Source organism: Eubalaena glacialis, chromosome X, assembly GCF_028564815.1.
Source record: "Eubalaena glacialis isolate mEubGla1 chromosome X, mEubGla1.1.hap2.+ XY, whole genome shotgun sequence".
Taxonomy (NCBI): domain Eukaryota; kingdom Metazoa; phylum Chordata; class Mammalia; order Artiodactyla; family Balaenidae; genus Eubalaena; species Eubalaena glacialis.
The window spans coordinates 82,895,152-83,039,330 of NC_083736.1; the positions used below are offsets into that span (position 1 = coordinate 82,895,152).

Consider the following 144,179-nt stretch of genomic DNA (forward strand, 5'->3'; position numbering starts at 1 on the left):
TATATTTTCTGCTGGTTTTCAGGTTGTTCTCATGGATAGTTGATTTGTAAATAGTTGCAATTTTGGTGTGCCTGTAGGAGGAGGTGATCTTAGAGTCTTCCTACTCTGCCGTCTTGGCCAGTCTTCCCTTTACATATTTTTTATCAAGGTGATTTAATTCCCCTCAATTTCTAGTTTACTAAGAATTGTTATCATTAATGGGTGTTGGATTTTTTTGAATGCTTTTCTGCATCTATTAACGTGATTATGTGATTTTTCTTTTGAATATGTTGATGTGATGGATTACATTAATTGACATTTGAATGTTAAACCAGTCTTGAAAATTAGAATAATTTACACTTGATTATAGTGGATAATTCTTTTTACATACCTCAGACTCAATTTGTTAATATTTTGTTGAGAATTTTTGCATCTATGTTTTTGAGAAATATTGGTCTGTAGATTTTTTCTTTTCTTGTAAAGTCTTTGCTTGATATTAGGAAAACTGTCCTCATAGAATGAGTTAGGAAGTATTCCCTCTGTTTCCAGAAGAGATTGTAGAGAACTGGTATAATTCCTTCCTTAAATGTTTAGTAGAATACACCAGTGAACCCATCTAAGTCTGGTTCTTCTGTTTTGTAAGATTATGATATATTGATTCAATTTCTTTAATAGCTATAAGCCTATTCAGATTATCTATTCTTGTGTGAATTTTGGCAGATCGTGTCTTTCAACATTTGTTCATTTCACCTTAATTATAAAATTTGTGAGCATTGAATTATTCATAACATTTATTTATTATTCTTTGAATGTTCATTCAGTCTTAGTGATGTTTTCTCTTTTATTTGTGATATTAATTATTTGTCTCTTTTCCATTTTGTTCTTGGTAACCTAAGAGAGAGGCTTTTTAAAAATTTTTTTCAAAGAAGTAGCTTTTGATTTGGTTGACTCTTTGTATTGATTCCGTGTTTTTAATTTCATTGATATCTTCTCTAATTTTATTTTCTTTATTTCTGCTTACTTTAAAATTAGTTTTTTTTCTCTAGTTTCCTATTGTGGAAGCTTAGATTATTGATTCTATGTATTCATTCAGTGCTACATACATATACATATTGAGTGTACATGCATATAAATTTCATGCACAATGAAATTTCCTTCTAAGCACTGTTTTTTATGCATGCTACAATTTTTTATTAGCTTTATTTTTATTTTCAATTGGTTCAATAATTTTAAAATTTCTGTTGATATTTCTTCTTTGATCTATGTGTTATTTAGAAACCTGTGTTTAATCACTAAGTATTTTGGGATTTTTTAACTTCTTTCTGATATTTATTTCTAGTTTAATTCCATTGTTGTCTGAGAGCATTCCTTGTATAATATCTATTTTTTAAAAATGTATATTTTTTAAGGAGTGCTTTATGGCCAAGAATGTGGTCTACTTATAGTGAATATACCATGTGACCTTGAGAAGAATTTGTATTCTGCTGTTGTTGGATGAAGTAGTTGATGTTAATTATATCCAGTTGTTTATGGTGCTCTTAAATGCAATTGTGTCCTTAACTTGTTTTCTGCTTGCTGGACCTGTCCATTTCTGAGAGAAAGGTATTGAAGTTTCCACCTTTAATAGAAGATTTATCTATTTCCCTTTATATTTCTTTTTTTTTCTTCATGTATCTTGACACTCTATTGTTAGGCAATGCATGTTAAGGTTGATTATGTCTTCATGGATAATTGATATGTTTGTTTATCATTGTGCAATGCTCCACTTTTTATCCTGGATAACTTTCCTTTCTCTGAATTCTATTGTGTCTAAAATTAATATATCAACTCTATTTTCTTTTGATTAATGATAGCATGGTATATCTTTCTCCATGCATATACATATATAAAGTATAATATTTTATATTTCAAATGGGTTTTGGATGGGTTGGGTCTTGTTTTATGATCCACTGTGATAATCTCTGTCTTTTAATTAGTATATTGAGACCATTGACATGTAAATTGTTTATTGATATAACTGGATTAATATCTACCATATTTGTTACTATTTTCTACTCATTGCCTTTGTTTTTGGTCCTTCATTTTTGTCTTCCACTTTTTCCTACTTTTGTGGTTTTAATCAAACATTTTATATGATTCCCGATTTTTTCCTTTGTTAACATATTAGTTACATTTCTTTTTTCTTTTTTTTAATGCATTTTAGTGGTTACCCTAGAGTTTGCAATATGCATTGAGAAATAATCTAGGGTCTCATTTAAATAACACTATTCTGCTTCAGGAGTGGTGCAAGTACCTTATAATAACCAAAAATATCATATTTCCTTCCTCTTCTTGTATCACTTGTATCATTCATTTTATATATTATGTTATATTAATTATATCATAATAATGAATATATTATATTATATTATATTATATTATATTATATTATATTATATTATATTATATTATATTATATTATATTATATTATATTATATTATATTATATTATATTATATTATATTATATTATATTACATTATATATGTTCACTGTGAGATCCTGGTCTAGCTCTTGGAAGTAAAACTTACATAAATGTGAGGGCACACCTCTAAGTGAGTCTCCCTGGAGTTTTAAGTCTCCGACTTGTCCACACTAGGTCTCTAGCTATTCATCACTTACAATTTAAGTTTTTCCACCCTGACTCATTCCCAAGGAGGTTTCTGGTCATGGGTTACTACATCAGTAAGTTGTGATTTTCTGTATTTGCCTTTCTGTCTCTCCAATTTTGGAAGCAGCAGTTTGTCCTGGGTTCTCTCATTTCTGGTGGATCCAAGAAGAGTTATTGATTTTTCAGCTGTTTATTTGTTGTTAAAACAGAATGACAACTTCTAAGTTTCATATGCATTGAACCAGAAACTGGATGTCCCTAAATCAGCTTTTGATTTGAATCAAAATCTAAATATATAGAGGCTTCTATTTTAAAATGTTTTCTGTCTAAGCAGAATTAAGAAAGTTATGAAGTTTCTTAATAGAGAGAAGAATTATATTAATATATAGAAGAATAATGAGCAACATTTTGTGAAATATATGGAACCACATATTAGGGTATTCTAAAGTACTCTGAAAATGTTAAAATGCATATCAAATAGTAGAGCATTAGTCCAAATATAGTGATTTATAATAGGAACGATGCAAACTCACCAAGACAAGCAAACAAACAAATAAAAACAGACACACACAAGAATGAGAGCAAATGGTTGATTATACTTCAGTGCCAAGCTTGCTGTTAGGGAGAAAAATTACCCTTAGGTGGATTGTTATCCACTGATTTTTTCATTGCTAGACTCAGCTGACATACACAGACCCTAAATTTATCTCTGAATACTTGGTACTGGGAAAAAAATGTTTTGAGAAATGTGGGATTATTTTTCATTATAGCCATATGAAACCATTTACTTGAGAGGTAAATAGTGTCAACTATTAGATCAACAGAATAGAAGGATTTGATTATCTGAGAGTTTTGGAGACTTGAAATTATCTTAATTTTAACTTCACCTTTATTTGCTTTATTTGGAACTAAATATTTACTGGTTGGAAAGCACCTCAAAAATGCATCCCTACAGATTTGAATAAAATAATCCAAATTATTTTATTTTTATATGGTTATAAAAGAATTAGACAGTTAACACATCTGGAAAGCATTCTACTTTATAGCTACCTATATACAAACTTAAGTTTTTGTCTTCTTCTTCTTCTTTTAGACTTTGGAATACAAAGGTAAAAGTCACTTTTATAACTTATATGAGTTAGAATTTTAATAAAGACAAGTTCAAAAGAAGCTAAAGAATGAATGAAGTAAAGAGAGAAAAAAATAACAACTAGACAGAAATAATAATACACTTGATATTATCATTTTTGAAGTGGTTTTAAAACAGGTTAAAAGGAAAGAGTAGTGCATGTTCAGCCAACTGAGCTGCTTTCTTGCATTATAAACATTTATACCACCAAAAAGGAAACCTTATGCTTACATAGTACTTTATAGTTTATATCGACTTTCAGCAAGTATTTCCTGTTGTCAGTGTCTCCCCTCCCCAAAATAGGTAGGGCAGTCAAAATTCTATTTTTTAAACAGAAAACTAAAGACTAATAGATCTAGTGAAATTGCCAAATTTCCAAAGAGAAAGTGATTGAATGTTTAATAGAAACCAGGTTCTCTCAGTATTAGCCTAGTTCTTAATCTACTTTACTCCTATTATATTCTTCCAGAGACCATCCCTGTCTTTCTATGTAGAGATAATATCTCCTCTGATATATAATAGATCTTTTATTGTTATTCTTGTAATTTTATATTATAACTGCCTACTCATACATCTTTTTTACCTGCTTTCATCTTTTAGCAAAGCACCATCACAGATATAGGATGATAGGTGCTGAATAGATAAAATTTGTTTGTTTGTTTGTTTATTCATTCATTCAATAAATTTTCGCTCTATGCTTGCTATTTGCCAAACACTCTTCTAGTCACTGACAAAATAGTTAAAACTACAGCAGCAATAATTAACACTTACATAGTTCTTACACTGTGTCAGGCAATTTTCTATGCACTAAATATAGTCATTAAATTCTCACAACACTTTGAGGAAGATGTACTATATCTTTGTTTTACACATGAATAATTGAGGCACAGAGAAGTTAAATAACATATTTACATTTGCATGTCTAACAAATGATACAGCTAGGATTAAAAAAACAGGTAGCTTTGCTCCAGAGCCCAGACTCTTTCCATTATGTCATATTAGGATATCCCTTCATCTCATAGATTTTTCAGTCTACTAGGAAGACAGTTACTAAAGTAAACCAATAAATGCACTTCTGATTTATAGTATGTTATAATTAACCTCAAGTGAGTAAAAATAAAATAATATGAGAAAGAATAAGAGGTACATAATTTAGGGTAGGAATTAAGAAAAACCTAAATAGATAAAACACAGGAAATCAAAGCATCATATTAAAAATAGTATTGATAGCAGTATCTTAATATTTCCTTTGGAAAACAAACCTAAACATTTATATAATAATAGGCTTCAATCTTTCTAAATACAACATTATATCTTTAGAGAATTTTTTCAAAAGTAAGTCAAATAATTGGATAAACTTCCACTTGGTTTAGTTTTACAACTAAAATAAAGGATGCATAGTTGTTAAGCTGGTTTGGTTTGTTTTACTCATAAAATCATTTTATCCTCAGAATAATAGTAGCTAAAAAGTGAAATCAATGCAGTTATATGCTCAAATTACTCAGAGACTTAGTGTTTCATTATCTGTGCAGCAACTTTAAGTAAAATGTAACCTAACTATAATATAATGATCAATAGGGAATTAATTAAATCTGTATTTAAGTAATATGTTATTCTAAAATTGTAACTTTTCTGAGATTCTTCATGACAGTTGCTATAGCTGAAATAATTTTTATAAGTTGTATGCTACCAAATCAAAAAGAAGACAAAAGCAAATAAATTAATTGAAGACCAAGAATATGTATTTTGCAAGAATTTTAAATGGGAAAGGGTTATTTAGGTGCTACATATCTAGAAACTGGCATGAAATCTGAAATGCATAAATGCAAATTTATATTTGATTGTTAAAATAAATAAGTTTAAAATTCACATTTAAGTTATTAGGTTGCTTTTCTTAAACATTCTCTTTCTAAAGCCTTAATTGTATTTTTCATGGTTGTATGTAATGCACACATGTCAATTTCATAAAGAAAATTTAAATATGTAAATTTATATTTGTTGCTATAAAGGGCAAATTGCCTACATATTTTCTTTCTAAATTAATCATAGAGAAACCAACCACTGTAAAATTTTATCTTATACAGTGTTAATTTTATGTATTACTCTAGGTACATTTTTCCTTAAAATGATTTGTATCTGAAAGTGTTTTATTTTTGAAACCTCTAAGATAAACTGCTTTGGTCAAGTATAATGAATTTTACCAAAACTTACTATTTTATTTCCTAGATTTTTAAGCGATACTGACTTAAAGTATCATTCTTCTAACGAATTTCAATTTCTACTGTCCACTTGGTTTAACTATGCTTATCGTAAATGTTCATCAAATGAAGAATTATCTAACATTTAGATTGTTTAACAGAATCTCTTTATAATTTTGTTTCCTTAAAATACACACATTTGTAAAATAAAATCAAAATGGTGTTTGTATAGCAAAATGCTCTATTATATTGCATTGATTGATTGATTGATTGATAAAAATCAGTAAAAGTCTTTATTCTTCTACAGAATCATGCCAATTCATATACCTGAGAGCTCCACATTTGCTTGAGCCTAAACTTGAATGAGTTCTATCTAACATTATACTTTCCACTTTAAAAGGTTTTAGGGATAATAGGGACAATAACATGAGCTTAATTAAATTGATTAATGCAGTCAATAATTATCTTCATGTTTGTAAAATTACTTATCTTCATAAGGAAAAATAATCACAAGATTTAGAGGAATGAAAAATATTAAAGGGGCACAATGAAATAGAGTGCAAAAATGATTCAGATATTCTGGACTTGAAAGTAATTGAGAAATATTTTGGGGAAAACAAAACCAAAATAAAATAAAATAAAACAAAATAAAAACGAACTAAAACATAAATGTGTTGCATCAGAATGATGAAAAGCATAGGGGAAGAGTTAAAATGTATAACAATGCTATGAACAAATTTTCTGTTGAAAATTTTGAATTGTATTTTAAATAATATAAAAATGAATTACTAAAAGTAATTCAATAAGAAAATAATAAGAATCCAATAATCCTAAAAGAACATAATAAATTGTCAAAAATATTTGCCCCACAAAATGTACTACATCAAAATGGCTTTATGGGCCAAACAGTATTTAAGCCTCAAGGAGCAAATTATTCCAATTTTCCTATTTCTAGAATATAGGGGGGAAAAAACATAGAAAAAGATAAAGCGCTTATCCATTCAATTGATAAGACTATAAGCTCTCATAATGGTAAAACTCAATCAATAACCTAATTTCACTTCTAAATTCTCCATCCCCAGGTTTCCCAATTCTATACACAAAATCTGAATATACATTAAAATCTAATCTATCCAATTAAACTGATCAAATATTAATACCACATTACAAATGGAGTTAATGTTATTGCTAACATTGATATAATTTGTTGAAGTTATATCTCTGCTCAGCTTGGGTGATTTCCACTACTCCATCTTTCAATTTGCAGATCTGTTCCTCTATATGCTCTAATCTATTGTTGATTTCTTCTAGTGCATTTTTTATTTCAGTTTTCATATGTTTCAGCTCTGTTTGGTTCTTTTCTCTATTTTTTATCTCTTTTTTAAATTCTTACTGTGTTTATTCATTTTTATCCCTATTTTATTGAACATCTTTATAATCATTACCTTGAGCATTTTAGATTGCTTATATCCACTTAATTTTTTTTTGGAGGATTTTTCTTGATCTTTCATTTGGAATACATTACTCTATCTTATCATTTTGCCTAATTCTCTGCGTTATTTTTATGTATTTTATAGGTCTGTTACCTTTCCTAATCTTGAAGAAGTGGCCTTAAGTAGAAGACACATTATGGGTCCCAGAAGCCCATTCTGCTGTGGTCACCAGAGCGTAATGCTCTTGGGAGGGGAGGGCTTCTATGTGGGCTGCATGGGCCCTCCTTTTGTGGTTGGGTTGACTGTGGTTTTACTAGTATGTGAGTATGATCCCTGACATTTTTGGCTATCAGGCCCTGCCTTGTTTGGTGGTTGCTGGTCCACTGGTAGGCAGGTCTGTGTCTTGCTTGGCTGCCTGCAGCCTGCATGGTCCTAGGGCTGGTGTCAGTTGGCTGGTGGGTGGGGCTGGGTCCCTGTGTGGCTAACTGTGGGACCCAGAGATCTCTGTGGCTGGTGGGTTGGTAAGCCCCTGGCACTAATTGGCTAGAGTGAAGACTTCAAATTGTTGCTTGCCAGCACCAGTGCCCTCACAGTAGAATGAGTTCCCCAAAATGGCTACTGGCAGCATCTTCATCCCCCAGTAGTTTACCAATCGCCTCTTGCATCTCCAGAAGGCTCTTCAAGATCAACAAGTGTGTCTGACCCAGGATTTGTCAAACTACTGCCTTTGCACTGTGACTTGGAGCATGTGAGATTTTGCACATTCCTTTTAAGAGTGGAGTCTGTTTCCTACAGCTCTTAGGCTTTCCCATATGTAAGACCTGCTGGCCTTCAAAGCCAGATGTTCTGGAAGCTCATCTTTCTGATGCAAGACCACTGGGCTGGGGAGCACAATGTGTGTCTTGGACCACTCAGTTCTTGGGAAGAACTTCTGCAATTGTGATTATCCTCCCATTTGTGGGTTGCCTAACTTGGTGTGCGTCATGACTCTTCTATGTCTCTGTCCCTCTTACTTGTCTCATTGTGGTTTCTTCTTTTTATCTTTAGCTGACAAAAATATTTTCTGCTAGTGCTTAGGTTGTTCTCATAGACAGTTTCTCAGTTAATAGTTGCAATTTTGGTGTGCCTATGGGAGGAGGTGAGCTCAGGGTCTTCCTGTTCTGCCATCTTGGCCATTCCCCTGCTTCTCTTATATTTTTCATGCTGTTTTTCCTTTTATTTTTTTCTTAATGATTTTGGTGAAAGGTGGTTTTACTTAAAGATTTATTATTTATTTTTAAGTACATTAATACAAATTTTAACATACTAAGAAAGTTACACAAGCCTGACAGATTGACTTTTCTGAACTATATGTGTCCTTGATTTTCTTTTAATAACTCACATTTTTATCGTTCAGTTATTCAAACTGATTACTACCTAAAAATACCTGGTTGATTATTTAGCATGAGTAACATGCAATAAGGACAAATGCAGATGATTGTGCCACCCAACCAAGTGTTTATGATGAAAATAATTAAACTTTTGTTCACATGGACCAAGGCACATAAAAATACCGTTCCTCTTGGGAGAGAGCTGCATCTATTAAAGAACACTCTATGAATTACTCCTTAATTAAAATGTGAGCACCTTATTTCTTTCTGATTTTGTTTGAAACCCATAGAGTAACCAGTATGATATTCACTCATGTATCAGGAGATTAGCTTATTTCCCAAAGCATCAGCATCATCAGGAGAATCTGGACATATGAGAAGTGATGGGGGAATTATTGGTGGCCCAGAAGGAAATGGAGGCAGCCAGCATGATAGGAAGTGTGGTGGTGGTGATGGTGGTTGATTTGCTTTCCTGGGCCACGTCCTGATCCTGGCATGGGAGAATGAGGTGGAGAGAGAGAAGACTTTCATGGAACAGCTTTTGACTTGATATTATTTGGTTTATTTCCAGCAGACCTGGAGGAGTTCTCACTTTCATATGTCAAAATTTGACTTTCATTTTCAGTCTCTTGCACATTCTGTTCTATATTATTAGCTACTTCAGAGGTTGGGGAAAGTAAATCAGACAGATTTTGCTCCTCCTTAGTTCCATATCTAGTGTAAACCACAATACAAGTTTCTCTCTTAAAATCAACTGAAGCAATGTTAGTTGTGTGAATGCAGCTGTCTTCTGACAAAACAGCAGAACGTTTGTCACCTACTTTCCACTGCTTCAAGAGATTTGTGGTATTCTTATTTTGGCTTTTATTCTCCTAACCAGGTTTTCTTTTAGGTGTGCCTTTTGGTTTATCTGAAGATTCAGAAATATCACCATTCTTTAAAGTGTGCTTAAATGGAGCCATGGTTTTATCATAAGCTTTTATCACTGCTGTATCATCCCAAATGTCAGAATCATCACTCTGTCCTTTGCTGCACTGGAATAACATTGGGTCCTCCTGCTCTGGGATGCCTTTGCCACGACCTCCTGGTGTTTTGTTTATTTTTTTAATTTTATATTTTGTTAGTCTGTTCAAAGCATCAGTTTAGGGTCTTTTTTTACCTTCTTATTTTTATTTCATTTTTCTTTATTTTTTCTCTAATTGTTATTATATACTTTACTCCATTTTCCTTGAGTTTTGCTGTTGTTCTGTTTCTATTGTCATGAGTTGTATGCTTAATTTCTTATTTTCTAGTACAAGCATTAGTCTATACATTATACCTTGGCATATTTTTTAGTTACAATTCACAAATTTTGATATATATTATTTTAATTATCATTTATTTTGAATTAATTTAAAATTTCTATTGTGTTTATTTGACTAATGAGTAATTTGAAATTATTATTTACTTTCCTATTTTAACGTGCTTTTTAATTTATCTATCATACTTATTGATGCAGTTTTTATAGAGGGCTACTTGGTTATTTCCATCAAAATTTATAATGCACTTTTCTTTAGACAAACCAAACCCACATCTAAGAATAAATGTTACAGCTATATTCACATAAGTACACAGAGACACAGTAAAGAGTGAACCACAGCAGGGAAAATCCAACCACTAGACACATGGCAGAAACAAAGAATCTTCTCTCCAATTCTTAATATATTGAAAATCAAATAAGCCTTTTAATTGCTATCACACACATTTTCTAGTTGAAATAATTCCCAAGGTCACTCCTAAATTCAAAATATAAGGGAAGTGAAACTCTACTGTGTAGCCAGAAGAAGATTATAATCAGATATTAGTGAACATTGATAATGTGCATCTCATATTCCTAGAAGGTCATTCTCTACAAGGTTATCCAGAAATTCACTTGTAGGTTTTTGTCAAGTAATCAAAAGGTGTCAAATATTTTATTTAAATATTTACTTAATCTGGCATTTACTTTGATGTGAATGATGAAATAGGGATCCTTCTTTGTTCTAAATAGAATTTATGTTTTGACACCATGTATTGACTAAATTTTCCCCACTGATTTGAAGGGCTTCTTTATCAAATAAAATTCCAGTTTCCATTTGTGTCTATTCTATCACATTGAGTATTTATATTTCAGTAAATTCTAAATATTTTTGTTGAAGTTTCATAACAAGCAAATACAATATAACTTTCAATAAGGTAATCCATTATTTAAAAATTTATGCATAAAATTACAATATGATCCAGAAATTCTACTTCTGAGTTTATACTCAAAAGAATTGAAACTAAACATGCAAACAGAAATTTGTACACTATTGTTTATAGCAACATTACTCACAATAGCTAAAAGGTGGAAATAACCTAAATGTCCATTAACAGATGAGTGGATAAACAAAATGTGGCATATACATACAATGGAATATTATTCAGTCTTAAAAAGGAAGAAAATTCTGACACATGCTGCAACATGGATGAACCTTGAAGACATTATGGTGAGTAAAATATGCCAGTCATAAAAGGACAGATACTGTATGATTTCAATTACTAAGTTACCTAGATTAGTTAATTCATGGAGACAGAAAGGAGAACAGTGGCTAACAGGCACTGGGAGGTGGGGAATGGGGAATTGTTTCATGGAAACAGAATTAGTCACAGTTTGGGAAGAAAAAAAAGTTCTGAAAATGGATGGTGGTATTTCTTGCACAACAATGTGAATATACATAATGCCACTAAAATGTACAGTTAAGAATGGTTAAAATGGTAAATTTTATTTTTATATAACTAGCCACAAAAAATAAGGTAATTAGCGCTCCTTACCCATTATTTTTCTTTGGAATCAAAGTTTTATAGGCTATTCTTAAAAACTCATTTTCCCAGTAGTTTATAATAGTTATAAATAAATTTTTGACTTCTTAATTGTTTGACTGGGAGAAGTAAGGAATATTCTTCCCTGATGACACTTTGAATTAAGTCCAGTGATCCTGATTTTTGATTTCTGGCTTCCAGAACTACAAGAAAACTAATTTTTCTTGTTTTAAGACAGCAAGTTTTTGGTAATTTGATATAGCAACCACAGGAAAATAACACAGATGTTGGTACCTGAAATTGGCGTGCTACTCTAACAAATAACTGAAATTATGGAAGTGGCTCTGGAATTGGATATTTCCAGGGTCTGGAAGAATTTTGAAGTGCTTGATATAAAAATCCCACCTTGCCTTAAATATAATGTTGGTAGAAATTTGTATATTAAAAGTGTTGCTGGTGAGGGCTGAGAAGGAAGTGAGAAACATAGAAGAGGACATATATATCATCTTAGAGAATACATATATTATCATAACAGAATGATGCATAAATATGAATGTTAAAGGCACTGCTGGTGAGGTATCAGACGTAAACAAAAATGTTTTAGAAACTGGAGGTAAGGTAGCTCTTTTTACATAGTAGCAGAATGCTTAACTGAATTGTGTCCTACAACTGTGTGGTAAGATTTGTAAGCGATGAACTTGGATATTTAGCTGATGAGATTTCCAAGTGATGTGTTGCAGGCATAGCCTGGTTTCTTTCTGCTGTTTATAGTAACTGATTATCTTTGAGTTGGGACATCAGTCTTCCTCTGCCTTTGGATTCAGACCTACACTGAAACATACACCGTTGGCTCTCCTGGTTCTCAGGTCTCTGGATTAGGACTGGCACTACCCCATTGGCTTTATTGGGTTTGGAATTCTCAGACTCTATAATCACATTAACCAATTTCTTATAATAAATAAATATATATGTAACAGTTATGTATATTATATATAATATATATTTAATGATGAGTATATTATATATAATCTATTTTTTAATAGATTAGGGTTCTCCTGAGAAACAGAAACAATTCCAATTGATTCTGTTTCTCTGGAGAACCCTAATACACCATATAATCCAGCACTTGCATTTCTAGATATTTACCCAATTGATTTAAAAATGTATGCCCATACAAAAAAATTATATTGATGTTTATAGCAGCTTTATGCATATGTTTATACACAGTACATAATTGCTGGAACCAAAAGCCTCCAAGATGTCCTTTAATATATCAGTGGATAAACTGTGATTCATGGATACAATGGAATGTCATTCAGTGGTAAAAAGAAATGAGCCATTAAGCACTGAAAATACATGGATGAGTTGCAAATACATATTGCTAAGTGAAAAAAATCAGTCTGAATATTCTACATACTGCTAGATTTCAATTATAAAATACTCTGGAAAAAGGCAAAACTATAATGTCGATAAAATCATTAGTTGCATGGGGTTCAGATGGAGGAAAGGTTGAAGAGGGGAAGCAGAGGGGTAATTTTAGGCAGTAAAAGCATTCTGCATGAAGCTTTAATGGTGGATATTTGACAATATAATTTTTTTAAACACATAAAAATTTATAGCACAAAGAATGACAATGTATCCAAATTATAAAAAATTACTTAGGAGTTTTGAGAATCACAGCATTATAGAATGTAGTATAGCTATATAACTTTACTACAGATATGTGAAATTACTGAAATGTTTGGAAGGAAAAGGTACTGACTCAAGCCATTCTGAAAATTAGTGGAATCTGTAAGACTGAAGACAAACAGAAGCGCACATAAGCACTTTAGTTGAAAAAATATTTTTCCCATGATGTTGAGGTTAACAATTTAAAATCCACCATCCAGGGCTTCCCTGGTGGTGCAGTGGTTGGGAATCTGCCTGCCAATGCAGGGGACACGGGTTCGAGCCCTGGTCTGGGAGGATCCCACATGCCGCGGAGCAACTAGGCCCGTGAGCCACAATTACTGAGCCTGCGCGTCTGGAGCCTGTGCTCCGCAACAGGAGAGGCCGCGATAGTGAGAGGCCCGCGCACCGCGATGAGGAGTGGCCCCCGCTTGCCGCAACTAGAGAAAGCCCTCGTACAGAAACGAAAGACCCAACACAGCCATGAATAAATAAATAAATAAAATCCACCATCCATGTATTGTGGAGTGGGAAGTTGCAGATGAATAAGTGGAGCAGCCTAGAATAATGATTGTGATAATGAATTTGAGTTGGATACATCAGTATGAACACATGTGTAGCTTAATACTGATACAGATAAAGATAGACAGATATAGTGATTGAGATATGTGTATATATACAAGTTATTATATACATATATTTATTTGTTTTATATATCACCTGAGAGGGCCTGGAAATGAGGACCCTCTTGTAGCAAGGAGAAAAGTTAGCATCCAAATTTTGGCTTCTAATACCATTCTCCAATAAAAGGAACAAGGACTTCTTGGTGAAACTGGTGATTCTAGGACTGAAGCAGGTAATATATGAGATGAGCCTGGAGCATCTTTAGTACTAGAAAATAAGAAAGCACTCAAGATTAAAAAGAAAAAAAAAAAAGAATAGGTAGGTAGATAGACAGATACATAGATAGATACATACATAGATAGATACATATATAAAAAGAATCCATAATGTTGAAATCTGCCAAATGCACAGAGAAGGCAATCAAAACATTTGCCAATGGTCAAAGCTGGAATACTTTTAGGAAAGTATAGTGTGAGATTATAACCAAGAGTACAAAATAAATATCCATGAGTCTATAGTCATATAAATGATTGAATAAATAAATAAATGAGGAGTGAAGTGACATAACCAGATAGCAGAGTAGGAGATCCCAGCTTTCATTCTCCCATAAAGATTAACAATTAGACAGCTGTCCATGAACAAAAATGCTCTGGGAGAGCTCAGCAGTTCACCTAGGAATCTTTAGCAATGTAGTAGAAAAAAAACAAAAAAAACCCCAAAAACACTGATAATAACCTTACAAAAGGAGTAGAAAGAGGAGTATTATTTTTCCTGCATCATTCCATCCCCAAGCTATCACTGTTCAGCACCAAGAGGGAACTACCCAGCCCAAAAGAGTTCCCCTCACTGGGAAAAGGAGAATGGGATGAATGACCAACTTTCCTGGCTTTTTGGGGCACTGCAAGAAGGACTCATTTTGTTTTACCTGGTACAGAGATCAGCAAAGCTGAGACATCTAGAAATGATAAGGAACAAACAAGAAGGGCAGGGGCTATCAGAATCGGCACTCAGTGGCTGAGGACCTCAACAACACTTGCAGATGCTGTAGACCCCTCCAGAACTCATCACTGAAGACCTCATTATGGACCCCACAGGCTGCCCTGTAGAGAATCCCAGCAGATTTTACTATACAAGAAACCAATGGCCAGCACAGCCACCACAGACCACTATGCTGAAGTTTTCCTTCGAATGTTTTCATGTTTTCAGACACCAGCTGCCCAAGTCCTCACCACTTTCCCTCATCCCTCTTGCCACAGGCCAGGACCCACACTGGCAGCCAGCTCCAGCCTCTGTCACTGTGCACGTGCAAGACTCCAGACTAGACCCCCTCAGCTGACCTTACTGCTATGCTTGCACTTGTGGTTAGCCCCTGCACCTGTGTACCTGCATGCCATAGACCTGACCCCCATCACTAATCTCAACTATCACGAGTGTTCCTGCCACTAGCCCTTGCAACCACACAAGTGCATGAAAACAGCCTGGGCTTCTAGTGTGCCTTCAGTTGGCCCCAGCCCCTGCTATTTTCCAATGCCCTTGCCACTACATTTTGCCTGCAGCCGGCTTCTGCCACCACACAGGCAACCGCAGCTTCCACCTACATCCAGGTATGTGCACACCCGCAGTTTCAGCCAATACCACTGCCTGAACTAATTCTTAGCTGTTGTATCTGGAGATGCAGCTGAGGATCCCAACAGTCCTTGCAGCCACTGCAAATCCCATGCTGTTCTTTCCAAGGATCATGAAGTTGTCAATGTTGTGGACTGCAGTGACCTGACCCATAAAACATCTCCTCTGGACTTGGATCCACCAAATGACTCTGCACTTGGCATCTTACACTACTAAACCCAGGTTTACAGCATACTCCAGCATGCCACCACATGCAGGTAAAGGCTTTTTATTGACAAAAAGTCAGGACATAAAATCTGGAACAGGTTACTGCTTCTTCAAATGTGTAGGTACCTATGCAAGTATACAGGATTTATGAAGAATCAGGGAATTTTGATACCACCAAAGGAACAAAGGGAGTAAAGAGTAGAGATTTTGTATGTGATAGCAGTTAAGTTATCATTAGCTTAAAGCAGACTATAATATTCTATGTAAGTCTCAAGGGAACTATAAACAAAAACCTACAGTATATACACAAAAGACAAAAGCAACAAAATCAAAGCATACCACTTTGGAAAATTATTTATTCACAAAGGAAGACAACAGGAGAGGAAGAAGGAAGCAAGGAATTTACAAAATAGCCAGAAAACAACTAAGATGGCATTAGTAAATTCTTACCTATCAATAATTATTTTATATGTAATTATTATATACTTTTATATATAGACTAAATTCTAGTGTAGAGTAGCTAAATGGATAAAAATAAACAAGACCCAACTGTATGCTGCCTACAAGAGACTCACTTAAGCTTTAAGAACAACTGGATGTTCACTTGCCAAAAAAAAAAAAAAAAAAAAAAAAATGTAGACATAGACCTTACATTCTTCACTCACTCTTCACAAAAATTAACTCAAAAAGGATCACAGACCTAAATGTAGAACACAAAACTATAAAACTCCTAGAAGATAATAGGACAAAATCTAGATGACCTTGGCCTTGTTTGGTGATGACTTTTATATAATTCCAAAGACATTATCCATGAAAAAAAAGAATTGATAAACTGGAATTCAGTAAAATATAAAACTTCAGCTTGATGAAAGACACTGTCAAGATTATTTAAAAAAAAAACAAAAAGCAACTAGGCACAGACTGGGAGAAAATATTTACAAGCACATCTGATAAAAGACTGTTACCCAAAATATACAAAGAATTCTTAAACTCAGCAATAAGAACATGAACAACCTGATTAAAAAATGGGCAAGAGTCCTAAACAGACAGCTCTACAAAAAAGATATACAGGTGACAAATAAGCATTTTAAATATTCCAAATCATATGTCATTAGTGAAATGCAAATTAGAACAACAATGTGATACCACAACACACCTATTAGGATGGTTGAAATCCAGAACACTGATGTTATGATCTGTATATTTGTATTCTCCCAAAATTTATGTATCGAAATCCCAAACCTCAAAGGTTTTATTTATATATTTATTTGTTTATTTAGATAGATAAATATAGATATAGATATAGATATAGATGATATAGATATAGATATTTTTCAAAGGTATGAGTAGGTGGGAGCTTTGGGGAGATGATTAAGTCATAACTGTGGTGCTCTCATAAATGGACTTCATACTCTTACAAAAGAGATCCCATCAATTTCCTTAGCCCCTACCACCATGTGAGGAAACAGCAACAAGTTGCTGGCTATGAACCAGGAAGCAAGCCCTCACCTGAACATGCTGGTAACTTGAACTTTGACTTCCTAACCTGTGTAATTGTGAGAAATAACGTTCTGTTGTTTCAAGCTACTCATTCTATGGTATTTAGTTATAGCAGTCTGGACAAACTAAGACGACTGTCAGCACCAAATGCTGGTCAGGGTGTGAGCAACAGGAATTGTCATTCATTACTGGTAGAAATGCAAAATGGTACAGCCACTTTGGGAAAAAGTTTGACAGTTTCTTAAAAAAACTAAACATGCTCTTACCATATGATACAACTATTACTCTCCTTGGTATTTACCCAAAGAACTTGCAAACTTATGTCTACACAAAAACCTACACATGGATGTTTGTTTATAGCAGCTTTAATCATAATTGTCAAAACTTGGAAGCAGCCAAGATGTCCTTCATTAGATGTATGGAGAAACTATGATACGTTAGACAATGGAATATTATTCAGCACTAAAAAGAAATGAGCTATCCAGCCATGAAAAAGACAGAGAGGAAACTTAAATGCATATTACTAAATGAAAGAAGCCAATCTGGAAAAGCTACACACTGTATGATTCTAACTACATGACATTCTAGAAAAGACAAACTATGGAGACAGTAAAAATATTAGTGGTTGCCAGGGGTTAAGGATAAGGGACGCCTGAATTTGCAGAGCACAGAGGATTTTTAGGGCAGTGAAACTTCCCTATATGATACTATAATGGTGGACATATGCCATTATAAATGTGTCTAAACCCATAGAATGTACATCATCAAGAGTGAATCCTAATGTAAACCATGGATTTTGGGTGATAATGATGTGTCAGTGTAAGATCATCATTTGTAACAAGAGTACCAGTCAGGTGGGGGATGTTAATAATGAGTGAGGCTATGTATGAATGGGAATGGGGGTTATATGGGAGCTCTCTCTACTTTCCACTCAATTTTCTGTGAAAATTAAACTGCTCTAAATAATAAAGCTTTTTAAAAAATCAGTAACAATTGGAACAAAAATGGAATAATCCATAATAAAAATAGGTAAAGAATACAAATACTAATTCACAGAAAATAAACAGAAATTGTCATATTCTCCAAATCAAACATAGTAAAAACATTCAAAGCAGAAAAAAAGCTGCTTAACATATCTCATTAGAAAAATTCAAATTAAAATAACAAAGTGATACCACTACACACCTATTAGAATGGCTACAATAGAAGATATTGACAATGCCATATGCTGGTGAAGATGTGGAACAGCAGAAACACTTAACTGTTGCTACTGGGAATGCAAAACAGTTCAGCAATTTGGGAAGCCAGTATGGCAGATTTTTACAAAAATAAACATAATTTTACCATATGATCCAGCAATCTTGTTGCCTGGTATTTACACAAAAGAGTTCAAAACTTACATCCACACAAAAACCTGCACAAAAATGTTTATAGCTTTTTTTTTTTTTTGCTAATTGCCAAAAACTAGAATCATCCAAAATTTATGGCAATAGGTGAATGGATAAGCAAACTGTACTTCATCCATACGATGTAATATTATTCAACAATAAAAATAATTGCATTATCAAGTCATGTAAAGACATGGAAGAATGCTAAATTCATATTCACAATTGAAAGAATCAAGTCTGACAAGTCTACATAGTGCATGACTCCAAATATAAAATATTCTGTAAAAGACGAATCTATGAAAACAGTAGAAAGATGAGTGGGGTTTTGTTCAGGCAGAGAGAGAAGGGATGAGTAAGTGGAGCATTGGAGTTGTTTAGTGCAGTGAAACTCAAATGGTGGAAATGACATTATATATTGGTCAAAACCCATATAAATGTACAACACGAAGAGTCAATCCTAATGTAAACTATGGACATCAGTTAATAATAATGTATCAGTGTTTGTTTATCAATTGTTACAATTGAGGAATTTTTGTAGGGGAAATATTAGTATATGGAAATTGCAATTTCCATGGAGTATTTCTGTGAACATAAAATTGCTTTTAAAAAATTATGTTTGTGTCTAATGTAAGTGCTTGACAAAAATATTTTTGATTATAATATAAAGGACTGATATTAAGCTTTTGGTTACTGAGGAATTCACTTCTAAGACATTCATCTCAAATATTTGGGTTTTTTTTTCTTAATACATTAATCTAGTTTTGTAGGACAGCATTCTGTGCAGATTTTTATGTTGCCATGTTGGAAGTGGGAATCACCTCACAAATTTTGACAAATCAGTTTTCATTTACATTTAGTTTGAAATATTTTTAATTTCTCTTGAGACATATTTAAATTATCTGTTACTTAAAAGTGTCACAACATTGTAAATCAACTATACTCCAATAAAAATTTAAAAAAAGAATAAGAAAAAAAGAGTGTTTCTTAATCTTCTAATATTTTGGGATTTTTCAAGTTTCAGTTATTAATTTCTAACCTAATTACACTTTTCTCAGAACATATTTGTTATGATTTGTATTTTTTTTAAATTTGTTAAGGTGCATTTATACCCAAGATTGTGGTGTACTATGGTGACAGTTAGATTTGAATTTGAGAAGAATATGTATTCTGTTGTTGCTGGATGGAAGATTCTATAAATATCAATGGGTCATGCTGATGGTGAGTGCTCTTACTGTCATTTTTATCTGTACTGAAATTCTGCCATCTAAATCTATCAATTACTCAGAAAGGGGTGTTGCACTCTCTAACTATAATAGTAGATTTGCCTATTTCTCCTTGAAGTTCCATCATTTTTATTAATGCATTTTTAAAAATTTTATTTTATATTGGAGTACAGTTGATGAACAATGTTCTGTTAGTTTCAGGTGTCCTATCAGATTCTTACAGTGAAGACTGGAGAAAAATCCCCTTGTTCTTCTGGCAGGAAAAGGAAAAAAGGTAGCTTTTTTTTCCCCACATGAAATAGTAGAGAGTTTATTAGACATTTTTCTACATTTGAGAGGCTCAGGGCTTCAAATTATTTTCCCCTGAGCCACACAAAACTGTCAAACATTGGTTAGCTTTTCCATCACTTGTTTTGGGATTGGAAAATGCCCTTAAGGGAAATATGTCCCTAGAGTCCAGGCTTCCAAAACTTGAGATTAGCTTATTCTCTCCAATTCTGGTCAAGGTCTTCTTTACTATCAGCCTTTTTTTTTTAACTTTTTATTTTATATTGGAGTATACTTGATGAAAAATGTTGTGTTAGTTTCAGGTGTACAGCAAAGTGATTCAGTTATAAATATACATGTATCTATTCTTTCTTGAATTATTTCCCCATTTGGGTTGCTACATAATATTGAGCAGAGTACCCTGTGCTATATAGTAGGTCCTTATTTGTTATCCATTTTAAATATAGTAGTGTGTACATGTCAATCCCAAACTCCCAATTTATCCCTCCTCGCCCCCCCCCCAACCTTTCCCCTTTGGTAGCCATAAGTTTGTTTTCTAAGTCTGTGAGTCTGTTATTGTTTTGTAAATAAGTTCATTTGTATCATCTTTTTTAGATTCTGCATATAAGCAATATCATATGATATTCGACTTTATCTGTCTGACTTTCTTCACTTAGTATGATAATCTCTAGGTCCATCCATGTTGCTGAAAATGACATTATTTCATTCTTTTTAATGGCTTAGTAATATCCCATTGCATATATGTACCACATCTTCTTTATCCATTCATCTGTCAATTGATATTTAGGTTGCTTCACCATACACAAAAGTAAACTCAAAATGGATTAAAGAGAGAGACCTTCAAGATGGTGGAGGAGTAAGACGTGGAGATCACCTTCCTCCCCACAAATACATTAGAAATACGTCTACATGTGGAACAACTCCTACAGAACACCTATTGAACGCTGGCAGAAGACCTCAGACTTCCCAAAAGGCAAGAAACTCCACATGTACCTCGGTAGGGCAAAAGAAAAAAACAGAGACAAAAGAACACAGAAGGGACCTGCACCTCTGGGAGGGAGCTGTGAAGGAGGAAACGTTTCTACACGCTAGGAAGCCCCTTCACTGGTGGAGACTGGGGGGTGGGGGAGGGAAGCTACAGAGCTACTGAGGAGAGCACAGCAATAGGGTTGCAGAGGGCAAAGTGGAAACACTCCCACACAGAAGATCAGTGCCACCCAGCACTCACCAGCTTGAGAGGCTTGTCTGTTCAGCTGCTGTGACAGGTGGGGGCTGAGGCTCTGGCTTCGGAGATCTGATCCCAGGGAGAGGACTGGGGTTGGCTGTGTGAACACAACCTGAAGGGGACTAGTGCACCACAGCTAGCTGGGAGGGAGTCTGGGAAAATGTCTGGAACAGCCTAAGAGGCAACAGACCATTGTTTCAGGGGACACAAGGAGAGGGGATTCAGATCACCGCCTAACTCAGTTCCAGACAACTGTGTGAGCTGCAGCTATCAACGTGGACACCAGAGACGGGCATGAAAGGCTAAGGCTGCTGCTGCAGCCAACAAGAAGCCTGTGTGCAAGCACAGGTCACTATCCACATGTCCCCTCCAGGGAGCCTGTGCAGCCCGCCACTGCCAGGGTCCTATAATCCAGGGACAACTTCCATGGGAAAACACACAGCATGCCTCAGGCTGTTGAAACATCACACAGGCCTCTGCCACCACAGGCTCACCCCGCATTCTATACCCTTCCCTCCCCCTGACCTGAGGGAGCCAGGGCCCTCTAATCAGATGCTACTTTAATCCCATCCTGTCTGAGTGAAGAACAGGTGACCTCAGGAGACCGACATGCAGAGGCAGGGCCAGTTCCAAAGGTGAACCCGAGGAGCTGTGTGAACAAAGAAGAGAAAGGGAAATTTCTCCCAGCAGCTTCAGGAGCAGTGGATTAAATCTCCACAATCAACTTGATGTACCTTGTATTTCTAGAATACCACAATAGACAAAGAATCATCTCAAAATTGAGGCAGAGAACTTTAGGAGCAACTGTAGACTTGGGGTTTGCTTTGTGCATCTAATTTGTTTCTGGTTTTATGTTTATCTTAGTTTAGTGTTTAGAGTTTATTATTATTGGTAGATTTGTTTATTGACTTGGTTGCTCTCTTCCTTTTTTTTTCTAATATATATATATATATTTTTTCCTTTTTTCTCTTTTTGTGAGTGTGTATGTGTATACTTCTCTGTGTGATTTTGTCTGTATAGCTTAGCTTTTACCATTTGTCCTAGGGTTCTGTCTGTCCGGTTTTTTTTTTTTGTTTTTTTTTGGTTTTTTTTAGTATAGTTTTTAGTGCTTGTTATCATTGGTGGATTTGTTTTTTGGTTTGGTTGCTCTCTTATTTCTTTCTTTCCTTTTTTAAAATTAATTTTTATTTTTTTTTATTTTCAATAAATTTCTTATTTTAATTACTTTTTTTATTTTATTATTTTTTTTCTTTGTTTCTTTCTTTGTTCTCACTTTTCTTCTGAGCCATGTGGCTGACAGGGTCCTGGTGTTCTGGCCAGGTGTCAGGTCTGTGCCTCTGAAGAGGGAGAGCTGAGTTCAGGACATTGGGTCACCAGAGACATCCCAGCTCCACGTAATATCAAACAGCGAAAGCTCTCCCACAGATATGCATCTCAACGATGAAAACCAGCTCCACTCAATGAAGAGCAAGCTACAGTGCTGCACACCCTATGCCAAACAACCAGCAAGACATGGACACAACCCCACCCATTAGCAGAGAGGCTGCCTAAAATCATAATAAGGTCACAGGAACCCCAGAACACACTACCAGATGCGGCCCTGCCCACTAGAAAGACAAGACCCAGCCTCAACCATCAGAACACAGGCACCAGTCCCCTCCACCAGGAAGCCTACAAAACCCACTGAAACAACCTTAGCCACTGGGGGAAGACACCAAAAACAATGGGAATTATGAACCTGCAGCCTGCAAAAAGGACACTCCAAACACAGTAAGTTAAGCAAAATGAGAAGCCAGAGAAACACACAGCAGACGAAGGAACAAGGTAAAAACCCACCAGACCAAACAAATGAAAAGGAAATAGGCAGTCTACCTGAAAAAGAATTCAGAGGAATGATAGTAAAGATGATCCAAAATCTTAGAAATAGAATGGAGAAAATACAAGAAACATTTAACAAGGACCTAGAAGAACTAAAGAGCAAACAAACAATGATGAACAATACAATAAATGAAATTAAATATTCTCTAGAAGGAATCAATAGCAGAATAACTGAGACAGAAGAACGGATAAGTGACCTGGAAGATAAAATAGTGGAAATAACTACCGCAAATCAGAATAAAGAAAAAAGAATGAAAAGAATTGAGGACATAATCAGAGAATTCTGGGACAATATTAAATGCACCAACATTAGAATTATAGGGGTCCCAGAAGAAGAAGAGAAAAAGAAAGGGACTGAGAAAATATTTGAAGAGATTATAGTTGAAAATGTCCCTAATATGGGAAAGGAAATAGTCAATTAACTCCAGGAAGTGCAAAGAGTCCCATCCAGGATAAATCCAAGGAGAAACACCCCAAGACACATAGTAATCAAACTACCAAAAATTAAATACAAAAAAAAAATAGTAATAGCCAGAAGGAAAAAAGAACAACATACAAGGGAATCCCCATAAAGTTTATAGCTGATCTTTCATCAGAAACTCTGCAAGCCAGAAGGGAGTGGCAAGACATATTAAAGTGATGAAAGGGAAAAACCTACAACCAAGATTACTCTACCCAGCAAGGATCTCATTAAGATTTGACAGAGAAATTAAAACTTTACAGACAAGCAAAAGCTAAGAGAATTCAGCACCACCAAACCAGCTCTACAACAAATACCAAAAGAACTTCTCAGGCAGGAAACACAAGAGAAGGAAAAGACCTACAATAACAAACCCAAAACAGTTAAGAAAATGGTTATAGGAACATACATATCGATAACTACCTTAAATGTAAATAGATTAAATGCTCCAACCAAAAGACAGACTGGCTGAATGAACACAAAAACAAGACCTGTATATGTGCTGTCTACAAGAGACCCACTTCAGACCTAGGGACACATACAGATTGAAAGTGAAGGGATGGAAAAATATATTCCATGAAAATGGAAATCAAAAGAAAACTGGGATAGCAATTCTCATATCAAACAAAATAGATTTTAGAATAAAGACTATTACAAGAGACAAAGAAGAACACTGCGTAATGATCAAGGGATCAATCCAAGAAGATAAAACAATTCTAAATATTTATGCACCCAACATAGTAGCACCTCAATACATAAGGCAAATGCTAACAGCCATAAAAGGGGAAATGGACACTAACAAAATCATAGTAGGGGACTATAACACCCAACTTTAACCAATGGACAGATAATCCAAAATGCAAATAAATAAGGAAACACAAGCTTTAAATGATAAATTAGACAAGATGGACTTGATATTTATAGGACATTCCATCCAAAAACAACAGAATACAATTTCTTCTTAAGTGCTTATGGAACATTATCCAGGATAGATCATATCTTGGGTCACAAATCAAGCCTTGGTAAATTTAAGAAAATTGAAACCATATCAAGTATCTTTTCCGACCACAACACTATGAGAGTAGATAACAATTACAGGAAAAAAGTGTAAAGAATACAAACCCATGGAGAATAAACAATGTGCTACTAAATAACCAAGAGATCACTGAAGAAATCAAAGAGGAAATCAAAAAACACCTAGAGATAAATGACAAAGGAAACACGACAATCCAAAACCTATGAGACACAGCAAAAGCAGTTTTAAGAGAGAAGTTTATAGTAATACAATCCTACCTCAAGAAAAAAGAAACATCTCAAATAAAGAACCTAACTTTACACCTAAAGCAATTAGAGAAAGAGGAACAAGAAAACTCCAAAGTTAGCAGAAGGAAAGAAATCATAAAGATCAGATCAGAAATAAATGAAAAAGAAATGAAGGAAACAATAGCAAAAATCAATGAAACTAAAAGCTGGTTCTTTGAGAAGATAAACAAAACTGATAAACCATCAGCGAGACTCATCAAGAAAAAAGGGAGAAAACTCAAATCAATAGAATTAGAAATGAAAAGGAGAAGTAACAACTGACACTGCAGAAATAAAAAGGATCATGAGAGATTACCACAAGCAACTATATGCCAATAAAATGGATAACCTGGAAGAACTGGACGAATTCTTAGAAAAGCACAACCTTCCGAGACTGAACCAGGAAGAAACAGAAAATATAAACAGACCAATCACAAGCATTGAAATTGAGACTATAATTAAAAATCTTCCCACAAACAAAAGCCCAGGACCAAATGGCTTCACAGGCAAATCCTATCTAACATTTAGAGAAGAGCTAACACCTATCTTTCTTAAACTCTTCCAAATTATAACAGACAGAGGAACTCTCCCAGACTCATTCTACGAGGCCACCATCACCCTTATACCATAACCAGACAATGATGTCACAAAGAAAGAAAAGTACCAGCCAATGCCACTGATGAACATAGATGTGAAAATCCTCAACAAAATACTAGCAAACAGAATCCAACAGCACAATAAAAGGATCATACACCATGATTAAGTGAGGTTTATCCCAGGAATGCAAGGATTCTTCGATATATACAAATCAAACAATGTGGTACACTATATTAACAAACTGAAGGAGTAAATCCATATGATCATCTCAATAGATGAAGAAAAACCTTTTGACAAAATTCAACACCCATTTATGATAAAAGTTCTCCAGTAAGTGGGCATAGAGGGAACCTACCTCAACATAAAAAAGGCCGTATATGACATACCCACAGCCAATATCATTCTGAATGGTGAAAAACTGAAATCATTTCCTCTATGATCAGGAAGAAGACAAGCTTGTCCACAACATCACTATTATTCAACATAGCTTTGGAAGGTTTAGCCATAGCAATCAGAGAATAGAAAGAAATAAAAGAATCCAATTAGGCAAGGAAGAAGTAAAGCTGTTACTGTTTGCAGATGACATGATACTATAGAGAATCCTAAAGATGCTACCAGAAAACTACTAGAGCTAATAAAAGAATTTGGTAAGTAGCAGGATACAAAATTAATGCACAGAAATCTCTTGCATTCCTAAACACTAACGATGAAAAATCTGAAAGAGAAATTAAGGAAACACTTGCATTTACCATTGCAACAAAAAGAATAAAATACCTAGAAATAAACCTACCTAAGGAGACAAAAGACCTGTATGCAGAAAAGTATAAGACACTGATGAAAGAAATTAAAGATGATACAAACAGATAGAGACATACCATGTTCTTGGAGTGGAAGAGACAACACTGTGAAAATGACTATCCTGCACAAAGAAATCTACAGATTCAGTGTAATCCGTATCAAACTAAAAATGGCATTTTTCACAGTAGAACAAAAATCTTCACAATTTGGATGCAAACACAAAAGATGCTGAAGAGCCAAAGCAATCTTGAGAAAGAAAAATGGAGCTGGAGGAGTCAGGCTCTCTGACTTCAGACTATACTACAAAGCTACAGTCATCAAGATGGTATGGTACTGGCACAAAACCAGATATATAGATCAATGGAAAAGGATAGAAAGCCCAGAGATAAACACATGCACATATTGTCACCTTATATTTGATAAAGTAGTCAAGAATATAATGGAGAAAAGACAGCCTCTTCAATAAGTGGTGCTGGGAAAACTGTACAACTACATGTAAAAAATGAAATTAGAACCCTCCCTAATACCATACACAAAAATAAACTCAAAATAGATTAAATACCTAAATATAAGGCCAGAAACTATAAAACTCTTAGAGGAAAACCTAGTCATAAAGCTCTATGACATAAATCACAGCAAGATCCTTTTTGACCCACCTCCTAGAGAAATAGAAGTAAAAACAAAACTAAACAAATGGGACCTAATGCAACTTAAAAGCTTTTGCCCAGCGAAGGAAACCATAAACAAGACGAATAGACAACCCTCAGAATGGGAGAAAATATTTGCAAACGAAGCAACTGACAAAGGATTACTCTCCAAAATTTACAAGCAGCTCATGCAGCTCAATATCAAATAAACAAACCACCCAATCCAAAAATGGGCAGAAGACCTAAATATATATTTCTGCAAAGAAGATATACAGATTGCCAACAAACATGAAAGGATGCTCAACATCACTAATCATTAGAGAAATGCAAATCAAAACTACAATGATGTATCACCTCACACCAGTCAGAATCACCATCATCAAGAAATCTACAAAGAATAAATGCTGGAGAGGGTGTGGAGAAAAGGGAACCCTCCTGCACTGTTGGTGGGAATGTAAACTGATACAGCCACTATGGAGAACAGTATGGAGGGTCCTTAAAAAACTAAAAATAGAACTACCATATGACCCAGCAATCCCACTACTGGGCATATACCCTGAGAAAACCATAATTCAAAAAGAGTCATGTACCACATTGTTCATTGCAGCTCTATTTACAATAGCCAGGACATGGAGGCAACCTAAGTGTCCATCAACAGATGAATGGATAAAGAAATGTGGCACATATATACAATGGAATATTACTCAGCCCTAAAAAGAAACAAAACTGAGTTATTTGTAGTGAGGTGGATTGACACAGCCTGTCATACAGAGTGAAGTAAGTCAGAAAGAGAAAAACAAATACCATATGCCAGCACATATATATGGAATCTAAAAAAAAAAAAAAAGGTTCTGACAAACCTAGGGGCAGGACAGGAATAAAGATGCAGACATAGAGAATGGACTTGAGGACATGAGGAGTAGGAAGGGTAAGCTGGACGAAGTGAGAGAGTGGCATGGACATATATACACTACCAAATGTAAAATAGATAGCTAGTGGGAAGCAGCCACATAACACAGGGAGATCAGCTCGGTGCTTTGTGACCACCTAGAGGTGTGGGATAGGGAGGTTAGGAGGGAGACACAAGAGGGAGGAGATATGGCATATATTTATATGTATAGCTGAATTACTTTGTTACAAAGCAGAAACTAGCACACCATTGTAAAGCAATTATACTCCAATAAAGATGATGTTAAAAAATTGATTAAAATCCTAAATGTAAGACCTGATACCATGCATTTTGATTCTTTGTCATTTGATCCATATATATTTAATATTGTTATATGTTTGTGGTGAATTGACCTTTTTATAATTTTGTAATACTCTCTTTATACTTCATAATCTTCACTGCTTTATCTGAAATAAATATAGATACTTCAGATTACTTTTGATTTGTGTTTGCATGGCTTATTTTTCTCTATCTGTTTACATCTCAATCTTTCTATTTAAAATGTTTCTTTTAGACAATGTTAAGTTGGTTTTTGTTTTTGTTTTGATTTTCTTTATCCAGTCTAACATTATGTTTGTTTTTTTCTTGCTGGATTTAGACCATTCAAATTTAAGTGCTTATTGATATAATTGAATTAATATATACCATCTTTGTAACTATTTTCTATTTATTGCATTTACTGTTTGTTTCATTTTTTTTTCTTTGCCATTGTTTTCTGACTTGTTATCATTGAAAATTTTGTATTTTTCAATTAGTTGTCTTCTCTTAATGTATCATTCATGCTTATTTTTTTAATAAATAGTTTTCAAGATTTTCCAGTATACATTCTTAACCAATTATTATCTACTTCACATACCTCTATACCCATCCACCTATAATGTAGGCAACTTACACAGAAAACTCACTGTTCCCCTCTCAGCATTCTCCACTTCTTGTCTATATCAAACATTAATCTAACAGTTTGCTACAGTTATTGCTTTTGTAAAACAGTTATCTTATAGATCAATAAAAATAAGAAAACTTTATTTATACATGCTCTAATATTCTTCTTTTTTTCAAGGTATACCTAATTAATGACTGTACCATTTTCTTCTCCCTGAAAAGCACTTATTTTAACATTTCTTGTAGAGCAATGTATTTATTATAGATTCCCTGTTTTTCTTTGTAAGATGAAGTCTCTAATTTTTTTCACTTTTGAAGAATAATTTCACAGGTTATAGAATTCTAAGTTGTTGATATGTTTTCTTTCAACAATTAAAATAATTCTTCAGTCTATTCTTGATTTTATGGTTTGTGATGAGAAGCCCACTGTAACTATTTATTGTTATTCTATAGGTAAGGCATTTCCCCTCCCTGCCTCTGGCTTCCTTCAAGATATTGTTTTTGTCTTTGGTTTCCTGAACTTTGAATATGATGCTCTTAGACGTAAGTTTTTTAATAGCTATTTTTCTTGGTGCTCTCTAAGATTCTTGTATTTGTGGTTTGATATCTGTAATTAAATTTGGGAAGTTTGCAGTCATTACTACTTCAAATATTTCTTTTGCCTGGTTCTATTTCTTCTCCAGATGATATTCAGATTATGCATATATTGATATTGTGCCCAAATTTCTTGAATGTTTAATTCTATTATTTTCTGTTTGGGTTTCAGATTGGGAAGTTTCTATTGATCTATATTCAATTTCCTTGGTTATTTGCTCAGTAATGTTGAGTCTACTGATAAGCCCATTGAAGGCATTCTTAATTCTTTGTCCTATATTTTGTTTATTTAAATTCTTTCTTAAGAAGTTTCCTTATTTCTTCCTACATTACACATCTGTTCTTGCATGATGTCTATTTTTTCCATTAGAACTCTTAACACTTAATACTAGTTATTTTAAAGTTTCTATTTTATAATTACTATCTCTGTGTCATGTCTGAATCTTCTGATAAATGTATTGTTCTGGTATTTTTATATTTCTTTTAATGTTTTGTTGAAAACTAAACATGTTTGTTGGGTAACAGGAACTGAGGTAAATAGGTCTTCATTGTAAGGAGTTATGATAATCTGGCTAGGAATAGCTGTGTATTTAATGTTTGTTGTAGCTGTAGTTTCCAGAGGCTTCAAATTTATGTTGATGAAATAAATTTTATATTTTAAGGCAAGACAAGAAAACTTAAACTTAAAATTCTCTCTCTTCTTTATTTGGGCCTTCTTCCCTCCCTAATGTGTTGTGTGCCTCTGCATTACACATTAACCAGAACTCGTCAAAGATGGGGATGACTGCTCAACCATCAAAATCAATGTTTTTTCTTTCTTCTAACACTAACAATGTAACCTCTTAAAAGAATAGCATTATTTCCCAACTCTTTAGGGGTTCATAGTGACTTGCTGCTCACTCTGTACATACTTAACTGGACTATGTGTCATTGGTGAACTTTATGTAAAATATCAGTATGTCATTTTGATGTATGATCCTTTGTCTTGAAAATGTATATGAATTTGCCTTTGACTTCTAACACGTGGAAAAGTTCTCAGGGCTTTCTGAGAATCTGTTTCCCAGGTTATAATGCTCAGTTTGGCTCAAATAAAATTCCCATATTTTTATTAACTTGACTGTTAATTGAATTTTCATTGGAAATGCAGTGTCCTTTTTTTGGTCTCCTTTCCTGGCTTTATGGCTTTTCTATTTGCTGCTACTCAGGGAGAAACTATGCCTTGCAGTATTATAAGCTAAAATATACCATTACAATATACTATTATAACAACCTGCTGTTGTAGTAATATAATGTGGGGAAAGAGAATTGCTCTATAATATGCTAATTAATTCTCCATTACCATGTCTGTGTTTTGGGACTGCAGCCTTTCCAAATGTTTCTTTCCATCTTCCAGTGGTTTAGCCATTTCCCCCTGATTCCTACTTCCTTCAAAATGTATTTACTAGAAGTCCTGTCCTCTGTTAAATGTTTTTGTTTGTTTGTTTGTTTTTGTTTTTTTCCTTAGGTAAGACTGGTGTTTCTGAAAGCTGTACAGTGGAAAGGAATTCCTTTCTCCAAATAAGATGAAGTTTCAGAACCACTGTTTAAAGAAGTCCTCCACCCTGGAGAGTAACCTTTTTTTATAGAGATTTCTCTCTGGGCATCTTTCACAATATTTACTTGTCCTGTCTCCATGGTAGGGCAACAGGGGATCTTTATTGTTTCCCTGTTTATAAAAACTGTTGTGTTAACTGGATGGTAAATTGAGGGGGGTCCCTCTAAGACCAAGGGCATCAGAAGCTTTTTACTCTCATGCTAGGCCACACCAGCCTCCAGCAATTCATGAAAAGTACCATTTAAGAGTTCCTACCAATTCATGGCTCCACTAGCTTCTGCTGTAGATAAACAGATCTCAGTAGCTGTATTTTCTCTGGAAGCACCTGTCTCTCCATATTTTGGAGTGCAGCTTTGCCTGAATTTTCTCTGAAATGTACAAACAAAGTAACTGATTTCATTTTTTCTAGTTTTTCTTTTTTCTTTTTTCTGTTGAAAGGACAGCTTTGACAACTCACAAGTCCTTTTCATATTAGAGCTGAAACAAGAAGACCCCTGACTTTGCTAAGATTGTGGTGATAAGGGTCATCACCTACTTGGGATATTCTTTCTAAAGTGAATATTTAGCATTGATTATTTTTTACCATTAATTTTAATATTTAACTTATGTAATATAAAATTATTTTTATATTATAACCATTATCAATGAGGATAATATTAGGGTCCCTGGACAGTTCCAGATCCCAGAATGTTTCAAGATATCAATAGTGTAGGTAACGGGAAGTGGGACAGAACATTTCCAGAACTCCAGGAAAGTTAAAAAAAAAAAGAAAGAAGGAAAAAAAAACTATCCAACAAATGAGCAAAAATACTTCTTGATGATACATGTTATATCAGTTTTTTTTTTTCCTTTTGATGTAGAACAATGTATATTTTCAGGTTATCAACAGAGTCTTTAAATACTGCAACTACATTTTTGGTTTATAGTTATGGCATTGACTATAATAGAATTCTTTTTTGGTGTGAAATAGTCAATTTTATTTATTATTATTTTTAATTTAAGTATTGTTGATTTACAATATTGTATTAGTTTAAAGTGTGCAACATAGAGGTTCAACATTTTTATAGATTATATTCCATTTAAGGTTATTAAAAATCAATGTCTATATTTCCCTGTTCTGTGCAATATATCCTGTTGCTTATCTAATCTTAACATAGTAGTTTCTATCTCTTTCTTTTTTTAATTTTTAATTTAATTTTTAGTTTATACTGGAGTATAGTTGATTTACAATGTTGTGTTAGTTTCAGGTATACAGCAAAGTGATTCAGTTATACAGATACATATATCCATTCTTTTTCAGATTCTTTTCCCATATAGGTTATTACAGAATATTGTTTAGAGTTCCCTGTGGTATATACTAGGTCCTTGCTGATTATCTGTTTTATATATAGTAGTGTGCATATGTTAATCCCAAACCCCTAATTTATCCTTCCCCACCACCTTTCCCCTTTGGTAACCATAAGTTTCTGCCCTAAGTTTGTGAGTCTGTTTCTGTTTTGTAAATAAGTTCATTTGTATCATTCTTTTTTTTAGATTCTGCATATAAGTGATATCATATAATATTTGTCTTTCTCTGTCTGACTCACTTCACTTAGTATGATAATCTCCAGGTCCATCCATGTTGCTGCAAATGGCATTATTTCATTCTTTTTATGGCTGAGTAATATTCTATTTCATATATGTACCACATCTTCTTTATCCATTCCTCTGTCAATGGACATTTAGGTTGCTTCCATGTCTTGGCTATTGTAAATAGCGCTGCAATGAGCATTGGGGTGAATGTATCTTTTTGAATCATGGTTTTCTCCAGATTTATGCCCAGGAGTGGGATTGCTGGATCATATTGTAGTTCTAATTTTAGTTTTTTATGAAACCTCCATATTCTTTTCCATAGTGGTTTTCCCAAGTTAAATTCCCACCAACAGTGTAGGAGGGTTCCCTTTTCTCCACACCCTCTCCAGCATTTATTATTTGTAGACATTTTCACGATGGCCATTCTGACCAGTGTGAGGTGATACCTTATTTTAGTTTGATTTGCATTTCCCTAATAATTAGCAATGTCAAGCATATTTTCACAGGCTTTTTGGCCATCTGTATGTCTTCTTTGGAGAAATGTCTATTTAGATCTTCCCCCCATTTTTTTGTTGGGTTGTTTGGTTTTTTTGACATTGAGCTGCATGAGCTGTTTGTATATTTTAGAAATTAATCCCATGTCGGTTGCTTCACTTGCAAATATTTTCTCCCATTCTGTGGGTTGTGCTTTTGTTCTGTTTATGGTTTTTTTGCAAAAGCTTTTAGGTTTTGTGAAGAAGCTTTTAAGTTTAATAAGGTCCCATTTGTTTTTGTTTTTATTTTCGTTACTCTTGGAGGTGGATCCAAAAAGACATTGTGATTTATATCAGAGTGTTCTGCTTATGTTTTCCTCTAAGAGTTTTATAGTATCCAGTGATAATATTCAGTGTTCATCTTTCTATGTGGCTAATTTTGCTAAGCATAATGTTCTCTAGGTCCATCCACATTTTTCCAATAAGCAGAGTTTCAGTCGTTTTTATGACTGAGTAATATTGCATTGTATGTATATACTGCATCATCTTTATAAATTTATCTGTTGATGGACACTCTGGTTGCTTCCATATCTTGGCTATAGTAAATAATACTGCTATGAACATTGGGGTGCATGCTTATTTTCAAATTAGTGTTTTTGTTTTCCTTGGATATATATCCAGGAGTGGAATTTCTGGGTCATATGGTAGTTCTATTTTAGTTTTGTGGAAACTCCATGATGTTTTCCACAGTGGTTGCACCAATTTACATTCCCAAAAAGAGTGTACAAAGATTCCTTTTCCTCCACATCCTTGGCAACCTTTATTTGTAGACTTCTTGATAATAGCCATTCTGAGAGGTGTGATGTGATATCTCATTGTGGTTTTGATTTGCATTTCTCTAATCATTAGCACTTTGAGCATCTTTTCATGTGCTTGTCAGCCATCTGTCTTCTTTGGAAAAATGTCTCTTCAGGTGTTCTACCCATTTTTAACTTTAGTGGTTTGTTTTTATGATACTGAGTTGTATGAAGTGTTTATGTATTTTGTATATTAACCCCTTATCAGCCATTTCAAATATTTTCTCCCACTCAGTAGGCTTTTTGGTTTTGTTGATGGTTTCCTTTGTTGTGCAAAAGCTTTTAAGTTTAATTAGATCCAGTTGGTTTATTTTAGATTTATTTATTTTTCCTTAGCAGACAAATTCAAAGAAATATTGGTACAATTTACATCGAAGAGTTTTCTATGTTTTCTTCTAGGAGTGTTATGGTTTTGGGTATTACATTTAGGTCTTTAAACAATTTTGAGTTTATTTTTGAATATAGTGTGAAGAAATGTTTTAATCTCATTCTTTTACATAAAGCTGTCCACTTTTCAACAGCACCACTTGTTGAAGAGACTGTTTTTTTCTCCATTGTATATTCTCCATTGTATATTTTTGTGTCCCTTGTTGTAGATTGGACATAAGTGTGTGTTTGTTTATTTCTGGGCTCTCTATTCTGTTCCGTTAATCTATGTGTCTGTTTTTGTGCCAGCACCATGCTGTTTTGATAACTGTAACTTTGTAGTATAGTCTGAAGTCTGGTAGAGTGATATCTCCAGCTTTATTTTTCTTTCCACAAGATTGCTTTGTCACTTTGGGGTCTTTTGTGGGTCCATACAAATTTTAGGATTATTTGTTCTAGTTCTGTGAAAAATGTCATGGATATTTTGATAAGGATTGCATTAAATCTGTAGATTGCTTTGGATAGTATGGTCATATTAACAATATCAATTCTTCCAATCCAAGAGCATTGGCTATCTTTCCATTTCTTTGTATCATCTTCAATTTCCTTCCTCAATGTTTTATAACTTTCAGAGTATAGTTCTTTCACCTCCTTGGTTATGTTTATTCTAAAATATTTTATTATATTTGTTGTGACTGTAAATGGGTTTGTTTCCTTTCTCTTTCTGATAGTTCATTACTAGTGTATGGAAAAGCAACAGATTTCTGTATGTTAATCTTGTATCCTGCAACTTTGATGAATTCATTTTGTAGTTCTAATAGCTTTCTGATGGTGAATTTAGGGATTTCTCTATAGAGTATCATGTCATCTGCAAATAGTGCCAGTTTTATTTCTTCCCTTTCAATTTGGATGATATATATATATTTTTGGTCTGATTGTTGTGACTAGGGCTTCCAATATTATATTAAATAGAAGTGGTGAGAGATTGCATCCTTATCTTTTTCCTGATCTTAGAGGAAAAGTTTTCAGCTTTTTATCATTAAGTATGATGTTAGCTGTGGGTTTGTCTGAAATGGCCTTTATTATGTTGAAATACGTTCTTTCTATATCAACTTTGGTGAGAATTTTTATGATAAAATGATGCTGAATTATGTCAAATGCTTTTGCAGCCTCTATTGATGTGATCATGTGATTTTTTATCCTTCCTTTTGTTAATGTGGTATATCACATTGTTTGATTTATGAATCAAATGAATGATTTGTGATTTGTGAACCATCCTTGCATCCATGGAATAAATCACACTTGATCATAGATCACACTTTTTATATATTGTTCATCTTGATTTGCTGATATTTTGTTGAGGATATGTGCATTATATTCATCAAAGATATGGGCCTGTAATTTTCTTTTTTAGCAGTGCCTTTGTCTGGTTTTAGTATCAGGGTAATGGTGGACTCAAAGAATGAATTTGAGAGTGTTCATACTCTTCAACTTTTTGGAGTAGTTTGTGAAGGAAGGTATTAGCTTTTCTTTATATATTTGGTAAATTTTCCAATTGAAATTTGGAAAGTCCATCCAGTCATGGACTTTTGTTTGTTCAGAGATTTTTTGTTGTTGTTGTTACATATTCAATTTCACTATGAGTGACTAGTCTGTTTAGATTATCTGTCTCTTCTTGATTAAGTCTGGAAGGTTGTGTGTTTCTAAAAATTTGTCCATTTCTTCTAGTTTGTCCAACTTTTGGCATACACCTAATCATAGTATTCTCTTATGATTCTTTTTGTATCTCTCATATTGGTTAGTATTTTTCCTCTTTCATGTCTTATTTTATTTATTTGTGTACACTTTTTTTATTGTTAGCCTGGCTTAAGGTTTATCAATCTTGTATATCTTTCAAAAAAAACCACCTCTTGGTTTCATTGTTCTTTTCTACTGTCTTTTAATCTCTATTTTACTTATTTCCTCTTTGATTTTATTATGTCATTCCTTCTTCTGACTTCAGGCTTTGTTTGTTCTTCTTTATCTGATTCAGTTAGATGGATGTTTAGGTTATTTGAGATTTTTCTTCTTTCTTGAGGTAGGCTTGTATTGCTATAAACTTCCCTCTTAGAACTGTTCTTACTGCACCCCATAGATTTTGAAAAGTTTTGTATCCATTTTCATTTGTACCAAGGTATTTTATGATTTCCTCTTTGACCAATTGTTTTTTAGGAAACATGTTGTTTAGTCTCCATGTGTTTGTTATTTTTCCATTTTTCTTTCTGTACTTGATTTCTAGTTTCATATCTTTGTGTTTGAAAAAAAGAAGTTTGATATAATTTCTATCTTCTCAAATTTGTTGAGACTTGTTTTGTGGCCTAGCACATGATCTATCCAGGAAAATGTTCCATGTGTTCTTAAAAGAATTTGTATTCTGCTGTTTTTGTATGGAATATCCTTTAGATATCTATTAAGTCCAACTGTCATTCAAGACCACTGTTGTCTTTTTGATTTTCTGTCAATTGATGTAAATGTGGTGTTAAAGTCCCCTACTATTTTGTCTGATATGAGTATTCCTACTCCCACTTTCTTGTCACTTACTTTTTCATAAAATATATTTTTTCATCCCCTCACTTTCAGTCTGTGTCTATCACTTTAATGTTAGTATCTTGCAAGCAGCATATAGAGGGGTCTTGTTTATTTCTTTATCCAATCAGCCATCCTATGTGTTTTGATTGGTGCATTTAGTCCATTGCCATTTAGAGTATTTATTGATAAGTATGTACTTACTGCCATTTTATTACTTGTTTTCTGGTTGTTTTTGTAGTTCTTGTCTGTTCATTTCTTTTTCTTTTTGTTTCTTCCATTGTACTCTGATTATTTTTCATTATAGGTATGGTTGTGCCCCTTTATCTCTAGTTTTTGTTTATCTGTTGTAGGTTTTTGATTTGTGGTTACCATGGGGCTCATATACCATGGGGTTGACCTATAACTTTACATACTTGTTTTAAACTGGTAATCATTTAAGTCCAAACACATTCTAAATGATCTACATTTTTTTTACTCCCATTCCTCATATTTTGTGATTTTTATGTCATATTTTACATCTTCATGTTTATCCCCTCACTTTTTATTGTACTTATAGTTTCTTTTACAATATTTTGTCTTTTACTCTTTGTAAAAGTTTATTTAAGTAGTTGATCCTTAGCCTTTACCATATATTTGCCTTTAATAGTGGAATTTTTCCTTTTCTATAGATCCTTGTTTCTTGTTATAGCCTTTTCTTTTTTATTTAGAGAAGATCCTTTAACATTTCGGAGGGGGTAGTTTTAGTATTGATGAACTCTTTTAGTTTCTGCTTTCCTGAGAAGTTCTTTATCTCTCCTTCCAATCTAAAAATTAATCTTGCTGGGTAGAGTATCCTGCGTTGCAGATTTTTTCCTTTCAGCACTTTGAATATATCATTCCACTCCCTTCTGGCTTTCAACATTTCTACAGAAAAATCAACTAATAATCTTATGGGTGTTCTTTTGTATATGGATCTTTGTTTTTCCCTTGCTGACTTTGGAATTCTCTTTATCTTTTACTTTTGCCATTTTAATTATGATGTGTCTTTGTTTGAATCTTTTTTGGGTTCATCTTGTTTGGGACCCTCTGAGCTTCCTGCACCTGGATATCTGTTTCCTTCTTCAGGTTTGGGAAGTTTCCAGACATAATTTCATCAAGTACATTTTTGACTCCCTCATTTTTCTCTTCTCCATCTGGGACCTCTATAATACAAGTGTTGGTAAACTTCATGTTATCCCAGAGATCTCTTAAACTGTTATCATTTTATTATTATTATTTGTTTTTTTTGCTGTTCTGATTAGCTGATTTCCATTACTCTATCTTCCAGATCACTTATCTGTTCTGCTATTAATTACTTCTAGTGTGCTTTTCATTAAAATCATAGCTTAACATATGTAGATTAAAAAGTTATTGGTGGTTAATGTGATATTTCTTATTACCTGCCAAATAACAGAAGACTGAGGGTGATATAAATATGTTAGTTATATATATGATGGATACAAAGAAAAAGCAGAGTAAAAAGCATGTTAGTCTTTAGTAACATGTCTATTGTATTTCTTGTTATGTTTTATGCATGATAGGTACTACAGAAATATTTCAGTGAACATATAAGAAGTAAAGAAAGAATTATGAATTGATTTGCATGTTTTTAACCCAAGTTTGAACATCACAATCTTCATGCTTCCATTAAGATGTTAGAATTGCTGATCCCTGAGCAGACAACAGAGACTAATAGAGAAAAATAGAATGCTATTTAGGATAGGAAAATTAATCAATTCAAATACTGGCTTCTTTTAGATACTGTTTCCATCAATCAAATTTCTTCTTTTTTCCTACAGTGTATAGGTATGTAAACATTGGGGGTGGAACTTCACTTATAGCTATTTGTCAATTTGGTCACCATAGAGGGTCCAAAAAAGCACCATCATAATTTTTACAATTATTTATTTGTTTGTACTTTTTAGTACACCACAAATTATAAAGGTACAGAGGCAGTCTAAACAGCATTTTCTCTTTCCATTTCCAAGAATTTGCAAATCATTATGATAAAAAAAATACTCCAAATATGATGATGACTAATGCTCTCAACTCTGTAGAAGATAGTGTGCCTTCTAAAGTTTGATTAAATTCTATGTTCTTTTGTGAGCATTGGAAATCATCTCAGAACGACTGCCAAAAATAGATTTCAGCCTTAACGTTGCTAGCTCATTATCAGAAGGCAGACAACTCATTGCGTAGACGTTTATCTTGATTAGATTAAGTGACACGTTAATTGTTACATTTTTCATGTGGTACGAATAGTGCATAATTCTATCAATTGTCTCCTAAGGTAGTGTCATCAAGAGCGCATAACACAAAAATGTCTTTAGATTGTTCAGTTTTAGCCCATCATATAGTAAAGATCACATCTAGTCACAAATAATTGCTTTTATATATGCCCCCATAACCTTGTGTCAATTTTTTGCATGAGCGTGGCACTGTTAATTTACTGCAGTGAGAGTCTTTTGCAACAATGCATATTCTTTGTGAAATGTGAGCCTGGAGTTAAATTTAATGCAGGTATAAATAAAAATAGGGTTTTATGGCATCTTGGCAATTGAAGGCATCTTCTAAATGATTAAGTATGCTCATAGACTTGTCAAAGGTTGGGGAAATATAAAAGATGAAAGAAAAAAATAAGAAGGCCAGAAAAAGGAGGGCTTTGTTATTAAAATCAAAATTAAAAAATATATTCACAGAGAAAAAATAACATAATAGTAAAAAGCAAGAAAATGTACCTTCTCACTCATTATGTAGTAATTACCAAGCGTGTTATATTTCTTGCTTTGTCTTAAGAGCAAACTAAATAAAAGACAATATTAAGACTGGCTTTAAAATGCAGGGTTGAGAGCTCTCAGAGCTGAGTGTTTGAGCATCAGAACAAATGCAATGTCTAAAGAGCTAACTTCAAATTAAGTAAAGTCTAGCTCAGAACATTCTCATATTTGATTTAAAGGCATTCTCATTATGGTGAATATTATATACATAAAAATATATCCAGCATAACTGACAAAATTATACCCATGAGCAAAGGCAGAAATGCTGAAAATGGTTTGTTTTACATGAATAATCAATAACCATAAAATAATTCAAACCAAATAGTTCTGTCCACCAAGAAGTATCATCATACAAAATCAAGAAGCAGGGACATATTTAACCAACCCTGCTTTACATTTTTAAACCTGACCTACCACTGTTCAGGGTAATCCCATTTCACAAAATTTGCAAATCTATCCCCTTTGAGGCTCTTGTGGAAATTGCATCTTGCTCTGCCTGTTGCTTGACAGATTTGCTGGTGCTAAAACTTCATGTACTTCCTTAGTCTCCTGGGGTCCTTCCTTCTGTTATTTTCAAAACTGTAAAATTCAAGTTTATGAAAAATTTAAAAAATAACTCAACCTCTCTTTGGGTGTGACAGATCTTAAAAGAAAGCCTAAATTTTAAATTGCTTTCATGATATTTCAATGCAGGAAATCTTGGCATTTACTACTGATGGTCAACAGCAAGAGGGACCTAGATTACTGCAGCTTTAAAATGTTTCTAGAGCAGAAGTTACATTGTTTAAAAAATAACACAAATTTCAGAGCTTTGACTCACCAACATTACAGAAATTAGGACATGAATCTAAGATTCTTCTCTCATGCTTACTGGATTGTAAGTTTATAACAGTAAATATATCCATTAAAATTTGAAAGCTAAACCTCAATTATCCTTATTTTAGAAAAAAAGGTATTTTTACCACACAAAATAAAGCAAATAATGTAGCAATGATTTGAACAAAACAAGATATTTGTAAATAGCCAATATATTTTAGAGAAAAAGACATTAATTTGCAGAGTGCTTTTTGATCAAGTAATTCCCTTTGATCCATATTTTACTTTTCAATTTTAAATATAATGCAAAATTATTAATAAAATTTCTATTTTGTCATGATTAATACCGTGTTCCATTTTAGACAGAATTCTTAGTAAACACATTGACAAGACCTGCCATGGTTTACAGTATTTTTTAATATAATCTATGACTTGAACCACATTTATCTTTTGTTTACCTCAATGCTCTCAATCTATGCTACTTATTTTTCCACTTTTTAATTTTTGTTTCTCTTTCTTGAGGTCTTGCATTTAAAATAAAATCTGAAAATATTATTTCTGGACAAGGTTATGGAAAGAACCTTGAAAGCATTTAGTCAGTAAAGATATCCAATTGATAATTTGGCAATAGAGTCCAATTTGTCAATAAAAATGCTTATATTTATGAGATGTTAGCCATAATTATATTGGTTATTGTTTAATTTACTAAGTTTGAAACAGATACATCATTGCTTATATTATCTGCCATTATTTTTTATAAACAATTTAAATAGGGACTTTGATTTCATAATAAATAGCATTGAGAAATATTACACTTAAAATAACTTGTGCCTTATAGACAGAGCCTGGAAATTCTATTATAGATGATTAAACTGCTTTGAACACATCATATGAAAGGGATAAATAATTTTTTTCTTCACTCAAAATAGCAAAATGTGTTTTAGGTCTTGATGAAAAACATGGGGACAGCAACATTCTTTCTCACAGATGAGGCTATTTTAGCACATCGTGGGTACTTCTTGTTTAAAAATAGACACTATTGCTAATCTAAAGTAAATGTTACCAATTTTACCAAGAAGTTGATTAAATCAGTGCTTGAAGTTTACTAACTGCTTTCAAATGAAAGTGTTTTTTGTTTTTCATAGCAGAGTCATAAAATTCATTCTCAGGGTGCTTTCAGCAACATTACCATCTATTCTGAAGAAATTGAGATGGCATTCCTGTGAAGAAATTTATTTGAATAAAGGGACAAGGAGATTCATTAAAAAAAAAAAAAAGAGTATAAGTTTCATAGCTAAGAACTGGATTCCAAAGGAAAAGAACACACAGAAGACTTCAAATAATGTTTCATCATGTAAACCTAAATCTAAAGGGAACTGAGGATAATCTATTTTTCTGGACTTTTAATCAAGGTCCATAATAATTCATTGATACCAGCTCAGGTATATTTCTGACCAAGTCCCTCTACATTCCTGAAACTGAATTCTAATTGCATGACTTGGTGCCCTAGAGTTAAAGGTTCAGGAAGGAAATTGGTAACATTCTCCCTAAGCTTTCAAAACATAAATGTGTATATTGCATAAATCCATCACTGAAACTGGATAGGTTTATGGTAAAATAAATTGCAGTGCCTCGGTTATAATGAAGAACATAGAATTCATTGTGCCAGTCTCTTTTTCTTTCTCCAGTAGCTAAGATTTGCAAACACACTTTTATATGAAAATTTTAATAAAGGATTTCTTGTGACAACATTATAAAAGTCAATTAGCATTGTGAACAACTTACTACATTTACTTGAATGGAATGATGATCACTTGCAACAGGATTAGTTGTATGGGGGTTGACTGAGAACCATGCAAGACTGGTAGTATTAGCTAGCTTATGTAAACATCTTAAGATGGAGATAAGGGTATTACCTGAATATTCAATCAAACTGCATTTTTTGGATTTCCTGCAGTTTTGCCTTCTGTGCAGAGTTTCATTCAAAGAAGTATATACACTTGTAATGCATTTTAAATACAAGACTACTTATTACTGAGTTGTTAAAAATAAAATTTTTAATATCTTAGAACAAATAATGACTTACTCATTTCCTTGGAAACTGGGTGCCCCAGATAATTATTCAATGGGCTTATAGAAATTATCTAGGATTTATTAATTGAAACATGGTAATTCAACAAATACTCCCCCAAAGATTTTTATGATTGCTACATTTATCTAATTATAAATTTTATAAAGTTTGTTTTGCTATCTTTCTAAGGACTTATAAAATTTAATTTCAATCTTTCAAATGCATAGAAAAGCTAGTTTCCTGTGCAATGCATTATTAGGGATGTTAAGAAAGTTGGCTCAGAATATGGCTCAATTACCCACCCTCTATATGATTGTTATTTTTTTATATGATTGTTATTAATTCACTCTTTTGATTTAAGACATTGCAAAAATTCTGCTCTCTATAGCATCTGTGAGGGTTATTATATGATACCTTTATTATATTTATATTTTATTTTTTAAGTAATATATTTTTATAATTACTCTGTAAGTTTAGCTTGCATAAGAAGGAATTATCCTCAGGTAATAGAAAAAGGTATTAAACAGTATGATTATTGGGCAGAAAAAAGAAAATAAGAAGCGTTGGTGCCTTACTGTCTGGTGGGGAAAGAGCAAGCATAGGTTGTTAGTATGGATATACTCGGGTAAGGTGATTGGCAAAATACAATGAGGGCTTGGATATATCAAATAAAACTTGTATCTAGTTAATAATATAGTCTCAGTCTGATTTCTTGAAATAAAATTCATGTTCTTTAGTTCTTTAACATACTTGGAGAGCAGAAAGATCTGTCATTAGTGTTAATTGGCTATTTTGTAATTCTATCTACAAGGTAGACTTCAGTTTACCAAGTACAAAGCGGTATGGTGTGAAATTCTGTACTGGCAGAAGTTACTTTTTCAATTATCTCCATTCGTGGAATCTTAACCACACAGGTAATCTTACTTGAAAGATCATTTAACTGTAAGCCATAAGAAACTGTCAGATGAATTTGGTTAAAAATGTCAAAATCATATGATAGTCTTAAGAGTTGACTTTTAATTACATTAAGGGGTCATAATGTCATGCAAACTTTCTAACCTCCCATCCCACAGCTCTTTAAAATAGAGACAATTTAGACTGAGAATACAAGGGAAAATTAGAGACCATTATGTTTCTAACCTGGCATTAAATCTTTCACTCCATAGTGATTTCAAATTTTTATGTTCATTGAAACAAATAGTGAAATATTTTATCACTTAAAATACATGAAAATATTTTCTCAAAGTTTAGTGAATAATTAATCCCTCAAAATGAAAATTAAAGGAGATGAATATGTTTTTCTGCTGAGGGGATTAATCCCCTATCCCTTACCATAACCCAAAATTTTGACGTGAGTTTAAAGCAAAGTGTGAAAACATAAAAAAAGGAGAAAATAAATTCATGTTTGTTAGACATCAAAGTGGAGATGATATAATTTATACCCCCTGAAAAACAATAACTTGAAAAATATTCGTTGTATTAAAAATTAAAATTACTTGCTATTAGAAATAAAACAAAGTTATAAACAAAATAAGTATTTAGGAACATTTTTTGCTAAAAAATACAACAATCAAATAAAAATAAATGTATAGAGAATATAAAGAATACAAAAATAAAAGTAATAGTCAAATATACATGCAATGTTCAATCTCATTAGGAATTAATGTAATAAAAATTAAAATGAGAATAACAGTGTTTTCCTTTATGAAACTGTCATATGATGGATTTATTCTTGTGAAATAGGCTTTTTTAGGTAAAAAGTCAAATATTGGAAATTTCACATAGGTAAAATAATAATAATGATAACAATTATTATTATGATTTGACAAATTATTATATCTAGTGTTGGGAAGTGGGTAGGAAAATAAGCAATCTTATACCTGGTTGGTGAGATTACAAAATTAGAATTTTTTTTTTTTCCTGAGGGACAAATAATAAATTAATACAAAAATTCTGAAAACTGGATGTATGTTTTGATATATCATGCTCTAGTAATACATTGTAAGCAAATTATCAGATACATGCAAAATATTTATATACTAGAATATATATTACAAGATTATACACAATTTCAACACTATGAGCATTCACAAATGTCCAAGAATACATGAATTAATGAATAAATTGTGGCACAAGAAGGAAATTCTGTTCATTTGCTAAAAACTATGTAGCATGGTTATATTTATAGACATGGAAAGTTGCTGATCTTACATAGTTAAATAAAGAGGCAACACACAATAAGTACACTATGACCACTATAACAAGTCACACACACACACACACACACACACAGATGTATTGAAAGGAATTCACCAAAGTTGTTTTAGTAGTTATTGTGATCCTTGTGGAGAATATAAATATAGATTACTCCCTTTTTTGTATTTTACTCTTCCTTTTCCTAGAATTTCAAATATAAATATAAATTAGTATATAATTAGAAAGACATAAGAAATGATTTAGCATTCATAATCTTGGAATTCAGAATTCCTTGGAATTTTATATACGTCTTTTATTTTGCCACGAATACCTTCTCTTATTTCTTCAGTGTTCCAAGTAGCACATCTTTCATTTAATGGTATGAAAACAGAAATATTTTTTCACTCATTTTGTTGTCAGACATGTCTACGAAATTCAATGCCAAGTGACATTTGTTCATAGCACCTTGTTTTAGTTCAGGATTATTAAGTAATATTCTCTTTCCTGATATGTGGTAAAAAACTGCTTTTTTAATCTTTGTCAGAGTAAATACTTAATTATTACATCTTCTATTCAGCAGAATTCCCCATTTTTCTCCAAAAATGATAAAATCTTTATATATTAAAATTATTCCAAAATATATTTTCATGTATAAATATATTTCAGCTAGAAGACAGATTGCAAAATTATTAGTTAAAACTCATTATTAAAAATAATAACTTTCATACTGCATTCAGGGAGCATACAAAGAGATGGTGTGGTTTCCTAGACTGAAGTTCGTGGTGAAATGAAGATCTAGTTACTTGCAAAGAACAAATTATTTTGCTTTATTAAAAAATATGTAAGAAATCATGCCGAGGAAGAGGAGATTGGCAAAGACAATAATAAAACAATTCATGCTGGATCTTTAATGGTTTTGATGATGGAATGAATAATAGGTTTCTTTGTCAATAGTGTATTGTTCAGGATAATAATAAAATAAGCCTTTGAATTCATGTAACTTGATGCTATAGAAGGGGATTGAACATGATGAAGGTTAAAAAGTTCTTGGGATCACTAAATATTAAATATATACACATATCCTTAAAGATACCAATATATTGTCCTGAAGACATAATCATATGCATACCCTGTGGCTGTTGCCTTCCTTGGGGTATTTGGGAATAGATTTATAATAATTAGATAGCAAAATACTCATAAAGATGTTGTAATGTGGCACTCTGTAAGTGCAAGTATAATTCAATAATTGTTACTTTAGATTGAGAGAAGCTGGCAAAGAGGTTATCTGATTTTTTAATTATTTAAAAAATTTGGATAACTTTAGATGCATATGCAGTTGTAAGAAACAACACAGAGATCTCATGTACCATATACATAGTTTCACACCGTGGCAAAATATATCAAAACCAGAATATTGATATTGACACAGCCAGACTGCAGAACAGTTCTCTAAAGGGTCAGTGTAACTCCCTCCCCAATCACTAATCTTTGGCAACCACTAATCTGTTCTTCATTTTTGAACATTTTTTTCACTTCAAGAATGTTATGTAAATTGAATCATATGATATGTAATATTTTGAGATCGGCTTTTTCTCACTCAAAATAATTCCCTGAGGATTCACTTAAATTTCTGTGTGTATCAAGTTTCTTCATTGTATTGCTGACTAGTATTTTATGATATAGAAGTACCACAGTTTCTTTAACCATTCACTTATTGAAGGGCATCTGGGTTATTTCCAATTTGGGGCTATTAGATATAAAGCTGATGTGAACATAATATGTACAGGTTTCTGTTTAAACAGATCTTTTCATATCTCTGGGTTAAATGCTCTATCTCTGGGTTGGATGGTTTTATCTCTGGGTTGCATATTTAGTTTTATAAGAAACTGCCTAACTGTTTTCCTGAGTTACTGTACCATTTCATTTTACATTCCAATCAGCAATATATGAGCATTACAATTTCTACACATATTCACTAGCATTTAGTGTTGTCACTATTTTTAAATTTACTCATTTTTATAAGAGTGTAGAGATAGCTCATTGTGATTTTAATTTTCATTTTCCTAATGATTAATAATGTTGAACATCTTTTTGTGTTCTTATTTGTCATTTAAATATCTTTGGTGAAATGTCAGTTATTTTGCCCATTTTTTAAATTGGATTTTTAAATTGTTGAGTTTTGAGAGCTTGTTTTATATTATGAATACAATTTCTTTATTGGAAATGTAATTTGCAAATATTTTCCCTCAGTCTTTTCTTTCAACTTTTCTTTTCACCTTATTAATGGGTCTTTTTTAGAAAAAAACTTTTAAATTTTGTTAAAGTCCAATTTGTCAACTTTTCTTTTTGTAGATTGTGACTCGGTGTCATGCCTAAGAAGTATTTGCTTAGCTCTAGATTCTGAAGACTTTCTTCCAGGATTTTTCCTGTAAGTTTTATAGTTTTCTGTATTTTATAGTTTTAATTTTTACATATAAACCTTTGATCCATTTTAAGCTAATTGTAGTATAAGGTATGGCATATAGGTTGAGGTTGATGGTTTTTGTTTTTGTTTTGTTTATACAGAGGCATACCCAATTTTCCCAGAACCATTTGTAGAAAGGTTCTTCCTTCTTCCACTGAATTCCTTTTCCATCTTCTAAAAAATCAGTAAGCCATATTTGTATGGGGCGAATAATGGGGTCTTTATTCTATTGTATTGATCAATATGTTTCTCTGTCAATACCACCCTTTCTTTATTACCATAGCTATGCATTAGGCCTTACTACTTAAAGTTATTCCTCTCAGGTTATTCTTCTTTGTCAAAACTGTTTTATCAATTTTAAGGTTTGTGTCTTTCCTGATAAATTTTAGTATAACATTATTTATGTCTACAAAAAACTTGCTGGAATTTTGATAGGATATACATTAAACACTATAGATCAATTTTGGGACAATTAACATCTTTACAATATTGAGTCTTCAAAACCATAGATATGTATGGCTTTCCATTTATTTAGATCTTTGGTCAAAAGAACGAAAAAGTGTACATAATGAAAAGGAAGAAATAAAACTATGTTTTCTGATCTGTATGTTTTTAAATTTCTGTTTTGTGTCTTACTGCAGTATCTAGAATTTCCAGCATTATGCTGCATAAAAGTAGTGAGAGTGAACATCTTTGTCTTATTCCTAATTTTAGTGGTAAAGCATTCTGTCTTTCATCATTAAGCATAATTTTAGCCATATAATTTTTTTTGACAGATGCTATTTATCAAGTTGAGAAAGATCCACTCTATCACATGGTGAGACTTTTTAGTATGAATATTACTGGGTTTTGTCAAATGCTTTTCTGCTTTAATTGATATGATCAAGGGATTTTTCTTCTTTAGCTTGTTAATACTGTGGATTTCATTGATTTTTTTAAAAATTTTGATATTTAACTTTTGTATATCTGGAGTCCCACTTCGTCATTGAATATAGTTAGTCTGACTTTTTGTTCAATTGGATTTGATAATATTTTATTGAGATTTTGCATCTAAGTACATGAGAGATACCGGTCTATAATTTTGTTTTTTTGTGTGGCCATTTTTTGGTTTTGGTATTGGTATACTAGATTCTCAGGGTGATTTGGGAAGTGTTCTCTTCTATTTTCTAAAACAGATTATGTAGGATTGGTGGTTAAACATTTGGGAAATTTTTCCAATGAAGCCATTTGGGCATTGATATTTCTTTTTCTGGAGATTTGTAACTATGAACTGAATTTCCTTAATAGTTATAAGGCTATTGAAGTTATTTATTTTATAGTGGGAGTATTGCAGTAATTTTTGGTTACTGAGGAATTGATATATTTCTTCTAAGGTGACAAATTAATGAACAGAAAGGTTTTCATAGTATTGCTTTATTATCTTTTTAATTAACTGTACATTTTGAAGGGATGCCCCCTGCTTCATTTCTGATATTAGCAAGTTCTGCCAAAAGCAATCCTGAATAAAAGTATTTAGTGAGTAAACAAATAGCTATGATTATGGATTTGTCACAACCAAATATATATATAGCTACTCTTTTTACTTAGTAGATTCCATGGCATTATATAAAAATACATAATTTTACAGTGAAAATCAATGAATAAATATTTTGCTTTTCAGAATCTGTCAAACTAATGAATCCACACAATATAAACCTGCATTCGATATGTCTATGTGTTCTAAGATTACTACTGATTCTTCATGATGGATAAGAATAAGCACATTATTGTGTATTTCACAATTACTAGATTCTTTGTCATGAATGATAGAAACTAAATTTGAATGTCTTAATTTTGAAATGTATAATCTGAGACTTATACACTCTTATTTTGAATTTTTAGCCAAATATTGTACTGAATATCCTGGAAGAATAGAGTAACTACAGAGCATTGTTATTCAATGTCAAGGGCAAGGGGAATTCCAGAGTATTTGTGTCTGAGTAAGTCATTATTAAAAAACTGATTTACTTCCATGGCTTACCTCAGTATCTTGGCAAGTATGGTCCACAATATTGTGAATTTAAGGTTTCAAGTCAAAATAAATCTGACATCTCTATGTCAGAATCAATAAAACCTCCCCAAATGAAAAAGCCCAGGCCCAGATGGTTTCAATGGTCAATTTTACCAAACATTTAATGAAGAATTAATGACAGTTATTCTCAAACTTTTCCAAAAATATAGGAGGATGGAACACTCTCAAACTCATTTTACAAGGCCAGCATTACACTGACATCAAAACCAGAATAAAACTACAAGAAAAGAAAACTACACACCAATATCCCAGATGAATATAGTTAAAAATATTCTGTATAAAATGTTATTGAATCAAACTCAATATTAAAAGGATCATACACAAATTATCCCTTAGATTCAAGGATGGTTCAACATATGCAAATCAATAAATGTGACACACCACATTAATAGACTGTAAGATAACTTATATGATAATTTCAAATGATGCAGAAAAAGCAATTGGCAAATTATATGCTTTCATGATTAAACTTCTCAACAAACTGAGTATAGAAGCACGAGCTGCAACATAATAAATTCCATATATAGAAGCCCATAGCCAATATCACACTCAACAGTAAAAAGTTGAAAGCTTTTCATCTAAGATCAGAAACAAGAAAGTTACCTATTCTCATCACTCCTATTCAGCATAGAAATGAAGGTTCTATCCAGAGCAATGAGGCATGAAAAAAGAAGTAAATGGCATCTAAATTGGAAAGAAAAAGTAAATTTGTCTCTGTTTCCCATGACTTATTACATTTAGAAAATCCTAACAAATTCAGTAAAGTTGCAGAATACAAAATCAACCTATATAAACAGTTGCATTTCTCCACACTTACAATGAACTATCTGAAAAAGAAATAAAGAAAACAAGGCATTCACAACAGCATCAAAAACAATAAAATATTTAGGAATAAATTTCACCAAGGAGTTAAAAGATCTGTATGTTGAAAACTATGCTTTTGAAGAATGAAATTGAATATGACAGAAATAAATGGAAAGATATCCAGTGTTCTTGGATAGAAAGAATTAATATTGTTTAAATATATATACTACCCAAAGCCATCTATAGATTCAATGCAATACCTATGAAAATTGTAATGACTTTCCACTGAAATAAATTTAAAAATACTAGGATTCATAGAAAATTACAAAAGACCACAAATAGTCAAAGCATTCCTGAGAAAGAATAAAGTTGGAGGCATCACACTTCCTGCTTTAAAGCTATGTTATAAATGTATACTAATCAAAACAGTATGGTACTGGCATAAAAATTGACACATGGACTAATAGAACAAAATCAAAATCCCATAAATAAATCCTTTTGCATATAGTCAAATAATATTTGACAAGGGAGCCAACAATATTTAACTGGGGAAAGGATAGTCTCTCCATTAATTGGTGATGGGGAAATGTATATTCACTTGAAGAATAATGAAACTTGACCCTTATCTTACACCTCTCACAAAAATTCAGTTGAAATGAATTAAACAGTTAAACATAAGACCCAAAACCGTAAGACTCCTAGAAGAAAACAAAGGAAAAAAAAATCCTTGACATTGCTCTTGGCAATGATCTTTGGATATGACATCAAAAGCAATGGCAATGAAAGCAAAAGTAAACAACTGATAAGATTACATCAATTAAAAAGCTTCTGCATCACAAAAGAAATAAACAACAAAATAAAAAAGCAACCTATGGAATGGGAGAATATATTTGTAAACCATATATCTTATAAGGGGTTAATATCCAAAATATTTAACGAACATATACAACTTAATAACAGTAACAAAAAAAGCAATAATAATCCAATTAAAAATGGGCAGATATTCTGAAAAAAACATTTCTTCAGAGAGAAATGGTAAAAAGGTATATAAAAAGATGCTCAATAGGACTAATCATCAGGGAAGTGAAGATCAAAACCATAATGTCACCTCACACCTCTTAGCATGGCTATCATGAAAAAGACAAGAGATAACATGTGTTGGCAATGATGTGGAGAAAAGGAAACCCTTGTGCATATTTGGTGGAAAAGTAAATTGGTAAAACCCGTTAAAAACAAAACAGACCCAAAATGGATTCACTTATCTTAAGCCTCACATCAGCAAATCAAGACTTATTCACAGTTTTGACCTTTTCCAGATATGTAAACTTAATCCAGTCAATCAGGAATCACCTGACCAGCACTAGTTAGGTAATCTGCCTGATCGACTCCTGCTATCCCCTAAAGGAAAGTTACCTTGCCATAACAATTCTGCTTTTTTTCCTTTTTGCTCCCATTCCCTTCTGCCTGTAAAAGTTTTTCATTTTGTACAGCTCCTCAGAGCTCCTTCCTGTCTGCTAGATTGAAGAATGTCTGATTCATGAATCATTGCATAAAGCCAATAAAATATTTTTTTTTAATTGAAGTGAAATTGACTTACAAAACCATATTAGTTTCAGGTGTATGACATAGTGATTTGATATGTTTATACATTACAAAATGATCACCCCCATAATTCTAGTTATCATCTGTCACCATACAAAGTTATTACATTATTATTGACTATATTTCCTATGCTGTACACCAATAAAGTCTTTAAAATTTACTCTGTTGAATTTTATCTTTTAAGAAGCCACTGTGGAAAACAGTATGGGGGTTTCTCAAAGAAACTAAAAATAGGATTACCCTATGATGCAGCAATTCCACTTCTGGGTATATATTCAATGGATACAAATTCACTATGTTGGAGAGATGTCTGCACCCTTATGTTCACTGCAGCACTATTTACAATAGCTGAGGTATGGAAACAGCCTAAGTGTCTATCAACAGATGAATGGATAAAGAAAATGTGATATAAATGGAATACTATTGAGTCATAAAAAAGAGGAAAATTCTGTCATTTGTGACAACATTGATGCTGAAAGCTCAGCCTCTGTACACTGATGCCAAATCAAATCTCTGAGACAGAGTTTTGGGTGAAATAGAAAAGAATAGTTTTATTGCTTTGCCAGGCAAATGGGGGCACAGTGGGCTCCTGCCCTCGAAAACTATGTGTCCCTTGAGTGGAACCAGGATCCTGCTCCAAGGCTGTACTATTGTTTCTTGACTGTTCCTCCCTTGACCCTGCATCCCTTCCCTTCCTGGATTAGCAACAATTCGAATCTGCCTTTTGGAACTCAGGGAAGGTCATGGAGGCTGAACAGAAAGGCTCCCTGTGCCCAGGAGCCCCTACAGGGTCCTATTGAGTTTCAATCCCCCCCTTTTTCTTTGATACTCCTCAATCTTGAGGTGAACAGGTGTCAGACAAGAATAAAGAATGATCACTTTGGATAGAGATGTTATCCATAAGCTTGGCAGAGAAACTCGGTTTTAGGGAGACTCAGTTTTAGCCCCCACTTCGGTTTTATCTTTCCCCAAATCTTTCAGGGAACAGAGCAATGACAGTTCTGTCTAATTCCTGCTGAAGTGGAGCATAGTCCTACCTAAATTTGGGGGAAAGGATAGTGAATTAAAAATATTTGAGTTCCAAGTCCTGGATCTGAGTCTTATATAATTAAGATCTCAACCCCTTGGTCTGCTGCTTTAGTGGAACAGACCCATTTAGAGGTAAGAGAAGTAACAAATGGAACTTTAGTAGACAGAATAGATCTCATTTCCTTAAGAATTCAGGGCAATAAGTCTGAAATCCAGTCTGGAACTGTCACTTCAGAGAGACTTGGTGTAGTGAGTTGTTTCCAAACCATTCCCTGTAAGGGGAAAACCCACCAAGGCAATCCTGAAGATGCAGAAATAGGAAGCTGACCATATATATCCAGCAGTTAGAATAATTGAAAGAATCAGTATATGAATAGGCCAGTTGTAAAAAGGTATTTTCTATGGTGTTATGAGGAAAGGCCAGGAATATAAGAATAGATGGAAATAAAGCTCTCATAACACCCATCCTTCTCAAACTCTTCCAAAAAATTGCAGAGGAAGGAACACTCCTAAACTCATTCTATGAGGCCACCATCACCCTGATACCAAAACCAGACAAAGATACTACAAAAAAAAAAAATTACCGACCAATATCACTGATGAATATAGATGCAAAAATCCTCAACAAAATACTAGCTAACAGAATCCAACAACACATTAAAAGGATCATACACCACGATCAAGTGGGATTTATCCCAGGGATGCAAGGATTCTTCAATATACGCAAATCAATCAATGTGATACACCATATTAACAAATTGAAGGAGAAAAACCATATGATCATCTCAATAGATGCAGAAAAAGCTTTTGACAAAATTCAATACACATTTATGATAAAAAACTCTCCAGAAAGTGGGCATAGAGGGAACCTACCTCAACATAATAAAAGCCATATATGACAAACCCACCGCAAACATCATTCTCAACTGTGAAAAACTGAAAGCATTTCCTCTAAGATCATGAACGAGACAAGGATGTCCACTCTCACCACTATTATTCAACATAGTTCTGGAAGTCTTAGCCATGGCAATCAGAAAAGAAAAGGAAATAAAAGGAATCCAAATTGGAAAAGAAGAAGTAAAACTGTCACTGTTTGCAGATGACATGATACTATACATAGAGAACCCTAAAACTGCCACCAGAAAACCACTAGAGCTAATTAATGAATTTGGTAAAGTTGCAGGATACAAAATTAATGCACAGAAATCTCTTGCATTCCTATACACTAATGATGAAAAATCTGAAAGAGAAATTATGGAAACACTCCCATTTACCATTGCAACAAAAAGAATAAAATACCTAGGAATAAACCTACCTAAGGAGACAAAAGACCTGTATGCAGAAAACTATAAGACACTGATGAAAGAAATTAAAGATGATACCAACAGATGGAGAGATATACCATGTTCTTGGATTGGAAGAATCAATATTGTGAAAATGACTATACTACCCAAAGCAATCTACAGATTCAATGCAATCCCTATCAAATTACCAATGGCATTTTTTACAGAACTAGAACAAATCATCTTAAAATTTGTATGGAGACACAAAAGACCCCGAATAGCCAAAGCAGTCTTGAGGGAAAAAAAACGGAGCTGGAGGAATCAGACTCCCTGACTTCAGACTATACTACAAAGCTACAGTAATCAAGACAATATGGTACTAGCACAGAAACAGAAACATAGATCAATGGAACAAGATAGAAAGCCCAGAGATAAACCCACGCACCTATGGTCAGCTAATCTATGACAAAGGAGGCAAAGATATACAATGGAGAAAAGACAGTCTCTTCAATAAGTGGTGCTAGGAAAACTGGAGAGCTACATGTAAAAGAATGAAATTAGAACACTCCCTAACACCATACACAAAAATAAACTCAAAATGGATTCAAGACCTAAATGTAAGACTGAACACTATAAAACTCTTAGAGGAAAACATAGGAAGAACACTCTTTGACATAAATCACAGCAAGATCTTTTTTGATCCACCTCCTAGAGTAATGGAAATAAAAACAAAAATAAACAAATGGGACCTAATGAAACTTAAAAGCTTTTGCACAGCAAAGGAAACCATAAACAAGACGAAAAGACAACCCTGAGAATGGCAGAAAATATTTGCAAATGAATCAACGGACAAAGGATTAATCTCCAAAATATATAAACAGCTCATTCAGCTCAATATTAAAGAAACAAACAACCCAATCCAAAAATGGGCAGGAGACCTAAATAGACATTTCTCCAAAGAAGACATACAGACGGCCACGAAGCACATGAAAACATGCTCAGCATCACTAATTATTAGAGAAATGCAAATCAAAACTACAATGAGGTATCACCTCACACCAGTTAGAATGGGCATCATCAGAAAATCTACAAACAACAAATGCTGGAGAGGGTGTGGAGAAAAGGGAACCCTCTTGCACTGTTGGTGGGAATGTAAATTGATACAGTCACTATGGAGAATAATATGGAGGTTCCTTAAAAAACTAAAAATAGAATTACCATATGACCCAGCAATCCCACTACTGGGCATATACCCAGAGAAAACCATAATTCAAAAAGACACATGCACCCCAATGTTCATTGCAGCACTATTTACAATAGCCAGGTCATGGAAGCAACCTAAATGCCCATCAACAGACGAATGGATAAAGAAGTTGTGGTACATATATACAATGGAATATTACTCACCCATAAAAAGGAACGAAATTGAGTCCTTTGTTGAGACGTGGATGGATCTAGAGACTGTCATACAGAGTGAAGTAAGTCAGAAAGAGAAAAACAAATATCGTATATTAACGCATGTATGTGGAACCTAGAAAAATGATACAGATGAACCGAGTTGCAGGGCAGAAGTTGAGACACAGATGTAGAGAACAAACGTATGGACACCAAGGGGGGAAGACTGCGGTGGGGTGGGGATGGTGGTGTGTTGAATTGGGCGATTGGGATTAACATGTATACAGTGATGTGTATAAAATTGATGACTGATTAAAATAAATAAATAAATTAATTTAAAAAAAAAAGAGGGCTTCCAGTAACCATTTCCATACTTTCATCCTGGTGAGTATAGGGATCACTTCTCCTTTTCTCCATTCTTTTTTTCTACCCACCCCATCCATAGATTGCCACTTTTTTCATTCTTATAAAATCTTATCATTTACTAAAGAAAATCCAGTTATTTTTGTGATACATTCACAAACCCATCCTACTAAGATAACCTCATCTAGCCACTCTCTTCTACCTACCAAACCATGCAGCGTGCAAAGCAAAACTACCCTCAGCCCTCGGTGCACTTGCGTTTGCCAGTCCTCTCTGCCTAACAAGCCTCTCTTCATTCTCTAGACCTTTGTCATTTTACTTCCTCCATGAAGTGTCTGGGACGGTCTCTTTCTGGCTCCCGTGGCCTCCTGGACATGCCCCCTCTGTTGCTATAATCACCCTGTAAAAAAAAAAAAAAAAAGAAAAAGAAATAAAGCTCTCATTTTTCCTTAAGATCTCCCAGTGGGTGAGATGCCCACTTCCCGAGGTCTGTTCAGCTGCTGTCAGCAGGCTCAGTTGGTCAGCCTCAGATAATCTTTTTACTCTAGTGTGATATATCCACAGTTTAACTCCATCCAGGTTTAAGGAGGTGTGAGTAGTAAGGAGGATGTCGTATGGTCCCTACCATTTTTCCTCCAGCTGTTGCTCAGTTTCTTGTTCTTTCCAAACTTTCATCAGCACCCGGTCTCCTGCTTTGAAGGGATGCAAGGGAGCTTCCAGGTGAGGGGGAGACCTGTGGGACACAAACTTATGCATAGCAATTAACAATTGATTAACCTGTTGTACATACTGTTTATTTTATTTATTTATTTTACTTCCTGTGTTAGAAATATTTCTCTTCTTCGTTTACTCTTAGGAGCAAAGTGTGGTCTCCTGTATATAATTTCATAAAGACTCAATCCTAGCTTGTTTCTAGGGGCCACCATATATGAAGGAGAGCAATTGGCAAAAGCTTTTTCCATTTTAGATGAGTTTCTTGGCATAGGTTGGCGAGAGTTTTCTTCAGCCTGTGATTCATCTTCTCAGCCTTTCCCGTAGATTGGGGTCTCCATGCTGAGTGAAGTTCCCATTTTATACCTAAAGCTTTATTTTACTGTTAGTGCTATTTCTACAATGAAAGCATATCCATTGTTGTTCTGAATAGTTAGAGGGAAGGCCATACCTAGGAATAATGTCCTTAAGAAGGGCTTTTGTCACTTCCTATGCTTTTTCCGTTCTGGCTGGGAAGGCCTCTCCTCAACCTTGATCCAGGTGTAATCCTCATAAATCTTAGGAAAAATCTCGTTGGAGAGGGTGGGGGAATTTTTAAATCCTTGTGCCATCTCGAATCTGGCATAGCTCAGAAAATTCAAGTGTACAACAATACAGGAATGAGTCTGAAATCACATCCACAGTGGTCACCTAGTTTTACCATAATTACTCCTTTTTGACTTTTAAATGCATTCCCCTCTTCACTGTCAAAGCAGATGTACAATGTATGTCTGAAAGGCCACAAAACAGGCTGCTTTTTAAAGTTAAACCATGTATAGGCCAGAGTGACTTCCCTGTACCTCAATACATGCAGATTTTTTTTTTCATTTCCACTTCTGATTGCAAGTCTTTCAACAGAAGACATCAATGATCAAAATATCTGTCCCTTGGTGCTGGGGTGATTCAGCTGTTTGCCCCAGGTGTAGATCATGCCCCTCGGTGCTAGGCCTTCTTTGTGTTTGCCTTGTCGATCCACTTTGCAGGAAAACTGATCAGGTATCATGAACAAGCTCAGAGGTATGTTAATGAGGATATGCTTTATAAGTGATGCATTTTATCATTTATACCCAATTGTCACATGAGCATTGTACTCGTGTTTTTAGCAATAGACCTAAAACAAGCAGTGATACATCATGAGTAATTACACTCTGATAACTCCTCTAGGAAATTTTCCTTTCCTCCTAAACATCAGGGCAAAATTGTGGCTAATACAATGACTTTCATAAATACACACTTCAATTAACAGAACTAGAATTTCATATCTATTGAAACATAATCCTTTTCTTTAAAATTACCCTCATCTTCATAACCCAAGAGTCTCCAATTTCTGAAGGGCCAGGCAGAGAGAAGAGAAAGATATTTCAATTTTACCTACAGAGGTGTAATTTACCCAATTGCTCTAAGTCATAAGTAGCTTGAGGGGAAGGGCTTCCCTATGTCTAGAAAATCATAAACGTTATTTACCAGTTCACTCAGTAACTAATCCTTTTGTTAACATTTTATGAATTTATCAGATTCTCCATTAAGATTTTTAAAATTTCTTACCTAGTTCAGCGGAATGATGTGAAATTTATCAGAGACCTATATTTGTCAAAAGGATCCTTTGCATAAATCTTCTTGAAGATAAAACACTTTTGAAAAAGCATCAGAGTACAACAATAACTATCTATAAATGATAGAAAGACTTAAGAGGGCATGGTTAACCATCTGATTACAATGTAATCGGTAAAGAAACTTGGTTACAATAGCTGGGATTACGTTTAATTTAACTGATTATATTTAATTTAACATACCAAATAATCCTAGTTAAGTATTTCTCTCTGAGATGACTCAGGGGCCCTCTGAAGCATCTCAAAGTTAGCTGGAGGTCAAAATAATTTTTAGAAACTGCCAAACAATACTTACTGATTTAACCAAAGAGAAAAGATTTCAACGGCAAATGAAGATCACTTAAAGGCAAAGGAACTTAACAAACTGTTATCAAAAGCAACATTCCAAGAAAAGTTTGGAGGGAGAAACCAAATTTAATCTGTTCCTAGCCCACTCCCAACAAAATCCATTTACCCAACTAAATTTCCTTTTCTGCAGACCTTATACAACTTTCTGTATCCATATTATTTTGGCCCTCTCTTTTCCATTCAAAAGCAACCAACTCTAGGGCAAAAAATCACTGATTTTTTTCCTTTAAGAAAACACAGTGCCATTCCTCATAACTTCTTTTGTTCAAAACACACATCCTACTTTCCTTAAGCATCCATGAATTGTCTTCTACACCAGGACTCTGTAGATTGATAAACATAAATGCCAATAATTTCTAAAGACATGTGCTGTCTTATAGAGAATATCTCAGGGTGGCACCAAATACCTTTAGTTTCCTAAATGCCTTTAGTCTCTCTGCAAAGGGAAGCCAATACTCAGTAATTAATGTTTCAGTATCCTTTTTATTTTATTTTTATTTTTATTTATTTATTTATTTTTGGGTGTGTTGGGTCTTCGTTTCTGTGCGAGGGCTTTCTCTAGTTGCGGCAAGCGGGGGCCACTCTTCATCGCGGTGCGCGGGCCTCTCACTATCGCGGCCTCTCTTGTTGTGGAGCACAGGCTCCAGACGCGCAGGCTCAGTAGTTGTGGCTCACGGGCCTAGTTGCTCCGCGGCATGTGAGATCTTCCCAGACCAGGGCTCAAACCCGTGTCCCCTGCATTGGCAGGCAGATTCTCAACCACTGCGCCACCAGGGAAGCCCTCCTTTTTATTTTGAAATGACCTACCTATTCAATAAACTTCCATCATTTAACTTAATTCTAAAATTTTAAGTTACCGAGTATCTGAAGGGATTATTCTTAAGTAGACATTCCTAAAATAATCATTCCTAAAGAGTTTACCTAAAAGCTCTTATCTCATTTGCATTACTTAACATTGTTCACTCTAAAGGCATGTCTATATTAATCAAACCAACAAGCTTAAGCCACCTTCAATAGCAAATATAAATTCAGTACTGAATATTTCCCAGATCATGTGCTCCTAAAATTTATCTTAGCCAATTTTCTAGATATTTAGATTTAATTTGTAAGTGCTTACTTTTGAGCCAGTTAAATAGAGCTCATTTACAAGTTAAGTTTTACATAAAGCCAGAACCAGAAATCTCACAGTTTTTCAACTTGAGTTTAAAAAGGCCTTCTTTCCTTACCTTCTTCTTCAGTCTCAGGAACTAGAGATGGTCTAGATAGATAAGTGTTCTGGAGGGCCCAGGTACAGTAGGAGAGAAATAACAACTCCTTTTCATGGGAGAATAGCTGAAAATCTCCCAGTTTTGTAAAAATACCCAAGGGGGGAGGGTTACAAGATGGAACAGAGCTCTGGTTACCCATAACAATGTTATTCCAAAACAGAAAATCCCAACCAATATTCTGCCTCAAGCAAAGCCTGACACAATAGGGAAGGGTACCCTGGTGTTGTCACATGTGAACCCTGTTATTTATCTCAACCGGTCATTGCAAGTACTGACACACATACATACAAACAACAAAACATGGTCCCACAAACCAAAGATCAGACAAGGTATAGCCTGAAGATTTCATTTCCATTCCCAGTCAGAGGACTCAAAGTGGCTTGCAATGAGCGGGTAGAGTTTTCTCACTCTGTGCAAGCTAGAGTGGCTCACCCCAAAACAATACACACAAAAAACAACCACAAATGACAGATAGGCTATGGCCTCACAGACAGAAAATCAGAGGTATAGTTTAAAAATTCCACTTCCACTCCCAGACAGAGGCTTTCAAACATATTGGCTCAGTTCTTGAAAGGGAACAAACCCAGAGTTGGGCTCTCAGGGAACACAGAGTGGCTAGTCCAGATGGAGCGGAGAGAATTCCCAGCCTTTCTATTCTTGTGACAATACAATTCTACCTGAAGATAATAATTTAGGCTACCATACAAAGGCCATCTCTCCTCACTTTTAGGAATATACATTGGCCAAACAGAATTACAATAGAATCTCATTCTTTTTAATCATAGATTCATAGCTATAGGTTGACCAATCTGACAAATTTTTCCCCAGGAGGCTATCAGGTAGGATTAAAGAAGCATTTTCCATGTTTGATCGATAGAACACTCACACGTGGACCAAGAACAAATCAAAATCCTTGCCAGCAACGGACGCCTTAAACCAAAAACCAAAAACCAAGCAGCACAAGGCTCAAATCGGCTTCCAAGCCCCACTTAGCCCATGACCTCTGTCCAAGCAGTGCACCTTCAAAATGGGATTCCCTGGAATGGAAAATCCCCCAAATGGGAACCAAGGCTCCCTGAAACAGACAGGGCCAAAGGGGCCTCGGGTACACACCAGGGGACTTATCCAAATGCTGGCCAAGGTGTTGTGACATCCCAAATGCTACTTTTCTGCTTTCCCAAAATAATTCCTTGGAGTAGGAAGTCCAGGGCGGTACAGGTAGGAGGAAAAGAGGAACGTCCTCAAGGCAAAGATGGCCTTGGCAGCTGCTAGGGAAGCCCTTTTTCCACCATCTACTCCTGCCTTGGAGTTCCAGCTGCTGGATGTTAAATAGGGTATGACTGGGGCTTGGCCTTTCCAGGCAAGTGTCCCAGGCAATCTGACCTCTAAGGAATTCTCCAACCCTCCACTCTCTCAAAAGAGGCTGGCATGGAGAAAACAGCAGAGTATCCAATCAAGCGAGGGGACCACCCCCCTCGCTGGGACCATCCCCAAATCAGCCCCATGCTGGGTGCCAAAATTGATGCTGAAAACTCAACCTCTGTACACTGGTGCCGAATCAAATCTCTGAGACAGAATTTTGAGTGAAGTAGAAAAGAATAGCTTATTGCTTTGCCAGGCAAAGGGGGACACAGTGGGCTCCTGCCCTCGAAGACGATGTGTCCCTTCAGGTGGTACCAAGACCCTGCCCCAAGGCTGTACTATTGTTTCTTGACTCTTCCTCCTTTGACTCTGCATCCCTGTCCTTCCTGGATTAGCAACTGTTCGAATCTGTGCTTTGGAACTCAGGGAATGTCATGGAGGCTGAACAGAAAGGCTTCCCGTGCCCAGGAGGGGAAGACCTACAGGTTCCTGCTTAGTTTCAACATGGCTGGGGTTGGGGGCATTTTGCTGATTGAAATAAGTCAGACAGAGAAGGACTAATACTGTATGATCTCACATGTGAAATCTAAAAAACAAAACAAAACAGAACAAAGAATCCCCACCAAACTCATAGAAAAATATATTTGTGGTTACCAGATATGGGAGCTGAGAGGTGGGGGAATTGAATGAAGGTGGTTAAAAGGTATTAACTTCCAGTTATACAATAAACAAGTATTGGTGATGTATTGTACTATATGATTTCTATGGTTATCACTGTTGCATGGTATATTTAAAAATTGCTGAGAGATTAAACCCTAAAAGTTATCATCACAAAGAAAACAATTCTAACTATATGAGAAGATAGATGTTAACTAAACTTATTTTTATAAACATTTTAATGTATGTATATCAAGTCATTATGCAGTATACCTGTATACCTTAAACTTACATAGAGCTGTATGCCAAGTAAATCTCAATAAAACTGAAACAAAAAATGCTGTGCTTTAGGAGACCCCTTTTGAATGTACACCCCATAGAACTATAGGGGAGGATAAGTCCTCCTCTACTGTCTTTGAGACTCTGGCTGGGCCAAAGAGTGAAACTGACATAAGAGAGATTAATAGGTGAAAAGCACACAAATTTTACTGAATTTTTACATGTACATGGGAGCCTATACAAGAGAATGAAAACTCAAAGAAGCAACCAAAGGAGGAAGCTTTTATGCCTTTTAGGGAAAGAAACAATAGATATGTGAAGAAATGACAAGATAAAGTGGTATGGGCAATGGGAAGTAAATAGTGAAGAATTAACAAGGTTTGTTTATATAATCTTCTTGGCCCTAAATTTTCTATCTCTGATGATAAAGATATCTTCCTTATTCCTGGTACAAGGAGGGTATCTTTCACATGGGAGACTTATCTCGTGCTTTCAGGGAAGAAGGACAAGGTGGGGCGGTCAGAGTAATCTTCTTGCTTCTTTGTTTTCTCAAATGTCTTTAGCTTAAGATATTCAGTATGCCAAGGTGCCATGTTTTGGGGTAGCATGTCCTAAACCCCGTCATAACTTTATTGTGCAAACTTAAGCCACAGTTCTAGAAACCTTATTGAAGTTGGTGCTTCAACTTTCCCTCATAGGCTTTACAGAAGCTAATGAAACATTAGGTTAATTAATAAGAGAATGGAGAAAGGCAGAGAGGAGAATCAAAGGTCTTGTTCCAGCAAAGTGGTAATTTTTAAATGATTATTAAGAAATAAGGTTAATAAAGAAAATGTTGATAGAGGTGAAACAAAGAGGAAAAAGAAAGTGGAGATTCATCCTAGCAGGATGAAAGTCTTTAGATGGTTATTAAGAAATGAGACCAACCCCCCCCCCCGACAAAACAGATATTGATGGAGTTGAAACAACGGTCCTAATACAGTACCACCTAAAGTTGGGCAGGCCAAAGGACTCTCTGTTAGTTCTCCAACATTAAGGAACCCCAGAGAAATGCACTTCATTAACCCCAGTTAGGAGAAATTTAATAAGCAGGAAGGGAAAGCTTACAATGATAAACCTGACCTGTTATATCTTGGGACCATAGTCAGGCAGATTACCAAGATAAAGACGGACAAAAGAGCCAAGTTTCCTTGGCTCAACTCCCTGCTGGGAACCCAAAGCCTTATGTACCCAAGTGGGTAAATGGTTGAGGAGTAGAGAAAATACATTTCTGGGACCCCTTGATATGGCAGCCTCATGCACTGTGGAACTATTAATGAAACCCTGATGTGGGCTACAATTAGATTGAGAGAATGTAAGAGTTGATAGGATTATTAAAATTAGAATGTTTAAACAGGCTTTATGTAAAGAAATTGTGTCTCTCTTACCTGAATGTTTTATGGGAATGGATATTGTAAAACTAAAAGTTGTTGTATGAAGTCACAATGAAGGTTACATTTAGGATGTAAGGTTTATTGGGATTAAGGTAAAATTTGGGGGAATTAGTATGTTTGAGTAGGCTTTATATGAAGTGGTAATGCCTCTTTTACCTGCATGTATTATGGGCATGAGTAGTGTGTCTGACTGGGGAACATTTACCCTACCTAGTATAAAACAGAAGATATATAAACCTGTTCTTCAAGCAATATTATTTGACCATGGTAACTGGAGACCATTAAGATTGCCTGAGTTTACACATTGTAGAATAGAAGCTTAAGTGCTGATAAAAACAAATTCTCTGTACAACATCCCTGTGTAAAACTTATACTGAAACTTATGGCACAAGTCTGTGTCTCTCAGCTATGACTACTGGGACTTTGAAAGAGAGAATTTCCATTTGAGGAAGAATCAGCTTGCTTTTGGACATTAATTAAAACTATCCCTAAAACTGAAGGACATAAAACCAGTTTGAAGCCTGAAATACCAATGATGTCTTGAGTGAAACTGAAAAACACTCTAATGGAAAGGACAATGTCCAGAAGAGTTCCAGAATAAAATGGAAATGGTTAATACAATATCATGCTAGTGGGGGAAAGCAAAGAGGATATATTAATTAGCAGGGAGACTGTTTTACTTTAGGATTGACTATGGAATTACCTGAGGAGCTGACAAAACTGATTACCACATGAACAGTACCCTATGAACAGCTCTTGATTGACCAACAAAGAGCTACTTCGTTTACAGATAGCAGTTCCAAGATGAATGAAATGGTTTCCTGTTTGGAAAGCTACACATTAAGACCAGTGGATGGAAATACTGATTGAAGAAGACAAAAAACAAATCAGTTCAGTGAGCTAAATTGTATTCTGTTTCCTGGCAGAGATGGAATGATTGAACAGTGATGAAAGTTCCTCTGTTTGAATTTTTACTGACTCATGGACAGTGGCGAATGGCCTGGGCATATGGCGAGGCAGAAGAGCAATTGAGAAGGGATGCCTATATGGGGCATGACCCTATGGAAATCTCTATGGAAAAATTTTGGGTGCATTAAAGTAGGATATGTCTATGTCCATCAGAAGAAGTAGTATTTTTGCCTGCAATATAGACCAGCACAGTGGCTGAACCTAATGTTCTTCCCAAAGGTGGAAAAGTTTGGTTTAAGAGAAATAGTGGCTAAGAGTAAATAAATCAATAAATGGGTTATGTAACTGTTACCGAGTCCAGGTTCGCTCTGCTTGCCGCCCAACAGGCCAATAACTCAGGAGATGAGGTGTTGAGGCGAGGAATACGACTTTATTTGGAAAGCTGGCAGACAGAGAAGATAGCAGACTCGTGTCTCAAAAGAACCATCTTATCGGGGTTTGGATGCCAGTTTCTTTTATAGCACAGAGAGGGGGAGGAGATGAGGAAGTAAAGTAAAAAGGCCATAAGTTTTGCAAATATCCCCTGGAATGGCCAGGCACAGGGAGGGGATGTGTTAATTTCTTCTTTCTTGCAACCATCCACAGGTGGGCAGGGTCGGGATGCTTCCCTGGACAAAGGCACTTTGGTTTAACATTCAGGCAGAGGGGGGCAGGGTTCCCCAAGGCGGACCATTATGTATAGACAGTATCCTTTTAGTGAACAAAAGCAGTGGAAAGCAAAGGTTAAAGTAAAAGAAACAGGTCCAACATGTAGTCAGATTTGGCTCTTCCCTGTTATATAATGAGGGAAACTCGATATTACATTAACACATCAAAAAAGGCTAAGAGCAAGAGATGATATTATCTCTTAGTTCATTTATACCAGATGCCTGAAAGGATGAAGTCATATATTGCTGAGACTACTCTTTCTTTTGGAACCTGAGAAGACTGATTGAAAACCTGCAAACCTAATTGGCCTAATCTTGGGAGACATTTTCATATGAAATAATGATGGGTTGAGTAATTAATATGACTGCATAATTTTCTATTAATGTGCCAGCATCTTTAGACTTTTATAATTATTTTGTTGTGTCACCTGAAAAAAAAAAGCACAACCTAAAAGTTGACAATTATATATTATTAGGTGGACTTTCTGAGGACTCAAGCCTAGGTTGCAGCCTCTCAGATAGCTCTGAGTGACTGCTTCAAAGAGGTGAGGGAGGAACCAGGATATAAAGGGTTTTTTTGCAACAAAAACCAAGTAGTCAAAAAAAAAAAAAAAAAACCAAGTAGTCAGAACATCAAAAGATTACTGTTAATTAAAGAAAACCAGACATCTCAAGTTAAGGAATTTAGTGCTTTTCTATGTATGGGAAGATGCAAGAGTCTGGTTTTACTGAAATCATTTCTTTGATATGCACCTTAGCTATCTAGAGCCAGTATCCTGTACTTTCCCAATCTGAGTCCACTCATGGTACCTCGTTGGGCGTGGCTGCAGTGGCTGAGGGCTTGGTAGTGGGCAGCCAATTTGTCTACATACTGAATTCCCTCAGGACTCACCGTGGGGGCAGTGGAAGTGGCTGATGGCTTGATGGCCATAGCATCATTTGTTTGCTAATATGGCGGGCAACATTTTTTCATCCACATATGCTAATGAGATGACTAGTGACTGAGGCACCTAGATAGCTCTAGGATTGGGGCTGGTCACCAGAAAAACCAAAGTATGATTAGAAGGTTAGAATTTTCCACCCCACCCCTGAACCTCCAAGGAGATGAGAGAGGCTAGAGATTGAGGTAATAATTGATCATACCTATATGATAAAGTCTCCATAAAAATCCCTAAACTATGGGGTTTGAAGAGTTTCTGGGTTGGTGAGCACATCCACATACTGGGAGGGTGGTGTACCCCAACTCTATGAAAACAAAACCTTTTGTATTCAGGACACTTCTGGACCTCACCCTATGTACTTCTTCATCTGACTGTTAATCTGTATCCTTTATTAAGTCCTTCATAATAAACTGGTAAATGTGTTTGCCTGAGTTCTAAGAATTGTTATAGCAAATAATCCGAACTGAGGAGGGGGTTGTGGGGACCCCTGATTTATAGGTAGTTGGTCAGATGTACAGATGACAACCAGAGACTTGTGTCTGACATTTGAAGTGAGGGCAGTCTTGTGGGACTGAGCCCTTAATCTATGGGGTCTGCACTAACTCCAGGTAGTTAGTGTCATAAATGAATTGTAAGACACTCAATTGGTGTCTGGAGAGTTGGGAAATTGGTTGGTGTGGGTAAAACATACACATATTTGGTGTTGAAATGTTTATGAATGGAAAAACAGAGTTTCTCTTTACATCATTAAAAATGTCATGTTTATATACAAAAATAAAGCAATGCGTATATAAACAAAGCAAATAATTAAAACAAAAATGAATATTTCCTTATAACTGGAGTATTTCTCCTGATGTAAATGTATATTCCAGGCATGTCTCTCTTAGGTCTGATTTAGTTGTATTAATTTCTGCTATAAACCTGTGAAAAAACATGACTTCTCTGGGTCTCTCTTTTCTCATCTGGCATATTCCTGCCTTAACTATTTGGCAGAGTAAGTGTATATGTTTTAATAACTAGATAAGATTTTCACTTGCATATAATTGGGTGCCTCTGGAATTCAAAAGGGGCTTGTTCCTTTAAGTATATGCAACATTTCCTCACATAATCTCACTCACTCAAATAATTTGCATCATTTTTGAAGCAAAAACTTTAATTCAGTTTTATTTCCTATCACCATGAATTCCAGATAAGTGAATTCCCAAAAAATTATCTTTGTTTTTCAGAGCAACACACACTTGGGTTTTGAAAATAAAGTGCCATAGTCAAAACTTGAGATTTTGAGTAAAGTGGTTTCACATTACAGCTCTGCCACTTACTAATTACAAAAGTTTGGACTCGAACTTAGCTTTTAATTGACTCAGTATCCATATCTATGTAATGGGAATAAAGCTGTATTTAGTAGGGGGTTAAATGAGACAATGATGCAAAATGTCTCAACACCATGTCTGGACATAGTGATTACTCAACAAATATTTTGTTATTGTGTATTCATGTTGGCTAAGAGGCCTACCAGCATGGCACTGTTTATCTACAATCTAAATAGTCCATTCAAAATAATTAAGTCTTGATTACATTTAAGTTTTAGCCAGGGGAAATAGCATTAAAATAGCAAATCAGGCACAGTACCAAATTCAATTTAGACATTAATTTAAAAATAATGCATTGGTTGTGGAAACATTAGCTCCTTTAACATACATCTGAAATCTTAGTGGCTTAATAGGTAAGAAACTTATTTTTCATTCACGTAAAGTCTAATTGGTAGCAAGTGTTGAGAGGGTCTTATTATTTTCTATCATTCTGGAACCCATAATTAAGGAGGCTCTGCCATCATTGGCTTCCAGGGTTGCCCCGGAGGTCAAGGTCCCACTGGTAGAAGTGGGAAATGAAAGTGAAGAATAACATGGGAGAGGTTTTTATGAGGCATGCCTAGAAGTTGCATTCATCATTTATGGTCACATTCTACTGGCCTGAACTCAATCTCAATCCATAGTAGTACTAATACCTAATTGCAAAAGAGCCTGGGAAATCTAACTGATCTGTCTATGCAAGAGGAAAAGGAAGCAATTATATTGATCAGGTAGGCAATCTCTGCCACACTGAATAAATTAACAAAATCACACAATTCCAGAAGTACACTATTACTACAGAAGGCTTTTTGGAAAGTTGGAGACCATTTGAGCTGTAAATTTATGCATAACTTGATTCGATGAGAAAAAATATTCCAACACAAAAGGATATCTTCATCCCTTTATCTTTGGAATTACTGATTTGTTTGCTTATCTGAGACAAAGTGTTATTTATTTCAGAGGTCAAATATAAGTTTTCTTTACGCTAAAGAAGTTATATGCATTCATTCATAGTAAATCCATTTTTATACATACCTGTATTTTCTTCCTATAATAATTTTCTCTGCAAACACCAGAAAATAATCCTCAATTTCCCTGCATACACCCGCTATTAATGAAATCTCCTTGCTAAGTAATGCATGTTATTGAAAGAATAATCTGATGAAAAAAATTTTTTTTACTGTGGCTCTTATATAACCAGCAGATTCACAATAATCAAGTCTTAAGTGAAATAGCACTGGGTAAACAAACAAATAAAATTATGACAGCCACATAGATTAATTACCCAGTGACTAGTATCAATGCCTGGTCCATTTCAGGCAAAATCAAAGTATATGACTATATTATATTATTATGTAATAAAGTATTTTTAAAAATCCTAAATTGTGTATCATATATTTTATTGACAGTAGATAAGCATGTCCCCACTACACACACACACACACACACACACACACATCTTCACACTTGTATATGTATATATGTATGCGATTGATTCAATAATATTTATTTCCTGTAATACTATTTGTTGAGTATAATATTTGCTTATATAAGTCTAGTATATGTTAAGTTGTTTAGAACTAGATGAGTATATTTTAAAATTTATTTTAAATTTCTAAGAAAACTTTTACAACATGCTTTATATATTTACAAACATTAGTTATGAAGTCACTGATATATTGCCACAATTAACTATATCTCTTCTGTATATATTTTGCAAAAATGCATATATTTTACTAGAGAATTAGAAAAAGAATGCATAAATTGATAGCTCTTTTCACATGTAGTTTTTTTGCAACCATAAGATTATGTTTCTCTCTTCCCAGCTTAGTAATTGTGGGGTGATGAATGGCTAGACTTAATTAGAATAAACTTTAAAATTCTAATCTGCAGCATTCTTCTGTGATCTTCCACTGTAAATTATAACCCTCATTGATATACCTTGTCTTAGAATCCCTAAATATATTTTAGCCTGTAATATACAGTGATTATATATTTTTCTGCTCTCTAGTATTTTTGACTATTATGGCTCTGTGAATAGTTTCTCCCTGATTGAATTGGAAGCTCTTTGAATGTAGGTATAATACTTTTTCCTCTTGAATCCCCCAAAGAATCTAGCACGGTGATTGTTGTGGAAGTTAATACTGTTGTTCAGGCTTCAGAGGCAATAATAGGCCTTTGACCAGACAAAGACCTTAAAGGGAGCTATGTGCCAAACTGTTAGACTATGTGCAGGTCAGCAGAAATGGCACTAGCAAGTCCTGAGAACCAACAGATAAGGAAGGGAGTAAGTCACGAAGCTTCCTGGACCTTAAGAATCTGGCCAGTTCCCAGGGATCAGCAAACATTCTGAGACTTAGGGCTAGAGAGCAAAGCATTTCTGATAATAGCCAGAGCTGCATATTTGTACGTAAGCTGGTGATTATCAGCTTGTGGGTTAGCGTTAAAAGCAGGACTCCTTTGAGCAGTACTCTGAAGTCTCACCCATGGGATGGACGCACTGCCCGGGACCTTCCAACTGGGACTCCAGATCGCTGTTCCAGGAACTTCCCAACGTTGCTTGGATCTGGATGTAGGTGCTTCCCCAATTTGGTGATGTATATACATTTATTTCTTGCTGTGTTGCTTGTCCTTATGCTGTAACACTGGGACTCCAGATTGCTGCTGCTTGGCTCTGGATGTAGGTGCTTCCCCAGTTTGGTGATGTATGTACATTTAACTCTCTCTCTATTGTAACTTACTACTAATATAATAAGTTTCCTTATTTTTTGCTTATTAAAGTGTGGAGTGGTTATTTTGCCAGTGAATCCTCTGAACCTGAAGCTAAAAGTAAGTCTTTTGGCAAAACAGTGATCTACACAAAACATTTGTCAACTCAAGTGCTAGTGAATATGTGAAAAAAAGAAATCCTTTTACATTTTTGGTGGGAAGGTAAATTGGTACAGTGACTATGAAAAACAGTATGGAGGTTCCTCAAAGAAATAAAAATAGAATTACCATAAGATCTAGCAAATCCAGTATTGAGTATTTATCCAAAGGAAACAAAATCACTATCTGGAAAAGATATCTGCATTCTTATGTTAATTGCAGCATTGTTTACAATAGCCAAGACATGGAAATAACTTAAATATCCAACAACAGATGAATGGAGAAGAGTGGCTGAAATGGTATACTAGGAAGACCATAGGCTCACCTCCTCCCATGGACTCAACAAAATTACAACTTTTTATAGAGCAACTATCTATGAGAATGACCTGAAAACAAGCAGAAAAGATTTTCCACAACTAAGGAGATAAAGAAGGAACCACAATGAGATGGGTAACAGGGGTGAAGGTACATTATAATCAAGACCTAAACCCCTGGGTAGATGACCCACAAATGGGAGGTTAATCACAATTGCAGAGGTTCTCCCCAAGGAGAAGGGACTGAGCCCCACATTGTGCTCCCCAGCCTGGGGATCCTGCACCGGGAATACAAGCCCCCAGAACATTTGTTTTTTAAAACTATACTGAGATCCCACTACACACCCACTTAAATGGCTGTGATCATAAGGACTGATGACAGCAAGTGGCAGTGAAAATGTGGAGAAGAAAAGACAACCCCTTCAGAAAGTAGTGTTAGCAAAGCTGGACAGCCACATGTAAATCAATGAAGTTAGAACACTCCCCAACTCCATATACAAAAATAAACTCAAAATACTTAAAGACAAATTTAAGACAGGACACCATAAAACTCCTAGAAGAGAACATAGGTAAAACATTCTCTAACATAAATCATAGTAATGTTTCCTTAGGGCAGTCTACCAAGGCAATAGAAATAAAAGCAAAAATAAACAAATGGTACCTAATCAAACATACGATTTTGCACAGCATAGGAAACCATAAACAAAATGAAAAGATACCCTATGGACTGGGAGAAAATATTTGCAAATGATGTGAACAACAAGGGCTTAATATCCAAAGTATAAATACAGCTCATACAACACAATAACAACAAAATAACCCAATAAAAAATGAGCAGAAGACCTAAAGAGACATTTCTCCAAAGAAGACATACAAGTGGCCAATAGCCACATGAAAAGATGTTCAAAACTGCTAATTATCAGAGAAATGCAAATAAAAACTACAATGAGGTATCACCCCACACTGGTCAGAATGACCATCTTTAAAAAGTCTATAAATAATAAATGCTGGAGAGGGTGTGGAAAAAGGGGAACCCTCCTACACTGTTGCTGGGAATGTAAATTGGTGCAGTCACTATGGAAAACAGTATGGAAGTTCCTTAAAAAACTAAAAATAGAGTTACCATATTATCCAGCAATCCCACTCCTGGGCATACATTAAGAAAAGACAAAAACTCTAATTCAAAAAGACACATGCACGCCAATGTACACAGCAGTACTATTTATAATAGCCAAGACAGGGAAGCAACCTAAGTGTCCATCCACAGATGAATGGATAAAAATGATGTGGTATACATATACAATGGAATACTACTCAGCCATAAAAAGAATGAAATAATGCCATTTGCAGCAACATGGATGAACCTAGAGACTATGATACTAAGTGAAGTAAGTCAGACAGAGAAAGACAAATACCATATGATATCACTTATATGTGGAATCTAAAATATGCTGCAAATGAACTTATTTACAAAACAGAAATAGACTCACAAACATGGAAAACAAACTTATGGATACCAAAGGGGAAAGGGGAGGGGGATAAATTAGAAGTTTGGGATTAAAATATACACACTACTATATATAAAATAGATAGACAAGGACCTACTGTATAGCACAGAGAACTATATTCAATATCTTGTAATAACTTATGATGGAAAAGAATATATATATATATATATATATATATATATATATATATATATATATATATATATGAATCTTTTTGCTGTACACCAGAAACTAACACGGCATTGTAAATCAACTATATTTCAATTAAAAAAAATGTGGAGAAACTGGAAGTCTCACACAATGTTGATGGAAATGTAAAACTGCACAATTACTTGGAAAAAACACTTAGGCTAAAAAAGATAAACATACAGTTACCATATGGTGCAACAATTCCATTTCTTCATTTCTATCCAAGAGACATGAAAACATAATACCACAAAAAAGACCTGTACATGGATTACCTTAGGAGCATTATTCAGAAACAAGCTCATGATATTTGTAATGATATGGATGAACCTGGTAAACACTGTACTAAGCATTAGAAGCCAGATATAAAAGTCATTTATTTTACATAAAATTTCTAGAAAAGTCAAAGCTATGGAGACTGAAAGTAGATCATTGATTGCCTGGTGAGAGATGATAGTAAGGGTACATGCGGGAATTGTTTGGTTAATGGATGCATTCTAAAACTGGATTGTGGTGATGGATGGACAAACATAATCAAAACTAACTGTACACTTTACAAAGGATAAATTTTTATAATATGAAATTAGATCTCAATAGAACTGTTAAAAGTCTTTTGGAATTCTAATTGCTAATTGCTGTTTTTTTTAATGTATATGTTATTTTGCATGTATTGACATTTGAAATGTCAGTATTAAGTCTCCGTATCTAAGAAATAGCATGATAAATCAGTTTGTTCAGATTGAATTTTGTGTCCTTAAATAAGACTTTATAATTTATATATCTGAATCCTTTCCTTTTATGTTTAATTTGTTCTTAAGTATTTTATGGGTGATTTTTGCTATTGTTATTTTTTCTAAATTTTCTATGTGATTATACCTAATATAAAAATAAAATTTCAGATTTATAAATATTTATTTATTTGTACCAAGTTAATCTACTAACATATCTTAAAAGTGTATTTTCCCTTGGATACTCTTATGTATATAAATATGTCATCAGCCAACATGATTTTATTTTTCTTCCATTCCAAATTTTTAATACTTTTATTTTTTATTTCATTCACTTAAATACCATGACAGTCTTGAATGCTAATGGAGAAACTGGGAATCACTTGGATCCTAATATTAATTCAAGCAGTTTAACATTTCATAATTTCAGATAATATTTCTTGATGATTTTTGGTAAATTAAATTTATTATAGTCAAATAGTTCCATTTATCACTATTTTTCGTATTGCATTTTACTATGAAATACTGCTTAAAGTTATCAAATACTTTTTCAGCAGCCATACTTAATCATAGTTAACTTCTTTTTTAAGGGCTGGATTCTATTTCTTAACATTATTTAAAATTTTATATTTGTGTAAAGAAGTGAGATAGTTCTATAGTTTTTTTTTGAATTTTATTTATTTTTGAATACAGCAGGTTATTACTTATACATTTTATACATATTAGTGTATATATGTCAATCCTAATCTCCCAATTCATCACGCCACCACCACATCTCCACCGCCACTTTCCCCCCTTGATGTCCATATGTTTGTTCTCTACATCTGCGTCTCTATTCCTGCCCTGCAAACTGGTTCATCTGTACCATTTTTCTAGGTTCTATATATATGCATTAATACATGATATTTGTTTTCCTCTTTCTGACTTACTTCACTCTGTATGACAGTTTCTAGATCCATCCACATCTCTATAAATGGCCCAATTTCGTTCCTTTTTATGGCTGAATAATATTCCATTGTATATATGTACCACATCTTCTTTATCTATTCATCTGTCGACGGACATTTAGGGTGCTTCCATGACCTGGTTGTTGTAAATGGTGCTGCAATGAACATTGGGGTGCATGTGTATTTTTTTTTTAAAACATCTTTATTGAAGTATAATTGCTTTACAATGGTGTGTTAGTTTCTGCTTTATAACAAAGTGAATCAGTTATACATATACATATGTTCCCATATCTCTTCCCTCTTGCATCTCCCTCCCTCCAACCCTCCCTATCCCACCCCTCTAGGTGGTCACAAAGCACCGAGCTGATCTCCCTGTGCTATGCGGCTGCTTCCCACTAGCTATCTATTTTACATTTGGTAGTGTATATATGTCCATGACACTCTCTCACCCTGTCACATCTCACCCTTCCCCCTCCCCATATCCTCAAGTCCATTCTCTAGTAGGTCTGTGTCTTTATTCCCGTCTTGCCACTAGGTTCTTCATGACTTTTTTTTTTTTTTTCTTAGATTCCATATATATGTGTTAGCATACTGTATTTGTTTTTCTCTTTCTGACTTACTTCACTCTGTATGACAGACTCTAACTCCATCCACGTCATTACAAATACCTCCATTTCATTTCTTTTTATGGCTGAGTAATATTCCATTGTATATATGTGCCACATCTTCTTTATCCATTCATCTGATGATGGACACCTAGGTTGCTTCCATGTCCTGGCTATTGTAAACAGAGCTGCAATGAATATTTTGGTACATGACTCTTTCTGAATTATGGTTTTCTCAGGGTATATGCCCAGTAGTGGGATTGCTGGGTCGTATGGTAGTTCTATTTTTAGTTTTTTAAGGAACCTCCATACTGTTCTCCATAGTGGCTGTATCAATTTACATTCCCACCAACAGTGCAAGAGTGTTCCCTTTTCTCCACACCCTCTCCAGCATTTATTGTTTCTAGATTTTTTGATGATGGCCATTCTGACCGGTGTGAGATGATACCTCATTGTAGTTTTGATTTGCATTTCTCTAATGATTAATGATGTTGAGCATTCTTTCATGTGTCTGTTGGCAATCTGTATCTCTTCTTTGGAGAAATGTCTATTTAGGTCTTCTGCCCATTTTTGGATTGGGTTGTTTGTTTTTTTGTTACTGAGCTGCATGAGCTGCTTGTAAATCTTGGAGATTAATCCTTTGTCCGTTGCTTCATTTGCAAATATTTTCTCCCATTCTGAGGGTTGTCTTTTGGTCTTGTTTATGGTTTCCTTTGCTGTGCAAAAGCTTTTAAGTTTCGTTAGGTCCCATTTGTTATTTGTGTTTTTATTTCCATTTCTCTAGGAGCTGGGTCAAAAAGGATCTTGCTGTGATTTATGTCATAGAGTGTTCTGCCTATGTTTTCCTCTAAGAGTTTGATAGTGTCTGGCCTTACACTTAGGTCTTTAATCCATTTTGAGTTTATTTTTGTGTATGGTGTCAGGGAGTGTTCTAATTTCATACTTTTACATGTACCTGTCCAATTTTCCCAGCACCACTTATTGAAGAGGCTCTCTTTTCTCCACTGTATATGCTTGCCTCCTTTATCAAAGATAAGGTGACCATATGTGCGTGGGTTTATCTCTGGGCTTTCTATCCTGTTCCATTGATCTATATTTCTGTTTTTGTGCCAGTACCAAACTGTCTCGATTACTGTAGCTTTGTAATATAGTCTGAAGTCAGGGAGCCTGATTCCTCCAGCTCCATTTTTCATTCTCAAGATTGCTTTGGCTATTCGGGATCTTCTGTGTTTCCATACAAATTGTGAAATTTTTTGTTCTAGTTCTGTGAAAAATGCCAGTGGTAGTTTGATAGGGATTGCATTGAATCTGTAGATTGCTTTGGGTAGTAGAGTCATTTTCACAATGTTGATTCTTCCAATCCAAGAACATGGTATATCTCTCCATCTATTTGTATCATCTTTAATTTCTTTCATCAGTGTCCTATAATTTTCTGCATACAGGTCTTTTGTCTCCTTAGGTAGGTTTATTCCTAGATATTTTATTCTTTTTGTTGCAATGGTAAATGGGAGTGTTTTTTAAATTTCACTTTCAGATTTTTCATCATTAGTATATAGGAATGCAATAGATTTCTGTGCATTAATTTTGTATCCTGCTACTTTACCAAATTCATTGATTACCTCTAGTAGTTTTCTGGTAGCAGCTTTTGGATTCTCTATGTATAGTATCATGTCATCTGCAAACAGTGACAGCTTTACTTCTTCTTTTCTGATTTGGATTCCTTTTATTTCTTTTTCTTCTCTGATTGCTGTGGCTAACACTTCCAAAACTATGTTGAATAATAGTGGTGAGAGTGGGCAACCTTGTCTTGTTCCTGATCTTAGTGGAAATGGTTTCAGTTTTTCACCATTGAGGACAATGTTGGCTGTGGGTTTGTCATATATGGCCTTTATTATGTTGAGGAAAGTTCCCTCTATGCCTACTTTCTGCAGGGCTTTTAGCATAAATGGGTGTTGAATTTTGTCAAAAGCTTTCTCTCCATATCTTGAGATGATCATATGGTTTTTCTCCTTCAGTTTGTTAATATGATGTATCACGTTGATTGATTTGCATATATTGAAGATTGCTTGCATTCCTGGAATAAACCCCACTTGATCATGGTGTATGATCCTTTTAATGTGCTGTTGGATTCTGTTTGCTAGTATTTTGTTGAGGATTTTTGCATCTATGTTCATCAGTGATATTGGCCTGTAGTTTTCTTTCCTTGTGAAATCTTTGTCTGGTTTTGGTATCAGGGTGATGGTGGCCTCGTAGAATGAGTTGGGGAGTGTTCCTCCCTCTGCAATATTTTGGAAGAGTTTGAGAAGGATAGGTGTTAGCTCTTCTCTAAATGTTTGATAGAATTCGCCTGTGAAGCCATCTGGTCCTGGGCTTTTGTGTGTTGGAAGATTTTTAATCACAGTTTCAATTTCAGTGCTTGTGATTGGTCTGTTCATATTTTCTATTTCTTCCTGGTTCAGTCTCGGCAGGTTGTGCATTTCTAAGAATCTGTCCATTTCTTCCAGGTTGTCCATTTTATTGGCATAGAGTTGCTTGTAGTAATCTCTCATGATCGTTTGTATTTCTGCAGTGTCAGTGGTTACTTCTACTTTTTCATTTCTAATTCTATTAATTTGAGTCTTCTCCCTTTTTCTCTTGATGAGTCTGGCTAATGGTTTATCAATTTTGTTTATCTTCTCAAAGAACCAGCTTTTAGTTTCATTGATTTTTGCTATTGTTTTCTTCATTTCTTTTTCATTTATTTCTGATCTGATATTTATGATTTGTTTCCTTCTGCTAGCTTTGGGGTTTTTTTGTTCTTCTTTCTCTAATTGCTTTAGGTGCAAGGTTAGGTTGTTTATTCGAGATGTTTCCTGTTTCTTGATGTAGGCTTGTATTGCTATAAACTTCCCTCTTAGCACTGCTTTTGCTGCATCCCATAAGTTTTGGGTCATTGTGTCTCCATTGTCATTTGTTTCTAGGTATTTTTTGATTTCCCCTTTGATTTCTTCAGTGATCACTTCGTTATTAAGTAGTGTATTGTATAGCCTCCATGTGTTTGTATTTTTTACAGATCTTTTCCTGTAATTGATATCTAGTCTCATAGCGTTGTGGTCGGAAAAGACACTTGATACGTTTTCAATTTTTTTAAATTTACCAAGGCTTGATTTGTGACCCAAGATATGATCTATCCTGGAGAATGTTCCATGAGCACTTGAGAAAAATGTGTATTCTGTTGTTTTTGGGTGGAATGTCCTATAAATATCAATTAAGTCCATCTTGTTTAATGTATCATTTAAAGCTTGTGTTTCCTTATTTATTTTCATTTTGGATGATCTGTCCATTGGTGAAAGTGGGGTGTTAAAGTCCCCTACTATGATTGTGTTACTGTCGATTTCCCCTTTTATGGCTGTTAGTATTTGCCTTATGTATTGAGGTGCTCCTATGTTGGGTGCATAAATATTTACAATTGTTATACCTTCCTCTTGGATCGATCCCTTGATCATTATATAGTGTCCTTCTTTGTCTCTTGTAATTGTCTTTATTTTAAAGTCTATTTTGTCTGATATGAGAATTGCTACTCCAGCTTTCTTTTGATTTCCATTTGCATGGAATATCTTTTTCCATCCCCTCACTTTCAGTCTGTATGTGTCTCTAGGTCTGAAGTGGGTCTCTTGTAGACAGCATATATATGGGTCTTGTTTTTGTATCCATTCAGCCAGTCTGTGTCTTTTGGTGGGAGCATTTAATCCATTTACATTTAAGGTATTTATCGATATATATGTTCCTATTCCCATTTTCTTAAATGTTTTGGGTTTGTTATTGTAGGTGTTTTCCTTCTCTTGTGTTTCTTGCCTAGAGAAGTTCCTGTAGCATTTTTTGTAAAGCTGGTTTGGTGGTGCTGAACTCTCTCAGCTTTTGCTTGTCTGTAAAGGTTTTAATTTCTCCATCAAATCTGAATGAGATCCTTGCTGGGTAGAGTAACCTTGGTTGTAGGTTTTTCTCCTTCATCACTTTAAGTATATCCTGCCACTCCCTTCTGGCTTGCAGAGTTTCTGCTGAAAGATCAGCTGTTAACCTTATGGGGATTCCCTTGTGTGTTATTTGTTGTTTTTCCCTTGCTGCTTTTAATATGTTTTCTTTATATTTAATTTTTGATAGTTTGATTAATATGTGTCTTGGCGTGTTTCTCCTTGGATTTATCCTGTATGGGACTCTCTGTGCTTCCAGGACTTGATTAACTCTTTCCTTTCCCATATTAGGGAAGTTTTCAACTATAATCTCTTCAAATATTTTCTCAGTCCCTTTCTTTTTCTCTTCTTCTGGGACCCCTATGATTCGAATGTTGGTGCGTTTAATGTTGTCCCAGAGGTCTCTGAGACTGTCCTCAGTTCTTTTCATTCTTTTTTCTTTATTCTGCTCTGCAGTAGTTATTTCCACCATTTTATCTTCCAGGTCACTTATCCGTTCTTCTGCCTCAGTTATTGTGCTATTGATCCCGTCTAGAGTATTTTTGATTTCATTTATTGTGTTTTTCATCGTTGCTTGGTTCCTCTTTAGTTCTTCTACGTCCTTGTTAAATGTTTCTTGCATTTTGTCTATTCTATTTCCAAGATTTTGGATCATCTTTACTATCATTATTCTGAATTCTTTTTCAGGTAGACTGCCTATTTCCTCTTCATTTGTTAGGTCTGGTGTGTTTTGACCCTGCTCCTTCACCTGCTGTGTGTTTTTTTGTCTTCTCATTTTGCTTATCTTACTGTGTTTGGGGTCTCCTTTTCACAGGCTGCAGGTTCGTAGTTCCCGTTGTTTTTGGTATCTGTCCCCAGTGGCTAAGGTTGGTTCCGTGGGTTGTGTAGGCTTCCTGGTGGAGGGGACTAGTGCCTGTGTTCTGGTGGATGAGATTGGATCTTGTCTTTCTGGTGGGCACGTCCACATCTGGTGGTGTGTTTTTTGGTGTCTGTGGCCTTATTATGATTTTAGGCAGCCTCTCTGCTAATGAGTGGGGCTGTGTTCCTGTCTTGCTAGTTGTTTGGCATAGGGTGTCCAGCACTGTAGCTTGCTGGTCGTTGAGTGAAGCTGGGTCTTGATGTTGAGATGGAGATCTCTGAGAGATTTTCGCCGTTTGGTATTATGTGGAGCTGGGAGGTCTCTTGTGGACCAGTGTCCTGAAGTTGGCTCTCCCACCTCAGAGGCACAGCCCTGATGCCTGGCTGGAGCACCAAGAACCTTTCATCCACACGGCTCAGAATAAAAGGGAGAAAAAATAGAAAGAAAGAAAGAAAGAAAGAGGATAAAATAAAATAAAATAACGCTATTATAATAAAAAATAAGAAAAAAATTATTAAGAATAAATTTATTAAGAAGAAATTTTTTTTTCAATTTTTAAAAATAGATTTATTAATTTTTTAAAATAAAAAATAAGAAAAAACTTATTAAAATTTTTTTAAATTTTTTAAAATAGAAAATAAGGAAAAAATTATTAAGAAAATATTTATTAGAGGAAAAAATTTTTTTAAGTAAAAAAAAAAAAAAAAAACGGACGGACCTAACCCTAGGACTAACGGTGAGAGCAAAGCTATACAGACAATATCTCACCCAGAAGCATACACATATACACTCACAAAAAAAGGAAAAGGAGAAAAATTAATATATCCTGCTCCCAAAGTCCACTTCCTAAATTTGGGATGATTCGTTGTCTATTCAGGTATTCAACAGATGCAGGCACATCAAGTTGTTTGTGGAGCTTTAATCCGGTGCTTCTGAGGCTGCTGGGAGAGATTTCCCTTTCTCTTCTTTGTTCGTACAGCTCCCGGGGTTCAGCTTTGGATTTGGACCCGCCTCTGCATGTAGGTCGCCTGAGGGCGTTCGTTCCCCGCCCAGACAGAACGGGGTTAAAGGAGCAGCTGCTTCGGTGGCTCTGGCTCAGTCAGGCCGGGGGGAGGGAGCGGTACGGAGGAGGCGGGGCGAGCCTGCGGCGGCAGAAGCCGGCGTGACTTTGCAGCAGCCTGAGGCGCGCCGTGCGCTCTCCCGGGGAAGTCGCAGGATCGCGGGAGCCCGGCCGTGGCAGGCTGCACTGGCTCCCGGGAGGGGCGGTGTGGAGAGTGACCTGTGCTCACACACAGGCTTTTTGGTGGCGGCAGCAGCAGCCCTAGCGTCTCATGCTCGTCTCTGGTGTCCGCGCCGACACCCGCGGCTCGCGCCTGCCTCTGGGGTCCGCGCTGATAGCCGCGGCTCGCGCCCGTCTCTGGAGTTCGTTTAAATGGCGCTCTGAATCCCCTCTCCTTGTGCGCCGCGAAACAAAGAGGCAAGAAAAAGTCTCTTGCCTCTTCGGCAGCTGCAGACTTTTTCCCAGACTCCCTCCTGGCTAGCCGTGGCGCACTAGCCCTTTCAGGCTGTGTTCACGCTGCCAACCCCAGTCCTCTCACTGCGATCCGACCGAAGCCCGAGCCTCAGCTCCCAGCCCCCGCCCACCCCGCCGGGTGAGCAGACAAGCCTCTCGGGCTGGTGAGTGCTGCTCTGCGCCGATCCTCTGTGTGGGAATCTCTCCGTTTTTCCCCCTGCACCCCTGTTGCTGTGGGATCCGCGCTGATAGCCGCGGCTCATGCCCATCTCTGGAGCTCGTTTAGGCGGCGCTCTGAATCCCCTCTCCTTGCGCGCCGCGAATCAAAGAGGCAAGAAAAAGTCTCTTGCCTCTTCGGCAGCTGCAGTCTTTTTCCCGGACTCCCTCCCGGCTAGCACCGAAGCCTGAGCCTCAGCTCCCAGCCCCCGCCCGCCCCAGCGGCTGAGCAGACAAGCCTCTCGGGCTGGTGAGTGATGCTCGGCGCCGATCCTCTGTGCGGGGATCTCTCCGCTTTGCCCTCCGCACCCTTGTGGCTGTGCTCTCCTCCATGGCTCCGAAGCTTCCCCCCTCTGCCACCCACAGTCTCCACCCACGAAGGGGTTTCCTAGTGTGTGGAAACCTTTCCTCCTTCACAACTCCCTCCCACTGGTGCAGGTCCCGTCCCTATTCTTTTGTCTCTGTTTTTTCTTTTTTCTTTTGCCCTACCCAGGTATGTGGGGAGTTTCTTGCCTTTTGGGAGGTCTGACTTCTTCTGCCAGCGTTCAGTGGGTGTTCTATAGGAGCAGTTCCACGTGTAGATGTATTTCTGATGTATCTGTGGGGAGGAAGGTGATCTCCGCGTCTTACTCTTCCACCATCTTCTTCTCTCTCAAACATATCCCAGTTTTACCAAGAAGTAGCTATGTCACCATAGACAAATTATTCAATTTTTCTGTGTTTAAATTCTTGTCACAGAACACTGTTGTGCACCAGTTACCAACCCCAGGAGAAGCCTCTAAACACTTCTCCCCATTGCATCTTGGTATCAGAACTGCCAAGGAAAAGATAATGCAACCTGGCACTTGGTGGAACAACACTTTACTTACATAGAGAAAGAACAAAGCAATATAAGTTTTAGCAGTGGGCAATGGTCCTCCCTGGCCAGCAGGTCTCTCCCAGTATACAACATAGGGCTATTCACCTATATACACCCCTCTCCTGCCTCAGGGAAGGACTCAGTCCACTCCCTGAAGAGGATGGATAAAGCACTGGGGTTGGCCAGGTGCCATATGACACACGTGCTTAAGCAGAAACAAAAGAGCACACATTGGACTTTCAACAGGAAAAGATATTCCCACAGAAAGTGATAAGCCCAACACAGGCTGTGAGCTCTTTATCTCTTGGTAAGGAGGTATTCCAGGTCCAAGGCCTATTCTTATGTGGTCATGTGAGGTCAAAATGCTGCATGCAGGAGACTGCATTTCTCAACAATTTTCCTCTCCGTAAAACTAGAAAAAAAATGATACATATTATTGCCATTATTTATAATATATAAATATGTATTTAATTTGTATAATGTTATATAAGATGAAATACTGAAATTGTTCAAAATGGTCAACAATAATTAATATGAATATTTTATTATTATCATTTAATGGGCATTATATCATAGAAAATTATATTATCTACTTTTGTATAGAAAATTACACCAAAACTATTAACAAAATTTATTATTTCTCAATTTCTGTGGGTCAGGAATCAAGGTGTGGCTCAACTTAGTGTCAACTAAGTGTCAGGATCCCTCACAAAACTACAGTTAAGAAGTCAGCCAAAGCTACAGTCTCATATGAAAGCTTAACTGGAAAAGGACCCACTGCCAAGTTCACTCACATGATTGTTGACAGGATTCAGTTCCTTGAGGGTCATTAGACTTAGAAACTCCTTTCCTTGTCAGGTGGCCATCTCCATTAGGCCAAACTTGTGAGAAGAGCCAGAGAACAAGAAAATGCCAGCAAGGCAGTAATTGTAGTCATTTATAATCTAATCTTGGAATTGACATATAATTACTTTGCCTATTCTGTTTACAAACTTCAAATCAATGTGTAGCCACATGTAGAGGAAGAGGATTACACAAGGGTGTGAATAACAGGAGGCAAGAACTGCTGGGAGCCATTTTAGAGGGGTTCCTAGTACAACATTTTTTCTTAAAAGGAATGTATGGCATTTATTCTGCTAGTATTTGGAATAACCATCAGGTAAATGTAAGGTTTTTTAATCTCCTAGGGCAATGCAAAATATTAGGAAAGTGGGTGACATTACAATGAAAAACATTTTCAATCATATAATCAAAATGCCAGATTAAACAAAGTTAAATGTTTTATTTGTAGGATTTCCCAAAAATTTTAATTTGACATGCTAATAATTATTTTGAATTCCCAGTATTTGGTTTATACTATCCAGTTTCTCCCAGGTACTTTGGATCAAATTACTACTGTCACATGAAAGTCACAGTGGGAAAAATTCTCTATACTATGCTGCCTACTGTGATGAGGTTAAAGAGTGGATTGAAATAGGAAAAAATATTAGAATCCGGTTATGGCTTAAAGATTACTGTGGTAATTTGGATGTGTAGTGCTGAGTATTTAATCTCTCTGAGGCAGTGGAAATATAGTCGGAGATAATCTAAGAAAAGTCTTTGACTCTTCTGGTCTTGGTTTCTTGAATTTCCCAAAAAGATGCATGAGTCTTCTGAGCCCAAATGCAGGACTTATTATAAATACTGCATTTGAGGAATGCTAGCACTGTTTTGATTTTTTCGTTTTAACTACAATAGTGTCTAGATGTCATCTGACCTATGAAAACAGCTTTTTCTCTGCATTTATCAGAATCAAGACAATATTCACAATTACATCTAGCCTATTCATGTGAAACTCCAGAGCATTTAAAATGAACATACCGACAAAAAACTAAGCATATGTGAAACTTCTCTGTCTATGGTGAAGAACATGTCTGCCCATATTGGTTATATTACTATTTCAAGTAGAACTAGAATAAATGTGGAACAAAATAAAATATTTTCATAAAACTCTGAACTAGGAAAGAAAAATAAATTGTGCTTTTAATTTTCCAAGGATTTTCTAGGTTGTTATGTTGTTCTCTCTATTAATATTCTTGTCCTTCAAACATATGGGCTGCAGGAATTGATTCTCAGATATCAGTCATAGCTACTCCTTCTCAGGTAAAGTTGGGGATATGGAGAGGATCAATTTGAGTTAATTAGCAATCATTGTTCTTAAAGAATAAAACCTGAAGCTAAAACTGCTTTCACTGTTTCCCCTTTTTATTGTAGTAACTACATAAATTTGTGTGTGATGTTAAATTTGTGCGTGATGAAGTATTGTTACCTATAGGCACAATGTTGTGCAACAGATGTTTAGAACTTATTCATCTTGAATAACTGAAACTTTATACCTGTCGAACAGCTATTTTAGATACCTCAATATGTGGAATCATGCAGTATTTGTCTGTCTGTGAATGGCTTATTTCACTTAGCATAGTGTCCTCAAAATTCATTCAAGTTACTACATATGGCAGTATTTCCTTCATTTTTGAGGCTGACTAATATTCCATCATATGTAATACCACATTTTTTTATCAATTCATCTATCAATGGACATTGGGTTGTTTCCACATCTTGGCTATTGTGAATAATACTGTAGTAAACTTGGGAGTGCAGATATCCATTTGAGGTCCTGATTTCAATTATTTTGCATAAATATTCAGAAGTGGGATGGCAGGGTCATATGATAGTTCTATTTTTAAATTTTTGAGTAATCTCCATACTGTTTTCCATAGTGGCTGTATCAATATACATTCCCAACAACAGTGTCCAAGTGATCCCTTTTCTCAGCATCCTTGGAAAACACATGATATCTTTGTTTTTGTTTTTTTATTTTTGTTTTTGGGTTTTTTTTGATAATGGCCATACTAACAGATGTGAGGTGATATCTCATTGTGGTTTTGACTTGCATTTCCCTGATGATTAGTAATGCTGAGTGTTTTCATGTATCTTTTGGCTATTTATATATCTTCTTTAGAGAAATGCTTACTCAGGTCCTTTGCCCATTGTAATCAGGTTATTTGGGGGGTTTGTTTTTACTCTTGAATGGTAGGAGACATACATTTAGAAATTAACCTCTTAACAGATATATGCTTTGTACATATGTTTGCCCATTTTGTAAGTTGCTTTTTCTCTTTGTTAATTATTTCCTTTTCTGTGCAGATTTTTAGTTTAATGCAATCCCACCTGTTTATTTTTTCTTTTGTTGCTTGTGTTTTCAGTGTCATAACAGTGTTGATTTTTGATTATGGTTTAAGAAAATGGTACAATTTCATTCTTTTACATGTGGACATACAGTTTTCAACATCATTTGTTGAAGAGAATATGAATTCCTTACTGGATATTCTTGGCAACCTTATGAAAGATCAGTTGCTCATATATTCATGAGTTTAATTCTGGGCTCTCTATTCTGTTCTACACATCTGTCTTTATGTCAGTACCATAGTGTTTTAATTACTGTAGCTTTATAATATATTTTGAAATCAGGAAGTATTATTCCTCTAGCTTTGTTTCTTATTTCTCAATGTAAATGTGGCTATTTAGGATTGTTATTTGTGATTCCATATGAATATTAAGAATTTTTTCTATTTCTGTAAAGAATGATGCTGGGATTTTCATAGGGATTGTATTAAATTTGTACATTTCTTTGGGTTTTATGGACATTTTAATAATACCAGGTCTTCCAATCCATGAACACAGAATGAATTCGCATTTATTTGCTACTTCTTTAATTACTCTCATCAATGTTTATTGTTTTTGGTGTATAAGTCTTCATCTCCTTGTTTATGCCTCTTTTATTATTTTTCATGTAATTGTAAATGAGAGTATTTTCTTAATTTCCTTGTTAGTGTACATGATCACAACTGATTTCTATATGTTGATTTTATATTCTGCAAATTTACTGAATTTATTAGTTCTACCAATGTGTGTGTGTGTGTATGTGTGTGTGTGTGTGTGTGTGTGTGTGTGTGTGTATGTAGTCTTCAGGGATTTCCACATATAAGTCAGTGTCATCTGCAGACAGTTTGGATGCCTTTTACTTTTTTTCTTGCCTCATTGCTCTGGCTAGGACTTCCTGTACTTTGTTGAATAAAAGTGTTGAAAATGGGCATCTTTAACTTGCTCCAGATTTTAGAAGAAAACCTATCAGTTTTTCGTCATGGAGTATGATGTTAACTGTGGGCTTGTCATATGTGACCATTTTTATATTACGGTAATTTCCTTGTATTCCTAGTTTGTTGAAAGCTTTTATCATAAAAAGAGTGTTGACTTTCATCAAATTTTTTTGCATCTATTAATATGGTTTTGTAATTTTGTCTTTCATTCTGTTAATGTGGTGTATCACATTAACTGATTTTAGTATGTTGAAGCATTCTTGCATCTCAGAGATAAATGGTCATGGTGTATGATGCTTTTAATGTGCTGTTGAATTCAGTTTGTTAGTATTTTGTTGAGGATTTGCATCTATGTCCATCAGGAATATTGCCTGTAGTGTTGTTTTCTTATAGTATCTTTGTCTAACTTTGGTATCGGGGAAATGCTGAACTCATAAAATGAGTTTGGAAGTGTTCTTTCCTTTTAATATTTTGAAAGAGTTTGAGAAGGATTGGCATTAATTCTTCTTTAAGTTTTTGGTAGAAATCTCTGATATAGCCATTTACTTCTGGGCTCTTCTTTGGTGGGAAGTTTTGATTACTGATTAAATCTCCTTACTAGTTATATGTCTGCTCACATTTTCTATTTCTTCATGATTTAGTCTGGTAGTTTACAGGTTTTCAGGAATTTATCCATTTGTTTTAGGTCACCCAATTTGTTGACATGTAATTTTTATAGCAGTCTCTTGTGATCCTTTTTATCTATGTGGCATCAGTTGTAACATTTCCTATTATATTTCTACTTTTATTTATTTGAGTCTTCTCCTTTTTTCACTTAAGTTGTCTAGCTGAAAGTTTTTCAAGTTCACCTTTAAAAAATCAACTCTTAAATGTGTTGATTTTGTCTATAGTTTTATATTTTCTGTTTTGTTTATTTTATCTCTAATCTTTTCTATCCCCTTCTTTTTGCTAACTTTTGGATTAATGTATTCTTCTTTTGCTGTTTTCTTGAGGTGTAAAGTTAGATTGATTATTTGGTATATAAATGTATATATTTTCTTTTTAATGTAGGTATTTATAACTATAAACTTCCCTTTTAGTACCGATTTGTTGCATCCATAGGTTTTATAGGTTGTGTTTTTATTTTTGTTTATTTCAAGATATTTTCTAATTTTCTTTTGATTAATTCCTGACCCATTGGTTATTCAGGAGTGTGTTGCTTAATTTCCGTATATATTAAAATTTTCCATTTTTCCTTCTGCTATTGATTTCTAGTTTCATTTTATTGTGGTCTGAAAAGATAATTGGTATGTTTTAAATCTTCTAATGTTTGTTAAGACTTGTTTTGTGAACTAACATGTGTCCTATCCTGGAGAAGGTTCTATCTGTGCTTGAGAGAAATGTATATTCTGCTGATTTTGTGTAGAATGTTCTGGATATGTCTGTTAGGTCAATTTGATGCATAGTGTTGTCCAAGTCTACTGTTTCCTTATTGATTTTCTGTCCAGATGTTCTATCCATTATTGAATGTGGAGTATGGAAGTCTCCTACTATTATTGTATTGCTCTTTATTTTTCCCTTTAGTTCTGTTAATGTTTGCTTTATATTTTTAGGAGTTATGATGTTGGGTGCACATTTATTTATAATTATTGTATCTTTTGTATCTTCCTTGTGAATTAACCCATTTATTTTTTTATAATGTTCTTCTTTGTCTCTTATCAGAGTTTTTGACTTAAAGTCTATTTTGTCTAATATAAGTATAGTCACCCCTGCTCTCTTTTGTTTACCACTTACATGTAATATCTTTTTCCACTCCTTCACTTTAAATCTTTGTAAGTCCTTGAATCTAAAGTGACTCTTGTAGACACTATATAGTTGGATTTTTAAATTCATTCACCCACTCCATATCTTTTGATTGAGGAATTTAACCCATTTACTTTTAAAGTATTGATAATTATTGATAAAGGACTTACTATTTCCATTTTTTTCTTTTCTGTCTTGTAGCTCTTTTGTCTCTCTTTTTCTCTCTTGGTATCTTCCCTGTGTTTCCTTGAGTTATTATATTGATACACTTTAACTTCCTTCTCTTTTTCTTTTGTGTATATTCTTGGGGATAATCTTTGTGGTTACCATAAGGCTTACATAAAACATCTCATAGATATAATAATCTATTTTAAGCTGATAACAACTTAACTTCAATTGGATATAAAAACTCTACATTTATACATTCCCACACACACTTTAAATAATTGATGGTACAATTTGCATCTTTTTATGTTGTGTATCCATTAACATATCTTTTCTATCTATATTTTTAATACTTTTGTCTTTTAACGTTTGTACTAGAATTGAAAATGATTTAACAACCACTATTACAGTATTACAGGATTCTATACATGTCTTTATGCTTACCTTTACCTGCAAGTTTTATACTTTCATATGCTTTTGTATTGCTGTTTAACATCTTTTCATTTCAACTTGGAGAGCTCCCTTTAACATTCCTTGTAAGGTAGAACTACTCTCAGCTTTTGTCTTTCTGGAAAAATCTTTATCTCTCCTTGATATTTTGGTCAGTTATAGTATTCATGATTGATAATTTTTTCTTTCAGATGATATTTTGAATATATCATCTTGCTCCCTTTAGGCCTACAAGATTTCTGCTGAAAAATCCACTTATCAGTGGATTTTTATGGGGACTTCCTTTTATGTAACAAGTAATTTTTCTCTTGTTGCTTTCAACATTATCTCCTTATATAGGTTTTTGACAATTTGATTATAGTGTGTCTTTGTGTGGATTTTTTGGGATCATCTTAGCTGGGATCCATTGGGTCTCATGGATTTGGATGCTCACTTCTTTCCCTGGATTTGGGAGCTTTTCAGACATTATTTCTTTCAATGAGCTTTCTGGCCCTTTCTCTTTCTCTTCTCTTTTTGGGACTGTCATGTGTTTATTGGTCCACTTGATGGTGTCCCATGGTCCTTTAAGCTTTCTTTGCTCTGCACTCTTTTTGTTTGTTTGTTTCTTTTGTTGTTGTTATTCCTCTGCATGCATAATTTCTAATGAGTTGTCTTTGAGTTTTCTGATCTTTTCATATTCTTGATTGAATCTACTGTTGAAACCATTTAGTTAATTTTTTTAGTTTAGTTCTAGTATTCTCCATGATTTTTATTTAATACCTTTTTATGTGTTCTATCTAGTTGTTGAAATTTTCACTCTGTTCATGCATTGTTCTCCTGACTTTGCTGAGTGCCTTTCTGACAGATATTTTGTATTCTCTGTACGTAAATCATATATCTCTGATTCATTAGGGTTGTTTTCTTTTGTTGCTTGTGCTTTGGTGTCTTATCTAAGAAACCATTGCCTAATTCAAGGTCACAAAGATTTATGCATATGTTTTCCTCCAAGAGTTTAATAGTTTTAGCTCATACATTTAGGTCTTTGATCTGCTAATTTTATTCTTTTTTGGGACATATTTCCTTGTGTCTTCATTTTCCTTGACTCTTTGTATTATTATCTGCATATTAGAAAAAAACCAACTACCTTTCCCAGTTTTCAAGGACTGGCCTCATACAAAAGACCTTCATAAATCAGACCAATCAGAGATTTTGGGGGTCTCCCCAACATTTTGTTTTGGTCCACCCCATTTTTTTGTTCTTAGCAGCTCCTAAGAATCTAGAGTATGCCAGGTCCCATTTGTGCTTTTAGACAAGTGAGACTAAAGGTAATTCTTTAGGCAGCCCACAGAAATGTTGAATAATCAGATGCTCTGCCCAGCTCTTTCCTTCTCTAGAGAGAAGCTGGGAGCAGTGTTTCTCTCATCTGCTCACTCTCTAGTGAGTCAGTGAGAGGTGCTAATGTGACCACTTGTCCAAACTACCATGTTTGTTCTCACTGACCCACTGGTGGTTAGTGTATGTTGGCCCTCATAATGCTGCTGTGAGACAGGCAAGACAGAAGCCAGTCATTTGGACAGTCCCTGAAAAATTCAGAGAATTAGATGTGTGGTCTGTCTCTTTTATTCCCCAGGTAAAAGCTGGGATTTGGGGTTTTTTTTCTACTTTCTTTATGCTGATACAAGGGGAGTGTTTATATTGACTGTAAGCCCAAACTGCCATCTTTATTCTCATTGGTCTTTAGGTAGATACAGCTTCCTAAGTCCTGTCAGTATTCCGAGACAGACAAGACAGAAGCCAGTCCTTTGGGTACTCCCCCAGAAAAGTTGGGGTACTAGATGTGTGGTCCACCTCTTTCCCTCCTGAGAGAGAGAATGGGAGCTAACTTTGTGCTGAGTCTGGGGGAGCAACTGTCAGCCCAAACTACTCAAAATCCTTTTGAGTCTTTCTTCCAATTAGGAGATAGTGAGATATCTCTATTTTGTCATTTATTTGTTTCATTAATAAAATTAAACCTTGCTCCACTTTTGCTTTTTTCTCTCTTTCTAAGTGTAGGATATAAGATGCCCTTTTCTCCCTGTACTTTTCTTATCATTTTTTAATTTGGTGGTGTTGCTTCCATGTTGGTTGATTAAGTGTAAATAAAATACTACCAAAGCCATCTAAAGCTACCTTATTGTGCCTGTTAAAAGTAAGGTGGCTTATAATACAAAGTTCAACAATAAAACTCTAAGTACATTTAAGTTTTATCTAATATCCATTTACAAGTCCATTTATGACATTTTCTCTTGTCACTTCACTTTTGTATGACTCTATTGAGTGTTAGACCATTAGCAAGTTCTGCCAAAGGTCATCTTGAATAAAGGCATTTAGTGAGTTGACAAGTAGCTATGATTATTGATTTGTCACAATCAAATATATATAGCTACTGTTTTTACTTTATAGGTGCCATGGCATTATATAAAAAAATATAATTTTACAGTGAAAATCAACTAATACACATTTTACTTTTCAGAATTTGTCAAACTAGTGAATCCACACAATATAAATCTGTGTTCAACATGTTTATGTATTCTAAGATTACTACTGATTCTTCATGATGGATAAGAATAAGCACATTATTGTATATTTCACAATTACTAGTTTCTATGATAGAAACTAAATTTGAATGTCTTTATTTTGAAATATATAATCTGAAACTTATACACTCTTATTTTGAATTTTTAGCCAAATATTGTACTGAATATCCTGAAGGAATAGAGGAAACATTGAGCATTGTTATTCAATGTCAAGAGCAAGGGGAATTCCAGAGTATTTGTGTCTGAGTAAGTCATTATTAAAAAACTGATTTACTTCCATGACTTACCTCAGTATCTTGGCAAGTATGGTCCACAATATTGTGAATGAAAGGTTTCAAGTCAAAATAAATATGACACCTCTAAGCCAGATTCAATAAAATTCTAGAGACAAACTATGGTCTTATCTAGACAAACAGTGAGGTCCCCATCAAGGAGCAGTTTAAGCAGAAGCTTGATGAATTTGAGATATTTTGTAGACCTTTTCTTGTATTGAGAATGAAATATGGCTATGATTTAAGATTCTGTAAGTCACAGGAGCAATGATAACAGAATCAATCAACAGTGGATTCCCTGTGAGATATATCAGAGGTTAGTTTTAAAGCTAGTCAACCTGTTCAGGTGGAGGTTTAGGAGCAAATCATTAATTACCCTGAATCATCAAAGGCAACATTGTTATCTAGCAACAATCAGAAATAAGTGAATATTAAGGATAGCTTAATATTTTTAAATGAATAAGGAAAGAATAACACTTTACATCAACAGTGTACATTGACCAGAAGAGATTTTTCTGCCTCATTTGTCTTTGTTATAGCAACATTGTTATTTTTCAATATATGTATAAAGTCCTTAATTAATGTATATCATCAAATTAAATTATTTCACCCACAAGCACCTTTCCCTGCCTTATATTGTTTTTGAGAAGTTTTACAATACGGAAGATATAAAAAATTGATAAAAATGCAATGAATATTATCCATATAATGCATATTAGTTATATCCAGTAGAACATTTAGTCACTGACCCAGTTTGCTTTTATTTGTAAGTTAATTTGAGTATTTATTATATTCCAATTTATGTGTTGTGCTTTGATTTCTTCTTCTTTGAATCAGTTGTAGCATCTTACTGGTTCCCTCATTATTAGTGAATTAAATAACATATATGTCACATATTCACTTTACGGGAATCACAATTTTGCTTTTCTTAAAAAATATCCCTTAATACTTTTGGAGATTATTCACTGTGATGCTCGATGGATTCACTTGACAGCCAGATAAAAACTGTGTTACAAAATAAATGCATCTCATTGCTGGCTTAAACACAGGCATATATTTTCCCAGCTATCAGAAATGTATCTCAAGTGGCAATAGAATTATAAATTTTCTAACTCTCTGTTGTTCTAATTATCTTTATTTTCTCTCTACAAATTTCATGTTTTTGTTTTGGTTTATTTACAGTTGATAAGTTATTCCTAACTGGTGACCAGCAATGATTGGGGATTTAGTTTTATGGTATATTTATAAATAAAATAAAATAAATATCTGGTGATCTCTGTAAATGTATTAATAACTATAGCAATTTGTACTTTTTTTGGGGGGGAGAGAGCAGATAATGTGTTGTTAGTTTCTGTTTGTTTCTTGACCATAACTAAAATTGTGAAAATGATGTTAGAAGGTATCTGAGTATTTATACGTTTATGGATATGTAATTCAGAAAGATCTTTACTTGTAATAGTGTGGTTATGTAATGTTTCCTAATCTTTAGATTGTTCTAATAAACTTGATTATACAATCTCTCAAATTAAGGAAACTGTTTGAATTGTCTTATAGAGCAAAGTAAATGCTTACATAAAACAAACTTCTTAAAATCCCCTCTAAAAGGCCATCGAAAGTCTAATACTTTAAATATGCTAGAATTCAACAACAACAAATTTTTTATGCAATCTAACTCAGAAATATTGTAAGAATCCATGTTCATATAATTAAGGTAAATCTTTAGTAAACAAGGTTTGTTAAGTTTGTTTTAGTATTATGTATAATACAAGCATTCACTTTATTCTACATTTTCCCCTGAACTAATACAGGTTTATTAATCAAGAAATCTAAATTTACCCCAAAATGTTTAAGGTCATGAAATGTAAAACTTTTCTGAGTTAGCTTCCATGAGAACTAATAAGTGAGTTAAGAAACACCATGAGACATAAGATTAACATGTAAAAATTAAAATTTTTCATATATTAACTATAAACAATTGGAAATTAAAATTTTAAAATTAAAACTGTCTATTAACAACTGTTCCCCCTAAATGAAATACATAGGAATAAATTTGGATAAAACACGTACGGGATCCATACATAAAATTTACAAAATCCTGATGAAAAAATTCAAAGACCTAAATTAACAGAGAGACATGTAATGTTCATGATTGGAATATTCAGTGTAGTAAAGAGGTCAATTATCTCCTTATCCCCAAATGATCTATAAATGTAATATAAATACTATCATCACAGCTAGGTATTTTGTTGCAGACATAGACAAGTTCATTTTATTTATACAAGCCTTAACATAGCTAAAACCATCTGAAAAGTGAAGAATTGCTCTATTCAGTGTTAGTGCATATTACAGTAATCAAGACAATATGCTACTAGTAGAATGGTAGACATATAAATCAGTGGAACTGAATAGAGAAACCAAAAATAGACTCACACAAATACTCTTAACTGATTTTTTTAAAGGAAAGGTGGAGAAGCAATTCAATAGAGGATGAAGAGTCTTTTCAATAAATATTTCTGGAACAACTGGATATCTATGGGCAAGAAAAAAAGAACCTGGAACTAAATTTTACAGAAATTAAACAGAAACAGATTCACAGACATAGAAAACAAATTTATGGTTACCAAAGGTGAAAGCAGAGGGTAGGGATAAATTTGGAATTTGAGGTTACCAGATACACACTACTATTTATAAAATAGATAAACAACAAAGACCTACTCTATAGCACAGGGAACTATATTCAATATCTTGTAATAACCTATAATGGAAAATAATCTGAAAAATAATAGATATATATTGCATAACTGAATTACTTTGTTGTACACCTGAAGCACTGTAAATCAACTATACTACAATAAAAAAATAAAACTTAAAAAAAATGGAACTGGGGAGAGTTTGTGCTTTCTCCAGTTTTGACTCTCGCTTATACCATTACAGTAAGTGATTAAAGGTTTCACTGTTACATTAGTTTGTTGCTTTAATTGGCTAGTCTAACATCTAATCCTTTAGTGCTCTTCCCAGCTCAGCTGAGCACCTAACAAATTGGCTCAGTGAGCAAGGTAGTCAATTAAGCATAATGCCCATCTGTCTTCTTTGGTCTGCTGCTCCAACTGGATCTCTGCTGCCTGCCCTGCCCCAGAAAACTTATGACTAAATCCTGGCAGTCAGCCTCTATGACTAACAAGTGTTTGGTTTCCTCCACCACTTCCTTATGGGTCTGGTGTTGGGCAGGGGACCCTGCCAGTCTTTTAGATGTTCTTTCCAGACCTCTCAGCTTTCAAAAATAAACAAGATAATAAAAAAAAATACAAAAAAGTAAATAAAATAAACAAGATAAGGTATCCCTTAGTCCCCAGGAAGGGCCAGAGGCCATATGCCAACGTTAGTGTTCAACAGGGAGGAAAAAGAGAATTACACTTTTTGAGCCTTTGTAGATACCAGTGTACTGGTGACTGTGATCTCCACAAACCCTGGCATAAAGATGAGAGAAAAATAAATAAATCGCTCTCATTTGGGGTCTGAAACCACCACTACAAGGCCTTTGTCTAATCTCAAGTATGGATGGGTCTCTTTGGGTCCCTACAAATTTTCATATTGATGGTACCCAGTATGAAATGCATTAATAGTGTTGATACAGCCCATGTACACCAAACTCAATCAACTGATTGGGCAGATTGTATCTTCCATCTAGTCCTCTCTGCAGTTTAAAGGAATTGCTACTGTAGGGCCATTATAGAAGAGCATGTGGAAGACTTTATACCTACCTGTCTCAGGGACTATAGCCAATCACCTGGCCATTTGATTGGGTCACTGGCAAAAGCCTTGACCTCATATATAAAGTAAGTCACCATGTAAGGAAAATATGTTTTGGATAAAAATCATTTCTGCTACTAAAAACGTTTCTGTTATCCATGTGGATACTCACCAGTGAGGTCCCTACACTGAAAAGGGTGAATATAACCAATAAACAGACCATGCTCATCGATTAAATATGGAGACTAAACTGTCCTCTTCCCCAGAGCAAGCAAAAGTGTAACTGATTGCTCCCTTGAGAAGATGGTCCATGGTAATTCAGATATCATCCTATACTGGCCTACATGTATAGACTGCCACTGTCCTCGAAAAGTCTTGGAGCAACATAGAAAACCTGTCTTGTCTGTTAGATTCTGGCCAAGGCTAAATATATTGCACAGGGACAGATTCCTGAGCCAAAAAGTTAGGACATTTTTGGCAGGTGGCTTCATATCGGTCCTCTTGTCCCATTCAGATAGTCTCTCTGGATTCTAACTAAACATGACGTGTTTTCCAGGTTAGGCCTAGCCACCTCCGTGTTTTCCACTGACTCAGGCCACAAAATCCAAGCCCTACAAGACCACATTTTGTTTTCCTCTTCAGATTTCCTGAGTACATTACATTTGGTAATGGCCCTAGATTTGCAGCCTAAGCTACACATCAGTGGGCCCAGTCAGGGGACACGTGATGGACTTTCCACATTCCGTATCATCCCCAAAGCCATAGGGGTGACTGAGCATTTTTTATGGACAAATAAAGGGCAGGTTTAAGTATCTGGTGGGAGGGGACAAGACAACCTCTGGACTACACATCTTAGGTGGGCACTTTGAGGTCTCACTACAGTAATTCTCTGAAAGGGCACTTTTCATTTGTGCCATCTGTTTGATCAGATGGTTTGTACTCTTCCTACAATTATACATCATTCTTTTACAGTTGTTGATACCTTGGTCTCTGTGGAGACCCTGTAGGGGCCTTGCATTGCCTTTGACCCCTTTATGAAGACTCAAATAGATGGAAAATTAAGACGGCTGTTAAGCAACAAAGGGTAAGAGATTATATAAATCCATTTTAAAGTGTTTAAAAAACTTAAGATTTATGCTAATTCTTAAACATGATATATTTATATAAAAATGTATTTCTGTAAAAATGCTTTTATCTCTATTACATACAACCCTTCCAGACAAAGAGACTGGATAAAAATAGGAGATGTTTTACATAATGTAGTTTTAACTACTAAATGAGACACACTGATAGTAAAAACAATAAAAACCTAAAACAGGACACCTAAGGAGGTGTGGGGAAGGGTAGAGGACATAAATGATCTTTGTTTTTCAGAAATTCTCTTAAAATAATTTTTTTCCTCTTGAAGAAAACACGCCAGTACCATTTCCCAAACTGCTGTGTGTTCTTTGGCTTCAGACGGCTGAGCCAGATCACACCTGACAGTATTAACTATGAGATAGCAGAAGATAGTCTCAGTTCCTGCACTTTCCACTCAAAACATCTTTACATGTCATCCATAGTCATGAGGCCAACAAACTGACATCATAGTCAAACAAAACTCCTCAATCAATTCATCTGAAACAAAGGGCTAAGCTGAATTATTTGGAATGAACTGGAAAGCCCAGAGCAGAAGGCCAATATGGGAGGCCACACTGAGAGCCCTGTTAACTTAAGTGCCTGATTAATATATGTCCTGCTTGGAGTACACTAACATAGCAAAATCTTTGTTTCCAAGTGGAGAGACTACATGTGCCCTCTGGGACTGTACTTTTTATATGAAACTCTCTCAGACCTGGAATGTATTCATACCAGCTTCAGTTTACTGGCTAGAGTTGTGGTATGCCTAAATTGATGTCTTGGGCCAGGTTATAAAAATCATGCAAAAACTTAAAGAGGAAGCCTCCTGGTTCTCTAAAATAGAATTTAATTGGCTATGGGACATCTTTTTCTGGCTTCATAACTGTCAGGACTCATGATTATGTTCAGTCCTTCAGGCAGTCCTGTTCATCTGATTTGGAGTAATCTTAATCATGGCCCTAGTCTACTATTGTTTTAGACTAATTACCTGGTTTTTGTCACAGCCCCTCAAAGTCCGGCACTCTTGGGTTCATGATGAGGTAGTCTGTTTCTTGCTCAAGCTTTAAAAAATCAAGGGGTAGATTTGAGGAGTCTGGCTCTTAACCAAAAACATTTGGGTAATTTTTCAGACCCAACCACAGGAAACTACAAAGGCTTTACCTGACAAGGCTCGCTGGGGAGAGCTACTCTCCCTACATCAGATTTGGTGCACAACCAATGCATTACAGTCTTTAAAGGGAGTTGCCGTCAAGAACTCAGGCCCTTCTGGCCATTTATTCTCTTATACATATTCACATTCCTAACCCTTCATTCTTAGGTGTCCTTATCTGAGGCTTTTGACCAGTGTCCTCTTCTGGTACCTCTACTGAAGTCCCCTTATGAGGAAAGGAGGGGGAAACACTGAAGACACTTTTTCCCATTCCGACTCAGTACTCAGTACTTTTTCACTGCTAGCCTTTCCCTTTCACTGTCCCCCAGGCTCCAGAGTTCACAGAACTGCTGGAACTTTTTGTTTGGGCTCCTTTGTCAGTTAGACAACCTTCATGTTTGTGCTGATACACCTGGCACTCAATTGGTATGCTGCTCCATGGGGAAAAATGAAACAGGGGAGTTGGTGCTTTCTCCAGTTTTAGACTCTTGCTTATACCATTGCAGTAGGTGATTAAAGGCCACACTGTTACTTTCATTTTCGCTCATTGCTGCTTTAATCAGCTATGAAAAGTCAGCTCTCTCTCTCAGATCCACTGAGCTCCTGACACTGTATAGCAATAGTAACACAAAAATGATAAAGTTATACAGGAGTGACATTTCTATCCCTAACTAGAATTAAGTTAGTCTAACTTTGAAGTTGATGCTGATAAGTGAAGATGTATATGTACACCCTGGTGCAACTACTAAAAAATATGTAAGTTTAAAAATATAGTGAAATAATTATTAAATTATTAAAATATCATACTAGAAAATATTGGCTTAATGAAAATGAAAGCATTACAGGAAAATAGGAGAAATAAATAAATGAAACATGTAGAAAACAAAAAGTAATATGGCAGAGATACTTCCAAATATACCAATATTAATATTAAATATGAATGGATTAAGCAAGTCAATCAAAAGGCAGAGATCAACATATTGATATAAAACAAGTTGTAAATATATGCTTTTATAAACAATAAAATTTAGGTTCAATGATAAAGATTGAAAATAAAAGGAAGGAAAAAGATATATCAGACATATAATAAAATTAAAAAGCTGGAATGGCTGTATTGCTATCAGACAAAATATATTTTAAATCAAAATGTTTATAAAGATGAAAATGAATATTTTACAATGATTAAAGTGTTAATTCATCACAATAACAACTATAACATATATCCACCTAAGAAGTGTGTCCCCAAATACATGAAGCAACACTGATAGAATTGGAAAGAGTAATCCATAATTCAATAATAATAGTGGCAGACTATAATAGCTGACAATCACTAATGGATAGAATTATCATAGAACTAGTAGACTAACAAGGAAATAAAATATTCAAACACTAGTTTACATGAGCTAGACCTAACAGACATTTATTGAGCACTCTATACAACAACAGAACACATATTCTCATTCACACATGGAACATTTCCCTGCATTTACAAAATTAGAGACACAGACAGTATGTTTCTCAACCATAAGGGGTGAAAATAGAGATCAACAACAGAAATTTGGGAATCTCATAAATATGTAGAAATTAAACAGTATCATCTTCAATAACCAATGAGTGAAAAAGACATCTAAAGGGAGATCAGAAATAACATGGGGATGAATGAAAAAAAAAATACAGTATACCAAATCTTATGAGATGCAGCTATAGCATTGCTTCAAAGGAAATTTATTGCCACAAACCCCTATATTAAAAGAAGAAATACCTCAAATCAATAATCCAAGCTTTTACCTTAAGCAACTACAGAAAGAAGAGCAATCTAAACCCAAATCAATCAGAAGGAAAGAAATAAGATTATTGTGAACATTAATGAAATAAATAATAGAAAAACAATAAGGAACTCAACAAAACTGGCACTTTTGCTAGGTTGACTACACACACAAAAAAGAAAATATCAATTACCAAAGTCAGGAATGAAAGAGGATCATTACTACTCAACTTAAAGAAATAAAATGTATTATGAGTAAATACTATAAACTACTATATGCCAAAAAGTTAGAAAACCTAATTGAAATTAACAAATTTCTAGAAAGACACAAACTACTGAAACTGACTAAAGAAGAAATAGAAAGTCTATTGGACTTTTATTTATTTTATTTTTTTTAATTTATTTATTTTATTTATTTATTTTTGGCTGTGTTGGGTCTTCGTTGCTGTGTGCGGGCTTTCCCTAGTTGCGGTGAGTGGGGGCTACTCTTCATTGAGGTGTGTGAGCTTCTCATTGCAGTGGCTTCTCTTGTTGTTGAGCACGGGTTCTAGGTGTGCAGGCTTCAGTAGTTGTGGTGCACAGGCTTAGTTGCTCTGTGGCATGTGGGATCTTCCCAGACCAGGGCTCGAACCTGTGTCCCCTGCACTGGCAGGTGGATTCTTAACCACTGGGCCAACAGGGAAGCCCTGGACTTTTAAAATGTAAAGATAAATCAGTAATCAAAAAGCTACCCAAAGATAAACCCAGACCAATATGGCTTTTCTGGTGAATAATACTAAAAGATTTAAAGAAGAATTAATAATAATTCTCCACAAACTCTTAATAGAAATGTAAAGGAGAGAACATTTCCCAACTCATTTTGTGACACCAGTATTACCCTGATTCTAAAACTAAACCAAGCCATAATAAGAAATCTAGAGGCTGATATCTCTTTTGAATATAGACACAAATATTCTCAACAAAACACAAAACAACCAAATGTCACAATATAAAACACAGTTTACACATCATGACTAAATGGAACATACCCAACGAAAGCAAAGTTGGTTTGACATCTTACTATCAATGAAATACACTGTATCAAACTATTAAAGAGCAAAACAACAACTAAAACATGATCATCTCAATAGATGTAGAAAGTATATATGAAAAAATCCAACATTGTTTCACAATAAAAGAACTCAAAAAGTAGGAATAGAAGGAAATTTTTATCAACCGTATAAAGAGCATATATGAAAAGTTCACAGCTAATATCATACTTAATAGTTAAACATGGAATGCTTCCTCAATAAGGTCAAAAACATGACATGGTTTTTCAGTCTTGCTATACCTATTCAACTTTGCACTGGATGTTCTAGCCAGGGCAATACGGCAAGGAAAAGAAATAAAAGTCACCCAGACTGGAAGGGAGGAAGTAAAATTATCTCTATTTGAAGATCACGCGATCTGGGATATAGAAATTCCTAAGAAATGCATGTAAAAACTATTGGAACTAATAAAGTAGTTCAGTAAGTTTGCCGAAACCATGAGCAATATACAAAAATTAATTGTATTTTTTGTATTCTTGTAGTGAAAATCTGAAAATTAAATTAAGAACATAATTCTATTTAAAATTGCATTAAAAACTATTGCATTAAAAATATTTTGAAATACACTTTACAAAGAATGTAAAACTTGAAAGAAGACCTAAATAAATGGAAAGATATTCTACATTCATAGATCCAGAAACTTAATGTTGTTAATATAGCAATACTTCCCAAATTGAAATACAGATTAAACACAATTTCTACCAAAGTCTCAGCTGGATTTTTTGCAGAAATTGATAACCGATTCTAACAATCCTATGGACATGCGAGTAACAAATATTAACCAAAAACAATATAGAAAAAGAAGAACAAGATTGAGGGACTCACACTGCCCAATTTCAAGCTAACTACAAAGCTACACTAATCAAGACCATGTGACACTAGAAAAAGAATAGACATATAGTACAATAGGATAGAATTGAGAGGCCAGAAATAAACACTCATATTTACATTTAACTGAATTTTGAAATTTATACCAAGACAATTCAATGAAGACACAAAAAACTTTTTAACAAATGGTCCTGGTTAAAGTGGATATCCATATACATAAGAGTGAAGTTGGACCTCTAACTCACAATATATACAAAAATCAACTTAAAATGGATCAACTATCTAAACATGATAAAAGAAAAAAAGGCAAACAAAACAATGAACAGAAAAAAAAAAAACTCAGAAGAAAACAGGTGTATATCTTCATGATCTTTTAATAGGCTAAGCAATGGTTTCTAAGATATAATACCAGCAGCAAAAGCAAGAAATGGTAAAAGTAGTTATATTGGGCTTTATAGAGAATAAAGACTTTTTTAGAACACCACCAAGAAAGACAATAGACAACCTATAGAGCAGGAGAAAAAGGACTTGTATCTAAAATATATAAGGTACTATTACAACTTAGAAATAGTAAGACAAATACCTCTACTTTAATAAAATGGGCAAAGGTCTAAATAGCTATTTATGTTCCAATCCAATTAATTCTACAATCTGTGGCCTATAGATAATACACCAACTGGTAGATATCATCAAGTGCAACAATAGAGAGTTAACCTCAGTTACATCTTCCAATCCAACTTGTTAGGTTTAATTCAACAAATATTTCTCAAGTAAACTTATAAAAAAGAAAATATTTCAGGTGAAATATGTCATACACATATGAATAAGGTACATTTCTATTTCGGGAGGAGCTCAGAGTCTGATAGTTTTGACATGGTAAATACAACAAACTTTGTTAATTTATGCCTCATTAATTGAGAATTTGTGATAGTTGGGTAAGAGCTGTGCTCAAGTTTATCTATATTCCACACACAAATACATATTTGCTAACAATGCAACTATTGTAAATATAAGTAAAGTGAGAATGTCTATATATTTAAAAAATAGAATATCTTTGCATTTTCATTTAAAATTTACTTATAGAAAACAATGAAATTGCTATGTAAGTATAGACCAGGCAAGTTCTATACGGGCTGATACTTTAAAAAAAATAATAATTTTGTCTCATTTAATAAGAATGATTTTAAAGATGTCTTATTAACTTATTCATAAGAAAGAAGCCTGTACTAGCTTACAAAAAAAAATAGCCTTTACTCAAGAAAGAATTCATATTCACTAATTAAAATTTTTAGACTTTGTTTTACCAATGTCTTTTATCAAGTAGTAATTATTTCTAAGATGTTGCTTTAGTGTTATTCCTTTGGTGGCAGCATGGATACATATTTGTCATGTTTACAAGCTAAATTTATTTGCAAGAAATTATTGTAATTCACCTCTACTCTGAACATATTTCAGGATTAGTTGATTGTATGATATCAAATTATCCCACTATTTCTTCAAGTTTTCAAAAAAAACTCTATACAAGCAATATTTATGAAAATATGCTCCACCACTTCCTATTATGAGAAACATGAGAACTTGTGCAAGTTATATAATGTCTCTGTGCCTTGTTTTCCTTATCTGTAAATTTGTGATAAATGTATATCTACATTATAGAGTTGTTGTGAGGATCTATCTATCTATCTATCTATGGAGAGACAGAGACAGAGACAGGCAGAGACAGAGAGAAAGTGAGTGCCTGGTACTTAGTAAGCATTAGCTTTTAGTATAAAGGCGCTATTAGTAACAAAGTTAATGATGGGTATTATTTACTATATAAATCCTGAAAAAAGCCATAGAGACCCTAAATAACTTGCCCAGTGTCACAGACTTTGTAGGTGATGGAATTAGGATTTAAACCCAATCATCCTGACAGTTGAATTTGAGCCATAAATCATAAACAATACTGCCACCAGCAGTGCATAATGTCTTCACTTTATTTCATACAGAATACATTTTTGTTTGTCAACGTTTTAAAGGAGAGTAGTCAAAACATTAACATTGGAGTCAGAACATTTAAGTTATGTCTCTACCCTTTACTCACTATATGACCTTGAAGAAAATTACATGATCAGTTAGATACTTATTCACTTAGTCATCAAATACATATAAAGTACAAATTGGGGTGTCCAAAAAGTTCGTTCAGGTTTTCCTGTAAGATGATACGGAAAAACCCGAATGAACTTTTTGGCCAATTCAATACTATCTGTCAGGCACTATGGCAGAGGGGATGATGCCCTGCTCAGAACCCCATGCAACTATGTCCTTGCTGCTTAGCTGTGAGGAATGTGGTTGGCTGACAGCCTCCGCAATTAACTCCTTCAGGCTCCACCTCAGCTCTCAAGCTGACATCATGCTCTTCTTGAGGTGGTGCCTGCTAATGCCAGACCAAGATGTTGGCACAAGGACCTCCCTATTTCCATCCAACATGGGACTTCAATAACGAGTAATCTTTGCTCTGGAGCTACACACTTGCCTCACAGAAATTTTGTCAGGTCTGCATTATTGCCTGATAATTTCTCCTACCCAGTCATTCTCTCTACTTTTCCTGCCACACTTATTACCCCCAGTAAAATTTTGTACTGACAACTTCAATTCATTATCTACTTTCCAGAGAAACAAACCTGTAACAGGCACTATACTAGGTATTGGGAAAATAAAATATGTGTATTCTTCTCAATAAGATGGTCATAATCCTTAGAGACATTACAAACAGAAAAAAAGAAAAAAACAAGGTAAGAAAAAGTAAGAGACCAGATTGATAATTAAATATTTTGCTGATCTCTCATAGTTTTCCATTGCTAAATGAGTAAAGTCAACTGAGAAGTTTATATATATTTTTTATACATCTTTATTGGAGTATAATTGCTTCACAATGCTGTGTTAGTTTCTATTGTACAACAAAGTGAATCAGCCATATGCATACATATATATCCATATCCCCTCCCTCTTGAGCCTCCCTCCCACCCTCCCTGTCCCACCCTTCTAGGTCGTCGCAAATCACTGAGCTGATCTCCCTGTGCTATGCTGCTGCTTCCCACTAGCTACCTATTTTACATTTGGTAGTGTATATATTTCAATGCTACTCTCCCTTTGCCCCAGCTTCCCCTTCCCCCCGTGTCCTCAAGTCCATTCTCTATGTCTACCTCTTTATTCCTGTCCTGCCCCTAGGTTCATCAGAATCTTTTTTTTTTTTAGATTCCATATATATGCATTAGCATATGGTGTTTGTTTTTCTATTTCTGAGTTACTTCACTCTGTATGACAGACTCTAGGTCCATCTACCTCACTACAAATAACTCAATTTTGCTTCTTTTTATGGCTGAGTAATATTCCATTGTATATATGTGCCACATCTTCTTTATCCTACAATGAGGTATCACCTCACACTGGCCAGAATGGCCATTATCAGAAAATCTAGAAACAATATATGCTGGAGAGGGTGTGGTGAAAAGAGAACCCTCCTGCACTATTGGTGGGAATGTAAATTGATACAGCCACTATGGAGAACAGTATGGAGGTTCCTTAAAAAACTAAAAATAGAACTACCATATGACCCAGCAATCCCACTACTGGACATAGACCCTGAGAAAACCATAATTCAAAAAGAGACATGTACCACAATGTTCACTGCAGCACTATTTACAATAGCCAGGACATGGAAGTAACCTAAATGTCCATTGACAGATGAATGGACAAAGAAGATGAGAAGTTTATATTTTTTAACTAACACTTATTGAGTGTTTGCCATGTGTTAGGGACTGCTTTAAACATATTACACATATCAACTCATTTAATTCTCACAGCTTCCCTGTCTGGAAGAGATTATAATTATTCCCATTTTATAAATAAGCAAAATGATATATAGGTTACATGAATTTACCAATCATATATTCTGTGGGAAAGTGAAGGAACAGGGTTTCAAACCTAGGTAGTCTGACTACAGGACTCATGCTCTTAAGCTTTACATATCACTGCCACTTTATAACAATTCCATTTAAAAAAGAACAAGAAAAACCCTATTAGATGGTGTCTTCTGCTTCACCATATGAATAATGAATAAATCATCTGTTGTTAAATTATCATTATTATTACTGTTATTTTTATAACATTTGATTTCTGTTCTGCCTTGGATCCACTTTGATATATTTGCCTAAAGCAGTAAACTTCTATCTGATGGACTTAAGCTGTGTGACTCTCTTCTAAGTTTCATTATTTTATGAAATATTTTAATCTACCTTGTAAAATACCATTTTTATTTGAATATTACAAGTCACACAGTATTTTCCAAAATTTGCTCTTGGACATGTGTTTCCCTTTTCCTTATTTTCTTAGGCTATAGAAATCAATCCCCAATCAAAAGGAGAAGCATGCTCAAGAGAACCAGGTCAGAGTATAACTTTTTGTGTGTATATTTTTCAGTTCCCTAATTATTTCCATTGGTGAGGATGTTTCACAACAGAATCTGTTTTTTTTTTTTTTCTTTTTTCAATCTTTTATTATCTTGGTGGAAGAATTTAATGGTGGATCTATTTAACATAGGGATAGATAGCATTACAATTTGGTTTATCTCCTACCTCTGAAGTGGCTAGTGGAATCTGACTATGGAGTTTCTGATACTTTGCCTAATGAGGTAGTGAGATAATGTGTAGTTGTAGAAAGTCTTGTTATTTCATTGTCTTTACCCCAGGGATAAACATTACATAAAATTCTATCCTCTCAAATCATTATAGGAATTGGTGGATATATATTTAAATAAAAATAAATGTCCATGTATTCTACTTCAGTGAATATTTTTGGCAAAAATAGATGTATTTCTTTTTCTTTGATTCTATTGTCCTGTAGACTTTTTTAAAATATATTTTTAAATCATCTTAATATATCACACCTTAATAAATTTTATTGCAATTAAACATTTTGATACCAAGGAATATTAAAAAATGGATTGTAAAATAATAGAATCCATGAGTTCTCACTTGCATTCAGGGAAAGTCTTCTATGTAGGTGAAGTAGGCCACCATCCATGTAGTTTAAATGGAAGACCATCACAAGTTCCTCTGCACCAAAATATTTCATTAGTCTAGCACAATGCCTAAACTAATGCAATAGTAATATAAACTTTATATAGTCTTAAGAACATTTCATGATTTTTCAAAATCTGGCATAACTCAATGGTTTAGATGGATTTATTAAAAAAGAAGGCAATGATAATAAAAATGACAAAAGTTTTCTTTTTTAGTCCATTTTCAAACAAGGACAAGAACTCAAGGGACTATTCTAAGAAGGTGTGAAGATGCGGGAGAGTTATAGAACATCCCCTAGGAAGTAAAATGTCAGAATGATATGCTTATAGCTGAGGGTGAGTTGACCAAATATAAATAGTTCATTTCATTAGTTCAGCCTGTTCTTGGTTCTCTCTTTTGGGTTGATTAAGGTTTAGATCATGTGTATTTTCCTCTCTGTTTCACTATTTGGTAAGCCTACAGATGCTGGTAGTCTGAGCTCCTGTGTTACTGAGCTTCCATTTGTTCTGATACTTGGCCTAAAGCTGAGTAGACAAGTATTGATTGGGAAGACAAAAGAAGTTTAATTCAGACTAAAGACAGATGCTACATTCTTCAATCCAGCCTTACCAATCCAGCTGAAATTTAGATCTCTAATTTTTATGACGATGTATGTCTCAGTTCAAAGAGTAACGTAATTACTCAGATTTTCAAAACTCCACTACCTGAGTGCTTCAAACTCATAATCCAATTATGATTTTCTGTATCTTATAGGGGAAGAAGACATCAAATTTTATTCAGATACAATCCATGCTTATACCTGAATCAAAATGCATTCATGAAATATCTAGAGAATATCATTATATAACTAATCTCTTTCCTTCCTTGTAAAGCTATCATTTCAAGCAAAATCTTTTATTGAAAACCTACATAGCACACTGTGCTTGTGCTAGGCAGAAACAAACTTGAACTTGGAATGGTTTTGTAATTCAAAGAACTACCAACATCTTATGGAAAACATTTTGAACAATTAATATTAAGTAACAAATATAACTCAAAATAAAGTGTGCTTGACTAGGCATTTAAAAGGGAAAGGTGAAATAAATTTGGACTTAAAGTAATTCGGTTCATCTCCAATTAAGATGTTACATTTGAGCTGTTTTTGAAGAACAAGTGTAATATAAGAGATAGTTATGTGCAGAGTTGGCATTTTAGCTGAGGGAGAAATACAGCATATATGGGAAAGACAATGAATATGGGTTACTAGAAACATAGAACACATAGAGTGATGAAGAGGAAATAAAGTTGAAACAAATCATTTCCTAAAATATTATGTGTCACAGTCTCAATTGAAAGTGTATATATAACTGCTGTCCCAAACTTCCTCCCACCCACAAAAAAAAGGAATGCATACATGAACATAAATTCTTAGATACAATGGTTGTAGTGGTCTAAACAACTTGCTCCAAAAGTTTGCCTGTGAAAGTGAAGGTAGTTGTAATCAGAGAACACATTGTGTAGAGGAAGGGTATTTTTCCTTTATGTTTGTTTGTGTGGTTTTACTATTGTTTTCTTAGAATAATTTGAGGAAGAATAAAAACTGATGAGAAAGATCTGATTGAAGGAAAGGATAAATGACACATCTCAACAAATTGAAGAAGATAAAAATTATATCAAGCATTTTATCTGATCACAACAGTAGGAAATTAGAGATTAATTACAGAAAGAAAAACGAGAAAAGAACAAACAGGTGGAGACTAAAAATCATGCTACTAAGAGATCAAGGATAAATGAAGAAATCAAAAAGGAAATTAGAAAATACCTCAACACAAATGAAAATGGAAATGCAACACTACAAAATCTATGGGACATAGCAAAAGCAGCTCTAAGAGGGAAGATTATAGCAATACAGGCCTTTGTCAGGAAACAAGAAAAATCTCAAATAAACAACCTAACTGACCACTTAAAGGAATTAGAAAAAGAGCAAACAAAGCCTGAAGTCAGCAAAAGAAAGGAAATAATAAAGATCAGAGAGGAAACAAATACAATAGAGTTTTTAAAAAAATAGAACATATCAATGAAATCAAGAGCTGGTTTGTGAAAAGATAAACAAAATTGATAAAACTTTAGCCAGGTTCAACAAGAAGGAAAGAGAGTACACAAACAAAATAAGAAATGAAAGAGGAGAAATAACCACCAATACCACAGAGATGCAAAAATAACTATAAAAGAATACTAAAAACAGCTATATGCCAAAAGATTGGCCAGCCTAGAAGAAATAGACATTTTTTTTAGAAATATACAGCCTTCCAAAACTGAATGAAGAACAGACAATTTGAAAAGACTGATCACTAGAAGTGAAATTCATTTTGTAAAAAAAAAAAAAAAAAAAACTCCCAGGAGACAAAGGTCCAGGACCAGATGACTTCACAGGAAAGTCTACCAAACATATAAAGAAGAGGAAATACCTATCCTTCACAAACTATTCCAAAAAATTGGAGAGGATAGAATATTTCCAAATTCTTTCTACAAAGCAACCATTACCAAGACACCAAAACCAGACAGAAGACGTTCAAGATGGAGAAGGAGTAAGAGATCACCTTCCTCCCCACAAATACATCAAAAATACATGCACATGTGGAACAACTCCTACAGAACACCTACTGAACGCTGGCAGAAGACCTCAGACTTCCCAAAAGGCAAGAAACTCCACACGTACCTGGGTAGGGAAAAAGAAAAAAAGAAAAAACAGAGACAAAAATATAGGGACAGGACCTGCACATCTGGGAGGGAGCTGTGAAGGAGGAAAAGTTTCCACACACTAGTGAGCTCCTTCACTGGTGGGGACGGGGAGTGGGAGGGAGAAAAGCTTTGGAACCAAGGAGGAGAGCACAGCAACAAGGGTGCAGAGGGCAAAGCAGAGAGATTCCCGCACAGAGGATCAGTGCTGGCAAGCACTCACAAATCTGAGATGCTTGTCTGCTCACCCACGGGGGCAGGTGGGGGCTGGGAGCTGATGCTGAAGCTTCAGAAGTCAAATCCCAGGGAGAGGACTGGGGTTCGCTGTATGAAGAGAGCCTGAAGGGGGCTAGTGTGCCACAACTATGTGGGAGGCAGTAAGGGAAAAAGCCTGGACCTGCTGAAGAGGCAAGAGACCATTGTTTTGGGGTGCATGAGGAGAGGAGATTCCTTCCTTGTCTTCCCACAGAAGGCAGAGCATCACCTAAGTGAGCTCCAGAGACAGGCATGAAGCACGGCTATCAGCTCAGACCCCTGATATGCACATGAAACGCTAATGCTACAGGTGCTGCTGCCAAAAATTTTGTGTGCAAGCACAGGTCACAACACATACACACACACCCCTGGGGAGCCTGTGCAGCATGTCACTGCCACCGTCCTGAGATCCAGAGACAACTTCCCCAGGAGAATACATGGAGCACCTCAGGCTGTTGCAATGTCAAGCTGGCCCCTGCAAATGCAGGCTCTCCCAGCATTCCAATTATGACTACCATACCCCTCTTCTCCCTGGCCTGAGAGAGCAAGAGAGCCCTAATCAACTGCTGCTTTAACCCCCTCCCGTCTGGGCAGGGAACAGACACCTGAGGGTGACCTACATGCAGAGACAGGGTAAAAATCAAAGATAAACACCAGGAGCTGTGTGAACAAGGAAGAGAAAGGGAAATTTCTTCGTGAAGACTCAGGAGCAGCATATTAAATCACCAAAATAAACTTGACGAACCCTGCATATATGGAACATCTGAATACACAACGAATGTTCCCAAAATTGAGACAGCAGATCTTGGGAGCAACTGTAGACTTAGGGTTTGCTGCCTGTGACTGATTTTTTTCTAATATTATGTTTATCTTAGTTTACTTTTTAGTGCTTGTTATCATTGGTGGATTTGTTTATTTGTTCGGTTGCTCTCTCCTTTTTTAATTTTTACTTTAAAATTTTTATTCTTTTTAATTTTTATTTTATTATTTTATTTTATATTATTTTATTTTCTTCCTTTTTTTCCCCCTTTTCTTCTGAGCCAGGTGGCTGAGAGGGTCTTGGTACTCCAGATGGGTGTCAGGCCTGAGCCCCTGAGGTGGAACAGCTGAGTCCAGGACATTGGACCACCAGAGACCTCCTGGCCCCAAGAAATATCAATCAGCGAGAGCTCTCCCAGAGATCTCCGTCTCAACACTAAAACCGAGCTCCACCCAATGGCCAGCAAGCTCCAGTGCTGGATGCCCCATGCTGAACAACTAGGAAGACAGGAACACAACCCACCCATTAGCAGAGAGGCTGCCTAAAATCATAATAAGTTCACAGACACACCAAAACACACCACCTGACACAGCACTCCCCACCAGAAAGACAAGATCCAGTCCCACCCACCAGAACACAGGCACCAGTCCCCTCCACCAGGAAGCCAACACAAGCCACTGAATCAACCTCACCCACTGGGGGCAGACACAAAAAACAATGAGAACTACAAACCTGCAGCCTGTGAAAAGGACACTGCAAACACAGTAAGTTAAACAAAATGAGAAAACAAAGAAATATGCAGCAGATGAAGGAGCAAGGTAAAACCCCAATAGACCAAACAAATGAAGAGGAAATAGGCAGTATACCTGAAAAAGCATTCAGAGTAATGATAGTGAAGATGATCCAAAATCTTGGAAATAGAAGGGAGAAAATACAAGAAATGTTTAACAAGGACCTGGAAGAACCAAAGAGCAAATAAACAATGATGAACAACACAAAAAATGGAACTAAAAATTCTCTAGAAGGAATCAATAGCAGAATAACTGAGGCAAAAGAATGGATAAGTGACCAGGAAGATAAAATAGTTGAAATAACTAGCACACAGCAGAATAAAGAAAAAAGAATGAAGAGATTGAGGACAGTCTCAGCGACCTCTGGGACAATATTTAACACATCAACATTCAAATTATAGGGGTCAGAAGAAGAGAAAAAGAAAGCATCTGAGAAAATATTTGAAGAGATTATAGTTGAAAACTTCCATAACATGGGAAAGGAAATACTCAATCAAGTCCAGGAAGCACAGAGAGTCCCATACAGGATAAATCCAAAGAGAAACATGCCAAGCCATATATTAATCAACCTATCAAAAATTAAATACAAAGAAAAAAATTAAAGCAGCAAAGGAAAAATAACAAATAACATACAAGGGAATCCACATAATGTTAACAGCTGATCTTTCAGCAGAAACTCTTCAAGCCAGAAGGGAGGGGCAGGATATATTTAAAGTGATAAAAGGGAAAAATCTACAACCAATATTACTCTACCCAGCAAGGATCTTATTCAGATTCAAAGGAGAAATTAAAAACTTTACAGCCAACAAAAAGCTAAGAGAATTCAGCACCATGAAACCAGCTTTACAACAAATGCTAAAGGAACTTCTCTAAGCAGGAAACACAAGAGAAGAAAAGACCTACAATAACAAACACAGAACAATTAAGAAAATGGTAATAGGAACATGCATATCGATAACCACCTTAAATGTAAATGGATTAAATGCTCCAACCAAAAGACAAGGACTGGCTGAATAGATACAAAAACAAGACCCATATATATGCTGTATAAAAAAGACCCACTTTAGACCTAGAGACACATACAGACTGAAAGTGAGGGAATGGAAAAATATATTCTCCGCAAAGGGAAATAAAAAGAAAACTGGAGTAACCATTCTCATATAAGAAAAATAGACTTTAAAATAAAGAATATTACAAGAGACAAAGAAGGACACTACATAATGATCAAGGGATCAAACCAAGAAGTAGATACAACAATTGTAAATATTTAAGAACCCAACATAGGAACACCTCAATACAAGGCAAATGCTAACAGCCATAAAAGAGAAGATTGACAGTTACAAAATAAAAGTAGGGGACTTTAACACCCCACTTTCACCAATGGACAGATCATCCAAAATGAAAATAAATAAGGAAACACAAGCTTTAAATGATACATTAGAAAAGATGGATTTAATTGTTATTTATAGGACATTCCATCCAAAAACAACAGAATACACATTCTTCTCAAGTGCTCATAGAACATTCTCCATGATAGATCATATCTTGGGTCACAAATCAAGCCTCAGTAAAGTTAAGAAAATTGCAATTGTATCAAGTATCTTTTCTGACCACAATGTTATGAGACTAGATATCAATTACAGGAAAAAAATTGTAAAAAATACGAACACAGGGAGACCAAAAAATACACTACTAAATATCCAAGAGATCACTGAAGAAATAAAAGAGGAAATCAAAAAATACCTAGAAACAAGTGGCAATGAAAACACGATGACACAAAACCTATGGGATGCAGCAAAAGCAGTTCTAAGAGGGAAGTTTATAGCAATACAATCCTACCTCAAGAAACAAGAAAAATCTCAAATGAACAACCTAAACTTACACCTAAAGCAATTAAAGGAAGAAGAAGAAGAACAACAACAACAAAAAGTTAGCAGTGGAATGAAACCATATAGATCAGATCAGAAATAAATGAAAAGGAAATGAAGGAACCAGTAACAAAGAACAATAAAACTAAAAGCTGGTTCTTTAAGGAGATAAACAAAATTGACAAACCATTAGCCAGACTCATCAAGAAAAAGAGGGAGAAGACTCAGATCAACAGAACTAGAAATGAAAAAGGAGAAGTAAAAACTGACACTGCAGAAATACAAAGGATCATGAGAGATTACTACAAGCAACTCTATGCCAATAAAATGGATAACCTGGAAGAAATGGACAAATTCTTAGAACAGCACAAACTTCCAAGACTGAAACAAGAGAAATAGAAAACATGAACAGACTGACCACAAGCACTGAAATTGAGACTGTGATTAAAAATCTCCCAACAAACAAAAACCCAGCACCAGATGTCTTCACAGGTGAATTCTATCAAATATTTAGAGAACAGCTAACACCTATCCTTCTCAAAATCTTCCAAAATAAACAGAGAGAGGAACACTCCCAAACTCATTCTACGAGGCCAGCATCACCCTGATACCAAAACCAGAAAAAGATATCAAAAAAAAAAAAGAAAATTACAGGCCAATATCACTGATGAACATAGATGCAAAAATCCTCAACAAAATACTAGCAAACAGAATCCAACGGCACATTAAAAGGATCATACACCATGATCAGGTGGGGTTTATCCCAGTTATGCAAGGATTCTTCAATATACGCAAATCAATCAATGTGATACACCATATTAACAAATTGAAGAACAAAACCATATTTTCATCTCAATAGAGGCAGAAAAAGCTTTCAACAAAATTCAACACCCATTTATGATAAAAACTCTCCAGAAAGTAGGAATAGTGGTAACCTACCTCAACATAATAAAGGCCATATATGACAAACCCACAGTCAACATCGTTCTCAGTGGTGAAAAACTGAAACCATTTCCTCTAAGATTAGGAACAAGCCAAGGTTGCCTATTCTCACCACTATTATTCAACATAGATTTGGAAGTTTTAGCCACAGTAATCAGAGAAGAAAAAGAAATAAAAGGAATACAAATTGGAAAAGAAGAAGTAAAACTGTCACTGTTTGCAGATGACATGACACTATACATAGAGTATCCTAAAGATGTTACCAGAAAACTACTAGAGCTAATCAATGAATTTGGTGAAGTAGCAGGATACAAAATTAATGCACAGAAATCTCTTGTATTCCTATACACTAACGACAAAAAATCTGAAAGAGAAATTAAGGAAACACTCCCATTTACCATTGCAACAAAAAGAATAAAATACCTAGAAATAAACCTAGCTAAGGAGACAAAAGACCTGTATGCAGAAAACTATAAGACACTGACGAAAGAAATTAAAGATGATACAAACAGAGGGAGAGATATACCATGTTCCTGGATTGGAAGCATCAATATTGTAAAAATGAATATTGTACACAAAGCAATCTACAGGTTCAATTCAATGCCTATCAAACTACCAATGGCATTTTTCACAGTAGAACAAAAAAACTTCACAATTTGGATGCAAACACAAAAGACCCTGAAGAGCCAAAGCAATCTTGAGAAAGAAAAATGGAGCTGGAGGTATCAGGCTCCCTGACTTCAGTCTATACTACAAAGTTACAGTAATCAAGACAGTATGGTACTGGCACAAAAACAGAAATATAGATCAATGGAACAGGATAGAAAACCCAGAGATGAACCCATGCACATATGGTCACCTTATCTTTGATAAAGTAGGCAAGAATATACTTTGGAGAAAACACAGACTCTTCAGTTAGTGATGCTGGAAAAACTGGACAGCTTCATGTAAAAGAATAAAATCAGAACACTCCCTAACACCATACACAAAAATAAACTCAAAATGGATTAAAGACCTAACTGTAAGGCCAGACACTCTAAAACTCTTAGAGGAAAACATAGGGGGAACACTCTATGACATAAATCACAGCAAGATCCTTTTTGTCCCACTTCCTAGAGAAATGGAAATAAAAACAAAAATAAACAAATGGGACCTAATGAAACTTAAAATCTTTTACACAGCAAAGGAAACCATAAACAAGACAAAAAGACAACCCTCAGAATGGGAGAAAATATTTGCAAATGAAGCAACTGACAAAGGATTAATCTCCAAAATATACAAGAAGCTCATGCAGCTCAATATAAAAAAAAAAACAACCCAATCCAAAAATGGGCAGAATATCAAAATAGACATTTCTCCAAAGAAGATATACAGATAGCCAACAAACACATGAAAGGATGTTCAGCATCACTAATCATTAGAGAAATGCAAATCAAAACCGCAGTGAGGTATCACCTCACACCAGTCAGAATGGCCGTCATCAAAAAATCTACAAAGAATAAATGCTATAGAGGGTGTGGAGAAAAGGAAACCCTCTTGCACTATTGCTGGGAATGTAAATTGATACAGCCACTATGGAGAACAGTATGGAGGTGCCTTAAAAAACTAAAAATAGAATACCATATGACCCAGCAATGTCACTACAGGGCATATACCCGGAGAAAACCATAAATCAGAAAGAGATATGTACCACAATGTTCAATGCAACACTATTTACAACAGCCAGGATATGGAAACAACCTAAGTGTCTGTTGACAGATGAATGGATAAAGAAGATGTGGCACATACGTACATTGGAATATTACTCAGCCATAAAAAGAAACGAAATTGAGTTATTTGTAGTGAGGTGGATGGACCTAGAATCTGTCATAGAGAGTGAAATATGTCAGAAAGAGAAAATCAAATACTGTATGCTAACACATATATATATATGGAATCAAAGAAAAATGGTTCTGAAGAACCTAGGGGCAGGACAGGAATACAAATGCAGATGTAGAGTATGGACTTGATGACACGCAAGGGGGAAGGGTAAGCTGGGACGAAATGAGAGAGTAGCACTGACATATATACACTACCAAATGTAAAATAGATAGCTAGTGGGAAGCAGCCACATAGCACACGGAGATCAGCTTGGTCCCTTGTGACCTCCTAGAGGGGTGGGATAGGGAGGGTGGGAGAGAGGGGAAAGAGGGAGGGGATATGTGGATATATGTATACATATTGCTGATTCACTTTGTTATACAGCATAAACTAACACAACATTGTAAAAAAATATACTCCAATGAAGATGTTAAAAAAAAGACACCAAAACCAGACAAAAACACTACAAACTATGAAAATTAAAGGACAATTTCCTAGATGAATATAAATGCAAAAGTCTTCAACAAAATATAAGCAAACTGAATCTGACAATATATAAAAATGATCATACACTATGATCAAGTGAGATTTATTCCAGTGGTGCAAGATTGTTTCAGTATTCACAAATTAGTCAGTGTGATACACAACATTAACAAAAGGAAGGATAAAAATCACATGATCATCTCAAGAGATGTAGGAAAAGGCATTTGACAAATTCAGTATCCTTTCATGATAAAAACTCTCATCAAATTTAGTACAGATGAAACATATCTCAACATCATAAAGGCCATTTTTGACAAACCCACAGCTAACATCATATACCACGGTGAAAACCTGAAAGTCTTTCCTCTAAAGTCAGTAACAAAACAAGGATGCCCACTCTCACTACTTCTATTTAACATAGTGTTGGAAGTTCTAGCCACAACAATCACACTAAAAAAATAAGTAGAAATCCTCCAAGTTGGAAATGAAGAAGTAAAACTGTCACTGTTTCCAGATGACATGATACTATATGTAGAAACTCTAAATTCTCCACCTAAAAAGTATTAGAACTAATGATTTCAGCAAAGTTGCTGGATACAAGATCAATTTATAGAAATCTGTTGCTTTTCTATGCACCAGAAATGAACCATCAGAGATACAAAGTGTTTTATATATATATGTATATATATATATATGTGTGTATATATATATATATATATATATATATATATATATATATATATTCATTGTTGTGTTTAGCTTGAGTGATTACCACTACTCTGTTTTCCAATTCATGGATCTGTTCCTCTGTGCCATCTAACATACTGTTGATTCCTTATAGTGTATTTTTTATTTCAGTTATTTTATTCTTCATGTCTGTTTTGTTCTTCTTTATATTTTCTAACTCTTTGTTAAACTTCTCACTGTGTTGATCCATTCTTCTTCGAAGTTCTTTGAGCATCCTTATTATCATTACTTGAGTTATTTTTTTGGGTAGATTGCCCATCTCCTCTTCACTTAGTTTTTCTTCTAGGGTTTCATCTTATTTCTTCATTTGGAACATATTCCTCTGTCACCTCTTTTGGACCAATTTATTCCCATGTATTTGATAGGTTGGTTATATTTCATAATCTTGGTGAAGTGCCCTTATGTAGGAGATGTCCTATGGGGCCCAGCAAGGAACTCCCACCTGGTCATCAGAGCTATATGCTCTAGTGGTGCCCTCAATGTGGGCTATGTGGCTTCTTCTGTTGTGGCAGGCTGACTACTATGGGTGGACTGGTAGGCATGGCTTGCTCCTGGCCAAGGTTGGTTTCCAGGTCTTGCTTTTTGCAAAGGCTGCTGGCCTATTGGTGGGCAGGACCAGGTCACAAAGTAGCTGGTTGCAGAGCCCTGGGGATCCCTTCCCTAGTGCTGCCCCACTGGTAGGCAGGGTATGGTACCAGGGTGGCTGGCTCTGGGGCCATGGGTCATGAGCTAGTGTTGGCCTGCTGTTGGGTAGTGCTGGTTTCTGACTCAACTAGCTGTTTGGTCTGGGGTGTCTTGAACTGGTTTTTCCCTGATTGTAAATGAGGCTGGATCCTAGAGTGGCTGGCTGTGGTACCAATATGTCCTGGATATAATATCATCCTGCTTGTGGGTGTGGCTGGGGCCCAGGAGGTCCTGTGGTTAATGCCCACCCACTGGTGTGTGAAGCCATGTCCTGGGGTCTCTGGCTGTAAGGCAGTTAGTATCCTGAAGGTGGTGTCAGCCTACAGGTGAGTTCAGCCTGGTCACAGGGAGTCCTGGGGCTGGTGCTGACCCACTGGTTGGTGGGCTGGGTCCTGGCTTGCCTGGTTGTGAGGTGGTCCCAGGGCTGGTGTCCAAATGCTGATGGGTAGGGCTGGGGCCCAGGAAGTCCTGAAGCTAGTGCCAACATACTTTTGGGTAGAGCCATGTCCTATGGTGTCTTGCTCTGGGACCTGGGGTTTCCAGATCTGGTGTCAGCCAGCTGGCATGCAGGGCCAAGGCCTAGAGGGTTCTGGGGTGAGTGTCTACCCACTGATGGGCAAGACAAGTCCCAGAGTCTCTGGCTGCAGGACCTTGGGTGCCAATACACAAGTCAGTTGGTCTGGGGCCTAGGGGGTCCCATGGCTGTGCACTACTCCTGGTGGTTGAGTCTGAGTCATGGGGCTATTATCAACCCACTGGTGGGTGGGGCTGGTCCTGGGCACCTGGAGATTCAAAGGTTTCTATAGCAGCTGACCTGCTGGTTGGTGGGGCTATGTCCACTCCCAGCAAGCTGCCTGGCCTGGTGCACCCAAGGACTGGTGCTGACTGGCTGGTGTGCAGTGCAGGGTTAAGGTGCTAGTAAGCCAGAGGAAAGATTCCAAAATTGTGCCTGCCAGCTCTCCAAGATCAGCAAGTGGGTTTGGTCCAAGTTCTTTTCAAATTACGGCTTCTGCCCTGGGTCTTGGAGCATGTGAGATTTTTTGTGTTCCCTTTAAGAGTAGATTCTCTATTTCTCACAACCCTATTGCTCTCCCCAAACTAAGCCCCACTGGCCTTCAAAACCAAACATTCTGGGGGCTGGTCCTCAGGCTGCAAAGCCTAATGTGAGGCTTAAACCCCTTGCTCCTTGGGGAGAACCTCTGCAGTTGTAATTATCCTCCCATTTGTGGGTCACCTACATGGGTTTATGGGTCTTGACTATACTGTATGTCTGCCCCTCCTACCTGTCTCATTGTTTGTTTTTTTTTTCTTTATATTTTTAGTTGTAGAAGATCTTTTCTGCTAGGCTTCAGGTCATTCTCATTGATTGTTGCTCTGTAAATAGTTGTAATTTTTGTGTGACCATGGGAGGAGGTGAGCTCAGGGTCTTCCTACTCTGTCATCTTGGCCTGAGAATACTTTCTAATTCAAGTATTGCCCCATTTTATGAGGTAAACATTACCAGAAGTAAATCAAAATGTTACAAAAAAAGGAAGCTAACGACCAATATCTACCATGAATGTATATGCAAACATCCTTAACAAAATATTAGCAAATAAAAACCAACAGTGTATAAAAGGAATTATACATTAGTGGGATTTACTCCCAGTATTCAAAGCTGGTTCAGTATTCAAAAATCAATTAACGTAATCCATCACATCAACATGCTAAAGGAGAAAAATCATGTGACCATATCAATAGATGAAGAAAAAGCATTTGTCAAAATCCATTACCTATTAATGATAGAAATATTAAGTAAACTAGGAACAGAAGGGAACTTCCTCAACTTCATAAAATATGTGTACCAAATGCAACAACTTGCATCATACTTATTGGTGAGAATTTAAATTGTTTCCCTGTAAGATCAGAAACAAGGCAAGGATGTCCCCTCTCACAACTCCTATTCAACATTATACTGGAAGTCCTAGAGAATGCAATAAGATAAGAAAAGGAAATAAAACGTATTGGAGAGGAAGGAGTAAAACTCTTTATTTGCAGATGACATGATTCTCTATGTAGAAAATCACAGAGTCAACAAAAAATAGTAGAACAAATAATGATCATAGCTAGGTTGTGGGATACAAGGTTAATATATACAAAAGTCAATTGCTTCATTTATACACCAGCAATTAACAATTGGAATTTAAAATTAAAAACACAATACCATTTATATTAGCACAAAAATATATAGTTGAATATAAATCTAACAAATATGTGCACAATCTATATGAGTAAGGTACTGATAAAAGAAATAAAAATCTGATAAAAGAAATAAAAATACAAATAGGTGGATAGAAATTCCATGTGCATGGATAGCCAGGACCAATAGTTCCAAGACGTCAATTCTTGCCAAATCGACCTATAGATTTAACAAAATCACAATCAAAATCACAGCAAGTTATTTTGTAATTCTGGAAAAACTGATTCTAACATTTATATGTAAAGACAAAAGACCCAGAATACCCAATGCAATATTGAAGGACAATAAAGTTGGTGGACTGACACTAACAGACTTCAAGACTTACCATAAAGCTACAGTACTCAAGATAGTGTGATATTGGCAGAAGAATAAACAAATAGATGAATAGAACAAAATAGCCCAGAAATACACCCACAAAAATAGTCAATTGATCTTTGACAAAGGAGCAAGAAAAATCCAAGGTATAAAAGAGACTTTTCAACAAATGCAGTGGGAACAATTGGACATCCTCATGCCAAAAAAAAAAAAAAATCTACACACATATCTTACAATTTCACAAAAAGTAACTCAAAGGTGATCATAGACCTAAATGTAAAATATAAACCAATAAAACTATTAGAAGATAACATAGGAGAAAATCTGTGACCTTGGGTGATGACTTTTAGAAACAACACCAAAAGCACTATCCATGAAAGAAAGAAAAATGGTAAGTTGGATTTCAGTAAAATTAAACCTGTCTGTACTGTAAAAGACACTGTGAAGAGAATGAAAAGACAAGCCACAGAATGAGAGGAAGTTTTGCAGAATATTTATCTGATATAGGACTGGTATCCAAAATATATATATAAAAAATAAACTTTTAAAACTCAACAATAAGAACTCAAATGACCCCAATTAAAACCTGGGCAAAAGATCTGAAGAGACACTTCACCAAAGAAGATATACAAAGGGCAATGAGCATATGAAACTAGCCTCAACATCATTTATCCCTAGAGACTCAAAAATTGAAACAAAAATGAGATAACATTGTACATCTAATATAATGGCTAAAATCCCAAACTGACAATATCAAATGCTGACAAAAATTTATTACTATGGAAACTCTCATTCACTGCTGATAGAAATAGAAAATGTTACAGCCATTTCAGAAGAAAGTTTGGTCATTTCCTACAAAACTAAACATACTCTTACCATGTGACCTAGTAATCTTGTTCCTTGGTATTTATCCAGTGAGATGAAAACATATGTCCATAAATGCCCCTCACATGAATGTAGATAGCAGCTTTATTCATACTTGCCAAAACGTGGAAGAAACAAAGATATCCTCAGTAGGTGAATGGATAAACAATATGTGGTACATCCATCATCTCCATCACAATGGAATATGTCATCATTGAAAAGAAATGAGCTATTAAGGCACAAAAAAAAAAAAAAACCCATGGAGAAACCTTAAGTACATATTGCTAAGTAAAATAAGCCAATCTTAAAGAGGCTATATATATTATATATGCCAACTCTATGACATCCTGGAAATAACAAATCAATGAAGACATTAAAAGATCAGTGGTTGTCAGGGGTTTGGGGGGAGAGAAGAAGAAATGGATAGGTAGAATGTAGGGATTTTTAGGGCAGTGAATACATCCTGCATGGCACTAGGATTGTGCACACATGTCATTATATATTAGTCTAAATACATAAAATGTACAACACAAAGAGTGAACCCTAATGTTAACTATCAACTTCAGTTAATAGTAATATATTAATATTGGCTCATCAATATTAATAAATGTTCTATACTAATGCAAGATATTAATAATAGGGAAACCTGGGGGAGGTATATGGAAACTCTCTGTACCTTCCACACAATTTTTTATATACCTAAATCTGTTAAAAAAAATAAAGTCTAATAATTAATAGAAATTTTAAATATGTACCTACAAAAGTGAATTAACTTTGGCTTCAATCAAATTTCCCCTAGCATATTTTTCCCTACACTAAGATTTCTAGTATAGACTGTTTCTATTATAGTACCAATACAATGTAAACTGCAATACAATTTTATGATCACCTAAGTATATACCATAAAAATTTATCTAGAAGAGCTAGACACAGTACTCTAGGGATGTCCATGCATAATTCAAATATAGTTTTTCTATTTGGACAAATAATACTGAAATAAAATAAGTGCAGGTCTTTAGGACTTTTATTGACAGACAGAGAAAGAAAAAAAAACAATCTGCTCACAAATCACATTCATTAATTAAATCAAGTAACTATACGACTTTGCTATTATGTCAATATCAAATGTGAATAAAAATAATTTACCTGTTGTGTTGGATTTTTTGACATTTATGTAACCATATCCTTGAAGAAGAGAGCTGCAACTCCAGTATAAAATTTATTCTACTTTGTCACTTATTTAGAGAGAATCAAATATAGATGGTGTGGCATATGGGAAGTTATTTATACAGAAATAAACTATTCAAGTGAGTATCTTGCCCTATGTATTCTAGTAAATTTTATGAAAGGTGTATATCAATCTGACTTTTGATATAAGTAACTGCATTGAATGTCTAAATATACAACTTTATAAATAATTTTATAACTTAAACTGATAAATTCTTTAGATACCAATAGATTAAATAGTCTATGCTTTCTAACACTAAATTGTAGGTTACACAGTATCAAATTTGAAGCCAGATAAAGTTTTATTTAAATTTCATCTTCAGGAGGAATCAAGATGGCAAACAGAGAAGATCCCGAGCTCACCTCCTCTTCTGGTTGCACCAAATTACAACTTCTTACAGTGAAACTATCTCTGACAACAACCTGAAGACAAGCAGAAAGATTTTCCACAAGTAAAGATTGTAAAGAAGAAATCACAACAAGATGGGCATGAAGGGTCAAAGGGTCCAGTCAGGACCCACCCTCCCAGAGCAGTGACCCGTAAGCAATAGAGATATCCTACTCATGGAGGTTCTCCCCAAGGAATGAAGGAATATGAACCCCACACCTGGCTCCCCAGCCTGAGGTTCTTACACCAGGAAGATGAGCACCCAAAACACCTGGCTTTGAAAAGCAGTGGGGTTTCTCTCTGTTTGAGAGAGTGGGAGGGCTGTAGGAAACAGAGACTCCATTCCTTAAGAGTACGTGCAAAAATGCACTCACTACGAGTCCCAGCACAGAGGGAGCGGTTTGAAAAGTACCTGGGTCAGACCTAATTGTTAATCTTGGAGAGCTTCCTAAAGAGGCAGGAGACAGCTGGGACTTCCCCAAGGACTGAGACACAGGTGACAGCCATTTTTGTAATTTCATTCTACTGTGCTGACAGTAGTAGAGTGCTGGTGGGCGACATTTTTGAATTCTCCCTCTAGCCTATTTGTGGTGGGGTTGCCCCACCCACTCTCATAGATGTCCTGTGCCACTGAGCCACAACACAGCTAGCTGTGCTGGAGGCCCTGTCTTGTCCAACAGTGTAACCATAGCAGTCACACACCACCAGGTCTCACAGCAGCATCACTGGGTGCCTATCTTCCCCACCAGCATACCTACAGTAGTTGCATGCCACTGGGCACCACAAGTCAACCACACAGGGGCATGTGCCACGCATCCGTGCAGTTGTAGCAATTGCATGCCACTGGGCCTTGCAGCCAGCTATTCTGGGTACCTTCCTACCCACCAGCATGCCCACAGAAGTCATGCACAAAGGGGCTTCACAGTCAGCTGGGGACCTGCTCTGCTGACCAGTGCACCCACAGCAGTTGTACACCACCAGACTCCACAGCCAATCACATGTGGGGCATACCCTGTCCACCAGGTCACCCACAGCAACTGCACAAACCATGGTCTCACAGCAGCTTGGCCCAGGGCCTGTCCTGCCCACCACCAGGCCCATAGCAAATGCACAAGGCAGGGACTCACAGCCTGCTGAGCTGAGGGCCAGCCTCACCAACTAGTGCACCCACAACAGTGATTTGTAAGCTAAAATTAAATGAATTTTTAAGATTGATTATATACATATATATATAATTTTATCTTGTTAGAAAAAATTATCACATGGTTTTGAACACATTATACGTTTTTATTTTAAAAATGCTTTGAAAAAATATATTGAGAGGAGACTTCTGATTCCTCCATGATCAAATAGGTATTATCAAATATACCCTCTAACTAGGAAACAAACAAACAAAAAAATGACTGACAGAAACATATAAAACTACTACTTTTATGGGCATTAGAAAACAAAGATGCAGAGCCATTATCCTTGAAAGAAGCATAGTACAGTAAGGTCCTCTGTACTCTCCCAGAAGTGTTTTCCTTAGGGTATGATCCAAATAATGGCACAGGGAAATAGAAGCAAATAAGAGGGAGTGAGTAGAGTTGGTAGGTAAAGGAGGCAGAGATCAGAATTAGGGGCTGTCAGGGTAGCAAGGATTTGGAATTCAGTGTACCAAAGAAGGAAGACCTGGAGAAAGAGACACATATGTCTACATAAAAATTTTCCTTCATGTTCATGCTCAAATACTAAACTCTATGTGTAAAAAGTATGTCAAGAGATCTAGCAGCAATCAGCCACTGAGAGGCTAGATTTCTAAGCAGAGGTTTTAGAAGCCACACAATTTTGGAAACATGGAAGTTGTATATCAGACAAAGCTATTGTGGACAGATATTGGTTAAACACTCGAATTTTACCTGATAACACAAAGAAGACTAACATACATAGTCGAAGAGCACACTATTTGTTATGAATGAAGACCAAATAGAAACAGAACTACCATAGCAAAGTCTGTATAGGATTAAGATATTTGCTTATAATTTAACTTCCTGCAGAAAAACAAAACAAAACAAAACATAACACTTAACATGCTTTAGAGGAAGATAACAAACTTAAGTGTCTAAAACATATAATCATCAATGTCTGCCAAAAAAATTTAAAAATAAAATAATGTAAATAATATGAAGATCCAGGCAAAAATGAGCAACAACCAGGAGAAAAATCAAATAAATATGTGTGTGTGTATATATAGATATATAGCTATTTATTATTTAAATATATGCATATATATTTTATTTAATTGAAATTGAATGAAAAATCATAAATGTTTTGAAATTTTGTCTATCCATTATATTTAAGATACAACACTTCAAATATTATACTGAAACAATATAATTACAATTAAAAACAATATATTAATTATAAAAGAAGAAAATATGGACAAAATTGATGAATTGAAGAAAATTGATAACAGAGAATTAGAGTACATGAATGGGTCAAATAAAATTTCTAGAATTGAAAAATACAAAAACTAAAACACAAAATTCAAAAATAGTAAGTTCCAGAGAATCAGTAAGCTGAAAGGCAGGTCAGTAGAAAGTAAATATAATTATTCATTGAGAAAAAATAACAAATATGAAAAAAAGAGAAAGAATATAAAAGAAGTGTCAAAGTGAGAGAGTGGCATGGACATATATACACTACCAAACGTAAAATAGATAGCTAGTGGGAAGCAACTGCATAGCACAGGGAGATCAGCTCTGTGCTTTGTGACCACCTAGAGAGGTGGGATAGGGAGAGTGGGAGGGAGGGAGATGCAAGAGGGAAGAGATATGGGAACATATGTATATGTATAACTGATTCACTTTGTTATAAAGCAGAAACTAACACACCATTGTAAAGCAATTATACTCCAATAAAGATGTTTAAAAAAAAAAAAAAGAATAGTGGATGGAATGGCATATGCAAGAAAAAATTTACCTGAAGCCAGACTTTGCAAAAAGTAAGTGTAGAAATTTGGGAGGTAATACTCCATAAATATTTTATCCTTTCTTCACAGTCTGGGATTTTTGAACAAGGAGAACTGGCAAAGTTTGCTAAAGAATGATTAAACAACAAATATGCCTTGAAAGTCAGAGATAGATAATTGTTCTAGAGAGATTTAGAGACATTTCTCTGGAGGTATTTGCTTACATTCCAAGGTAGAGATCTTCTCTCTGTCTCTCTGCCTCTGTCTCTGTCTCTCTTTCTCTGTTTTTGTTTGTTCAGAGTAAAGTCCCTATCTCTCTCTGGAGGGGAGGATAGACTAACATGACAGATGTCCCATGGAAACTCCAGGTCTCATAAATTTAGGCTTCCCTTTCTGTGGCCCTTTGGCCACATTTGATCCTAATTATGTGACCTCATGGGTTTCCTGTAAATGTATGCATATCCACGCATGTGCACGCCCACACACACACAAACACACGTACACACTCTGACACATATTAACTTGCTTTTCTTTGATTGTTTCTTAAGATTGAAACTCAGGTCATTGATTTTAGCGCCCCTTTCTTCTTTTCTATATTATATGTTTAGCATTAAAAATATCCATATAATAACCCAATCAAAAAATGGGCAGAAGACCTAAATAGACGTTTCTCCAAAGAAGGCATACAGAGGCCAGCAAGCACCTGAAAAGCAGCTCAATATTGCTAATTATTAGAGAAATGCAAATCAAAACTACAATGAGGTATCACTTCACACTTTTTAGAATGGTCATCATCAAAAAACCTACAAACAATAAATGCTAGAGAGGGTGTGGAGGAAAGGGAACCCTCTTACACTGTTGGTAGAAATGTAAATTGGTGCAGCTACCATGTAGAACAGTATAGAGGTTCCTTAAAAAACTAAAAATAGTTACCATGTGAGCTAGTGATTTCATTCCTGGCATATATCTGTAGAAAACCATAATTTGAAAAGATACATGCACCCCGATGTTCATAGCCGCACAAGAGCCAAGACATGGAAGCAACCTAAATTTCCATCCACAGATGAACAGATGTGATATATATATATATGTGTGTGTGTGTGTGTGTGTGTGTGTGTGTGTATACACATATATATATAATGGATTTTCTGTTATTGGTTAATTTTTTTTCTGTTCCTTAGATCTATGACCTGAATTACACTGAAGAATTTCAAAGAAAGGATCAACTGCCAAACATGACATCATGACAATATCTCTATCTTATTGTTAAAATTTCTAAGAGAGTGATGGGATTGGTGGTTCTTTCTCCTCACTGGTCAGAGCTGGGATTAATTGTTTATGCCTCATTCCTATCCAGTGAATGAAGCAGTCCTATAAGGTTGTATTTATAAACCCTACACCATTTGACTAGAAATGTTCAAAGGGGGAAGCACATGTCAGATCCGTATCACTGTCAATGGTAGGGGTCATTCTTCCGCCTGAAGCTGATATTCCTACATCAAGGGGGACGTTCTGGGTTACAATTAATGACAAATGGAAAGAAGGGGAAGTGATTGCTAATGGAAAGGGAGCTAATAAATTGATGATGCAAAATAGGGAAAACTAACATAACCTTGTCACTTCATGAGAGGCTGAAAGCAACAGAATGATATTATCACTTAGCTATATTTAAAGATGTTTTTATGAGTGAAATGATATAGAAACATTGTCCTTTTTTTGAAGCCGAAGGTCTAACAAGATCCAAACAGATTTAATAAGATTTTGATCTAAAGTCATCATCCCATGGGTGAATACACTTGGAATGATATTGGAATATAGCTTTGTCTTTTGTTTTCCATTTAATAGGTAATAGTTATTACATAGGATTCCTATGGCCTCCCATGTGCAGAGGAACTATAGACTTCTGCAGGCACAAAAAGGACTTTCTTCAAAAACAGAACTATAGATCACTATGTAACTATTAACCTAGATGATGAACTGTTGAGAAATGAGCCCATATAGATGGATGTAAAATATCTTTTGTGCATCTGACTTTTATATAATGCCTATAGACTATGTTTTTGACAATGGAAGGCAATAACTTGGGTTAAAAATACTTGGCAAAGAAAAACAAAGGTCAGTTTACGGGTGATTGGTGGATTCATTTACCTACTACTCATAGTTCCAATGTCCACTGAGTGCTCTATAGGAAGCTCTTTGACATGTTCAAACTGTATTTGGAGGTGACTACAATCCATAGGTCATTATCCTGGGAAACTATGAAATAGGGCAGAGGCCTATGCCCACAAGAGACTTGGAGTCCGTAATTAACTGAGAAATAGGCCTTGATATACTCTAATCCATAAAAAAAATTATGTTATATGAACAAGGGTCACTTTTATTGGAAACAATGAGAAAATTCTATTGCTGACTGATCTTTTACTAACACATACATAATTGCTATTTGGAGCAATACTGGAATATTTGGAGAACTGAAATTATTTTTAAAGCAATACTTACACCTCACTAGATGGTACAGATAATTGGTATTTTGACAGTTTTACTTTTGCTTTTTGCACACAATAAGTGGAGAAAAATTCAGATTAAGGAGTAAATATGAGCAATTATATGTAAAAAATCTTTACTAGAAGTTAGATGGTGGGCTCTGGAAGATAGAGTTGTTTTACAGTTGGACTGGAAAAGCTCAATCTTTATTTCTGGAGACACCTGTATGTCTTTTTTGGACTCTTGGCCAAGATAAGGGGAGTGGGAATTATGATGGGTTATTTAAAGTCTAAAACACTCCTGACAATTATGAGGGTCCATTTTTTCACTAATGAATTCTGCTTTGCCCAACCTATTAAGTCAACACAGATTGATTATTCAGGGAGGCATAAAACCCCATTAAGAGCTTCTACTTTGAGCTCTCTGAAAGCTAAGACTTCTTGTCCAGATATTGGTGGTTCAGGTCTGAAACAAAGTGTTGTCCATGTCTGTAAATGACCTTTCGAATGGAATACCTCTCAGACCCCTAAAGCCTTTCTTCATTCTTTTTCTCTTGCTTCACCATGTCCTTTGCGTTTAAATAAAAGCCTTACGAGTATGCTCTGAGGAGTCCAGTGAGTCTTTTCAAGTATCCGAATTGGTGAGTATTTACAAAAAGTATTCATTTATTTTTTTCATGTTGGCCTCTTCAGTTATGATGGATTCCTGCTAATTTTTTATACAATCTGATGCATTATTTATTTTATAACAGCTTTATTGAGATGTAATTCACATATCATCAATTAACCTAAAGTACACAATTCAGTGTTTTTTAGTATAGCCACAGAGTTGTGCAACAATCACAACAATCAATTAAAAGAAAAAAAAAACAAAAACACCATACCCAAAAGAACTCACTCCTCATTTTCCCCCAGAATACCCCCAAACTATGATCTGTGTCTATTGATTTGCCTACAATGGCCCATTCACATAAATGAAATTATATAATATGTGGCCCCAGTGAATAGCTTTTTTTCACCTATGTAATATTTTCAAGGTATATCCAAGTTATAGCATGTATCAGTACTTCATTACTTTTTGTTTCTGAGTAAGATTCCATTGCATTAATTTACCACATTTTATTTATCCATTTATCAATTGATGTACCTTTGAGTTCTTTCCACTTTTTAGCTATTATGAATAATGGTGCTGTGAGTATATATATACATTTTTATGTGGACATGTTTTCAATTTTCTTGGATGTATACCTAGAAATGGAATTGCTGGGTCATATTGTTGTTCTGTGTTTAATAGTTTGGGGAAATGCCAAATGGTTTTCCAGAGTGGCTGCAACATGTTACATTTCCACCAGTGGCTCATGAGGGTTCCAGTTTTTCCATATTATTGCCAACACCTGTTGCTATGTCTTTTTGATTATAACTATCCTAGTGTGAAGTAGTGTCTTATTGTGGTTTTGATTTATATTTCCTGGATGGCAAGTAATGTTGAACAACTTTTCCTGTGCTTATTGGCTATCTGTATATATTCTTCAGAGAAATATCTATTTAGATCACTTGCCCAATTTTTTTCTTTGGGTTTATTGTTTTTTAATAATTGAGTTGTAAGAGTTCTTTATATATTCTAGATTTAAATACCTTATCAAATATATGATTTGCAAATGTTTTATATCATTTTGTGGATTGTCTTTTCATTTTGTTAATGATTTCCTTTGAAGCACTAGCTTTTAATTTATTGAAGTTTGTTTTTTTCTCACCTCTGCTTTTGGTGTCATATCTGAGAAACTTTTGCTTAATCCAAGGTCACAAAAATTTATGCCTGTATTTTCTTCTAAGGATAATATAATTTTAGCTCTCATATGTGGATATTTCATCCATTTTAATTTTTGTATATGGTATGAGTTGGCATCCAAATTTACTATTTTATATGTGAATATTCATGTTTCCCAGTATCATTTGTTAAAAATACTTTTCTTTCCATTAAATTATCTTGACACTTCTGTTGAAAACCAATCCACTGTAAATGTGTGGTTGTATTTCTGGATGCTCATCCCTTTCTCCTTCACCTTTTTGCTCATTTCAGTGGTTGTTTCATGTGTAGGGGAATAGAGAGTGGAAGAAGTTGTATTTCTTCTGTCTCTGAAAAGACCAGCAATATATCTACAAATCCAGAGTTTCTGGTTATTCACGGTCCCAAAAGCAGAAGTATGCATTTTTTCTTATGTTTATTTGTAGAATGTTTATTTTCTGCTTCCACTTACCCCTACACACTAAATTATTCTCTGGAATGTAAACTTAATGAGGTAAAGGACTTTGTCCTGTTTGTTATCTCTTCTGCAGTGCTTGAAGCATAATGAGTATTCAATAAATACTTGTTAAATAATTCAGTATTTGTAAATTCTTCACAGATCTAGATCAGAGGTAGAATGTTTTATAGAAGGGTAACTTATAAGGTCAACTCAGAACCCACTGTGAGAAACACAACTGTTCTTAATAAGTAGCTTGACTCAACTGACTATACCTCTCAGTAGTCAAGCTGATCCACTTTATTTCAAAACATGTGATAACTGTTAAAACTCTGCTATGAATGTGGTCTCTTCTTGATCAGCACAGAAATGTATTTATTATGATGATGGAGCTATGGTCTTAGTAGAAAAAATATGTTCGACAGGTGCCATTCTGAGGACTGCTCCTCAATGAAATCCAAATATTCTCTATCCCATTAATTTTATTTTTGAACTTTGATTTAATAATGGCTTTATCTGTCAAAAAAGCTATCTTTTTAAATAATTGTTGACAAGTTCCTATTGGTACTAAAAAGTTAACATACCAATACATTCCTTGTTTTTCATCACATATGAATTACAAAATTATAGGGTTATAGTTAAGCAGATTAGAATGAATGTATATTATTGATCTTTTAATGAAAAAGGAAAATTACATTCCTCATGGAACATTAAAATTTAATACACAATTCAAACCAGAAGTTCTAGTTTCCTTTATTAAAAAGTTAGTGAATTCTCTTTTTTAAAAAAAAATATGTTTTCATGATTGTATATCACAATATTCCTCTATAGATACAGCCTTATTTATATGGAGATATACTGCTTAGAAACACTTTGGAAAAAAACACAGTAATCAACACCTTGCCTTTTTGTTGACTTATGGCTAAGATGTATGAATGCTTTGCAATTTAATTTTAAAACCACAACTGATGTTAAATTCTCAGAAATTCTAATCTCAAAAGAGTTTTCAGGCTTTTGACTTAGAGCAGTGGTTCTCAGTTCTAACAGGACATTAGAATTATCTGGAAAACTATGAAATACTAGCAAATGAATCCCATGCCTGCATCTCAGAGACTGAGATCCATGTATTACTATTTTAATAGGTACCCAGGTAATTCTATGTGCAGCCATGGCTAAGAATCACTAATTCTGTGTATGAATGTCTCTTGAAGGTAGACACTGCTCTGGTTCTTGACCACTATGAAACAAACTACACCAAAATACTGGCTTAAAAAAAAAAACAATCTTTTATTTATTATCTCTGACAGTTCTGGGGTTGATTGGGCTTAGCTAGGTGGTTCTTATTCGAGATCTCTCACTCAATTACAGTCAAATAGTGGCTAGAAATGAAATCATCTCAAGGTCAGTCATTCACATTTCTGGCACTTTTACTGGGAGCTGGGGGCTGAGACACTTGTCACTGTTTAGATCTCTCATAATATGTTTTCTTCACAGGTTTATCCAGCACAGCAGCTTCAGAATACCTGGACTTTCAAATGGCAGCTCAAGGTTCCTAAGACACATGTTCCAAGAGAGAGGGAGAGAGGCCAATGGAAACAATATTTTGTGACCTAGTCTCTAAAGTCATGTAGCATTACTTTGTGGCACTCACAAAAGTCTTCCCAGGTTCACATAGAAGAGGTATAAATACCACCACTTAATAGGGTAGTGGCAAGTTTCCAGATTAACCCATGGAATAGAAAATATTGTTGTGGTCATTTATGGAAAATTTAATGCACTGTAGGTGTTTTGTTTTATTCATCTTTAAATCATTATGTACACTGTGCTTCATAGGTATTCATTATTACTTAAATTATGTTCATTGAATCATAGTTTTGATTGTATGACCCCTAAAGCTGACAGATTGTACTGCCTGGAATTTTACCTGGCTACAGATTTCAAACATGTGCATTGTGAGATTGGTATGAAAAACTTTTTTTTTTGGTTGAGAGTCATTTTCCATATGCATCTTGTTGCAGCTCTATTGGTCTCAAAGTTTTGCTGAATGTCCAACAGCTCAAAACAAAATATCATTGATTCTTTACAGAAAATTCCATGCCTCAACAAGAATGCCAATCTACTACTATAAATGTAAAGGTACAAGAAATGATACATATTAGCTTAGCAATTAGCATTTTACATATACTCAAGAATGAAATGTGGGTTTGGAAGTGCCCTTTAGATATCTCTTAATCATGAATCACTTCTCTTTGCTAAACATAAAAAAGGTTAAAAGAAGATTTCTGAAAGATCCAGTGAATGCTCTTTGCAAACATTTCTCATTTACAAAAAAAAAAAACAAAAAAAACCTAAAAATACATGAAAAGTTAATGAAAAAATTCCAATGAAATATGTAAATATTCCAAAAATATAAAAAATATTTGCACGACTCAATAGATGATGATGAAATTTATTTTGTTTTGGCCACCTCACAACTTGAGATCAACTTGGGATGATAGAACTTGAAGAAGAAGAGCTTATAAAGCCTGGTTTTGGAATAAAATACCGCCCCCCCTACATATATATATATATATATATATATGTATATTTATATTATATATATTATATATAATATATTATATATATTATATAATATATAATATATATTATATATATAATATATATATATATACCTAGATATAGAGTGAAAGACACAAAAGTACTACTCTAAAATACTAGTAAAGTACTATAGAGTAGCAAAGTAAATTCTATTTTCTGGTAAGGAAGTAGGTTTATAAAATAACTTGAACTTGCTTTCTCCTTTTGTGAATCCCAGGTTATTAATAATTGAAAAAGAAACCCTTATCTGGATATTTTAAATTAAAATTTATTATATTTTTGATATCACATTTTAGGGATATGATGTGTACAGGTTATGGACTCATGGATATCTTGAATTACATCTGTCATGAATGTCACAGCTGTATTCTATCACAGAAGCCTCTGGAAAGCTTATAAATCTCATTTCAATTATTATATAAAGCTTTGTATAAGTTGGAAATTTCCAAACTATTTCCAAAGACCAGTGTAAATATCTATCACAGTTTGTGTCCACAAAAGTCATATATTAAGATAGAAATTAAGACCACAACATAAGCTCTTCATATCAGAGCTTGATATGGCCTGATACTACTTGTGCCATCCCATTTTTCACAAATCCCAAGGACACACTCTTTATTACAGTTATTTAATGTTTTTACTATACACAGAGTATGCTGATACATGTGTTTTGGATTTTGCTTATATTATGTACCTTCTAGCTATGTAAAACATTTATAAAGTCTAGATTCAATCCTAGATCCTACAAAAAGTTTTCCAAAACTAGTTTTGCTCTTATGATCATCTACTTTTTAAAATTCTACACCACAAAATCTCTATGACACATTCAAGACATGGTCTATTTCTATTAATTTCATTATTATTATCCATATGCCCTATTTTTCTTCACCCAGATTCTCTTTAAGATTTTATTGTGAGTCCAATAGTTAAGACAACATGTGTTAACCAAAGAGTGAATTTACTTATTCATATTATGTGAACTGTAACTATTTCATCACAGGGAAATGAGAAGTGAAAGTCAATAAAGAGAAAAGCAGAATAAAATATATGTAACTTCTTATTTTTTTCTTTTTTAGGGTTATTAGAACTCCTTTATAAGGACTAATTTTTTTTTACCTTTTTTCCTATGGTAGAAATATTTCTTCATCCATCCCTATCATTTGTAGCTTTTCTCCATAGTAGTATTCCTACTGAGAAGTGCTAAAGGTAGGTATATCAGTAATATTTTGGCCCTAAAGAGTCTTAGTGAAATGATTGTATCTCATTTTTTACAATAAAAGTTTTATAAACAGTAGCATAGGTTGCACTCGACTATAAATAATTCACAGATTTAACAGAAATATTAAATTATTGTTCCAATTCTTCAGTTCTTCCCTGACAAAAGAATTGTGTATGTGTGTGTGTGTGTGTGTGTGTGTGTGTGTGTGTGTGTGTGTGGTCTGTGTTTTTGTGTGTCTGTGTCTGTCTCTGTGTGTGTATACCTTTGACATAACTTTTGCAATGTCTTCACAATGTGAGTGGAGTATACTTCCGCATGTCTTGACCTCAGGATCAGTCATGTGACTTTCTTAGGTGAATGTAAAATTAGAAAGATGTGAAATATAATCAGAAGTTTGAAAACATTTGAGTTAGACTTGCTCTGTAATTTCCATAGGGAAAAAGTTCCTTGAACTAGCTCACTCATCCCATGAAGAGAAAGAAAGACACATAAAGCAGAGCTGAAATGTTTCAGCCAAAGCCAAATCTAGCCTAGAGCCACTGACCACCAAAGAAGTCCCAGACACATAAACCAACCTAGCAAAACTCAAGAGAGCCACCTAGAGAAGTCTAGCCTAAATCAATTGAACCAACAATCTATGAAAATAACGGATTATTGTTTTTAAGCTGCTACATTTGGGGGACATTTGTTACAAATAACTTGTATGACAAAACCAAATAATAAAACATATATGTTCTTGGTGATATCAAGTTCTGTAACTGATTGTTCAACATTTTTAAGGGAGAGTTTATTGGGGCAAAAGATTCAAAACAACCTACTTGCATTAGTGAAACAAACTCCAAAGGATGAACATAAAAAAATAATTGTTTTTCATCAGACAATGAAGAGATCAGATTTTTAACTATTAATACTAATTAAGATTAATAACAACAGAAAACAACAATACTTTTTAACTTGCTTAACATTTACAAATTTAGTGTGTAGTTCCATATGGCTTTATCCTTTTTTTCCCTCATTCAACAACTCAGTGCTGTAAATAGATAGAAAAATAGAGACATAGGTGTTAAGTAATTTATCTACTGTCCCACAGTAAATGAATGGAACAGCTGAACTAGACACTAGGTCACTTCACTGTCAATCTAAACCCTTTCAAAATTATATTTTTCTAAATTATTATCAGCAGCACAATAGTTATTTCTGAATTTGGATTCTTAATTCATAGAGCAGTCTCGGTTTTTAAGAGCTAACTTCTCAAAATATGAAACAAATATATAACGCAGACTTTACTAAAAAGTAAACCACAGATAAATCATATTCCACAAATCATAGAATTCCCACCCAAAGAAGGCAAAAGGGTGTAGTTAGCATATAATGTCAGCATTAGTCTTCTCATGTTCTGTCTCCACACCCAATACAAACATTTTTTACAAGAAATGTGATGTGCAGAAATATTATTTTTCCTAAATACTGTGTGTCTCAATGTTTTAGCAGAAGACACCTTCAAATATATTTACAGATTTTGATTTCAGTACATGACTTGATTCAAATTATTGCTGAATAAACACAAATATTAAATGGAAATAAAAACTGCTTTGCTTTATCTCATCCTTTAAGCAATGGTTCAGGAATTTCTCTTACTGTTGCTGAAATTAATACTCTGATCAAGATATTACTAAAATGTCAGTGGGATTTACCTTATATAATGTAATATAGAAACAGTTAATTTGTTATGCAGAAAATATGGGTTATGTGAATGAGAGAATACATGCCAACCTGGAAGAATTATAGCATTAAAAGTGTATCACTGCAGCTCATAGTTAGCAGAAAGTTATTTTGGAAAAATATATTGCAATTTTCTAATAACATAGGAAGCTCAAATTATGGTACGTCCAGTATAGCATATATACTCTTAATTAAGATACAGTACTCATTTTGCATGATTTAGGCATTTAAGGACACTACACTAACTTGTTACACCCAATGCTTGACTAAAGAAACATTTATAGTCTAAATAAAATGAATATTATGGAAGACACTTTAGTTTTGAACGTCCCTTAAAAATGTCATTACTAATCTTCTATTTTAATGTTTGACAGTGATTGCATTTTTCCTATAACTAATGAAATTCCAGGTTATAATTCATGAATGTATAGCAAGAGAATGATTCCAGAGTCTTAGATTTAGATGTGACTTTAAGAGATTACTTAGTACATATTCTGCTTTCAGAAAACATATGTAAAGATCTTATATTTAAAGTGCTTAAGGAAAAGATAGATCAATATATTCACAGACAATTCGTTTTGGGATTTTACTAGTTCTTGTTAAAATATAAATAGTTATTTTAGCCTTTTCTCATAGTAATTTGAGAAATTACTTTCTCATAGTAATTTCTCATAGTTTGGACAAGTTCATAGCTCTTAATTTAACTTAAATCTTTTATGTAATCTATTGGGTAGTAATTATTTTTTGATAATTGAAAGATAATGTCTTAGGAAGTGTTAAATACTGTTAAAAAATTATCAACTTTATAAAAGTTGTGCAAACATCAATATCAATATAAAAGGTCACCTATAAAGTTCATCAAAAAGAAAGAATGAATCAATTAGTATTGTTTGCCATCTATCATTGTACTAGAATGTGCATTGGACTCAAAGGATAACTCCTATTATCAATAGATTAGCACTTATCTGAGGAGATAGTTACATACAAAAACACTTTGAACAAAAGTTAGCGCTATAAATCTGATAATTATGTAATCTCTCTCTTTCTCTCACAGCCCTGGCATCCAGAAAATGACCTGACATACTTAGAGTCAGGACTTGGTATTATAAGAAGTCTACTTGTCATTCATAATCATGCCATGTTATAGTCCTGTTAGACATAAACAATGTCACAGAACACAACTATCAAACAAGGTCACTCAATGATCATGATGAAATGAGACAAAATGCAAGACTACTTCATAATTTTGTCTCAGCTCAGACAAAATCTAGGTCACCAAGGATACCCAGACATTACCAAACATTCTTTTCTTCTGTCTAATATGAGCAACTGCAGCTTCTTTATCAATTATATCTTTGTATCACTCTAGTCTTCCTTCCATATAAATAAGATTTATTCAAGTACCTGATCAAAGAATTATCCCTGCTTCCTGATAGCACTAAAAACAGAGTGAAACCCCGCTTCTCTGAGCTTCCCCAAATCACTTAATCAAAGTTCAAGTCTTTTCTGACACCTTCTTACTGGCACACCCCAAGGTTCCCCATGGTATACAGCCTTTTTCATTGCAATAAGCAATTAACTCTATTTGTTTCAACTACAGGTGTTTTCTTGGTGGTCTTCAGCTGGACGTCTTTAACTATAAATATGAATATATATAAATCCATTGCCATGTGTGTTTGTGAAATTCAAAAATGACAAATTACCGTATTAGTAAGAAGCAGCAGGAGAATTTTTTTCTGCCAAGTGTAAATCTAGAGAACATTGAACATTCTAGAGAACTGTAGAACATTCTTTTTTAATTTATGTAATTTAAGTGAAGCTGCCCTTTTTACCCATGGTTAATCTCATAACCCAGGTCTGTGTAATCAGAGTAATCTGGCCATCTGGCCAATATGATTGGGCATTGGGCCCAAGATTATATTTTTACCAAAGAAAAATTGTGGAAAATGTTTATATTTGCAGCTGTGATTGCTAAGTGAGGAAGATGTGATTTTCGACCTGCTGTCACATTTTTATTACTGCATATATAGCAAGTCTGCTTAAGAAAGAAGCAATATAGTTGAAAACAGAGCCTAGAGAGAGACAAAATCAAATTATGTTGTAATTTTATCAAACTGAATGCCTCTGCCTGGTTGAATGTGACAGAAACCCAGTTGAAACAAGCTTAAAAACAAAATAAGTTTATTGGCTCAAGTAACTGAAAAGTCCAGAGATGTCTCTGGGAGCTCATATGATGTCACAGTTTCTTTATTTCTTTTTACAAATCTCTGTGCTGCTTTCATCTGTACTGGCTGAAACAGTGTCTTAGGAATAATATAATTTTTTAAGCAAATTTTTTATGTTCACTTTAATTAAAAAAAATCTTCCTAAGGTAGATGATTCATGTCAAAAAAGGTTAATAAAACTTTATCTTTATGAAAACATATGACAGTGTGTAGCATGGAACAATCTTAAGAATGTTGTACTTGCTTATTGTTTGAGGTATAAAGCAATAGTAAATAAGCAAGTTTATTTGTGTGAAAATATACAACAAAAATATTTCAAATAATAACCTAAATTGATATATTTTAAAAATTCTATAGATATTCAGTGATCCTAAATAAAAACTGAATTTTAAATAACATAGATGGAGACTTCTGATGGATTATTTATGTTTTATATTCTATAATATCAAATAGGTTCAATTGCTGCAGTGTGGTATTTATTATTGAAGCAGAAATTGAATATTGCATATTTGAAAGCAAGATGTATGATTATGATGGTAAACATGGGGATGGTAATCACACAAGCTAGGATACTTGGGAGGACTTGTTTGACTCCACAAACTATTTGTAATCAAGTTTACTTTTTTAAAATTAATTAATTAATTAATTTATTTTTGGCTGCATTGGGTCTTCGCTGCTGCGCATGGGCTCCCTCCAGCTGCGGGGAGCAGGGGTCACTCTTGGCTATGGTGCCTCTCATTGGGTGGCTTCTCTTGCTGTGGAGCACGGGCTCTAGGTGCCCGGGCTTCAGTAGTTGTGGCAGGTGGGCTCAGTAGTTGTGGTTTGTGGGCTCTAGAGCACAGGCTCAGTAGTTGTGGTGCACGGGCTTTGTTGCTCCGCGGTATGTGAGATCTTCCGGACCAGGGCTCGAACCCGTGTCCCTTCATTGACAGGCAGATTCTTAACCACTGTGCCACCAGGGAAGCCCAGGTAAGGTTTTAATAAAGGTAACCGAGTACAGCAGGAGAGAGAAAGCACAAGCGATTACAGAAAGGTCTGAAAAATTCCAGGTGCAGTTCCCAGGACTTTCTCTGTTGCAAATGATATGTTTCAACTTTACATTGTGGAGCACCAGAAATATGAAAGAAATCTTGGTCTCAGGGGAGCCAAGGTACAAATTTACTAAGAGGTTTTTTAAAGTCCACTATCATGTAGCTACAACCAGGCTTTTATCTGGTTAAGCAAGGTGTAAACTATCAACCCATCTTCAGTAAGCAATGCAGAAAACTAGTACTGGTCCTTCCAGAGGAGTTTTTTTTTTTTTTTTTCCTTTTTTTTCCACCTAAAACTATTGACATTGTTTAAAACAAACAAAAATGTTCTCTCATCATATATCATCATTCATTTATTTATCAATATATCCGAGATGCCTACTCCTAAATTCTTCCCTTCCAGAGGAGTTTTTAATTTTAAACATCTTTTTACTAATCACTAATTAGTACATTTCATTTTAATTTTGACCGAGAGTCAGATACTAGACTTCAGGTGTCCTAGTGTGAGCCCAAACCAACTGTTAGTTTACTCTGATCTTATACTACAGCCCACAGTGATGAAACAGTGTCAACCACTTAAAAGAACTGTAGCCACTATGGGTATATAGGTGGACTGGATCTTCATACTATTCCTAAATAACCTCTGAGAATGAAGAAAATTTTTTAAAAATACAATTTTCTTTGAAGGGTATCAGTACATGATTGCATTAATTTCTATTTCAAGCACTCACTTCCAAAGATTATTTACTATACAGAGAGAATATGACTCAAAGTATCTACAGAAACCATAAACACATAGAATATTATACTTGTGGTTGAAATTTATCTAGTCTATCACCACCCACATATTTCCATTTTGTAGATCTTATGTAATTCTATTTGAGTAAAATATTGCATATTAATTTTTATTCTTTAATTATCTAGAAAGATATTTCATTTTTCTGTTACACTCAATAGACTTAACCACATATAGATATTTAGTTCAGTATTAGCCAAGGTATGTGACTGAAGGTTCAGTCCCATCAGAAATACAACTGCATGGAGTTTTACCTAGCAGATTTGAAGAATAAGTAACAGTTAAATTTTTCTTAAAGAGATAAATATAAAAGAAGTGAGATGGAGGAGAGAGAAAAAATTAGAAGAGAAGATCTTGCAGAACAAATTAAAATAGCATAAGGATATGGAGAAAAGAACAAAGGTAAAAAGCAATAAAACCCAGCATGATACTACAACTACAACAACTACTACTTCTACTACTACTACTAATACCACCACTACTTCAACAATGATAGTAGAAGCCATTATTTATTGAGTATCTATTATGTGCCAGATATCTTGATAACAATTTCACTACTTTATATCATAAAGTCACATTTTATTATAACTACCATACATATTAAAGTTTCTCATGTCAAATTTCAGGATATTGATGTTGCATTTTAAGCAGACCAAATCCTTTGTGTGTGGACCACACTGAGGCCTACAACATAAAGCACTTTCCTTGCTTCCACTATAAGAGGATACAAATATTTCACTTACATGCACTGCATGCATTTCCCGCTACTGCCATGCACAGAGAAATTTAGGCCCAGCAATGCAATCGCTGAAATTTTACAGGAAAATTTGTATTTTTTATTTTCAATATTGTTAACTGAAGATGTTGAGTTATACTGTTTATGAATGAGAACTGTATCCCAGAATAATTGCCCTTCATATCTTTTCATTTTCCTTTTCATACTCCATTTACACATATAGATTTCCTGATTATATTTCACTTGGTGATGTATATTTGGATTGCCATGGAAATTAAACTATACTTTTGCTGACAAGAGTAAGATGTAGTAACACATATATGCAATCTATAGGCTATATTAGCTTCTAAATGTGTGTCATTAATGTCCCTCCAGGTAAAATGACCTGTATCAATTTGAAACAGCCTGTTGACAACTGCCTAGGTGACTTGTGCATTTATATGGTGTCACTTATCAGCCTTTGATATTATTATGTTTGCAAACTGACACAAATATGAGAAATTGATAACAAAACAAGATGAAGTTGTTACTTAATTCCTATGGAATAATACCATTTTTCTACCTAATCCAATGCTATTTTATATGTTGTGGGGTGGGGGGTGGGGGGTGGGGGATAATACATCCACTGGGGACACAGAAAAAGCTGTTGTTACTATTTCTCCCTGTATCTCAACCAGTCATTCTTGATCTCCTTCCAGAGCATCAGGATAAGAGGAACATTTCCTTTTCCTTTTATTTTTTTTGTTCCAGTCCCTTAGCAACAATATTCACTTGCTCATTTTATTTTTCAAATACTTATTCCAACTATGAATAACAATCCCAGCAAATATTCTCTGAGCAAAGAGGTCAGAGGTAAAAGTATCTCATAGAGTCAAAAATCATGATAATATGTTCAATACGTTCATTATAAAATCTTGTTAGAATGCACACATGTACATACATATTTTATAGATTTAAAAACTGATTTTTCTTTTTGAAATAAAAGACCTTTCTTCAGTGTTGACATCACATTTTAGGTAGTTTGGTATTCAAGAGATGACTTTCAGTAGAAACTTTTTCTAGGTTATCATACTGAAAAATAACTGACAATATTGGTGCAGTTTTTTGAGGACACTAAAAATATTTTGTGAGATAAGGTAAGAAATGATAATGACTTCTCATAATAAAATGGAAAAACAAAAAAACAAACCAGAAAAAACTGTGATTTAGGCAACCTGAAGTTTATTCCCAGCTCTATTACTAAAGATATTTCTGTTCTTTGGTGAGTCCATGAACTTCTCTAGAGCATAGTTCTCTCATCTACAAATTTGAGAGGTAGAATAAATAGTCCACAATGTTTCTTTCCACGTTACCTTCCTATTTTTCTTTTGTTTCATTTCATTGCCATTCAATCAAGGAAAAAGAAAGACCATTATGAGTAACACAAATGGGAGTAGTTCTATTTTATATATAGATAGATCTTCATAGCTGACAAAGCTGACATAAACGCTTTCTCTCAGGGTGCCGGGAGAGGACATTGTCAGCTGTGAACATCCATCACAAACTACATTTCAAATAAGAATAGTAACACTTAAATCGACCTGATGTGTATTTGAAACAATTATCAGTGTCTTCTAAAGGGAATCAGCTTTAAGTTTTGCACAATGCAATCCTATTTCCATGTACACATATTGTATGGAATTGAAATTTATTGAAATGTTTGAGAAAAGGTATACTGACTCTGAAGCTGTGTGTGTAAACTATTTACTTCTATAACTGCTTTCCCCTCTTCATATGCATAAGGTTCATCATGCTATTCAAGAATAAATACATTCTGTACACACAGTTTTAAGATAATTGCATATCAATTTGAAGCTGAAAAATCTTTTTTACGTGAAATTTTTCAACCTCCAAATACATTATGACCATTATAAATTATGGCTTATTAGTATATTTCATCTATTTACTACTCATCCAAATATTCTCTTTATGTAAAAATTATAGAAGTCTGTTAAAATGAGTCAGTTCCTATATTCTTTCCATTATATCATCCTGTAAGCATGCTGTTATACGGTGGATTTATATCCAGGCATGAGTGTGTTGTTGCCTATTTATCCCCGCGGCTCTTTGAAATATTATAGCACATATGAACTATACATATACACACATAAACTAATTTTGGCATACAAATAAATGAATCTCAGAATAATTTAGTCTGTGCCTTAAAATTTTGAGGGATTTGAGATGTTCTGGGACAAAAATTAAGATAATTCATACATTTTTATTAACTGTCCTGCACAAAAGCTATTTGGTAACAAGTAAAAAATAAATTATTTTCAAAGAGTTCTTCCTTGTACTCTCCACTCACTTGACTCCTGTCTTCTCTTTGTATCCACAAAGGAATGGAATTTTAGAATTATTTTTACCTTAGTAAAAAAAAAAATGACAGCTAATATATTTAAGAATTTACTAAGAAGCAGACATGATGCATAACACTTACAAACGTTATCACAGTTAATCCTCATAGAAACCCTAGAAGATAAATATTAAAATTATGTTCATTTGAGAGATGAGATCACTGAGACTGAAAGAAGTTATTTATCTTTCCCAATGTCATATAGCAAGTAAATGGTAGAACTGAAACGTGATCTCAGTCTTTTCCACAGTCTGAGCTTTTAGTCACTATACTAGCTTTTATTTGTACCACTTGTTTTAAATATGGGGAAAAAAATGTCCAACAGAAAAAGTAATTTAGTATAGGTCACAAAAATCTAAGCTTATAACATAGGTCTCCCAATTTATATTTATTAACCTAACTCATTTACCCACCCTTCTTTCCTCTTTTCTGTTGACTTTGTGAATGAAAAATGTTGCCTGCCATATAAACAAGCAAAGGATATTTGTTTGTTTGTTGTAGTGGTCATCAAGCCACTACAACCACCCCGGAAGGTGAGCCCTGATGGAACTCAGGATTGAGAAAGAACAGGATGCTGGCCCTAGATATCTAAGGTACATATCAAAGGAATGATTTCATTGAGCCTGGATTCTTGCATCTTCTCATATAGAGAAAAGCACTGAATTCATTAACTTCAGATATCTGAGTGTTCTTTAGTCTTTTGATGTTCAGACTACCTGGTTTTTGTTGCAAAACTCTTATATATCCTGACTCCTCCCTTATCTCTTTGGAGCACTCCCTCAGAGCGACCTGAGAGTCTGTCTTCTGGGCTTAAGTCCTCAGAAAGTCCCCTGAATAAAACATGATTCTTAACTTTTAGGTTGTGCATTTTTTTTCAGTTGAGAACTTGATAACATGACTCACATTATTTCTCTTCACAAAATGGGTAATTATGACCCTCATTTTACTTTCCCATGCATTAGAAACCTTATTTTTTTTTCCTTCTCTTTGACTGTTATTATCTTATAGTTAACAGATCTGGAACGTGGTTAAGTGATGGACAACAGAGTGACATCACTAAGATGATGACAGAAGTCCTCCCGAGTTTGTTCCCCCTCAGGAGAACAACTAACAACTATTCAAGGACAAGACAACACTGAGAAAATCATAGAACATGGAGGGTGAAGCTGAAGCACCCCCCGCATCACAAAGACAAAAACAGGATGCATTAAAAGGGTAGGAGGTGCAGCTACTGGCTCACTGCATTGCCCTTCCCCTAGGCTTGCACAGCACCATGCTGTGAGGGCTCCCCTGAACCCACAGTTCCTCCAGTAGGAAATGAGAGCACAGTGTTGTGGGTTGCTTCTTGGGAGTTCCCACATGAGGCTTACCTCATGAAGTTCGAGGGGGAAACTGCAGGGCTTTGTCACTGGGAATTGGATTCTGACTGAGAAGTGGAGAGGGGCTTGCAACCACCAGAGACAGAATCTTGGCAGACCGAATTCTTACCTGCAGCACCCAAGTAGTCATCCCAACCAGCAGCTTTGCTCATCTGCTGAGCTAATAAGGTGGTGCAGTCTGACCAGGGAACTTGGCAGGGCACAGGTCTGCCTGAT

General features: G+C 34.8%; 1 pseudogene; it reads right to left on the reverse strand.

Annotated features, from left to right (window-relative positions):
- Positions 1-8,995: 8,995 nt before the first annotated feature.
- LOC133081832 (survival motor neuron protein-like) lies at positions 8,996-57,075 on the reverse strand (annotated as a pseudogene).
- Positions 57,076-144,179: the final 87,104 nt, after the last annotated feature.